The 120,088-nt window shown below is 43.7% G+C and overlaps 1 protein-coding gene and 1 long non-coding RNA gene across 4 annotated transcripts; both read right to left on the reverse strand.

Moving 5' to 3' along the window:
- Nucleotides 1-653: 653 nt before the first annotated feature.
- Nucleotides 654-88,003, reverse strand: LOC115199743 (rho-related BTB domain-containing protein 2). 3 transcript variants are annotated; one of them, XM_029762138.1, is made up of 11 exons: nucleotides 87,827-88,003; nucleotides 86,895-87,013; nucleotides 45,346-45,547; nucleotides 45,105-45,208; nucleotides 32,734-32,919; nucleotides 30,096-30,897; nucleotides 29,550-29,769; nucleotides 21,625-21,743; nucleotides 3,584-3,823; nucleotides 3,123-3,228; nucleotides 654-2,884 (listed from the first exon to the last, which is right to left on the reverse strand). In XM_029762138.1, the coding sequence occupies exons 3-11, from the start codon at nucleotides 45,535-45,537 to the stop codon at nucleotides 2,706-2,708; spliced, it is 2,148 nt and encodes a 715-aa protein (XP_029617998.1). In that variant the 5' UTR covers nucleotides 45,538-45,547; nucleotides 86,895-87,013; nucleotides 87,827-88,003; the 3' UTR covers nucleotides 654-2,705. The 3 variants fall into 3 exon arrangements, with proteins under 3 accessions (XP_029617998.1, XP_029617997.1, XP_029617999.1); XM_029762137.1 differs by lacking the exons at nucleotides 86,895-87,013; nucleotides 87,827-88,003 and adding an exon at nucleotides 58,196-58,899; XM_029762139.1 differs by lacking the exons at nucleotides 86,895-87,013; nucleotides 87,827-88,003 and adding an exon at nucleotides 45,670-46,033.
- A 25,135-nt stretch (nucleotides 88,004-113,138) lies between these two features.
- Nucleotides 113,139-115,693, reverse strand: LOC115199745 (uncharacterized). The gene is made up of 2 exons (XR_003879405.1): nucleotides 113,963-115,693; nucleotides 113,139-113,623 (listed from the first exon to the last, which is right to left on the reverse strand). It is a non-coding gene; the product is annotated as an uncharacterized LOC115199745 (long non-coding RNA).
- Between the last annotated feature and the right edge of the window lie 4,395 nt (nucleotides 115,694-120,088).

Raw genomic sequence — 120,088 nt, forward strand, 5'->3', positions numbered from 1 at the left:
GGGGAAGACGAGGGAGAGGCCTGCCTCTCTGGCCTGGGTGGGTGGGTGAGACTGGGTGTGTAAGCATTAACAGAGACTGAATCAATCAGCTCTACTATTATCCTTTGCGGAACCTGTCTGCAACTGTATACCACTACCTTACACTGTATATTTTGAGTATACTCCGCTTCCTAATAGTGGATGTGCACTTCCATGAGGGAAGGCTTTGTAGGGCATGTCTACCATTAGTAAGACAACTTTAATAGCTCATCCTTGGGGCATTGAAAGGTGTCATGGAAGTCAAATATCTCTATGTCCCCAATATCCTAGTCCGAAATAGGGGCGTAAGGACTATTTCAGTGTTCCAATTCAAATCTTTTTGGGGGGTAAAATCAGCCCAATTCTCACTTGGGTCTCGTGAGATCCTATCGCATAGCTATTTCAGTAGCTGTTGATGACTAGGACACGCATCCCGTGAAGAAAAGCTAAAAAAAAAACGAGAGCCACGTTTCACGCCATCCATCTATCTCCCACAGTCACCTGGGTAAAGCCGGGGGTGGAAATCTCAAACCCACAAATAGAACAAAGGTGGTAAAGAAAAGCGTGTTACAAAGTCTTCTTTTTTTCACATAACTACCACTTTTGTGCAAAAAGAAGGCAATAAAATACAGTAATAATGCTTTGTTAGTTATTGTTTTCTTCTTCCAACATGCCTGTTGTAATAATACAATATCTTGGATTAATTAAGATCTTGAAGGTGCAGTGGGTTATTAAGATGTTCTCAGCAGTCCAAAATCCAACTCCGTAGCATTCAACCTAAAGACAGAACTACACATTCCCTTTGTTAACAAATGATTGAAGCAGCACACTCCCTCACAATGAAAACAGAACTGCACTCTGCAGCGCAAGAGATTGAAAGCAAGTGAAATATTTGGTCTAATACAGCATTGAAAACTACAGCATGTAGTTAAATAAATGGAAAGATTCAACTTTAAAGCGTAGCTCTACTCACACTGAAAAGACCAACATTGAAATTCATAATACTATGAATATATTCACTAACGTAGTCTATTAGACACCGTTGAAAATGAAAAAAATAACCCTAGTGTATCACATCTGAATGTAACACTATATGTGTAGATTGAAAGATTTCCGTATATTAACACTGATGATGGACTGGGCAGACATAAACCCCCCAAAAATAGTGGACCGAAAAGACAGGTACAAGTGTAAATTGTGTGTGTGCATGTATGTATGTATGTTTAACTGTGTGTGTCATAAACATACTGTTTTTAGTGGACATCCTGAGCAACATTTTCAATTCCAGCTAAAGGAGTAGAAGTCCTGCAGTGACACCTGGGTTTTACCTGACATTGCAGCTTTATAAAAACATGCTGAGATGGATCAAAAAGTTATCTTCCTCTATTCCTAATACCTTATTCCCTTCCCCCCCATATTTGCCATGTTATGGAGGAGGCAAGGAGAGGATGGCAAGGAGACAAGATGGAGAGAACATGTCACAGCTTCATTTTTTTGGTATAATACATGTGCTTTCAACACTCAGTGAGGACAAAAGACTACAGTTGACTTTCAAATACAGCTGTAATAAAATAAAGTTAAAATAAACTAGAACTTAAGGATATATGCAGGCAGGGGAGAAAACTCCTGTTTGCTCGCGGTGAGGGTTGATGATAGAACCCTGAGCAGTGCTGCCCCCTGTGGTACGGGGGAGTTAAGGCAAGCTGGCTGAGGGGCACCCTAGTGGTCAATTAAGACAGAGCAAGAAGAAATCTGTTCAGTTCGGCTTCTTACTCCCTCCCATGGCAGTGGTTTGAAATAGCCCTCTGATCCAGAATTGCTATCAAGTGTTCACTTTGAATGTCATTGAGGGGGATTTGTTAAGCACTGTTGGCCTCTCCTCTTGGTGTTATGTGGGGGATCACGATGGGTGCTTGAACCACAAACCACCACCTTTGCTTGAGCTGGTACCTAAACCCAGACTACCACGTCTACTGCCCCTCCCTTGCACAGCTGATTCTAGAACAGTCTAGGGCAACATTTGGGATTCAAACCTCCAACATGGAGCTTCACTGGGATGAAACCCGGGAGAAAACAAAATGGTGTCAAACCTGTCCAAAGTGGAGGACAAAGTATGTGGGAGAGAAGTCAGACAGGCATAGGTGGTGGTCAGAGACTCTGAGGCAAAACACCCAACTCTGGGATGGGCTCTACTCTAATTTCAAATCCCTAAGCGAAATAAAACCAAACAAAGCATCCTTCCATGTGTGTTGAAGCAGAGCTGGCGCCCCCTGGCTGCTGGTCTTGTCCAGTGTGCTAACAGTCTAATAGACGTGAAGGCAGAGGTAACCTCCCCATAGGGGAGTCTTAGCAGTGGTCTGTGGAATGGTCTTTAGCTTCTGTGTGACTGAGGGGCAAAGAGAGAGAGAGCCCTTTTGTTCCCAGTCTCGTCACCCCCAGGCTGGTGGGTGGATCTCAGGGGGAGGAGGCAGCACTGGACTTGTCACTGAGGCCCAGCGAGGTGAGACCATCTTGGGCACAGAGAACTGCCCAAGCCTGGTCTATACCCACCCACCCACACACAATCGTACAGAAGGGAGACTTGGCTCTCCCGTCATGGAGAGGTGGTAGACTCATAGCTGGCTTCCTCAGTCTGGGGTGAGGGGTGAGAGGTCAGAAGCAGGAGGAGTCATGGAGGGGTGACAGCCTCAGGAGATGTGGGGCGAGGAGGACGGGTGTCTCGAGAAGCACCAGCCTCTCTTGGTGCGCAGCTTGCGTAGAATCTCCTCCTCGCGCTCGCGCTCCTTCTGAGAGCGCAGGTAGCGGTCCTCCTCCTTCAGGAACCACACTGGAGGCCACCGCTGCTTCTCAAAGTGCCTCTGGTTTTCTACATGCAGAGAGAGAGGGGGGAGAGAACGTAAGACGTAAGATAAATAGATATAGAAAGAGAAAGAAAGCGTGAATATAAGGGACCAAAAAGTAACGTGAGAAACAAGTGAGAGATGGGGAGCGAAGTTGGGGATTGGAGGTGGGACTGGAGGTACAAAGCAGATGAAAAATGTAGAATAGAGCGGACGAGGAGACACACAAAGACGTAGAGAAGAGAGAGGCAATGCGGTCTGTACCTGGAGACATGACCTTCATGTCTTTAGGGAACTTGCGACAGACGCTGTTGTAGTTGGTGCAGATGTGATGGAGACACCAGGCAGACAACTGCTTGGCATTGTGGAACTGCAAGGGATGAATGAATAGGTGATCAGTCCATCAAAAAGGTCCAATGAAAAAAAAGACCTCAAACTTTCTTACTTTACAAATAAGAAAGATGAACTTGAATGGGAAGTGGACAAATGACTTTTAAAGATGAATGTCACCTGTCATTGTAGAACAAAGTTTCTACAGTTGGGTATCTGATATAGGCCTGAGCTATAGGGTGGTCCGATCCTTCTTTGATATCAATTAGAATGTTCTCTCCAGTGCAATAGTATTTTCCTAACAACAAAATGTAGTATTTGTATTATGTGTATTGCAGTAACAGTGTCGTCAGTACAACTGTCATTCAGAGTATACGGTACGTGTAAAGACTCACCTGAGCCAACTCCAGGTAAGCCAGCACCTGTCCGTCGATGTCCACCCCCTTCATCGCCCACTGGAGCAGCTCATTCACAGCATGCTGCTCTGTGAGGGCAACAAGGCGTGGCAGACACAGCCGGTTGGATAGGACGATAAGCTCAATAGGCTCCAGGTCAGGACAGGGGGAAAGCAGCCCACAGTACATGAACTCCAACACTGCACGCATACAGGAGCTACTGGTGTCAGGGATGGACACCTGGAGGAGGGGGAGAGGGGGAGGGAGGGGGGAGAAAGTTGGATAGAGAGATTCAAATTTTGTGAATTCGAAAATAATAATACTATGTCTTCTAAACTCAGCAAAAAAAGAAGTCCTCTCACTGTCAACTGCGTTTATTTTCAACAAACTTAACATGTGTAAATATTTGTATGAACATAACAAGATTCAACAATTGAGACATAAACTGAACAAGTTCCACAGATATGTGACTAAAAGAAATGTAATAATGTGTCCCTGAAGAAAGGGGGGGGGTCAAAATCAAAAGTTTTGTCAGTATCTGGTGTAGCCACCAGCTGCATTAAGTACTGCAGTGCATCTCCTCCTCATGGACTGCACCAGATTTGCCAGTTCTTGCTGCGAGATGTTACTCCACTCTTCCACCAACGCACACCTGCAAGTTCCCTGACATTTCTGGGGGGGATGGCCCTAGCCCTCACCCTCCTATCCAACTGGTCCCAGACGTGCTCAATGGGATTGAGATCCGGGATCTTCACTGGCCATGGCAGAACACTGACATTCCTGTCTTGCAGGAAGGAAATCACAGAACGAGCAGTATGGCTGGTGGCATTGTCATGCTGGAGGGTCATGTCAGGATGAGCCTGCAGGAAGGGTACCACATGAGGGAGGAGGATGTCTTCCCTGTAACACACAGCTTTGAGATTGCCTGCAATGACAATAAGCTCAGTCCGGTGATGCTGTGACACACCGCCCCAGACCATGATAGACCCTCCACCTCCAAATCGATCCCGCTCCAGAGTACAGGCCTCGGTGTAACGCTCATTCCTTCGACGATAAACGCGAATCCGACCATCACCCCTGGTGAGACAAAACCGCGACTAGTCAGTGAAGAGCACTTTTTGCCAGTCCTCTCTGGTCCAGCGACGGTGGGTTTGTGCCCATACGTTGTTCCCGGTGATGTCTGGTGAAGACCTGCCTTACAACAGGCCTACAAGCCCTCAGTCCAGCCTCTCTCAGTCTGCCGTGGACAGTCTGAGCACTGACGGAGGGATTGTGCGTTCCTGGTGTAACTCGAGCAGTTGTTGTTGCCATCCTGTACCTGTCCTGCAGGTGTGATGTTCGGATGCACTGATCCTTTGCTGGTGTTATTACACATGGTCTGCTGCCACTGCGAGGACGATCAGCTGTCCTTCCTGTCTCCCTATAGCGCTGTCTTAGGCGTCTCACAGTACGGACATAGCAATTTATTGCCCTGGACACATCTACAGTCCTCATGCCTCCTTGCAGCATGCCTAAGGCACATTCATGCAGATGAGCAGGGACCCTGGGCATCTTTCTTTTGGTGTTTTTCAGAGTCAGTAGAAAGGCCTATTTAGTGTCCTAAGTTTTCATAATTGTGACCTTAATTGCCTACCGTCTGTAAGCTGTTAGTGTCTTAATGACCGTTCCACAGGTGCATGTTCATTAATTGTTTATGTTTCATTGAACAAGCATGGGAAACAGTGTTAAAACCCTTTACAATGAAGATCTGTGGAGTTATTTGGAATTTTACGAATTATCTTTGAAAGACAGGATCCTGAAAAAGGGCAGTTTCTTTTTTTGCTGAGTTTAGTAGTTATTTAAGTGATAATGCCAGAGAAGCCAGTGTTTGGAGGATATATTTGCACTGGTGTTGTTAGGCCCGAGACTAAGTTTATGAGAACACATTTGTTTACATCCCTGTTATTGTGCATTTCTCCTTCGCCAAGATAATCCATCCAGTTGACAGGTGTGACATATCAAGAAAGTAATTAAACAGCAAGATCATTACACAGGTGTACCTTGTGCTGGGGACAATAAAAGGCCACTAAAATGTGCAGTTGTCACACAACAATACCACAGATGCCTCAAGTTCTGGTGGACATTCCTGCTCACTGAAGGAATGTCCACCAGAACTGTTGCCAGAGAATTGAATGTTCATTTCTCTACCATAATGTATGTTTTATAGAATTTGGCAGTATGTCCAATGGGCTTAACAACCGCACACCACATGTAATCAGCCCAGAACCACCACATCTGGCTTCTTTACCTGCGGGATCATCTGAGACCACCCGGACAGTTGATGAAACTGAGGAGTATTTGTCTGTAATAAAGCCCTTTTGTAAGGAAAAACTCCTTCTGATTGGCTCATGTGAAATCCATAGATTAGGGCCTATTAAATGTATTTCAATTGAGATATTTCCTTATATGAACTGTAAAATCATTGAGATTGTTGCACGTTGCATTTATATTTTTGTTCAGTATAGATTGATATATAGTCCTATACTGTATATAGATGTCCTAGCCTACCTCTTTCAGGTAATACATTCAATGCAGTATTAGCCTTATATTTAGGTAATTCATGATTGGTTATGAATAATAAACTTCTAACGTATAGCCTCTGTCTCTTGTGCAATACACTAGCACCTGTGCTCTGCTGGCCTCTCCTTAAAAAACGCTCCTTAGCTCTTGGAGTCCCATGCAGGAAAAGCTAGACTGAATAGCTTGCTGGACATCATTTTTTTAAAAATTTTTTGCATTTCTTATACCAAGACTATTCCAAGGGACACAAGCTGTTGTTTGCTGAATGTTAAATACAGCATCCCAATAGAACTCATGGGTAGTTTGAAAGAAGAGCGAACGCACGATGGCGGTAGGCTATAGCAGTTATTTATTCAGACCCATAACCATTCAATCTTGAGGAAGAAAAGTGAAAGACATCTGCATCTAATTCTAGTACTATATTATTCAAGGATGTCATTAGAATGATGAAGATAAGGACAACGAAACATATTTCATTTAACTGTTGAAAGCGAGGAAGGAAAGAAGCAACAAGAGAGAGAAAGAGGAGGTAGGCTAATAGCATTAGGGGAAACATTATGAAAGGTATATATGCGTCAACCTACTAATTATACAAATAGGCCCTATTATATTTCAAAATTAAAATCAAATTAAATAGCCTATACTTGTCACTTTGTAGGCCGCATGTGCTAAACCAGAAACGCATGTTTTCTTCTGCTTTATCATGGTTTGAACGACGTGTGTAATTCCAGTCCATACAATACAGTATAATACAATAGAGTAATACAGTTCACACTCAAAAATATTAGCCTACTGGAGATAGTTTCATGTATTTACCCAGGAGAGCTAGCCACATCTATGGGATTTTATGTTTTTCTTTCATGCGTAATGTGCAGTAGCCTACATCATATACAGTGCATTCGGAAAGTATTCAGACCCCTTCACTTTTTCCACATTTTGTTAAATTACAGCCTTATTCTAGAAGGGATTACATTTTTTTTTCACCTCAATCTACACATATTACCCCATAATGACAAAACAGAAAGAGATCATTTTTTTGCAAATGTAATAAACTGAAAAATGACATTTACATAAGTGCTTCACCGTAGGGATGGTGCCAGATTTCCTCCAGACGTGACACTTTGCAATCAGGCCAAAGAGTTCAATCTTGGTTCCATCAGACCAGAGAATCTTGTTTCTCATGTTCTGAGAGTCTTTAGGTGCCTTTTGACAAACTCCAAGCGGGCTGTCAAGTGCCTTTTACTGAGGAGGGGCTTCCATCAGGCCACCCTACCATAAAGGCCTGATTGGTGGAGTGCTGCAGAGATGGTTGTCTTTCTGGAAGGTTCTCCCTTCTCCGCAGAGGAACTCTGGGGCTCTGTCAGAGTGACCATCAGGTTCTTGGTCACCTCTCTGACCAAGGCCCTTCTCCCCCGATTGCTCATGGTGGTTCCAAACTTCTTCCATAAGAATGAGGGAGGCCACTGTGTTCTTGGGAACCTTCAATGCTGCAGAAATGTTTTGATACCCTTCTCCAGATCTATGCCTCGACACAATCTATGGACAATTTCTTTGACCTCATGGCTTGGTTTTTGCTCTGACATGCACTGTCAACTGTGGGTCCTTATATAGGCAGGTGTGTGCCTTTCCAAATCATGTCCAATCAATTTAATTTACCACAGGTGTACTCCAATCAAGTCTCAAGGATGATCAATGGAAACAGGATGCACCTGAGCTCAATTTTAAGTCTCATAGCAGAGGGTCTGATTACTTATGTAAATAAGATATCTGTTTAAACATTTTAATACATTTGCAAAAATGTCTACAAACCTGTTTTTGGTTATGGGGAATTATGTGTAGGCTCTGTACGGTATTTGGTCTTTTTTGGGCTTGTGCTCATTAAATACCATTAATGTAGGGCTCATAAAATGTATTTAATATATGGCTCATCAGGCTCAGGTAACATCAGGTTTGAATTTTTATGCCCTAATCAAATCCAGACATATTTATATGCTTTAATGCTTTTGAATGACACTCCCTGTTTTGACGAGAAATACCGGGTTACCCGGGAGAAAAGTGATTTATTCTCGGGAAGGAACATTTGTAAAATACCGGGAAAATATTCAACTCTAACCCCAACCTTCAATGTAAGGGCATGGGTGGGTGGATCTCGTAAGTAAAGTGATGTCAGAGTGATGTCACAGGAAGTAGCGTGGGGGAATGGGGTTGTGCAAGGTGAAGGGCAGTCCGTCTCCAGTTCGAGTAGAACCTTTTGATCCTGCCAGGGATGAAAGCCCCGACCTGCCAGGGGGGTGTTGACGCTAGCTAGCGCTGTAGCTAAGGGTAACAACCTCAAAGCACCCCAGAATAACCCCACTGGGCCAGTCACCCATAGAAGGCTTGGATGTCATTGTGGGACAGAGCTTGAAGCAGAGCTGTGGGATGGTCCGAGGAGAAAACACCTCTGACTGGACCATTTACGTAAGCACATCCAAAACGGAGCAGTACACACAAAAAGAAAAGCTAATGTGTCCCCATATCCGGATAAAACAAGTACAAAAGTACAGCTAGAGAAAATAAGGTAATATTCGCTCACTGTTTGCTTCTCACTGTGTCCTGCTCCAATAAGATTGTCTGTTGTTGGAGCAGTAGCACACAGGCTGACCAGAGCTACCCATACAGGCAGAACGGGCTGGGCTGAGGTACAATAGACATGTGGCTGTGTGGTTCTTTGAAGAGTTCGATTCAGGAAAACATTTAACCTCTCAGGCACATTGGATCAGTGTTCATTTTGTCAACAACGGCCATGAGGAAAAATACTCGTCAACAACCTATTTCTCCTGACTAAAACTACTATTCAGTATAGAAACAATGTTTAATCTCTCTCTTACTTTCATGTAGGCTATTCTCGCTTTGATCACATCAGAAGTTCTACTTTTCCATGTGATCTTCTATTCATTCATCTGTGTTGCCACTCTCGCGCCGCGGTCCTCGAATGCGAGTTGCGGTTGCCTTATTCTATGGGGAAAATGAATGCTATTTGTTGAATTTTAGGAGGACAGTAATCGTTTCGGGATTTTTGGAAAGCTCAAATTCTACCCTTTAAGGAAACCAACTTATTTACCCCCTTGTAGGTTATGACGGGGAGAAAATCAGAGCTGTTAATTGTATAATCTGTGGCCAAGGCTTTACGCCTATATGGTTAACTATGGCTGGCATTAGTTACAATCAGCAACAATATCAATGTTGCCAGCCAATCTATACGAGGGGATAGTAGGCCTAGTTGGACAAGGCCATCTGCCTAAATATTCATTATTTAATAGAAAAAAATACACTGACTATTATGTGACTAAAATGGTTGTGAATAAAACTAGACAAAAATGGTGACTGATAATTTATTTTATTTTTATTTATTTCACCTTTATTTAACCAGGTAGGCAAGTTGAGAACAAGTTCTCATTTACAATTGCGACCTGGCCAAGATAAAGCAATGACTAAAACTAACAAAGGATGAAATTACTAAAATGTGACTAAGACTAAAAGGTATTTTAAGACTAAAACTACATCTAAAACAGCTGCCAAAATGAACACTGCCACTGGAGAAAAGTGTCCGAGGAGAAGTTCTGTTAAGAAAAAGAAAATACCAGATTCATGAAGACTACTCTATCCTTAGTGCAGTGTATTAGTTGACGGTAGGCCATGACCCCCCCCCTCCATCTTGAAACTTGTTCAGAACCTGGAGAGGGTCCAAGTGTGTTTCTCTCCTGAGAGGAGAGCAAACAAAGGCACACTTATTCCCACAGCCACAGTGACGGCCAAGGAGTTACAGGGGGCGATTTTGGGAGGGATAGAAAGAGAACTGCTGGGACTGCAGATTGCAACACCGGACCATGGTAACCCCCTTCTCTTCATCTTCTCCCACCCGCCCTCACACACATGCGCACCCACAGCATATACCTTTTTTAAAACTTTGCACCACTCTGACCGCTAGGGGTTGTTAAGCAATAAGGCACAAGGGGTGTGGTATATGGCCAATATACCACAGCTAAGGGCTGTATCCAGGCACTTCGCAACATATGGTGGTGGAAAAAGTACCCAATTATCATACTTGAGTAAAAGTAAAGATATCTTAATAGAAAATGACTCAAGTAAAAGTGAAAGTCACCCAGCAATAGTCTAAAAGTATTCGGTTTTAAATATACTTAAGTATAAAAGTTAAAGTATAAATAATTTAAAATTGCTTATAATATGCACATCAGACAGATTTTTTACAGATAGCCAGGGGCACACTACAATAAGCATTTGTGTTTAGTGAGATCTGAGGCAGTAGGGATGACCACTCACTCTTGATAAGTGAGTGAATTAGACCATTTTCCTGTTCTGCTAAGCATTGAAAATTTAACAAGTACTTTTGGGTGTCAGGGAAAATGTATGGAGTAAAAAGTACATTATTTTCTTCAGGAATGTAGTGGAGTAAAAGTTGTCAAAAATATAAATAGTAAAGTACAGATATAAAAAAAACTACTTAAGTAGTACTTTAAAGTATTTTGAATGTTTTATTTTATTTAACTAGGCAAGTCAGTTAAGAACAAATTCTTATTTACAATGACGGCCTACCCCGGCCAAACCTGACGACGCTGGGCATTTGGGCGCCCCCTATGGGACTCCCAATCACGGCAGATGTGATGCTGCCTGGATTCGAACCAGGGACTACAGTGATGCCTCTTGCAGGGAGATACAGTGTCTTAGACCGCTGTGCCACTCGCGAGTTTACTTAAGTACTTTATACCACTGATATCAACAACCCCCCAAGGTGCCTTATTGCTATTATAAACTGGTTATCAATGTAATTAGAGCAGTAAAAATAACCGTTTTGTCATGCCCGTGGTATACGGTCTGACATATCATGGCTGTCAGCCAATCAGCATTCAGGGCTCGAACCACCCAGTTTATAATACATTATAACTGGGCTTAGCGTCAGATAAGTTGACCATGGTAGTGATTCAATTACAATTTTTGTTTTACATTTCATCCTTTCAGCCCAATATGTTGGTCAAAAGGTTGTATTAAAAGGAGAACAAGACATTTTAAAAAGTCTCAGAGCAGTCTCAACACCACTACTGAGCAATGCCATGTGGTCTAGCCAGGAGAGGGTTAGAGGTGGGTAGAGCTATGGGAACCACAGGGGTCCTTCCTCAGTCCCAGGGGTGCCCCTCACCTGCCTGTCTCTGTGCCAATTAGGAGAATGTCAGCATGGCAGTGACCCTTTATTATGGCAGACAGATCAAGGTAGAGACACAGGTGGACGCTCCTGTTCAAAGTTCTCTCGCACAGACAGAGGAGCGGGGGAATGAATGGACACAGCGCTAGTTCACCAGAGACAGGGAACGTTATGGGGACCCAGAGCAATTTAGGGATGATCTAGAGTTTTCTGTCATTCAGTATCCTTTCCCAACTCACCCTCGTTGGTTTAGGAAGTGATTGGTTGACAGAAAAAGAGGAAATGGAGACAAGTAACTTTAGAGAACACGACAGAGAAAAGGTAGCCGGGGGGGGTGAAAGTTGAAGTTAGCAGTGTCAAAATGTCAAACGGTACGTCGTCAGAAACCAAACCGCCGTTGCCACCACGAGAAAGATTTTGAAAGAGAAAGAGAGGAGAGCAAGAGGAGCTGGAGAGTGGTGGCAGTAATACCTCCTACCATTATACTTATGTTGCAAACGTACCCTGTCCCTCCCTCCCTCCCTTCCTTCACCCCTTTCATCGTGTCTCCTGTCACCGTTAGTCTTTTGTGAGAGGAATGTGACAGGCTTTCACACTCAACTAGCCGGAGATAAGCCACTGGGGCACACACACTCATATGGAAAACCACAGATGTTTTTATAGTTTTGTGATTTTTCTATAAGCTTTCATTTCTATTTGTTTTTTACATTTTTATTTTAAATTCTGTTGAGTTTCAGTTAGTTTTCAAACTTGATTTATACGTCTTTATTTAGTTAGAGTTTTATAAAATAATTTCTATTTCGTTTTTATATTTTTTAGTGTTACGGACAGAAAGTAGCCTTACGTGTGGGAGGCTAGGAGTCATTTATGTGTCGTAGTAGGCCTATAGTTTGTGTTTTTTGGGATGTCACTTCTTGCCACTGGGTGATGGGTCAAGTCATAAGTTTGGTTTGTAAGAAATACTTTGAGCTGATCCGGGAGGACCATGAACAACGAGCAGTAGGTACCAGTGTATATGGTTCCACTGCCACAGGTCTGTCCTGCAAGAACAAGTCCAGACGTCTTTAGAAAATGTTTATTACAGATAACAGTTCTTTAATGGATGACATCCTCATTCTGACCAGAGATTCTGTAGTGGTTACTACCGGCCTTAAGCCAGCAACTAAGGTTCCTTATTACAGCCATGGTCCTTCGACTCTACAACCTACCCCTATTTTCCAGTTAGGTTTAAATTATAAATCAATCTTAAAGTGACTTGGATTTAAAAGGATAATCGTCATTGTCCAACTCAGATTCAGACATTTCTGCCGCGCCGTTCAAAGCTACGGCCAGCTCTGGAGGTTGAGCAACGCATGCTGTGCCTTGTTGGAGGAGAGGGTGATAGAAGCAGGCTGATATGCCCATAAGCGAAACAGTCAGTCCTTTCTTGATCCATCGGTCGACACACAGGGTTATTTTTCATGGCTCTTTCAGAATCTCATTAACTACCCGAGTTGCTGTATCCATTTGCAAAACAATCAACCCGTTTACTCTAGCAGTGACAGGACTTTTACATTTGGGACCAAGTGTTTGGTAGAATTTTCTGAAGGCTGGCTCACCTCGTGGACTTGCCAGACTGGAAGAATAAATTAACCAGTGCTTCTTCTCTTTTTTTAAACTCATTTGAATTAAGGTTGTCACCTTTCTGCTCTTTTAATGCAAACTGCTAAAGTCGGTTGTCCTGACATGCAGCTACTAACAGCTGTTGGCTGTCTTACCTTGTCTTTATCCTAAAATTGATTGTATGATTCTTTGTGGGTGCTGTTCAGATGAACTATGATAAACTCCTTACTCATCATCAGAAGGGCATTCAAACCAAACTCTCCCACCAGGGAGGGGCTTATTGAGTTTATTGTTGGCAGGACCAGAATAGCAGTGTTTTCACAGCACCGCATGAACACGAAGAGTGAGTCTAAAAATGTGTGTGAAGGAAGTGAGAGCGGAGCGTGGCGAGACAACTCAAAGAGAAAGGTGTTAAAGAAAGCACTGTGCTGGCTGATGGCAGACAGATAGAAATCCATTCTCGCTCAAACGGAGGACAATTTTTTTTTGTTGCTTTGCTTAGCAGCAAGGCCCTGGAACGACAGATTTTTCAGGCTCCGCTCTATTCAGGAGGAAAATAACTCCGAGAGGTGGTCAGGGTTGAAAAGAAAAAAGAAGAAGAGAAACTCGAGACTTTGAAACAGAGGTGCAAGATGAGTCACAGTACAGTACACGGTTTGGTCAGAGACTCCAAAGACGCACACTTCTCCACGCGCAACCATCGCTCTGACAAGTGCTCTCGCCTCCCACGCCCTTTTTCAGAAGTCTCTTTTCAACCTCTCTCCTGTTTTGTTTTCCTTCCACTAGTCGAGTTTCACTTCTTCTTTCTTCTTTTCAACCCTGACCACCTCTCCGAGTTATTTTCCTCCTGAATAGAGCGGAGCCTGAAAAAACTGTCGTTCCAGGGCCTTGCTGCTAAGCAAAAAACTGCCCTCAGTTTGAGCATCTGTGTTAAGTGCTACATCAAGTGTCTCGCCTCTGCTCCATTGAGACTGGTTCAGAAAATAGCCAGACATTCACCAGGCAGATTTTACATTTTTTATTTCACCTTTATTTAAGCAGGTAGGCCAGTTGAGAACAAGTTCTTATTTACAACTGCGACCTGGCCAAGATAAAGCAAAGCAGTGTGACACAAGCAACAACACAGAGTTACACATGGAATAAACAAACATACAGTTAATAATACAATAGAAAAAATCTATATACAGTGTGTGCAAATGAGGTAAGATTAGGGAGGTAAGGCAATAAATAGGCCGTAGTGGCGAAGTAGATATGCAGATAGATGTGCAGAAGATGAATGTGCAAGTAGAGATACAGGGGTGCAAAGGAGCAACAAAACAAAATAACAATATGGGGATGAGGTAGCTGGATGGGCTATTTACAGATGGGTTATGTACAGGTGCAGTGATCTGTAAGCTGCTCTGACAGCTGATGCTTAAAGTTAGTGAGGGAGATATGAGTCTCCAGCTTCAGAGATTTTTGCAATTCGTTCCAGTCATTGGCAGCAGAGAACTGGAAGGAAAGGAGGCCAAAGGACGAATTGGCTTTGGGGGTGACCAGCAAAATATACCTGTTGGAGCGTGTGCTACGGGTGGGTGCTGCTATGGTGACCAGTGAGCTGAGATAAGGCGGGGCTTTACCTAGCAACGACTTACAGATGACCTGGAGCCAGTGGGTTTGGCAATGAATTTGAAGCGAGGGCAAGCCAATTAGAGCATACAGGTCGCAGTGGTGGGTAGTATATGGGGCTTTGGTGACAAAACGGATGGCACTGTGATAGACTGCGTCCAATTTGCTGAGTAGAGTGTTGGAGGCTATTTTGTAAATGACATCGCCGAAGTCAAGGATCGGCAGGATAGTCAGTTTTACCAGGGTATGTTTGGCAGCATGAGTGAAGGAGGCTTTGTTGTGAAATAGGAAGCCGATTCTAGATATAATTTTGGATTGGAGATGTTTAATGTGAGTCTGGAAGGAGAGTTTACAGTCTAACCAGCCACCTAGGTATTTGTAGTTGTCCACATATTCTAAGTCAGAACCGTCCAGAATAGTGATGCTGGACGGGTGGGCAGGTGCGGGCAGTGATCGGTTGAAGAGCATGCATTTAGTTTTACTTGCATTTAAGAGCAGTTGGAGGCCACGGAAGGAGAGTTGTAAGGCATTGAAGCTTGTCTGGAGGTTAGTTAACACAGTGTCCAAAGAAGGGCCAAAAGTATACAGAATGGTGTCGTCTGCGTAGAGATGGATCAGAAAATCACCAGCAGCAAGAGCGACATTATTGATGTGGCACCCCCATAGAGACTGGCAGAGGTCCGGACAACAGGCCCTCCGATTTGACACACTGAACTCTGTCTGAGAAGTAGTTGGTGAACCAGGCGAGGCAGTCATTTGAGAAACCAAGGCTGTTGAGTCTGCCGATAAGAATGTGGGGATTGACAGAGTCGAAAGCCTTGGCCAGGTCAATGAATACGGCTACACAGTATTGTCTTTTATCAATGGCGATTATGACATCATTTAGGACCTTGAGCGTGGCTGAGGTGCACCCATGACCAGCTCGGAAACCAGATTGCATAGTGGAGAAGGTACGGTGGAATTCGAAATGGTCGGTGATCTGTTTGTTAACTTGGCTTTCGAAGACCTTAGAAAGGCAGGGTAGGATAGATATAAGTCTGTAACAGTTTGGGTCTAGAGTGTCTCCCCTTTGAAGAGGGGGATGACCGCGGCAGCTTTCCAATCTTTGGGGATCTCAGACGATACGAAAGAGAGGTTTAACAGGCTAGTAATAGGGGTTGTAACAATTGCAGCGGATCATTTTAGAAAGAGAGGGTCCAGATTGTCTAGCCGAGCTGATTTGTAGGGGTCCAGATTTTGCAACTCTTTCAGAACATCAGCTATCTGGATTTGGGTGAAGGAGAAATGGAGGAGGCTTGGGCAAGTGGGGGGTGCAGGACTGTTGACCGGGGTAGGGGTAGCCAGGTGGAAAGCATGGCCAGCCGTAGAAAAATGCTTATTGAAATTCTCAATTATCGTGGATTTATCGGTGGTGACAGTGTTTCCTAGCCTCAGTGCAGTGGGCAGCTGGGAGGAGGTGCTCTTACTCTCCATGGACTTTACAGTGTCCCAGAACTTTTTGGAGTTTGTGCTACAGGGTGCAAATTTCTGTTTGAAAAAGCTAGCCTTTGCTTTCCTAACTGCCTGTGTATACTGGTTCCTAACTTCCCTGAAAAGTTGAATATCGCGGGGGCTATTCGATGCTAATGCAGTAAGCCACAGGATGTTTTTGTGCTGGTCAAGGGCAGTCAGGTCTGGAGTGAACCAAGGGCTATATCTGTTCCTGGTTAAACAAAATGAATGGGGCATGCTTATTTAAGATGGTGAGGAAAGCACTTTTAATGAATAACCAGGCATCCTCTACTGACGGAATGAGGTCAATACCCTTCCAGGATACCCGGGCCAGGTCGATTAGAAAGGCCTGCTCGCTGAAGTGTTTTAGAGAGTGTTATACAGTGATGAGGGGTGGTCGTTTGACCACAGACCCATTATGGATCTGGATTAGGCAATGATCGCTGAGATCCTGGTTGAAGACAGCAGAGGTGTATTTAGAGGGCAGGTTGGTCAGGATGATATCTATGAGGGTGCCTGTGTTTACAGATTTGGGGTTCTACTTGGTAGGTTCATTGATAATTTGTGTGAGATTGAGGGCATCTAGCTTAGATTGTAGGATGGCCGGGGTGTTAAGCATGTCCCAGTTTAGGTCACCAAACAGTACGAGCTCTGAAGATAGATGGGGGGAAATCAATTCACATACGGTGTTCAGTGGGTGGTCTATAACAAGCGGCAACGGTGAGAGACTTGTTTCTGGAAAGGTGGATTTTTAGAAGTAGAAGCTCGAATTGTTTGGGCACAGACCTGGATAGTATGACAGAACTCTGCAGGCTATCTCTGCAGTAGATTGCAACTCCACCCCCTTTGGCAGGTCTATCTTTCGGAAAATGTTATAGTTAGGAATGGAAATTTCTGGATTTTTGGTGGCCTGCCTAAGCCAGGATTCAGACATGGCTAGGACACCCAGGTTGGCTGAGTGTGCTAAAGCACTGAATTAAACATACTTAGGGAGGAGACTTCTAATTTTAACATGCATGAAACCAAGGCTTTTACGGTTACAGAAGTCAGAAAATGAGAGCGCCTGGGGAATGGGAGTTGTGCTGGGGTCTGCAGGGCCTGGCTTAACCTCTACATCACCATAGGAACAGAGGAGGAGTAGGATAAGGGTACGGCTAAAGGCTATAAGAACTGGTCGTCTAGTGCGTTTGGAACAGAGAGTAAAAGGAGCAGGTTTCTGGGCGCGGAAGAATAGATTCAAGGCATAATGTACAGACAAGGGTATGGTAGGATGTGAATACAGTGGAGGTAAACCTAGGCATTGAGTGAGGATGAGAAAGGTTTTGTCTCTAGGGACACCATTTAAACCAGGTGAGGTCACCGCATGTGTGGGAGGTGGAACAAAAGGGCTAGCTAAGGCATATTGAGCAGGGCTGGAAGCTCTACAGTGAAATAAGACAATAATCACTAACCAAAACAGCAATGGACAAGGCATATTGACATTAGCGAGAGACATGAGTAGCAGAGTGATTATAGGGACCAGTGAGTAGCTAGGCGAGCTGGAGACACGGCGATTCAGACAGCTAGTGTGCCGGGGCTAGCAGAAGGGCCTTAGGGGACGTCGTGACGGAAGAGTCTGTTGTAGCCCCCTCGGACGGTTACGTCAGCAGACCAGTCATGATGGATTGGCAGGGGTCCATGTAGGCAGTAAAAGGATCCAGGCCAATTGACAAAATAGGTATTGTAGCCCAAGAAAATAACTGATGGACCTCTTCAGCTAACAATCCGATATGCTCTAGACAGCTAGCGGGCCGTGGCTAGCAGGCTAGCGGATGGGCCTTCAGGGGATGTCGCGATGGAGGAGCCTGTTGAAACCCCCACGGGTGGATTACGTCGGTAAACCAGTCGTGATGGATCGACGGGGCTCTGTGTCGGCAGTAAAAGGGGTCCAGGCCAATTGGCAAAATAGGTATTGTAGCCCAAGGAGAAGCTGATGGACCTCTTCAGCTAGCTGGGAGATGGGCCTAGCACGAGGCCAGATCCAGGCTAACTGGTGCTTGCTTTGGGAGATGCGTCTCAGACAGCACGAGGCAATGCATTAGTGACAAGGGGACCCATCTGCCTGAATCAGGCACAATGGCACTGCTCACAACCACAGCCACATTGGTGCCACTCCAACGGAGGTTTTGTCCATGCACCGCAAGGCCAGCCAGCTAAGCAGGGAAAAGGAGGGATGTGTGAGGGTTTTTGTGCTGAGATTTCAAACTGAGGTGAGTATGCCACCGTAAGCATCTAGGACTCTATCCCACTATCCTGGCTGCTCCACTATATAAATCTCACATGCACACATAATTACGGCTTCACATTGTCCAGTTTCTCAGTCTTTGTTAGATGTGCACCTGGCCACTGCATTGTGCCAGCGAAACGCCATAAAGAGTGCCACAATGGGACAAACATGAAGCTTTCAGGGTTACCATGGATACTGGCAAGCATCCCGGTAGCCTCCACTGTCGACCCCCACCCTCACTGCTTTTGGTGTTTTACAAATGTCCTTATAGACAAAATGACCCCCACCCTGCACCATGACCCTGTCCACTCCACCTTAACCCCTAACCCTCCCTCCCTGTAGATTCTGGCTGTAAGAGCATCTATCGGACCATGCCCGTGTCCTGGGGCTGCCGGCTTCCTGGAAGGGCTGTAACCCAAAGCCTGTAACCATACCTGGCGGATCTAGTTCGTCAGAAGGGCACAGGCAGCAGACACCCACAGCCCCCAGAGACAGGCGCTCACTCCCTGGGTGGGTCAGCCCGGTCCGTAGCCCTGTCCTGGAGGAGTAGTGTTTCTAGAACCCGAGCCGTCAGAGAGAAACTGGGGGTAACCGGACACCGCGTACAGGGAATACTGACCTGGATAAGGAGAGGGATGCTGGGACTCTGAGAATCCGGAACCATCCGGGCCACAGTCCCACAATATCCTGTGTTCTAGCTACTATATATAGCCTGTTGTGTGTTCCTGGATTGTTTCTCATGTATTGCTCATGGGTAGCTCTCTAACGTGAATGCATGTCATGTTACGCTGTTGTCTTGAGGTCAATGGTCAAAGGAAAAAGAGCTCCCTTTGCGATACATACGGTCTGCTACTCTACCTTCTCTCTCAGCCTCCCTCAATAGCCTCTTCTCGATCAGATGCGGCAAGTATGTGTAGACAGGAAATGAAACAGGAAGTCCCGAGGCGAGTCAGCTCAGATGTGGAACCCTGTCTGCCTGCTGCTTTAAGCCACTCATCTGGCTGTACTCCAGGCCAGTACTCGATTTATTGTCAGTTAGCGTGGTGAGCCCTTAGAAGAGGTGAAATAGGTTTATAGATTGGAGTGCAGAATAAGGCCGTTACGGTGACCGTATTACAGCCACAACGTTTAGTCATGGTAATTAGACTTCTAAAAGCTCTGATGCTGCTGATGGTCATTAGTAGCCTACCAAACTTGCTAACTGCCCCACAGTCTATTGTCCCTCTAATCACTCTGACATTAATGCAAATGTATCAAACACCTCATGAGTGCCCATGAGCTCATGTTGTGCAACATTTTTATAGGCTATGTAATTGCATGAGAAAACACAGTTTTGATGGCCTCTATTAAAAAGAGGTGGGTCCCATCAGCTTTCCATAGGCTAGGTTTACTCAATTTTATTCAACAACTTTTCTAATATTAAGTACATTGATTCGCTTTAACACAGGAACATAGCCTACTTGGCTGGCATGAAAACAAACCATGGGAAAAGCGTCCTTTATTTGCTATTTAAGTGCATAGATGACATGTATTTTTTTCTCATGCCCCTGTTCCGAGACAGGTGCATGATAATGGTCCATTCTAAATCAAAACTAATTTCACACATATTATTGTGAATTAAATTAAGAATAGTTTGATGGGTGACAATATTAGCCTATCACTTGTGAATGGTGTATTATCACTTGTGAATCATGCCCAGCTTGCGCATTAAGGCACAAAACAGCGCATATATTTTTTTTTGCAACTTCGCACACCTCATGTATCCTAGCCCATAGGCCTATATGTTTTATATCACAACTAAATTGGTCAAATAACTTCTTAAAATTAAGCACATAAATCTGTTTTATAACCAGTGTAAAGCCTAACTGGCATACATAGGCTGTGCATGAGTTTCACCATAAAAATGCACCTTTATAATAAAGCATTACATGCATAATCGCATTTGCAATCACTTTCGAGAACAGTGTTTCCCCCGCTAATTGCTAGCATTTTGGAACATTAGCCCTTTTAGCCTACTGCCGTGTGCATATTGCTGCGCTTATAATGTGAAAAGAATTGCCTAAACCAATCAACCTCATTACTTTTAAAAGTTTTTGGGATGCGAGTGGTTGTATTAATTTGGCATCTATCACATCCCACAACTGTCCCAGAGTATGTTTGGAATATTTATTTCTCACACAGAAGTTGAGCAAGAGAAAAAAATAAAAATAATGGCACAGAATTCTAAGCAAATCTTGTCTGCCAAATGAAACAGTGTGGCCCACAGCTATATGGCATAGCCATATCAGGGCCTAACATAAGGACAACTTAGAGTATGCTATTCTGTTCTTCTGAAATAGACAACATTCTCTTCATGTCATGTTTATTTAGACCTGTGTAAAATAAATCATGGATTTATTGTGATGGTGTAGGCTATATTAAATGGATTTATTCTACTTTTTAAAATGTAGATGTTCCAAAGGTCTGGATCAGTAGCTTGTAGGCTATGCGTGCAAGTCAGAAGATGCTAAACGTGTTTAAGCTAGTTAACATGTCAATTACCGTGAGACCGGCACCTCTTGAGGTGCTGACTTGTTGCTGATTATTATTATTTGACCATGCTGGTCATTTATGAACATTTGAACATCTTGGCCATGTTCTGTTATAATCTCCACCCGGCACAGCCAGAAGAGGACTGGCCACCCCTCATAGCCTAGTTCTTCTCTCGGTTTCTTCCTAGGTTTTGGCCTTTCTAGGGAGTTTTTCCTAGCCACCGTGCTTCTACACCTGCATTGCTTGCTGTTTGGGGTTTTAGGCTGGGTTTCTGTACAGCACTTTTAGATATCAGCTGATGTAAGAAGGGCTATATAAATACATTTGATTTGATTTGATTTATTTGCTTGACAATCACCAGCTCATGTGTTCACACAATAGGAAGTTCCCCACACATTTAGCTTTAGCTAACACTTTGATATTTCTCCTACTGCTAGGTTCAACTGGGAAATGTGTGTCTGGTTTGACATTGTAACCCCAGCATCTCTCTCTAAGGGCAAAAAATCAAATAGTGATTTCATTTAACCAAATATTGCGATTGGACTTGAACTGTGCTGCTTGAATGACAGGGGGTGAGGCTTGGTGTGTGTGGGAAGCAGCCGCAAGAGAAGAGACGGAGACGTCAAAAAGAGTAAACTATAAAAATGGACATAACACGTGGCTGAGTGGCGTTTGAAAATTTTGCATTCAATATGGATGTCTTGCGATATGGATATTGCATATGTCAATATTGCAATTTCGATGTGCATTTCGATTAATTGTGCCGTCTTACTCCTGACTCACCTCCTCGATGTAGCTCTCCATGAAGGATCCTCGGAACATGGCCGCCATCCAGTCGCAGCTGGAGATGAGCAGGGGCTTGTGGGCCGGCAGGTACCCATCGTCCAGGTGGAACACCACATCTAAAACCAGGGGAGGGAAAAGACTGAGCACTCATCTCGGAGTGAGCCACAGAGTCGAGGCTACAGAAAGACGGGAAGACGAACGGACGTGCGCACACACACACACACACACACACACACACACACACACACACACACACACACACACACACACACACACACACACACACACACACACACACACACACACACACACGCAGGCAGACAGATGCACACAGAGACAGAGAGAGGTAGACAGAGCGAGAGAGAAATCAAAAGATAGGCCTCTATTTGACACACGGGAGGGATAGGGTGGCACACAGTGACAAGCAGAGTTGAGATACTAAGTTTGAAACCTATATATATATACACACACCTTTGAAGGGTGTATATATTCTGTTTGGAGGCCCAAAGATGTCCTTCTAAAGAAGAAGCATTCTACAAAAAAAAATCTAAACCAATCCCTAGGGCAGATCTATAGGCCTCGCCAATCTTCATAGGGCATAGAAACCACTAGAGTGTGTAAATAATTTATATTCAGGAGGTACACTACATGATCAAATGTATGTGGACACCTGCTCGTCGAACATCTCATTCCAAAATCATAGGTATTAAACATGGAGTTGGTCCCCCTTTTCCTTCTATAAACAGCCTCCAATCTTCTGGGAAGGTTTTCCACTAGATGTTGGAACATTGCTGCTGGGACTTGCTTCCATTCAGCCACAAGTGCATTAGTGAGGTCAGACACTGATGTTGGTCGATTAGGCCTGGCTCGCGGTCGGCATTCCAATTCATCCCAAAGGTGTTCGATGGGGTTGAGGTCAGGGATATGTGCAGGCCAGTCAAGTTCTTCCACACCAATCTTTACAAACCATCTCTGTATGGACCTCGCTTTGTGCACGGGGGCATTGTCATGCTGAAACATGAAAGGGCCTTCCCCAAACTGTTGCCACAAAGTTGTAAACACAGAAACGTCTAGAATGTTATTGTATGCTGTAGTGTTAACATTTCCCTTCACTGGAACTAAGCGGCCTAGCCCATACCATGAAAAACAGCCACAGACCATTATTCCTCCTCAACCAAACTTTACAGTTCCAGATCCAACAATAATATCAAGGGTCTACAAATCCTGGGCTTAAAAACAAAAGGTGTCATTGCACACTGATAATTAATGTTATTTTAAATCTACCATTTGGATCCTTCCCTAGCCTCATAGAGCATCTAGACAATTTTTCAAACCTCTCTGGATTACAATCAAATTATGATAAGTATACTATATTTAAGCAATAAGCCCCGAGGGGGTGTGGTTTATGGCCAATATAGCACGGCTAAGGGCTGTTCTTATGCAAGACAACGCGAAGTGCCTGGATACAGACCTTAGCCGTAGTATATTGGCCATATACCACACCTCCTCGTGCCTTATTGCATAAATATACCACAGCTGTCAGGCAATCAGCATTCTGGGCTCGAACCACCCAGTTTATAATATGTATTGGATCACAAAAAAATCAAACTTTTACATTAGCGTGTAGTTTACCAATAAAATGGTCTGATGGTGAAGCGGAAATAATCTGTATTCATATCCCGAAAGAAAAAAATTATCTCAATACAATACATTTGAATAGAAAGTTAGCAAAAATAGTTAAGGTCTTGCTACCGTCGAAAGGAAAATACATGTCTATTTGTGGAAAACTCACCCTGATTAACTCTTTAGTCATATCCCAGTTTACCCATTTGCTTATGGCCTTGCCTACACCTAGAAACTTGTTTTTGAAATTATATGAGCAAAAAATATTACATGTTATTTGGAACGGCATGGCAGACAAAATTAAAATGCTGTATTTACAGAGCCTTCAGAAAGTATTCAGACCCGTTGACTTTTTTCCACATAAAAACTGAAATATCACATTTACATAAGTATTCAGACGCTTACTCAGTACCTTGCTGAAGTACCTTGGCACCGATTACAGCATCGAGTCTTGGGAAGGACGCTACAAGCTTGGCACACCTGTATTTGGGGAGTTTCTCCCATTCTTCTCTGCAGATGCTCACAAGCTCTGTCAGGTTTGATAAGGAGCTTTGATTCACGGCTATTTTCACCTCTCTCCAGAGATGTTTGATCGGGATCAAGTCTGGGGTCTGGCTGGGCCACTCAGGGACATTGAGACTTGTCCCGAAGCCACTCCTGCGTTGTATTGGCTGTGTGCTTAGGGTCGTGGTCCTGTTGGAAAATGAACCTTCGCATCAGTCTGAGGTCCCGAGTGCTCTGGAGCAGGGGTGGTGCCAGGTTTCCTCCAGATGTGACACTTGGCATTCAGGCCAAAGAGTTCAATCTTGGTTTCATCAGACCAGAGAATCTTGCTTCTCATGGTCTGAGAGTCTTCAGGTGCCTTTTGGCATACTACAAGCGAGCTGTCATGTGTCTTTTACTGAAGAGTGGCTTCCGTCTGGCCATTCTACCATAAATGACTGATTGGTGGAGTGTTGCAGAGAGGGTTGTCCTTCTGGAAGGTTATCCCATCTCCACAAAGGAACTCTAGAGCTCTGTCAGAGGGACCATTGGGTTCTTGGTCACCTCCCTGACTAAGGCCCTTCTCCACCGACTGCTCAGTTTGGCCAGGCGGCCAGTTCTAGGAAGAGTCTTGATGGTTCCAAACTTCTTCTATTTAAAAATGATGGAGGCCACTGTGTTCTTGGGGACCTTCAATGCTGCAGAAATGTTTTCGTACCCTTCCCCAGATCTGTATCTCGACACAATCCTGTCTCGGCGCTATAGAGACAATTTCTTTGACATCATGGCTTGGTTTTGGCTCTGACATGCACTGTCAACTATGGGACCTTTTATAGACAGGTGTGTGCCTTTCCAAATCATGTCCAATCAAATTAATTTACCACAGGTGGACTCCAATCAAGTTGTAGAAAAATCTCAAGAATGATCAATGGAAACAGGATGAACCTGAGCTCAATTTTGAGTCTCACAGCAAAGAGTCTGAATACTTATGTAAATAAGGTATTTGTTTTTATTTTAACAAAATGTGGAAAAAGTCAAGGGGTCTGAATACTTTCCAAAGGCACTGTATATAATGAATATGAACTCGGAGGGCAGAAACTATTAAATATTAAAGCATTATACCTTTCATTTACATTTACATTTACATTAAAGCATTATACCTTTCATTAAATGCTTCAGTCATCCAAAAGTTATACTTATATCCGAACTGGTTCTTTAGCAGAATAGTAAGAATGCCTCACCCCATGTTCAAGAATGCCATTTTCCCTTTATTCAGATTACAACCTCTCCCTTTGGTTATTTGAAAATGTAATTATCTCCAAAATATTGCTATTTTTAAAACAAGCCATAGAAAGTTGGTTGCAATTTCAGTTTAATCCACCAGAAAAGACAGAACATTTATTACAGCAAATATTATGGTTAAACTAAAATATACTAAATGAAGCTGGTTGCGAGAATGCCAAAAGTGTTCAAAGCTGTCATCAAGGTGGCTACTTTGAAGAATATCAAATATAGTTAGATTTATTTAACAATTTTTTGGTTACTACATGATTCCATATGTGTTATTTCATAGTTTCGATGCCTTCACTATTTTTCTACATGGAAGACAATTGTAAAATAAAGAAAAACCCTGGAATGAGTATGTGTGTTCAAACTTTTGACTGGTACTGTATATACAGTTAAAGTTGGAGGTTTACATACACCTGAGACAAATACATTGAAACTCAGTTTTTCACAATTCCTGACATTTAATCCTAGTAAAAATTCACTGTTTTAGGTCAGTTAGGATCACCACTTTATTTCAACAATGAGAAATGTCAGAATAATAGTAGAGAGAATAATTTATTTCAGCTTTTATTTCTTTCATCACATTCCCAGTGGGTCAGAAGTTTACATACACTCATTTAGTATTTGGTAGCATTGCCTTTAAATTGTTTAACTTGGGTCAAACGTTTCGGGTAGCCTTCCACAAGCTTCCCACAATAAGTTGGGTGAATTTTGGCCCAGTGAGGTCAGGGCTTTGTGATGGCCACTCCAATACCTTGACTTTGTTGTCTTTAAGCCATTTTGAACCAAATTTGACAGTATGCTTGGTGTCCATGTCCATTTGGAAGACCCATTTGTGACCAAGCTTTAACATCCTGACTGATGTCTTGAGACGCTGCTTCAATATATCCACATAATTTTCCTCCCTCATGATGCCATCTATGTGTGAAGTGCACCAGTCCCTCCTGCAGCAAAGCACCCCCACAACATGATGCTGCCACCCCCGTGCTTCACGGTTGGGATGGTGTTTTTCGGCTTATAAGCCTCCCCCTTTTTCCTCCAAACATAACGATGGTCATTATGGCCAAACTGTTCTATTTTTGTTTCATCAGACCAGAGGACATTTCTCCAAAAAGTATGATCTTTGTCTCCATGTGCAGTTGCAAACCGTAGTCTGTTTTTTTTATAGCGGTTTTGGAGCAGTGGCTTCTTCCTTGTCGATATAGGACTCGTTTTACTGTGGATATAGATACTTTTGTACCTCTTTCCTCCAGCATCTTCACAAGGTCCTTTGCTGTTGTTCTGGGATTGATTTGCACTTTTCACACCGAAGTACATTCATCTCTAGGAGACAGAAAGCGTCTCGTTCCTGAGCGGTATGACGGCTGTGTGGTCCCATGGTGTTTATACTTGCGTACTATTGTTTATACAGATGAACGTGGTACCTTCAGGCATTTGGAAATTGCTCCCAAGGATGAAGCAGACTTGTGGAGGTCTACAATTATTTTTCTGAGGTCTTGGCTGATTTTTTTTGATTGTCCCATGATGTCAAGCAAAGAGGCACCGAGTTTGAAGGTAGGCCTTGAAATACATCCACAGGTACACCTCCAATTGACTCAAATTATGTCAATTAGCCTATCAGAAGCTTCTAAAGCCATGATATCATTTTCTGGAATTTTACAAGCTGTTTAAAGGCACAGTCAACTTAGTGTATGTAAACTTCTGACCCACTGGAATTGTGATACAGTGAAATATAAGTGAAATAATCTGTCTGTAAACAATTGTTGGAAAAATTACCCGTGTCATGCACAAAGTAGATATCCTAACCGACTTACCAAAACTATAGCTTGTTAACAAGATATTTGTGGAGTGGTGGAAAAACGAGTTTTAATGACTCCAACCTAAGTGTATGTAAACTTCCGACTTCAACTGTATTTGATATAAACTCAAGGAAAAAAGAAAAGTCCTCTCACTGTCAACTGCGTTTATTTTCAGCAAACTTAACATGTGTAAATATTTGTATGATCATAACAAGATTCAATAATTGAGACATAAACTGAACAAGTTCCACAGACATGTGACTAACAGAAATTGAATAATGTGTCCTTGAACAAAGGGGGGGGATCAAAATCAAAAGTAACAGTCAGTATCTGGTGTGGCCACCAGCTGCATTAAGTACTGCAGTGCATCTCCTCCTCATAGACTGCACCAGATTTGCCAGTTCTTGCTGTGAGATGTTACCCTACTCTTCCACCAAGGCACCTGCAAGTTCCTGGACATTTCTGGGGGGAATGGCCCTAGCCCTCACCCTCCTATCCAAAAGGTCCCAGACGTGCTCAATGGGATTGAGATCCGGCCTTTTCGCTGGCCATGGCAGGATACTGACATTCCTGTCTTGCAGGAAATCACGCACAGTACGAGCAGTATGGCTGGTGGCATTGTCATGCTGGAGGGTCATGTCAGGATGAGCCTGCAGGAAGGGTACCACATGAGAGAAGAGGATGTCTTCCCTGTAACGCACAGTGTTGAGATTGCCTGCAATGACAACAAGCTCAGTCCGATGATGCTGTGACACATTGCCCCAGACCATGACGGACCCTCCACCTCCAAATCGATCCCGCTCCAGAGTACAGGCCTCGGTGCAATGCTCATTCCTTCAGCGATAAACGTGAATCCGACCCTCACCCCTGGAGACACAAACCGCATCTAGCCAGTGAAGAGCACTTTTTGCCAGTCCTGTCTGGTCCAGCAACGGTGGGTTTGTGCCCATTCGTGACGTTGTTGCCGGTGATGTCTGGTGAGGACCTGCTTTACAACAGGCCTACAAGCCCTCAGCACAGCCTCTCTCAGCCTATTGCGGACAGTCTGAGCACTGATGGAGGGATTGTGAGTTCCTGGTTTAACTCTGGCAGTTGTTGTTGCCATCCTCTACCTGTTCCGCAGGTGTGATGTTCAGATGTACTGATCCTGTGCAGGTGTTGTTACACGTGGTCTGTCACTTCGAGGACGATCAGCTGTCCGTCCTGTCTCCCGGTAGCGCTGTCTTAGGCGTCTCACTGTACAAACATAGAAATGTATTGCCTTGGCCACATCTGCAGTCCTCATGCCTCCTTGAAGCATGCCTAAGGCACGTTCACGCAGATGAGCAGGGACCCCGGGCATCTTTATTTTGGTGTTTTTCAGTCAGTAGAAAGGCCTATTTAGTGTCCTAAGTTTTCATAACTGTGACCTTAATTGCCTACTGTCTGTAAGCTGTTAGTGTCTTAACGTCCGTTCCACAGGTGCATGTTCATTAATTGTTTATGGTTCATTGAACAAGCATGGGAAACAGTGTTTAAACCTTCTACAACGAAGATCTGTGAAGTTATTTTGATTGTTACGAATTATCTTTGAAAGACAGGGTCCTAAAAAAGGGACGTTTCTTTTTTTGCTGAGTTTATATTTTTACAAAACAAATATATGGGGGATTGGAAATGAAGCAGGCAATTACATTGATGGAAGCCACAATCTATTTGCTATATTAAAGCTGATCTGCTCCCTAAAAATGAAAAAATAAACTTTACAGTTGGAACTATGAATTGTGGCAGGTAGCGTTCTCCTGGCATCCGCCAAACCCAGATTCGTCTGTCAGACTGCCATTTCATGAAGCTCCCAACGAACAGTTCTTGTGCTAACGTTTGGAACTGAGGACAGACGATTTTTACTCGCTATGTGCTTCAGCACTCAGCGGTCTCATTCTGTGAGCTTGTGCGTCCTACCACTTCGCAGCTGAGCCGTTGTTGCTCCTAGATGTTTCCACTTCACAATAACAGCACTTACAGTTGACCGGTGCAGCTCTAGCATAGCATAAATTTGACTTACTGACTTGTTGGAGAGGAGGCACACGGTGACGGTGCCACGTTGAAAGTCACTGAGCTCTTCAGTAAGGCCATTCTACTGCCAATGTTTGTCTATGGAGAATGCATGGTTGTGTGCTCAAATTTTTTTTCACCTGTCAGCAACAGGTGTGGCTGAAATAACCAAATCCACTAATTTGAAGTGGTGTCCACAGACTTCTGTGTATATTGAAAAAGAAATAGCCATGGAAACAGACACAATGACTATAAAATAAGGATTGTGGTATGTCAGCTGAAGGTAGAAAAGTCTACAGTTACCTTAGAGATGGTATAGGACTCTCACCTTGAGGTAAACGCTATAGCCAACATGCACACAAACGAACCAGAAATAAGTGACGTAAAGAAACACGTGGGCACGGCACACGGAGAAAGCAGAAAAGCTCAGCAACACATATTTAGATCGATGACACCAAATGAAGGACAGGACACACAAACAAAATATTGCATATAGGAAAAACAATATCATGGCCATAGATCCAGATGTGTGAATTCATGGGAGAATATTGGAATAAAGTGGGAATGCTAAATGTACTGTGCACACACACATTTATAAAACGCACACACAAAAGTACGCACACACAAAAGTACGCACACACATGCACACTAGCTCTGAGAACGCAGTATGTCAAGGCAAGTGGGGGGCAGTGTGTTTACCGGCGAAGGTGCCCTTGCTGAGGCACTCTTTGATGCGGTTGGCTCGGCGGACATGGAAGGCCTTGGTGATCTCCTGGTTCATGAAGCTTTCACGGTTCAGCACGTTGGCCACCATCATCCTCAGGTCAAACACCTCCAGCAGCTCGGCGATGGTGGCCACCTGCATCAGGTCCCCTCGGCTCTCGTCCAGACTGCCTGTGTACAGGTACTGCAGCACCGCCTGAATCCGCAGCAAAGTTGAAAAAATGATCAACACCCTCTCAGAATTGAGTAATAAACACCATTTGATGTGTTTGGATTAACTTCACTTTAATGACCTTTAATTCTCCTTTAAAATGTCTTTGTTGCCCTAAAATGTGTTATGGTTGTGATGACCAGTAGGGGACATTCTTCACAGTGAACTAAAATGATTATACAACCCTGGAACAGTGATGGGAATGGGAACCTCACGGTGTAGCTGGTTTTGCATGATTTAACATAGTGATTTAGCAGACGCTATTATCCAAAGCGTCTTGCAAGACTTGTTTTGTTGGTATCTGATCTTACCTGGAAGGGTTCTTCCTGTATGAGGCCGTCCATGGAGACCACGGTCATGAGGCGAAGTCGCCCCGTCTCAGGGTCAGCTATGTGCTCCAGGTACACACTCAGGAAGCCCCTCTCCCATCCCGAGAGGCCACGGCCGGCTCCCAGGGGCCCCAGAGGGCACTGGCTCCTGGCGGGGAGAGCGTTATCACTTTTGGAAGTTCTCAGGGAGCCCTGCTGGAGGATGGGTGGCCGTTTGAGTCCCCTGGCACCCCCCTCCCCCTCCTTATCGATGTCCAAGCTCTTAGTGCGCCCCGCCTGCTCTTTGGCCCCTCTCCTGCTCTGCTCGTCCTCCTCCCCGCTCACGGCTCGCTCCTCTCCCTCCCAATCTGACTCAGTAGCCAGCAGGTCCAGGGTGAAGAGGTCATAGAACTTGGAGCAGGATGTGGCCAGGTAGACTTTGTGTGCGAAGACGCGTGTGGCACCGCCCTGGAGGAGGAAGAGAACGTCGGCGCACAGCGACTGGCAGAAGAGGGAGTCAGGGGCCTCTCCGTCGATGGGAGGGGGGTCGGGGATGCCAACCACAGGGCGAGGGGGACGGGGGGGCAGGAACGGGGCCTGGAGGAGGGGCCGCTGGACTCTCTTCAGGTGGGACTTCCAGAACTGGAGGTGGCGGCGGGAGATAAGGGCAGAACGGATAGCATTGTCGAACACATCCTTTACCCCAAATTGGGCCACGATGCTGGTCTCGAAGTAGGGAATGCCCAGCTCCTTTGCCACCTCGTGGCCTCTCTCTGGAGGTAGAATGTCTGTAGGCTTGATGGGTCTGAGGACAAAGGGATAGGGTTAGAGAATTAGCAGAGAGATAGATATCTAATGAAATGATTGTGCCAGAACTGTTCTATCGTGGGCTGTAACTGAGTCAAGAATGTATTAGACAATAACAAGGAAACAAACTATAGACAGAGAGAAGGCTGGACAGGTGCATCTGCGATTCAATCAAATGCCAAACATCCAGCCAATGGATGTGATGGGACTGCTGCGGTCAAGGTGGTCCAGACCTGGGTTCAAAAACTATTTTAAGTATTTCAATTACTTTCAAAGACATTTCGAAGTTAGTAATTGGATACTGTGTTCTTAGAAAATAGTAGTCGAATATTGCCATGTACTTGAAAATACTGAAATACAGAGACAAGTGTATTTTCAAACATAAATATTTAAATACTGCATTTGTTCCGTAGTCTGCGTTGTCCTAGGGGTATTTGAGATATATTTGGAAACAAATATTGTTGGCTATTTGAAAATAGTTTCAAATAGTAGGTCTATTTCTAGGAAATTATTTGAAAATACTTTCAAATACTTCAAATAAAAGTAGTTGGATGCGGGCACATTATTTGAAAATACTCAAATAAAACAGAAAATAAAAACGTAAATATGCATATAATGGCGTTGGAGGAGATGGCTGACGATTTACAGGCTCCTAACCAACTGTGCTATTTTGTGTGTTTTTTCGTACATTATTTTGTACATAATGTTGCTGCTATCATCTCTTATGACCGAAAACAGCTTCTGGATATCAGATCAGCGATTACTCACCTAGACCTGGACAAAGATTTTTTCTTTAATGAATCCGACACGACGGATATACTGCTTCTCCTCGACCAGGCCCAAATCCCCGTCATTCGCGTGAAGAAAAGATGGAAATACAGGGGGCGGAGATCGGGGTGCCTAGTGAGAATTTGTCGGCGAGTGGGTAACCCACCTCTACCATCCATTCTATTGGCCAACGTGCAAACACTGGAAAACAAACTTGATGATTTCTGCTCAAGACTATCCTACCAAAGGGACATTAAAAACTGTAATATCTTATGTTTCACCGAGTCGTGGCTGAACGACGACACAATAATATTTCAGTTGGCTGGGTTTTCCATGCATCGGCAGGACAGAACAGCTAGGTCTGGTAAGATAAGGGGTGGGGGTGTGTGTCTATTTGTCAATAACAGTTGGTGCGCAATGTCTAATATTAAGGCGGTCTCGAGGTATTGCTCACCTGAGGTAGAGTACCTCATGATAAACTGTAGACCACACCATCGATCAAGAGAGTTTTCATCTATATATTTTGAAGCCGTCTATTTACCATCAAAAATCAATGCTGGCACTAAGACCGCACTCAACAAGCTGTATAAGGCCATAAGCAACCAAAAATGCTCATCCGGAAGCTGCGCTCCTAGTGGCCGGGGACTTCAATGCAGGCAAACTTAAATCCGTTATACCTAATTTCTACCAGCATGTCACATGTGCAACCACAAGAAAATAAACTCAAGACCACCTTTACTCCACACACAGAGATGCATACAAAGCTCTCCCCTGACCATAATTCTATCCTCCTGATTCCCTTTGTAGTCCGTAATAGTTTGCAAGCCCTGCCACATCCGACGAGCATACATTTTAGTCCTGTATTGACGCTTTGCCTGTTTGATGGTTCGTCTGTGGGCATAGCGGGATTTCTTATACGCATCCGGATTAGTTTCCCACTTCCCACAGCATTTCACGGTAAGGTCTACACCTGTTGTATTCGGCGCATGTGACAAATATGATTTGATTTTAAACCCAGGTCTGATGTGGACCCGTCTCAGGAGGACCAGGGTGATGGTGGTCTTACTTGGCTAGGGGTCTGCGGGCGCGGTTGACAGCCTCCAGGTCGGCGTAGCGCAGGTCCAGCTGGCAGCCCACCAGGATGATAGGGGTGCGGGGGCAGAAGTGCTTAATCTCAGGGTACCACATGGTACGGACGTGGCGCAGGGAGTTGGGGTTGGCCAGGGAGAAACACAGCACCACCACGTCAGACCTGTGCCACACACATATAAGAGAGGGAGAGAGGAGGGCGAGATAGTTGGGGAAAGGAGAGAGGGTAATGTAGGAGGGAGGGAGTAAGAGACAGCGAGAGAGAGATGGAAGTACATTCCTGGAGGTCAAAAACATGTCTGAAAAGAGTCTGCACTAGTGCTGCTAGGCACAGTGAATATGGATGGCGACACTGAGCGGGCTCGGGTGTGAGGTCATAGGGTTGTGTGTGTGTCATGTCTACAGGCCTCTGAGGCTGGTGGGCTAGGAAGCCCCTTTTTCTCTCTTACGTAAGCCCACTAGGGCCGTAAAGCAGCCAATGCCACAGGAAGTGGCTAATAATAGAGCAAAACACACACACACATACACAATAGCTACAGCGCAGCATCAGCTACTTACTTCCTCAGCCAGTCAGTCTGATGGGCCAGGCTGACAACAGGACTTAAGGCTGTTCTCAACCACTAGTGTCTCTGAGGCACGGCTCTGACAGGCATGTGTGTGTGGCTTCCCATATGTGAATGAATATGCCAGCTACCACATAACCAGCACAGCACTAAGGGAGCCTCTCCGCTCTCAGAGCACTCCGTTCTAGTGGCAATGGAAATGGACTTCAGTAAAGATAAATGGGCCAATTGTTATGTTTCTGGGGGATTTATCTGGGGTCAAAACATGGAATTCACTAAATATATTAGAATAATTTGAATCAATAAGTAGGGCTGTGACGGTCATAGAATTTTGGATGACAGTAATTGGTATAATGGCATAATTGGGTGGACTGGCAGCCATTGCGAGTGTATCTATAGGAGCGAAGCAGGAATTAAAAGCAGGAAGTCAAAGGAGGAAGTGTATGTGCTGATAATATTGTTGATTCAACTCAGACATTACAAAAAATACATTCCATTGCATGAGCCTCATAAGTCAACATAATTAGAATGAACATTCTACATTTCAGCACGGAGCAACAAAGTTTTAGTACGTTGTTAAGATTCCATGTTACTGCAGGAATGCCCCGCTGTCCCGTCTTCAGTCAGCTGTTTGTTACATAATCATTGGTTACACAGTTATACAGTAATTGGGCCAGCCCTAAGGCTAACAACCATGGTCAGATCAATGTTTTTTCTAATGGGTCATTAACCCATAAGAGTCTAAGCTGGGAGAGGAGTGGGGGGTCTACTAAGCTAAATGGCAGCCTTTCTTAAAGTATGGGTCGCGACATGTCAGAGTAAATGTATAATTATTTCATGAATTGATTTGGCCAAGTGCAACTGCACTCTCTGTTTAGCAGCATTTTCTCTACTCAGTTTGGCAGCTGCGTGAGTGGACGGGAGGTGCCTGTGTGCTTCGAGGTTTACCTGATCTTTTTTTCTGCAGTTTTCTTGAAGATCACTACGCAGTACTGTCGTACAGCAACAAATGATGGTGCGCCATCAGCCACTTGCCGTGTTCAAGACAACTGGGAACTCGGAACAATATGAGGTCAAATCATGATTTCAGTGATCTTCAGGTTGGAAAGTCGTAGCTATAGAAAGAGGCCGAGTTGGATGACCGTTCAAATTGATTTGACCCAGTTGGAACTCCCCCCCAGAGTTCCCAGTTATTTTTGAACACACTAAAGCCGTATGTGGGAGATTTCCGAGTTCCTAGTTGTTTTGAAGCGGCAACTGAATTGTCATTCCCACTCGCCATCACTCACCGCTGTCATCGAATGGACTCAAGCTAGCAACAAGTTCTGACTGAGCTCAACTGTCATGAAACGCAAATACAGCGATGAGTTTCTCTCTCTTGGTTTAATACACACTTTGAGAAATAACGAGGAGCGCCCACAATGTGTTTTGTGCGGGTTAGTGCTTAATGAGTCTCTCAAAATAGAACAAATTAAAATGACACGTCCCGACCAAACATCCACAGCATGACGGTCAACCCAGGGAGTTCTTTCAGAACAGGGCAGAATGCTTCAGGAAACAGTGCTTCGACAGTGGAAGACTAAGTCAGGTGATGATGAGCAGAAATAAGGGAGTACTATCTCTCATAGTAGTCGATGTGAGTTTCTCTTTCAAACAATCCCCTTGTACACAGCTAATAGCTAGCTAGCTAACGTTAGCCAAAGCAAGCTAGCTAGCGACTGATAGTGAAATCCTAACAGTAACAGTACAGATGAAGATGAAACATGATCAGGCCTACTGTTCTTCTTACTGTATAAATTATTGTTGAAAACAAGTCTAGGTTGGAACTGTTGCTGTTTAAATACAAGTCATATTTTTTATTCTGAACTGCTATAAACTGATTGGAGCAAGATGGTTTTTGAGGCAAACACACACGCAGTTCTGGGTTGCTGATCGACAGCAGGAAGTGGTCTCCTGCCTGGCTGCGAAAGCAGTAGATGTTCTGACCTAGTTTGACACCACATACTTATGTGAGACAGGGTTCTAGATTCTGGCATACTTAAAAAACAAGTACAGAAACAGATCCAATGCTGAGCATTACCTCAGGGTTGCACTGTCAAAAACTAAGCCCAGAATAGACATGCTTGTTGAAAACTTCAACCAGTCACACACCTCTCATTAGGACTGTGTGCGCGTGTGTGTTTTCTGGTCTATCTGTGTGAGGCCTCAAAAAGCATCTTGCTTCAATCAGTTTATTCAAGTTTCAGAATGAAAATTATTTCTTTGTTTTTAATAGCAACAGTTCCAACCTAGACAGATATGTAAGAGTGTTTTTAATGGGGGAAAAACAAACATGAATAGCTAATTAAATGGGTATTTCATTTCATTGTTATTTGTCTATATTGCATTTGTTGTAGGCAATGAAATGTACCAATATTTACATATAGTTCCATGTTTTCATAAGCTTGGGTCCCAGGAAAACAGACTTTCTAATTTTGATCCCAGGCTAAACAAGTTTAAGTAGGTCATACCAAGGATCATTTAGCTATTTGATTTTGAATTTGAAGACCCCCTTGAAGTATAAAAAAAATTATTAAAAAAAAAAAAAAAAACACTTGTGAGAACACCGATTTTCGGGATGTCTCATGGTCTGACAAACACAGCTCTAGCTCTGTCACCTTGCACCGCCGATGCGGAAATGTGACATAGGCAGATGCAGCATATTGAGACGTTTCCAACCCAAAAAAAGATATCTCTAGCTTAAACTGACATATTTATGGGGATTTTTGTATTATGCTAATTCGATTTTCCTTAGGGGTTAAAGATAATGGAAGATGAAACATTCGCGGTATGAGCTCAAGTTTTACTGAAACGTAACCGGTCAACAGAGTCAACTGGGTTTAAACAACTAAGTAATGCACAGCCAACGTGATAGGCTCAAGAAGCTAGTGTCGTGACGTTGTATTAGTTAATGTGACGACTGTTGCTCATCGAATGATTAACGGTTTATAATTACGTGATTAAATGAATTAAGCAATGAATCAAGCAATTATTAACTCATTAACCTGGGGCACCATGGGAACATTGTTTTGATTGAGTTTCTATTTCCCAAATTAACTCAAAGGATATCAGAATATCGATTACAACAGTCGCTAAATTAATGAATTTCCTCTACAGTCTCATAATCTGAAAGTCGTATAATCCGGGAATCTGCACGGACCCGGGCTTTACCACTGAATTTACCACACCAATCTTAGTTGATTATTTATTTACTAGCAAGCTAAAATGATGATAAAAATGCACATACACAAAACACAGTCTAGCTATTGATTAGGACTTAGTATAACGGGCCAACACACTATGGCGCTTGTTACCCAAAATGGGGATTTTAAAGAGAGAGAAAGAAAGGAAGTACACGAGAGAAATATACATTTGGGTTCATTTGTCAGCCATGCTTATTTAAAATTAGCCTTGCCCCGAACTGCCGCCCTTATGGGTCAGAATATAATGATGTAATTACGTGTTGTAGTTCTCAGGTGGGAAGCTCCGCGTGGTCGTTTAGGCTTCTAAATGACGCACTTCTCCGGCGCAACTCTCTGGTTGTCCTCACGATGTCAGTGTCCTTCTTGGCTAAGTGGTCTGATCCTCACCCTTGATCGGAAAGGGGTCTTCTGAGGACAGACAGCTCTGTAGCTCAGAGCTCACAGCTTCGGCTCGAATGGTGTCGATACCACGATTCAATGGAGAGTGGAGGCTGGGTGGTTCGGCTTGAATTCACCCGCTTAGACACAGCTACTCGTCCGTAGCTCGTGTAGAAAAATATTTCTTTGTCTTCAACCTTGTGTTTCGTTTTGGGGTTCGTCGACTTTGTTAGACCTTGGCTGCAGCTTGGGGTCAATAGTCTACTATGTTAATTCTTCACTCTCCTGTCTTATACCCTCGGGTCAGAAGTGGGTGTAACAGCCTTTAGGGCGATTCTCTGGGCGGACCAAGTCAAAGGGGGCAAGGCTTAGATTTGGCTAAAAATCCGATTTTAGACACTAACTTCACATTTCATCTTTATCAAAACATTCTGTTTGATTTGGATATTTTCCAAACAGCGTACAATGTATAAACATCAGGCATATACTGGGAAAACTCTTAAAGGTACAATGTTTTCATAATAACGTCATCTCTTAACCTTTAAAAACAACTACAAAAGTTACATACATTTTAATATTCCACTTTTCGTCATAACCACCATTGTGGCTGACGGAAACCATTGTTCCAAAGTTCCTTTATTGCATGTTTAAGGTTCTGAGGCCAGTTCTCCATTGTTAGGACAAAGGAATTTCTCTGTATTATGGGCATGAGGTGTCATAAAACCCCCACATCTTCAGACCCCTAGATCTCTCCTCCTCTGTTGGGGTTTTGGGAGATAATCTGTAGGGTGGTGGTCTCCTGTACCCTGACCTGATCAGGACAGTCATGACACTAGATAGAGTAGTCGGCCAAATAGGCAACAGAATAACACCGGTTCCATAGACCATATCTTAACTTCCACCAATATGTAACCTAGGGAAAATTACACCTTCTCTATATGTTCGACGTAATCTTGTGCGAAACCATGACATCATAGGGCTAGTATTGACACAGTACGCACAAGTACATACACAAACAGGAATTCCCATTAGCATCAAAGTGTCATTACCATGGCTCAGACTGCTTTAATCTACGTTGGTGTGTACATGCTTCGCCCTTGTGGTAAGGGTTGTGACTATCCCTGCATCTGTCTGCGTGAATCTGTCTGTGTGAATGTTCATACGTCCATGTCTGAACGTGAGTCAGAGAGGAGAAGACAAAACACACTGGCACACATTGGGAGTCTATATAGTTCACTGACACCGTTGGCCAATCATTTACCAACTGCACGTGAATAAGAACAACGAGGAGGTTTTTTGTTGAAGTTTCCCCCGGGTACAGATCTAGGATCAGCTTCCCCTCCCCCAAACATTAGTGGGGGAAGAGGGGGAAATCCAAAACTGACCCAAGTTCAGCATCTAGGGGCAACTTCACCCTACTCTGTCATTGTCAAGTCAATCTACAAAGGTCAGCAGGGCTGCTAGCTAACCTTATGTAACCAAAGCTGGCTGTTAAGTGTTTTTACAGGATATAGAGCGAGGCTGAGCTCAAACTCCTGACTGACTGGCTGACTGCTTGGTGTTTACACAACCCAGCAGAGATCCCTAGATACAGACACACACTTCCCACTGTTATTAGAGATCTTGCAAGCACTATGTCACTCCATAATGGTGACATAAGGGTTAATAACTCACGTGTTCAGTCTTTGGAATGACATACTGTAGGCATTAAATCAATAATAGGCTAACTTCTTGATAACGTCTTGATAGCAGTCTACAAATAAATCATAAATAAATTAGTAATTGAGATATATATATATATATATATATATATATATACACATACACACACACACATACACAACCACTCAAAAGTTTGGGGTCACTTAGAAATGTCCTTGTTTTTGAAAGAAAAGCAACCCTTTTGCAATTATGTTAGCACGCCCCAAAAACCAGCCGTTTCTAGCTACAATAGTCATTTACAACATTAACAATGTCTACACTGTATTTCTGATCAAATTGATATTATTTTAAATGGGGGAAAAAAGTACTTTTCTTTCAAAAACAAGGACATTTCTAAGTGACCACAAACTATTGAACGGTAGTGTAAATATATATATGCCCTATGATCAAATAACAAACCCTATCAAATACTCTTGCACACAGAGAGGACAGTGTGAGCATGCCTATAAGTAGTTGATTGGGGGAAGTTAGGAACCAATATACACAGGCAGTTAGGAAAGCAAAGGCTAGATTTTTCAAACAGAAATTTGCATTCTGTAGCACAAACTCCAAAAAGTTCTGGGACACCGTAAAGTCCATGGAGTAAGAGCAGCTCCTCCCATCTGCCTACTGCAATGAGGCTAGGAAACACCTTCTACGCTATGCAATCTGGTTTCCGAGCTGGTCATGGGTGCACCTCAGCCACGCTCCAAATCTGAAACGATATCATAACCGCCATCGATAAGAGACAATACTGTGCAGCTGTATTTATTGACCTGGCCAAGGCTTTCGACTCTGTCAATCACCACATTCTTATTGGCAGACTCAACAGCCTTGGTTTCTCAAATGACTGCCTCACCTGGTTCACCAACTACTTCTCAGACAGAGTTCAGTGTGTCAAATCGGAGGGCCTGTTGTCCGGACCTCTGGCAGTCTCTATGGGGGTGCCACAGGGTTCAATTCTCGGGCCGACTCTTTTCTCTGTATACATCAATGACGTCGCTCTTGCTGCTGGTGATTCTCTGATCCATCTCTACGCAGACAACACCATTCTGTATACTTCTGGCCCTTCTTTGGCCACTGTGTTAACTAACCTCCAGACAAGCTTCAATGCCTTACAACTCTCCTTCCGTGGCCTCCAACTGCTCTTAAATGCAAGTAAAACTAAATGCATGCTCTTCAACCGATCGCTGCCCGCACCTGCCCACCCGTCCAGCATCACTATTCTGGACGGTTCTGACTTAGAATATGTGGACAACTACAAATACCTAGGTGGCTGGTTAGACTGTAAACTCTCCTTCCAGACTCACATTAAACATCTCCAATCCAAAATTATATCTAGAATCGGCTTCCTATTTCACAACAAAGCCTCCTTCACTCATGCTGCCAAACATACCCTGGTAAAACTGACTATCCTGCCGATCCTTGACTTCGGCGATGTCATTTACAAAATACCCTCCAACACTCTACTCAGCAAATTGGACGCAGTCTATCACAGTGCCATCCATTTTGTCACCAAAGCCCCATATACTACCCACCTCGACCTGTATGCTCTAATTGGCTGGCCCTTGCTTCATATTCATCGCCAAACACACTGGCTCAAGGTCATCTATAAGTCTTTGCTAGGTAAAGCCCCGCCTTATCTCAGCTCACTGGTCACCATAGCAGCACCCACCAGTAACACGTGCTCCTGCAGGTATATTTCACTGGTCACCCCCAAAGCCAATTCCTCCTTTGGCCGCCTTTCATTCCAGTTCTCTGCTGCCAATGACTGGAACGAATTGCAAAAATCTCTGAAGCTGGAGATTCATATCTCCCTTAGTAACTTTAAGCATCAGCTGTCAGAGCAGCTTACAGATCACTGCACCTGTACATAGCCCATCTGTAAATAGCCCATCCAGCTACCTCATCCCCATACTGTTATTTTTTACTTTTTTTGCTCCTTTGCACCCCAGTATCTTTACTTGCACATTCATCTTCTACACATCTATCACTCCTGTGTTTAATTGCTAAATTGTAATTATTTCGCCACTATGGCCTGTTTATTGCCTTACTTCCCTTATCCTACCTCATTTGAACACACTGTATATAGACATTTCTATTGTGTTATTGACTGTATGTTTGTTTATTCCATGTGTAACTCTGTGTTGCTGTTTGTGTCGCACTGCTTTGCTTTATCTTGGCCAGGTCGCAGTTGTAAATGAGAACTTGTTCTCAACTAGCCTACCTGGTTAAATAAAGGTGAAATAAATAATACAAAAATAAAATAAAAATAAGGGTGCTTGCATAGGGTGGCATGGCTATCTGATAGCGGGTTTAGGGTAAGATGTTGAGCCCCACAACGCCCAAACAGACGGGCACAGACGGGCAGGCAGAGAACAGCTGAGCTGGCACTGTGCTATCAGCTGACTGCAGGCTGGCTGAGCACACACAGACAATGAGTCACTGACAATTTGAAAAGGCACAGAGCCACACACACACACACACACACACACACACACACATGCACACACACAACCGCTCACGCATGCACACTCTGTCACTCAAAACATCCAGTGTGTGTGTGTGTGTGTGTGTGTGTGTGTGTGGATTAAGTCCTGCTAGCTGGCTGGGTGAGGATCAGTGCTATGTCTGAAAGGTCTGGGTGAGAGGGATAGAGATGATCCCATCATGTCTGTCTGATAGAGGAGAGTCAATATACATGTACGTCTTCCTTGGCATATAAAAATACCCAGCACTGGAATGAGTAGGTGTGTCCAAACTTGTGACTGGTAATGTATGTATGTATGTATGTATGTATGTATGTATGTATGTATGTATGTATGTATGTATGTATGTATGTATGTATGTATGTATGTACAGTTGAAGTCGGAAGTTTACATACACTTAGGTTGGAGTCATTAAAACTCATTTTTCAACCACTCAACAAAATTCTTGTTAACAAACTATAGTTTTGGCAAGTCGGTTAGGACACAAGTAATTTTTCCAACAATTGTTGACAAACAGATTATTTCACTGTATCACAATTCCAGTGGGTCAGAAGTTTACATACACTAAGTTGACTGTGCCTTTAAACAGCTTGGAAAATTGCAGAAAATTATGTCATGGCTTTAGAAGCTTCCGATAGGCTAATTGACATCATTTGAGTCAATTGGAGTTGTACCAGTGGATGTATTTCAATGACTACTTTCTAACTCAGTGCCTCTTTGATTGACATCATGGGGAAATCAAAAGACCTCAGATTTTTTTTTTAGACCTCCACAAGTCTGGTTCATCCTTAGGAGCAAAGTAAACTTCTGACCCACTGGGAATGTGATGAAAAAAATAAAAGCTGAAATAAATCATTGTCTACTATTATTCTGACATTTCACATTCTTAAAATAAAGTGGTGATCCTAACTGACCTAAGACAGGGAATTTTTACTAGGATTAAATGTCAGGAATTGTGAAAAACTGAGTTTAAATGTATTTGGCTAAGGTGCATGTAAACTTCCGACTTCAACTGTATGACATATAATCCTTGTTATAATTCCCTGTCTTAGGTCAGTTAGGATCACCACGTTACTTTAAGAATGTGAAATGTCAGATAATAGTAGAGAATGATTTATTTCAGCTTTTATTTCTTTCATCACATTCCCAGTGGGTCAGAAGTTTACATACACTCAATTAGTATTTGGTAGCATTGCCTTTAAATTGTTAAACTTGGGTCAAACGTTTCGGGTAGCCTTCCACAAGCTTCCCACAACAGAGCTGTTGTCACTGAGTCAGGTTTGTAGGCCTTGCTCGCACCCGCTTTTTCAGTTCTGCCCACAAACTTTCTATAGGATTGAGGTCAGGGCTTTGTGATGACCACTCCAATACCTTGACCTTGTTGTCCTTAAGCCATTTTGCCACAACTTTGGAAATATGCTTGGGGTCATTGTCCATTTGGAAGACCCATTTGCGACCAAGCTTTACCTTCCTGACTGATGTCTTGAGATGTTGCTTCAATATATCCACATTATTTTCATGCCTCATGATGCCATCTATTTTGTGAAGTGCACCAGTCCCTCCTGCAGCAAAGCACCCTCACAACATGATGCTGCCACCCCTGTGCTTCACGGTTTGGATGGTGTTCTTCGGCTTGCAAGCCTTCCCCTTTTTCCTCCAAGCATAACAATGGTCATTATGGCCAAACAGTTCTATTTTTGTTTCATCAGACCAGAGGACATTTCTCCAAAAAGTATCATCTTTGTCCCCATATGGAGTTGCAAACTGTAGTCGGGCTTTTTTATGGTGGTTTTGGAGCAGTGGCTTCTTCCTTGCTGAGCGGCCTTTCAGGTTATGTTGATATAGGACTCGTTTCACTGTGGGTATAGATACTTTTGTACCTGTTTCCTCCAGCATCTTCACAAGGTCCTTTGCTGTGGTTCTGGGATTCATTTGCACTTTTCACACCAAAGTACGTGTCAAGGTTGTGCGCTACTGGTGGAGAAGTCAGGTGCAGGAGAGCAGAGAGTTGTGAACAGGCGTACACTTTATTTAGGCAGAGGCAATAAAACAGACAGACGCCACTGCGTCAAAGCCTCCAGCCAAAGGTAAAAAGTGCAAGGCGCGAAACAGTCACATAAATAAGCAAATGTTTAACAATGTAACATCCTTCATGAAATACCACGGAATACAGGGGGAAAACCAGCCTGGCGCGAAACACGTAACAAAAACAATTTCACACAAAGACATGGGGGGGAACAGACGAATAAATACATGCAGTGTGATTAGGGAATGTAAACCAGGTGTGCAGGGAACAAGACAAAACAAATGGAACAATGAAAAAAATGGAGCGGCGATGGCTAGAAATCCGGTGACGTCGACCGCCGAATGCCGCCCGAACAAGGAGAGGAGCCGACTTCGGCGGAAGTCGAACAGTACGTTCATATCTAGGAGACAGAACGCGTCTCCTTTCTGAGCGGGATAACGGCTGCATGGTCCATTGGTGTTTATACTTGCGTACTATTCTTTGTACAGATGAACGTGGTACCTTCAGGCGTTTGGAAATTGCTCCCAAGGATGAACCAGATGTCTACAAAAACAAATTCTGAGGTCTTGGCTGATTTCTTTTGATTTTCCCATGATGTCAAGCAAAGAGGCACTGAGTTTGAAGGTATGGCATCATTTTCTGGAATTTTCCAAGCTGTTTAAAGGCACAGTCAACACAGTAAACTTCTGACCCACTAGAATTGTGATACAGTGAATTATAAATCAAATAATCTGTCTGTGAACAATTGTTGGAAAAATTACTTGTGTCATGCACAAAGTGGATGTCCTAACTGACTTGCCAAAACTATAGTTTGTTAATTAACAAGAAATTTGTGGAGTGGCTGAAAAACGAGTTTTAAATGACTCCAACCTAAGTGTATGTACAAATCCGACTTCACTGTATATATATCAAGAAATAAAGTTATAAAAGTTTTAATGAATATCGCTAGCAACAACAGAGTATACTCATTTTGAATTACCTACCTACAGTAGAAAATAGAAGAATATCTCCTTTCTAATGATCTCAACTTTAGTTATCAACCCCTAGTATTGAGCAAATTACAGTCATGGAGCCAATTACACTCACTGGAGTGTTTGACATAGGCTTTGAAAAGCACCCACAAATAGGCGGCCAGTGCGGCAAGTGCTGGTAAGCTTTCTTGACTTGGGCATACATTTTTGCCTTCACATGGCTAACCTTTGTTTAACCAGTTAAACAGCTGCCCTTAGCGAAAATGTATTTATAGTAACCTTCCTAGTAGCCTTAACGCGAACCAGACTTCCCTAATGCGAAAACGACGTGATTTTGGAGGTATGGCAACGTGAGACTTTTGTAGCTATTAGGCTATGTCATACTTATGGTATGAGGTTGGCCAGCCTCCCCAAACCACAGCCCTAACCTTAACCATTTGGAATGAATGCCTAAACTGCTAACCTTTGAGTTGTTTCTGTTTTAACCCTGTAGCCACGCGTAAATAACTCTGTAACCAGGCAGAATTAATGCGTCACAAATAGAAGTTCATCCATAATACGTTGAATTTCGAAGGGAAACTATGAGATCTTGTTGATACTGTATTTAGCTTTCAGTGCGCACATATCAGCCACCATGACCACGTGTGACAGTGCGTGTGTTAGTGTGTGTGTGTGTGTGTGTGTGTGTGTGTGTGTGTGTGTGTGCGCTTCAGCCCAAAAGCCACATCTCAGTCTCCTGAGGTGAACGGTGGGGAATTTGGGTAGATTTTAGCCAAATTAAATATTGTCAATCCTTTACAATGACATGGCCTTAGACACTGGAGAGGGGGTGTTGCATTGTAGGGGTTTGCATTATAGCCAGGCAGGTTAAATTATTAGGTCAGTTACCAAAATCTGTCTGGACAACAAGTACCCTGACCCGAAAGTAGCCACGGCCTCTCAGTGAGTGAGTGTGTGCATGTTTGTGTGATTCCTCACCTGCCATACGCGAAGCGTCTGTCTTTGTGATGGTCACCGAAGGTGTCCCATAGTCTCAGGGACACACTGACCTCATCCACAACATCCCGTGACCTCTCCAACACCTAGACGGAGAGGCACACACCACACCACGAGACAATTATTTTCAGGCTGTGCCGGTGTGTGTGTGTGTGTGTGTGTGTGTGTGTGTGTGTGTGTGTGTGTGTGTGTGTGTGTGTGTGTAGCGTGGGTCCATGCCCACCTCCTGGCACACACGGTACTGGTCAATGGCCCAGACAGTTGGCACGTGGGTGGCGAGCAGCTGGTACTGTGTGAGGGTGGCATTGCAGGCGCGGGCACAGATGAGCCTCGTCTTGCCCACCGCGTTGTCCCCTACCACAACACATTTAATGGTTTCCACATTGGGCCGCTCATAGTCTGTGTCTATATCCATGGAGAGGGCCCTGGGAGAGAGAGGGAGAGGGAGAAGGAGAGAGCGGGGGTTAGAAAGTAATTCTGGTCATAGAATATAGAACTACACATTGACACATCCATACCAAAGCGGAATGTTTAAAAAAAGACTTACTAGTCACCAAAGTTCCGGAGCATGTCTTTGAGTGAAGGATTCAGGTACAAACGGAACAATACTGAACAGCTTTTGGCCAAGACAATGGGCAGGGTAGCTCCTAAATCAATCACCAACAGAAAAGCTTGGCCAAGGCTAGAAGCCCGAGTCCGTACTGACCATTAATGAGCAGCTCCTGCCAAACTCCTCCAGAGTGAACACATGGTACGGGGGCAGAGAAATAAAAAACTGAGTGGCTATTTATGTCATAACAGAAGGAGAGAAAGAGGGAGAGAACAAGAGGCAACTATATAAACCAGAGCACAGCCCCAGTGGCAGATTTTATTTTTGGAGGAGTGAATGATGATCCCATCTGCTGAGGGGCACTCATGAAAGACACACCCCCCCCCCCCCCCCCCAGGTGATATTGATACAGCCGATATGGGCAGACCAAACCTGCAATCCTGTCCTACCACTCTGAACAAGCCATGGTCCCATAAATAGGCCGTTTGAAAGATTCATAGGCTTATTATTATTCCATTGACATAAATGCCGGCGGTGTAGCACTTCGTCCCTGCAGGGACACACAGTAGAGGCAAAAAAATGGCACCCATTCATCGGACACATGAGACGATGGACAGCGGCAATTCCGCTGCCCCCCCCCACCCACCCACCCACACCTCCACTCATTCCCACCAACTCCTGCTCCTCTCATACATTGTATGTCGCAGTTGCTACAGATCGAGACTATATTGTTACAGGCCTAAACAAACAATGTCAGGGCTTGCTTAAAAGCCACAAAAAAACAACATGTTCCCTTTGGAATATTCCACGTCCATTGAAGTCCTAGAGCTGCCAAAGCCACTGAGCAGCAGGTGTTCAGGTGCAGGGCCAAAACAAATTGTACTGTACAACCTACCTTAGTCTATGCGAGTAGGGGAGAGAGTGAGCCAAGCCTGAGAGACTCCGAGGGAACTGAGTGAGTAGTGGCTGACTACGCAAGGCCTTATCTGTGCTCCATCCCTAGTTCTTTTCCTCTGTCTATCTAAGACACACAGTGAGGCACGTGGGTTTACGTGAGTCAGTCAGGTAGTATCGCAATAGAGGGAGTCATAAAAGTTACTATAACTTATCCTTATGTAACAGTTCTTCAGGTAATGGCCAAAGCAGCTGCAAGAGGAGTGGACCAACAACAGCTCTCTCTGAGAGTTGTACATGGAAAAATAGGAGGGAAAGAGGGAGATCGCAATATCAAATCAAATGTTATTTGTCACATGCGCCGAATACAACAGGTGTAGTGAAATGCTTACAGTGAAATGCTTATTTACAAGCCCTTACAAAATAAAAGTAACAAATAATTCAAGAGCAGCAGTAAAATAACAATAGCGAGGCTATATACAGGGGGGTGACGGTACAGAGTCAATGTGCGAGGGCACCGGTTAGTCGAGGTAATTGAGGTAATATGTACATGTAGGTAGAGTTAAAGTGACTATGCATAGATAATAAACAGAGAGTAGCAGCAGCGTAAAAGAGGAGGGGGGGTACAACGCAAATAGTTTGGGTTGCCATATGTACTGTTAGCTGTTCAGGAGTCTTATGGCTTGGGGTAGAAGCTGTTAACAAGCATTTTGGACCTAGACTTGGCAATCCGGTACCGCTTGCCGTGCGGTAGCAGAGAGAACAGTCTATGACTAGGGTGGCTGGATTCTTTGACAATTTTTAGGGCCTTCCTCTGACACCGCCTGGTATAGATGGTATAGAGGTCCTGGATGGCAGGAAGCTTGGCCCCAGTGATGTACTGGGCCGTACGCACTACCCTCTGTAGTGCTTTGCGGTCGGAGGCCGAGCAGTTGCCATACCAGGCAGTGATGCAACCAGACTTGACTTTTTTTTTGGACTGTAAGATGATAGACTTTCCATTGTTGTATGTTTCCATTAAACTCTTAATGAAAAGAATGTCCAGTCCTTGTATGCGTGCATAGTATCAGAGAGGAAGAGGCGAAGCGAGAGCTTTTACTCTCTACAAAATCTGTCCAAAATAAGTCCAATGTGTTTTATGGGCTTATTTTAGGCCTAAGCTTGTCGCCTGGGTGGAAACAAGCATCTCGTCATTAAATACATATCTCTGATAGTATTTTCTATTGGTCATGTCATTTGAATGTTTGGAAAAACATTTACCGTTTGTTGACCGGTTAATGATGGTCAGTTAGTTGGCAGAAAAATGTAACGAAATTTGCATCCCTATTTTTCCCCCCCAAGTATGCCAATGAAGGTGTTGTGTGCTGGAGGTTGAGTTGGGGGTGGAAGAGAACATACTGTATGTGTAGGACAGAGTGTGTAAGTGAATTTGCGTGAGGCATTCACGAATGTCAGTGTGTCACAGCTCTCTCACCACTGGCCCATGCAAGAGTAGGAAATGTTTGTATTTGAGGAGGTTCTATGCGTAAGATAGACAAAGACGCAATGTTGTGTGCGCGCATATGTGTGCGTGTTACTGCTACACAATTATTTCAATTCATATCTAAATCACAATATTGACATTAAGGGTTGTGGTGGTCATGAAATTATGTCAGACGGTAAATGGCATAAACAGGTTCAGCACAACTTCGGAACATCTACATTTTAAAAACACAAATCCATTTAATGTAGCCATCACAATAAAATCCATTATTTATTTAGTTGTGAAAGGCCTATAAACCTGGGAATCTCTTAGAAATCAAAACATAAGGGCTGCATGATGCAACTCTTTATTGATAATTTCCAGTCCTTTCAATCACATTCATCTCTGTATTCCACCTGTCTGCTTCCCTTTCTATCTGTCAGGCCTGAAGCGGTTGGCAGCGAACTTGCAACATTATATCTACTAGCCTATTCAAGGCCCTCAGAGATTCCTGCACAAGGGAGCTCGGGAAGAAAATATGTTTTTTTTAAAGATGTTTCCACTAGATATATGGGCTCATCATATCATGATATTTTGCTCTTTCACACGGCTTTGTGATTATCGAGGGCGGGAGCGTTGGAACTACTGGAGAACTATCATTTGCAATGGATGTTAAAAAACAGACTTCGTTGACTTGTGTGAGGCGAAGAAAACATTTGTGGTGTACATAGTAAGTTAAGACAATTCCTACATACAGTGTCTTCGGAACATATTCAGACCACTTGACTTTTTCCACATTGTTACATTACAGCATTATTCTAAAATTGATAAAATATTTTTTGCCCCTCATCAATCTACACACAATACCCCATAATGACAATGCAAAAACTGGCTTTTAGAAATTCTATCTAATTTATACAAAATAAAAACTGAAATATCACATTTACATAAGTATTCAGACTCTTTACTCAGTACTTTGTTGAAGCACCTTTAGCAGCGATTACAGCATCGAATATTCTTGGGTATGACGCTACAAGCTTGGCACACCATTATTTGGGGAGTTTCTCCAATTCTTCTCGGCAGATCCTCTCAAACTCTGTCAGATTGGATGGGGAGCGTTGCTGCACAAATATTTTAAGGTCTCTCCAGAGATGTTCGATCGGGTTCAAGTCTGGTCTCTGGCTGGGCCCGAAGCCTCTTCTGCGTTGTCTTGGCTGTGTGCTTAGGGTCTTTGTCCTGTTGGAAAGTGAACCTTTGCCCCAGTCTGAGGTCCTGAGCGCTCTGGAGCAGGTCTTCATCAAGGATCTCTCTGTACTTTGCTCCATTCATCTTTGGCTCTTGGCATTAAGTCCAAAGTGTTCAATCTTGGTTTCATCAGACAATCTTGTATCTCATGGTCTGAGAGTCTTTAGGTGCCTTTTGGCAAACTCCAAGCGGGCTGTCATGTGCCTTTTTCTGAGGAGTGGCTTCTGTCTGGCCACTCTCCCATAAAGGCTTGATTCGTGGAGTGCTGCATAGATGGCTGTCCTTCTGGAATGTTCTCCCATCTCGACAGAGGAACTCTAGAGCTCTGTCAGTGATCATCGGGTTCTTGGTCACCTCCCTGACCAAGGCCCTTCTCCCCAAATTGCTCAGTTTGGCCGGGCAGCAAGGTCTAGGAAGAGTCTTGGTGGTTACAAACATCTTCCATTTCAGAATGAGGGATGACACTGTGTTCTTGGGGACCTTCAACGCTGCAAAAATGCTACCTTTCCCCAGATCTGTGCCTCGACACAATCCTGTCTCGGAGCTCTACGGACAATTTTGTCGACCTCATGGCTTGGTTTTTGCTCTGACATGCACTGTCAACTGTGGGACCTTATATAAGACAGGTTTGTGCCTTTCCAAATCATGTCCAATCAATTGAATTTACCACAGGTGGACTCCAGTCAAGTTGTAGAAACATCTCAAGGATGATCAATGGAAACAAGATGCACCTGAGCTCAATTTCGAGTCAGCAAAGGTGCTGAATAATACTGTTTTTTATATACATTTGCAAACATTCCTAGAAAACTGTTTTCGCTTTTTCATTATGGAGTATTGTGTGTCGATTGCTGAGGGTTTAAAAAAATTATTTAACCCATTTTAAATTAAGGCTGTAAGGTAAAAAAAAAATGAGGAAAAAGTGAAGGGGTATGAATACTTTCCGAAGGCACTGTATGCATGCATTCTGGAGAGAGACGCACCATATCTTCGCCCCTCTCCCCTCCCCTTCTTGATGCAACATTTTATACTCAAGACACATTATTTTTCACACATATTTTCGAAGCTTTTTACCCACAGCCGCGACTCAATCAGATACACCTATTGCCACGCACACTACTCAAATAGCTAGCTTCCCAAACACACTTGTGATTTGAAACAATCCACAGCAAAACATTTTTAAGTAAACTAATGGTTCTCTGTGCCTGTCATGGTCCCTGGTGAAGAATTTTGAATGATTTTATTCAGACAGAAGTAATTATATAATTACTTTAGGGAAATCCCGCATCCTAACAGTTAACTGTGCAACCACCAACTTCCCTTTACAATTCACAAGAGGCTGAAACCAGAGATCTGTATATAATTACAAGATGCTCATGTCTCCGCCCTAACAATCGGAGTGTTTGTCCCAAAGGCGGGAAGGTAGGGGACAAGCTTAGGTCTGCATATTATTCCCTTATGTAAAACAGCGCCGACAGACACGGCAGCTTGGCTTCTAGCTCCTAAGCAACTTTGAAGTCTTATGTTTTTTTGTGTATTATTTCTTACATTATTAACCCAGAATGTTTTTTGCGTTATGTTATTACATACAGCCGGAAATAAGTTTTGGATATCAGAACGGCGCTAACGCATTTGCATTACGAACAGGAATACGACTTTCCCAAATTGGATCCTTTGTTCGTACCCCCCAGGGCAATTGAACTTATTCCAGAGGCTGCTCCGAATCACCGCCGGCGGAGAAGAGGTATTCGAAGTGGACTACTAGTCCGACTCAGGAGGCGGGCACACCATCCAACGGTTCCTGAGTATATTACTAGCTAATGTTCAGTCTCTGGACAATAAAGTAGATGAGCTCAGGGCGAGGGACAGGGACTGTAACATATTTGGTTCTCAGTTCATCGTGCAGACAGGAATAAAGAACTCTTCGGGAAGAAGAACGGCGGGGGCGTATGCTTCATGATTAACATCTCATGGCATGATTGTGGCAACATACAGAAACTCAAGTCCTTTTGTTCACCCGACCTAGAATACCCCACAATTAAATGGTAACCGTATTACCTCCCAAGATAATTCTCTCCGGTTATAGTCACAGCAGTGTATATTCCCCTCAAGTCAATACAACGACGACCCTCAAGGAACTACACTGGACTTTATGCAAACCACATATTCTGAGGCCGCATTTATTGTAGCTGTGGATTTTAACAAAGCAAATTTGAGGAAAACGCTAGCGAAGTTTGATCAACACATTGACAGTGTGTCACGTAGTGAACAGACCAAGGCGCAGCGTGTTGAGTGCTCATCTTTTATTTTTTTTATGAAAAAAGCACTTCACAAAGAAAAACAAACGACAGCCAAACAGTTCTGTCAGGTATCCAAACATACTAAACAGAAAACAACCACCCACAAAACCCAAAGGAAAACAGGCTGCCTAAGTATGGCTTCCAATCAGAGACAACGAAAGATACCAAATGAAAACTAGAACAAATTCCCCTTGAACCAAAAAATCCCAACACACACAAAACAACCCCCCCTGCCACGCCCTGACCATTCTACTATGGCAAATGACCCTTTTCACTGGTCAGGACGTGACAGTACCCCCCCCCCCCCGCAGGTGCAGACCCCGACTGTACCCCGAACAAAACCCCACAAAAACAACCCCAAACCTACAGGGAGGGAAGGGAGGGTGGCCACCGTCTACGACGGTTCCTGTGCTACACCCCAAGCCCTTCCGCCAATCCTCCAGCTACGGAGGTGGCTCTGGGCGTAGCCCCTGTTCTGCGCTGCCGACCACCGCCGGAGGCTCTGGGCTGCAGACCATCGTTGAAGACCCTGGGCTGAGAGGCGTCGCTGGAGGCCCCGGGCTGAGGGACGTCGCTGGAGGCCCCGGGCTGAGGGGCGTCGCTGGAGGCCCCGGGCTGAGGGGCGTCGCTGGAGGCCCCGGGCTGAGGGGCGTCGCTGGAGGCTCCGGGCTGAGGGGTGTAGCTGGAGGCTCCGGGCTGAGGAGCGTAGCCGGAGGCTCTGGCCTGAGGGGCGTCACTGTAGGTTCCGTGCCTTGGATCATCACTGGAGGCTTTGTGCCATGGATCATCACTGGAGGCTTCTTGCCATGGATCATCCCTACAGGCTCCGGGCCATGGATCATCACTGGAGGCTTCGTGCCATGGATCATCACTGGAGGCTTTGTGCCATGGATCATCCCTGGAGGCTTCCTACGGGGGGCTGGAACCGGTCTCACCAGACTGGGGAGGCGCACAGGAGACTGGGTGCGCAGAGCAGGCACAAGGCACACAGGGCCGTGGAGGCGCACCGGAGGTCTGGAGCTCAGTGCTGGCACACCCCGTCCTGGCTGGTCACTGTAGCCCGGCACGGGTGGAGCGCTGGCACAGGGCGAACTGGGCTGTGCTGGGGAATGAGGGCTGTCGTGCGTAGAGCAGGCGCAGGATAAACTGGGCCGAGGAGAAGCACTGGAGGCCAGATGCATTGAGCCGGCGCACTTCTTCCTGGCTGCCGGCCAACTCTCGCTTGGCAACGCTGCGGAGCCCGTACTGACCGCAACGGACTGTGCGTGAGGATGGGCGACATAGTGTGCATCACACCGTAATGCATTTCTCGCCCCTCTGCACGCACGCTCCGCAGTGCCCTTTCCGCCAGTACCATTTCCCGGAATCTTGCGTCGAACTCAGCGCTTGACTCTTTAACTAGCTCCGGTTTGCTCCACGGCTCTCTCCTATACGCCCGGGAAGTTAGGTCAGGGCTCCCTCCTGACCTAGCCAAACTCCCCGTATGCCCCCCCCAAAAAATATTTTTGGGGGGGCTGCCTCTCAGCCTCCTCTTGCCGTTCCAGCCGTTCCTCCCAGTAACGCCGTTCCGCCTTCGCTGCCTCTATCTCCTCCGGCGGGCGGCGATAGTCTCCCGGCCTTGTCCACGGTCCTGCCCCATCCAGGATTTCCTCTCAGGTCCATGACTCCACGTACCTCCTCCCACGCTGCTTGGTCTTCTTTTGGTGGGTGGTTCTGTCACATGCGTCGTAGTGAACAGACCAAGGCGCAGCGTGTTGAGTGCTCATCTTTTATTTTTTGAATGAAAAAAGCACTTCACAAAGAAAAACAAACGACAGCCAAACAGTTCTGCCAGGTATCCTAACATACTAAACAGAAAACAACAACCCACAAAACCCAAAGGAAAACAGGCAGCCTAAGTATGGCTTCCAATCAGAGACAACGAAAGACACCTGCCTCTGATTGGAAACCATACTCGACCAAACATGGAAAACGAAGCATAGAAAATGAAAACTAGAACAAATTCCCCTTGAACCAAAAAAAACCCAAAACACACAAAACAACCCCCCTGCCACGCCCTGACCATTCTACTATGGCAAATGACCCTTTTCACTGGTCAGGACGTGACACTGTGGTACTCGTTAAGTGAAAACACTAGATCACTGCTACTTGCCTTTTCGAGATACCTACAAGGCCCTCCACCGCCCTCCCTTCGGCAAATCAGATTACAATGTAGAAAGTGGAAAATAGTAAAAATAAAGAAAAATCCTTGAATGAGTAGGTGTGTCCAAACTTTTCACTGGTACTGTATGTGGCAGGGTCTACAGACAATCACAGATTACAAAGGGAAAACCAGCCACGTCACGGACACCGACGTCTTGCTCCCAGATAAGCTAAACACATTCTTCACCTGCTTTGAGGATAACACCATGCCACTGACACGGCCCGCTTCCAAGGACTGTGGGCTCTCGTTCTCCATGGCCGATGTGAGTAAGACATTTAAAGCTTGGTCGCAAATGGGTCTTCCAAATGGACAATGACCGCAAGCATACTTCCAAGGTTGTGGCAAAATGGCTTAAGGACAACAAAGTCAAGGTATTGGAGTGGCCATCACAAAGCCCTGACCTCAATCCCATAGAAAATTTGTGGGCAGAACTGAAAAGGTGTGTGCAAGCAAGGAGGCCTACAAACCTGACTCAGTTACTACACCAGCTCTGTCAGGAAGAATGGGCCAAAAATTCACCAAAAATTAACCTTATGGTGAGAAGCTTGTGGAAGGCTCCCTGAAACATTTGACCCAAGTTAAACAATTTAAAGGCAATGCTACCAAATACTAATTGAGTGTATGTAAACTTCTGACCCACTGGGAATGTGATGAATGAAATAAAAGCTGAAATAAATATTTTCTCTCTACTATTATTCTGACATTTCACATTCTTAAAATAAAGTGGTGATTCTAACTGACCTAAGACAGGGAATTCTTACTAGGATTAAATGTCAGGAATAGTGAAAAACTGAGTTTAGATGTATTTGGTTAAGGTGTATGTAAACTTCTGACTTCAACTGTAGCTAGCTAGCTATATGTCGTAAGCTGAAGTGTACTGTTGGCTAGCTAGCTAACTTTAGCTGGCTGGCTCCCTAGCAGAGGTTATAATTAGTTTCCCAGAGCTGTTTGCTTTTCTAGTTAGAGCCTAATGTTAGGCAGTGTTTGCACTTTGTTCATTGTTGTTTAACTAGCTAACGTTAGCTGGCTGGCTCGTTAGCTAACGTTACGTGACGTGTGTACAACACATGTTGAATATGGCCGGTGTCAGTAAATGTCTGTAAAAAAGCATAATTAAATTGTTGCCAGCAGAGCTGGTTAGGCTGTTTTCATGTTATTTAGAGGTAAACAAATAATTTGCCAGAGCGTCAAGTGTGCGCTCCGAGAGCGAAACGAGATGGGTGGGGCTAAAGCTTAAGAGGGTGTGAACGATGCTGAATGGGTTTAGACAAAGAAGAGCTCTTCACTAGATACCAAAACATTCAAAGGCTATTTTCTCAAAAGTGAGTTTTTCAAGTTGATCAACTTTCAAAGCAGAATTACTTTCCCATTGTTCTTCAAATGCAGTGTATGATATACCATTTTGTAGCTCTGAGTCTACTTTTATCCAATGTAAAAAAAAAAACACAATTTCACATTTTGCTACATAAGACCGAAGTCAGGTGGTGAGTCACAATTGTAAAGTGCTTCACCATGATGCTGCTAAAAAAAAATAGTGCAGTTCCCACATATTTAGGAGTTGATACCATCACCAGATTCACAGGGAATACATTAAAGGTTGAAGAAGCAATACTCCAAGCGGCAGCTCCACATTGTCAGACAAAGAGAACTGATACTGTATACTGGTTGTTGGGGTGAGATTGGCGTGGGGTATCTGTGGATAGCTATTGATCATTTTATTGGATTCCTCAGGTCTTACTAATTGTTAAGAAGAATTATGGTCCTAATCGGATGTTAGGTACAATATTTATTTTATTTTATATGAATACTGTACATTAAAAATGGCCAATTTGGGTGCAAACAATTAGCTTAATTTCTCAGAGATCAAATGTTATATTAAATAATGTCACAGGAATGCTAATCTTATCTTTTTCTAGCTACAGAAACAATTTCAGAGCAATCTGCAGTGGTGGGTGACAAGGCTTGCTGAAATTACATTGAATGACCCATTTCTCTTTCCACCATACACCCCTCTGTTTCTCTCTTTCTGTGTGTCTCTCTCTCTCTGTTAGGGCCATGCGATGAGCAGCAGGCAGACGCGTCTCTCTCCACTCCCTCATCTCTCTCCCTTTGAGTTATGTAACCGTTCCAGTGGTAGCAGCCGTTCGACCCCAGCGCTCCATAAACCCGATCTCTCATCCTGCTCTTCCTCCCCCACCTCCTCCTCTTCCTCAGGGCTAGAGTTCACCCTAACACCATGACACAGCTGGCAGCCTGTAAAACCCCTCTGAGGATGACCTCCCGCCACACACACACACACACACACACACACAAAACAATCCCAAGTATGGAAAGACAGATGTGTTATTATAAATGTATGACATTTGCATAAACTTGGGACATTTTAAACTGAGTCGCCAACTGTCTCCTCCCTTCATGGAAAATTACTAATGGCTGGTAGGTAGGACAGTCACACGTTCGCAAAATGTGAACCATAGGCTTTGCATTGATGCAGTTCTACATACAGAAGAGCAGTGCCGTGTCTGTGGATCTGTGCATCTCTGTGTGTGTGTGTCTGAGAGAACACAGACAGAGGGATCTGTGGAGACAGCGGCTGCCACAGGCGAGGGGGGCACAGACTGGTTATATAAGGCGGTAGTCTGGTCTAGTCTGCTGCCTTTGCCTGGCTGTATACAGGTCCAGGGGAGAGGCAGGTGCACCCAGCTAAATCATCCTGTACTAGTAAACTGTCCTGGGTTTTTGGCACGCACGCACGCACGCACGCACGCACACACACAAATTCATTTACACAATACACACGTCAATACACACATTCACACTTCAATATGCATGCAGTGCTTCATAAGCGCCAGGTACACGTCACGTAACCAAAACATCACCTGGGACTACCACTAACTGCTTAGACAAACACCAAAATGCACTTAAAAACACACAAACTGTAACTGTCATTGTCATCTCAAAAGAGGCGACTTATCATTAGAAGAACCTCCCTCGCAACACTCACACTGTTGTCCGCTTTTAAGGTGAAGGCATTGCACTCCCAAATGTACCAGGAAACCAACTGCCCACATGAACACAGTGTTACCTTGGACTGCAGGATATTTGTCACTCTTGTGTCACTCCACTCAGCTCAGGCCTTCAGCTTGGGTGCCTCTGCTCTGTCAGGGTTGGCAGTCTCAGCCTCTGGCATTGGGCACGACTCTGCCTGTCTGCCACAGTCACCCTCACTAGCCTCTCTTTCCCTCACTCTCTGTCACTGCGGTAGCCAGTCAAACCATACACTGCTGGCTGCCTCTTCCATGTGGGTCAATGCAGCATGTTATCTCCTAACTGTTGACACAGATAGAACAGGCCCTGGTCACTATAGTGGCTTGCTTTGTCCTGTATCCTCTAGAATTAATACATATGATAAGGTATAGAATATAGAATATAAACTAAAGGTAGGCATTCAATGACAGCAGCAGCAGACCATTTATTTTTTAGCACAATGTTAAATTCTACTTCCTGAGCACAGGGCCTAAGCAGATGGAATGCTATGTGTATATAACATGATATTTGGGGAGTACACTACCTCTCATGTCCTCCCTAAGAAAATGTCACCTTTCCGCACATCACATTGGGTTTGGCCAACATATAACCAAAGCACGATTCTAACATGGGATTTGGAGTACTGACTGACAGTCTTCTTAGCTGTGACACTGGTACAGCCACATAGTGTAATCTAACCCTCTTAATGACCTGGATCACTATTAGGGGCAGATTGTGTGTCATGTTGATCATAAATCAACAATCAATTTGAACTGGTATTTAGATTTTCTATGAAATAGTGCATGTTAAAACATTGATGGAAACAAGAAACTGCTGCAGACCATTACATCAATGGAGGGTGTTTTGACTGATTGTCTGTGCAGCCATTCATAACCAAGCATCTGGCTCATTTGTATTTTTCTACTGTATGAGACCCAATCTTGTAGGAAACTGATAGGCTACTTCATTGCATTTCCAGTGCTGACAAGAATTATCCCCAAAATATACAAGAAACTATACGAAATCCAACGTCAATCGAGTTAGAATTGATAGACCAAAGCATGTTAACGTAGCGGGTAAGTGGGATACAACCCAAAATAGATGCATTGATACTCTTGCGTAACGGACCCAGCCTATTGCTGCACCACAACGAAATGCAAGCAGCTTTCAAGCAGCAGGACACCTGTGCACAAAAAAACACCACCGTCATTATTCTTGTTACATTGGAGCCTACAAGTCTCCCGGAGCGAAGAGGCTAATTGTAGCCTATTGTTGACAGTTCCAATTTTTCGGAAGCAGTGAGATTATTTCATAATCTCCTAAAGCAAACCGAAACACAAAGTGAACACGTGACCATATGCATGCAAAACTGTTGTACTAACGTTTCCCCCCTACCTTCCGACTGTTCCGGTATTGACCCACATGCCACTCCGCGCGTAGTTGGACCGCGCACGGGAGAGGAGTGGAGGCAAGAAGAGTTAGTTGGCAACTAACTCAAGAGCCTTGAGAGAACTAACGTTAGTGTGAATGTTGCCCAAAAACTCAGCGCTGTCACAAAGATAGCATCTTCCTTCTTCTCGCTGTTCTCTTACAATGAATTCAGGCTGCTCACTAACTCATTTGCATCCAGCTAAAGCACTAACTCTGAGCTTTTACCTAAAACTGCTGATATTTGGTGAAATATTAACCATTGCTAGTTCTAACTGTGCCACCTATGAGGCACCCGTCTGTGTTTTTGTTTCTCCAGCTGATTTCTCCTAAAGCACACCCCCATGGGTCTGCGTCATGAGATCGGGATGGATGGGAGCCAATGGTAAGCCGCTGTGCTCTTCCTGTTACCGCCCCGAAGCAGTTTCCCCGCCCCGTTAACGAGAAACACTCCACTTCTGTCTTTGTGCTTTATGAACAGCAATACCACACATTCAACCTGTGTCTTTTCACGCACACTGTAGATGTAAACAGTCAGGTTGAACATCTAGCATTTTGGAATTTTTGACAGTCTATTACACAGTTCTTGATGTCGCGTTACTTTATCTAATATTGCCAGCTAACCAAATTACTATAGGGTACTTCACTCACCAAAAACAACAGAAAAACATTTCAAATTCAGCTAAATGTTTGCCAAACATCACTGTGAGGCTCTCTGGCTAGTTATGTAAGTTCAATGGCATGGCAACTACATACCACACACAGTGACACCAACAGTCATGTGCTCAGCCACCGCTGTAAATATAGGAGCACATACTGTAGATGGCACTGTAGATGAGAAAGGTAAGCCTCCCCACCTGTATAATCAATTAGCCATTCTTTGCCATGGACGGAACGTCTGGGAATTCAATGCCTGGAATGTTAAGCTTTGCCACAGGGGAATAAATGCCCAAAATAAAAAAGAATCTAACGGGATGCATTACTTTGTATTTTCATTATAAGGGCATAGATTTAACACTTAACTACCCATACATTGTGACCAGACAATGTGTCCTGTAGGATGTTAATTTTGGCATCAACAGGTCATAAGGTAATTACTATGGTTACGATAATTAAAGTGACCCTTAGCCTTTGGCCTATTCATGACAGTGCTGAAGTTGGCCCAATATTGACAATGTGCTCATCCGATTCATAGTAAATCAAGGAAGAACAGGTTGCCATTATATCTGAGTGGTCTCGAACCTACATGTCCAATGTTTGATCAAACACTATAACCTTGTCCAACATTCAAATTAAAATGCCTATGGTCATACACACTTATGTAGACATAGTCCAAAATGTAGGTGCTTGACTAATGATACATACAAGAACAGAAAGGCCCTCACACTGTATGCTACTAATAACCTTCTTTAATGAAATCAAACAGGACCTGAGGAAGATGACCTTTGACCTCTTGACGAAAATGTTGTCATTAAAGGTGGGAATTAGGACCAACATTTAAATGAGCTACCCAAAAAGCCTTCTCTACTGCAGTGTTTCCCAACGCAGGTCCTCAAGTACCCCGCCGGCATTACACAGTTTTGTTTTAGCCCTTGACAAACACACCTCATTCAACTCATTGAGGGCTTGATGATTAGTTGACAAGTTGAATCAGGTCTGCTTGTCCAGGGTTACAATAAAAAAAAGTGTGCTGTTGGGGGTACTGGAGGACCAGGGTTGGGAGACACTGCTCTAGTAGGTATAAGGAGAAGAAGGCTGACATCTCCTGGTGGATCTAGGTACTGCATATTCCAAAAGAAAGGCTTGAGGAGTGTAGCCTGTTATTGCTAGGGAACAGCTTAGTTTACGCCCCCTGTTCCCACAGTCTTGTCAATGCATTCACTCAGCCCTGTCTGTCAGCCCCCCCCCCCCCCCCCCCCCCACACACACACACACACACACACACACACACACACACACACACACACACACACACACACACACACACACACACACACACACACACACACAAAGCCCTCACCATACAGGAGTGGGAGCAGTAGAGGTGCTGGGGTAAAATCACAGAGGAAGCCATGCCAAGCCAGTAAAAAAAAAGCTATATTACAACCTATGTTGTGATAATTGCGTTGTTTGCTCTATAACCCATTCGTTCATACGCCACCGTGAAATACAATAAGGCTGTGACAACAGAAAGACAACAGTCACACAGTGGCAGAATAAATGAAACTACACATACGTCACAAAACCGGAGAGCAACATCTGTTCGGTGAAGTCTACAAAGCAAATATTGCATGTAACAAATGGGTATAGAGTGAGGGAAAAGAGTATTTGATCCCCTGCTGATTTTGTACGTTTGCCCACTGACAAAGAAATGATCAGTCTATAATTTTAATGGTCGGTTTATTTGAACAGTGAGAGACAGAATAACAACAAAAATGTTGTAAAATGATTTGCATTTTAATGAGGGAAATAAGTATTTGACCCCCTCTCAATCAGAAAGATTTCTGGCTCCCAGGTGTCTTTTATACAGGTAACGAGCTGAGATTAGGAGCACACTCTTAAAGGGAGTGCTCCTAATCTCAGTTTGTTACCTGTATAAAAGACACCTGTCCACAGAAGCAATCAATCAGATTCCAAACTCTCCACCATGGCCAAGACCAAAGAGCTCTCCAAGGATGTCAGGGACAAGATTGTAGACCTACACAAGGCTGGAATGGGCTACAAGACCATCGCCAAGCAGCTTGGTGAGAAGGTGACAATAGTTGGTGCGATTATTCGCAAATGGAAGAAACACAAAAGAACTGTCAATATCCCTCGGCCTGGGGCTCCATGCAAGATCTCACCTCGTGGAGTTGCAATGATCATGAGAACGGTGAGGAATCAGCTCAGAACTACACGGGAGGATCTTGTCAATGATCTCAAGGCAGCTGGGACCATAGTCACCAAGAAAACAATTGGTAACACACTACGCCGTGAAGGACTGAAATCCTACAGCGCCTGCAAGGTCCCCCTGCTCAAGAAAGCACATATACATGCCCGTCTGAAGTTTGCCAATGAACATCTGAAAGATTCAGAGGACAACTGGGTGAAAGTGTTGGGGTCAGATGAGACCAAAATGGAGCTCTTTGGCATTAACTCAACTCGCCGTGTTTGGAGGAGGAGGAATGCTGTGACCCCAAGAACACCATCCCCACCATCAAACATGGAGGTGGAAACATTATGCTTTGGCGGTGTTTTTCTGCTAAGGGGACAGGACAACTTCACCGCATCAAAGGGGCAATGGACGGGGCCATGGACGGGGCCATGTACCGTCAAATCTTGGGTGAGAACCTCCTTCCCTCAGCCAGGGTATTGAAAATGGGTCGTGGATGGGTATTCCAGCATGACAATGACCCAAAACACACGGCCAAGGCAACAAAGGAGTGGCTCAAGAAGAAGCACATTAAGGTCCTGGAGTGGCCTAGCCAGTCTCCAGACCTTAATCCCATAGAAAATCTGTGGAGGGAGCTGAAGGTTCGAGTTGCCAAACGTCAGCCTCGAAACCTTAATGACTTGGAGAAGATCTGCAAAAAGGAGTGGGACAAAATCCCTCCTGAGATGTGTGCAAACCTGGTGGCCAACTACAAGAAACGTCTGACCTCTGTGATTACCAAAAAGGGTTTTGCCACCAAGTACTAAGTCATGTTTTGCAGAGGGGTCAAATACTTATTTCCCTCATTAAAATGCAAATCAATTTATAACATTTTTGACATGCGTTTTTCTGGATTTTTTTGTTGTTATTCTGGCTCTCACTGTTCAAATAAACCTACCATTAAAATTATGGACTGATTATTTCTTTGTCAGTGGGCAAACGTACAAAATCAGCAGGGGATCAAATACTTTTTTTCCCTCACTGTATGACCTGCAGCATGGTCAAGCAAGTTAATGTTTTCGACAGTTTTACTAAACAACTACTGATTTAGAACCCCCAACTCAGCACAAAGACAACCGGAGCACTGTCTGGCAAAACGGTCTATGGCTCTGTCATACAATACGCGTTCAGTTTTTATTGTCATGGTCTACCGAGCTAAAATGCTTGCCAGCCTAACTTCCTCACATGGGCATCAATGAAGCAGCTAAGTTAGCTAACTAGTTAACTTGTGCCTACTAGGCTACATCTAGGCTACATATTGAACTTCAATCGTCTCAGGCCAGCGGCCTAACATATTAAATGATCTGAATCGGAAGAGACAGAGGGGCACTGTTTCCCTCGCTCGGATGATTTCTCCGGTGAGATTCAGCCACTTGCTAATTGACTGAAAATGATGAAAACACAGAGATACATTTTATTTTTTGGTCAAATATTTGGAGAAGCCTGGCTTCCCTTGGCATCCATGAATACATGCCACTGACTGGGAGTGCCTATAGCAGTGCCCATAGCAGCCAGTCCTGAGAAAGTGATGCCCCCTGGCCCCTCTGGCATGGCTCAAATGGAACGCCATGAATGATGGGGTTGGAATGTTGCATAAAACGGGGGGTCTTGGTTTTGCAATGGGGGTCATAGAATTTGGAAAGGCAGCGCTTGTTAAGGAGGGACCTTGTGAGCGAACTTTCAAATGTATGCTCTGGTTGTGGCTTCCCTATTTCAGTTGCAAGAAGCACTAGGCTTGTATCAGTGTTTTATGACCATGTTATTCAAATTGCAGGCCTGCGTAACATTAAATGTGTGTGGAAATGTCTCCTTGCTGGTGTACTGTAATGAACTGTGGGTTGAGAATGAGATGAGGTCATAGATCAAGGAAGGGAGTTATATTATCGAAACAAAGTCAATTCTATAAAAAAAAAAACACGCAAGTGGCCTTAATATGCTCTGTCATATTTGTTGATTTAGCTCTCTTCAGTACGCGCACGCACACGCACGCGCACACACACGCGCACGCACACACGCACGCACGCACGCACGCACACACACACACACACACACACACACACACACACACACACACACACACACTACATCAAAGGTTGGAAAACATACTGTATTCCCAGGCTGCTGGAGCAGTAGGGGTGCTTGGATGACCGGGCCACAGAGGTCAGTTTGAAACTGTATGTTCTAGTAATGTCTGTCTGCCTGTCTGTATATTTTTCTCTCTGTGCCCAGAGAGCTCCTGACCCCGAGACATACGCCCCAGAGCTCACCAAAAGGAGCCACATTCTTTCACACACAGACACCACTCTCCAAACCCCGTCAGCTCACCCCTAGGCCCTATGCCCAATGCCCATACTGGAGCATACATCTAGCTGTCAAAACACCAAGCATCTTCCACCACACCCACAGAGAGCTTCCCTCAGACAGACACTATGCGATAGCCAGCGGCATCGGCCTCCACACTCTGACACAAGTAGGTCAGTGCCAAAGTGGGCCATCCAACAGTCCCCCAACACTTGAGGATATTTCGAAGTCAGTAGGGCGAGAGCTTGTTTTTTTCTTGCCCAGGGAAGTGGAGTTTGCTGCTTGCTTGTCCTCAGGGAAACTTAGAGGTCAAGGGTGAAGGGTGACGATGGTGCTACTGCAGGGGCAGGCAACCTTGTGGAAAAGAGGGAATCTGGCATTCCTAAATACGTACGCACACGCACACGTCGCACTGAGTCTGAACCCCCCCTGTGCAACTGGATCCTGGACTTACTGATAGGCCAACCCAAATGGTGAAGGTAGGCAACAACACCTACACCACGCTGATCCTCAACACAGGGGCCCCACAGGGGTGCGTGCTCATCCCCCTCCTATACTCCCTGTTCACCCATGACTGCGTGGCCACGAACGTCCCCAACTCAATCATCAAGTTTGCTGACAACACAACAGTGGTTGGTCTGATTACCAACAACAATGAGACAGCCTAAGGGAGGAGGTGAGGGCCCTGGCGGAGTGGTGCCAGGACCATAACGTTCCGCTTTAAATGACATTCAGCTCATAAAGCCTTCATAATGCCTTCATAAACACTACATAAGTGTTACAAAGCATTTATAACTGTATGCCATGCTTTATAAAGGGTTCATAAATGTGGAATAACTGTGTCACATAATCATCAATATCAAATGTGACAAAAGGTTTTATCGTGCCCTCTTCACGACTGTCTTGTGTGCTTGGACCATGATAGTTCATTGGTGATGTGGACACTAAGGAACTTGAAACTCTCGACCCACTCCACTATCCCCCCATCGATGTTCAGCCCGCCTTTTCCTGTAGTCCACGATCAGCTCCTTTGTCTTTCTCACATTGAGGGAGAGGTTGTTGTCCTGGCACCACACTGCCAGTTCTCTGACCTCCTCCATATAGGCTGTCTCATCGTTGTCGGTGATCAGGCCTACCACTGTTGTGTCGTCAGCAAACTTAATGATGGTGTTAGAGTCGTGTTTGGCCACGCAGTCGTGGGTGAACAGGGAATACAGGAGGGGACTAAGTACACACCCCTGTGGGGCCCCAGTGTTGAGGATCAATGTGGCAGACGTGTTGTTGCCTACCCTTACCACCACTGTCAGGAAGTCCAGGATCCAGTTGCAGAGGGAGGTGTTTAGTCCCAGGGCCCATAGCTTAGTGATTAGCTTCGTGGGCACTATGGTGTTGAACGCTGAGCTGTAGTCAATGAACAGCATTCTCACATAGGTGTTCCTTTTGTCCAGGTGGGAAAGGGCAGTGTGGAGTACGATTAAGATGGTGTCATCTGTGGATCTGTTGGGGCGGTATGCAAATTAGAGTGGGTGTAGGGTATCCGGGAGGATGCTGTTGATGTGAGCCATGACCAGCCTTTCAAATCACTTCATGGCTACCGACATGAGTGCTAGGGGGCAGTAATAATTTAGGCAGGTTACCTTCGCTTCCTTGGTCACAGGGACTATGGTGGTCTGCTTGAAACATATACACTACCATTCAAAAGTTTGGGGTCACTTAGAAATGTCCTTGTTTTTGAAAGAAAAGCACAATTTTTGTCCATTAAAATAACATAAAATTGATCAGAAATACAGTGTAGTCATTATTAATGACTATTGTAGCTGGAAATGGCAGATTTTTTATGAATATCTACATAGGCGTACAGAGGCCCATTATCAGCAACCATCACTCCTGTGTTCCAATGGCACGTTGTGTTAGCTAATCCAAGTTTACCATTTTAAAAGGCTAATTGATCATTAGAAAACCCTTTTGCAATTACGTTAGCACAGCTGAAAAACTATTGTTTTGATTAAAGAAGCAATAAAACAGCCCTTCTTCAGACTAGTTGAGTGTCTGGAGCATCAGCATTTGTGAGTTTGATTAAAGGCTCAAAATGGAAGAAACAAATACTTTGTTCTGAAACTCGTCAGTCTTGTACTTGTACTGAGAAATGAAGGCTATTCCATGCGAGAAATTGCCAAGAAACTGAAGATCTTGTACAACGCTGTGTACTAATCCCTTCACAGAACAGCGCAAACTGGCCCTAACCAGAATAGAAAGAGGAGTGGGAGGCCCCAGTGTACAACTGAGCAAGAGGACAATACATTAAGCGAGCATAAAAGGCATTTAGCTCGTTTGGGAGTTCTACATTGCTGGGCAACTCATGACTGGGTTTCATTGTGATGTTCATCGTAAGGAGTATACCAAGGTGCAGCGTGGTAAGTGCTCATGTGATATTTATTATAACTCAGAACACAAAATCAAAATAACAAACAACGGAAAACGAACGTCATGTTCTGCAGGCTATACTGAGCTGTACAAAAACAAGATCCCACAACTGAAAGTGGGAAAAAGGGCTGCCTAAGTATGATTTCCAATCAGAGACAACGATAGACAGCTGCCTCTGATTGGAAACCATACTAGGCCAATCAAAGAAAAAGACAACATAGAAATATACTACATAGACTGCCCACCCCACACTCTGACCTAACAAAATAGAGAAATAAAACATCTCTCTCAGGTCAGGGCGTGACATTCATTTTGTAATCCGTTATCGTCTGCAAGCCCTGCCACATACGACGAGCGTCGGAGACGTCCTTTTGTATGTTTGATGTCTTGTCAGAGGTCGTAGAGGGCTTTCTTGTATCTGTCGTTGTCCTTGTCCAGTTCTTTATACGCGGTAACTCTAGCCTAGCCCAGTGCGGATATTGCCTGTAATCCATGGTTTTTGGTTTGCATATGTTCTTATAGTCACTGTGGGGATGACATTGTCTATGCACTTATTGATGAAGCCCACGACTGTTGTGGTAAACTCCTCAATGCTATCGGATGAATCCTGGAACATATCTCAGTCTGTACTAGCAAAACAGTCTTGTAGCCTCGCGTCTGCTTCATATGACCACTTCCGTATTGAGCGCATCACTGGTGTTTCCTGTTTGAGCTTTTGTCTGTAAACAGGAAGCAGGAGAAGGGAGTCATGTCAGATTTGCCAAAGAGAGGACGAGGGAGGGTGTTGTATGCGTTTCTGTGGGTAGAATACAAGTGGTCTAGAGTTTTAGCACCCCTAGTGGCGCAGGAGACGTGTTGGTAGAAGTGAAGTAGGACAGTTTTAAGTCTCCCCGCGTTAAAGACTCCACCCAGCAGAAACTCTGCCTCTGGGTGAGCGGTTTCTTGCTTGTTTATGGCCCCATATACACACGCACAGGGTGTCTGAGACATGTTGGCAGAGCAGACATGCTGGGACTTGAGTGTTTTGCTGATTGGTGAAGAGCATGTGAGCATCGTGTGAAAACAACACAGAGTTTGATAAGGCCAGATAGAGGGAGAAAGAGAGGGCAAATGGGAGGAAAGAAAGAGAGAAAAAGATGGAGAGAGATGGTGATGACATGGATAGGGAGGTGGGGGGAAAGATGTGGAGAGATATAGAGAGAGGAAGAGGAAGCGAGTGACAGAAAGCGAGCTAAATAAAAAATGTGAAACATTGTTTAATTGGTGCTTTATCTCATGCAGATTGCATTATCGACAGTCAATTTCAAACTCTGTACGTGTGTGTGTGTGTGTGTGTGTGTGTGTGTGTGTCAGCAACTGGTGGGAAGGACAGCTGTCAGTAAACATAGTGTGTCTCACTGTGTTTTTATGGAGACATATCAGTCACTGCACACAACACATATCCTTTATGATACGCTTACATTTGACTCCTATATACACTAAATATACAAAAGTATGTGGACACCCCATCAAATTAGTAGATTCGACTATTTCAGCCACACCCGTTGCTGAAAGGTGTATAAAATCAAGCACACAGCCATGCAATCTTCATAGACAACCATTGGCAGTAGAATGGCCTTACTGAAGAATGGCACCGTCATAGGATGCCACCTTTCTAACAAGTCAGTTTGTCAAATTTCTGCTATGCTAGAGCTTCCCCGGTCAACTGTAAATGCTGCTATTGTGAAGTGGAAATCTCTAGGAGCAACAATGTCTCAGCTGCGAAGTAGCATGCCACACAAGCTCACAAAACGGGACCGTTGAGTGCTGAAGCGCGTAGCATGTAAAAATAGTCTGTCTGGGGTTGCAACACTCACTACCGAGTTCCATAATGCCTCTGGAAGCAACGTCAGTACAAGAACTGTTCGTCGGGAGCTTCATGAAATGGGTTTACATGGCTGAGCAGCAGCACACAAGCCTAAGATCACCATGCGCAATGTCAAGCGCCGGCTAGAGTGGTGTAAAGCTTGCCGCAATTGGACTCTGGAGCAGTGGAAACCCGTTCTCTGGAGTGATGAATCCCGCTTCACCACCTGGCAGTCCGACGGACGAATCTGGGTTTGGTAGATGCCAGGAGAACGCTACCTGCCCGAATGCATAGCGCCAACTGTAAAGTTAGGTGGAGGAGAAACAATGGTCTGGAGAAATGTCCTCTGGTCTGATGAAACAAAAATAGAACTGTTTGGCCATAATGACCATCGTTACGTTTGGAGGAAAAAGGGGGAGGCTTGCAAGCCGAAGAACACCATCCCAACCGTGAAGCACGGGGGTGGCAGCATCATGTTGTGGGGATGCTTTGCTGCAGGAGGGACTGGTGCACTTCACAAAATAGATGGCATCATGAGGCAGGACAATTCTGTGGATATATTGAAGCAACATCTCAAGACATCAGTCAGGAAGTTAAAGTTTGGTCGCAAATGGGTCTTTCAAATGGACAATGACCCCACCCATACTTCCAAAGTTGTGGCATAATGACTTAAGGACAACACAGTCAAGGTATTGGAGTGGTCATCACAAAGCCCTGACCTCAATCCTATAGAAAGTTTGTGGGCAGAACTGAAAAAGTGTGTGCGAGCAAGGCCTACAAACCTGACTCAGTTACTCCAGCTCTGTCAGGAAGAATGAGCCAAAATTCACCCAACTTATTGTGGGAACCTTGTGGAAGGCTACCCAAAATGTTTGACCCAAGTTAAACAATTTAAAGGCAATGCTACCAAATACTAACTGAGTGTATGTAAACTTCTGACCCATTGGGAATGTGATGAAAGAAATAAAAGCTGAAATAAATCATTGTCTCTACTATTATTCTGACATTTCAAATTCTTAAAATAAAGTGGTGATCCTAACTGACCTAGGACAGGGAATTTTTACTAGGATTAAATGTCAGGAATTGTGAAAAACTGAGTTTAAATGTATTTGGTTAGCTGTGATGAGAGGTTGTGATAGGGGAGCTATGCAGGAAATGTGAAGTGACATTAGAGGGAGGGTGTTGTGTTGTGTTTAAATACCTTGTGTCTCAGTGACATAAAACAGGCCTCTGATGATGATGCCAGCGGGGAGTTTTATCACAGAGGTATCATCCATGCCAAGCAGAGCTGGGTGCACAATCAACTGGACCCAACCCCCCAGCATACCGTAGAGCAGAGCAGGCAGTCCTTTCACACCAGGGGCACTGCCCATTTATGTGGCATCTCTGCTCTCTTACCCTCATCCTTTACCTCTAGATATGCAGTGCTTAAAAGGAGGAGGGGAGAGGGAACATGGGAGGAACTCAACTGTGAAACTTCTCACAGTGCTCAAGTCTAAACACTTCAGCCAGAGACTCCAGCCATTTTTTGCTAGCTAAATAGTTTTTGTTTTGCTTCGGCCTTTGAAATGCCACGGCCCTGAGCGCAAAACAGTTTATAACAAGGAATGGGATAGGGGAGATAGAGGCGGAGGTGGTTTGAAGTGGATGCTCTGAATTCTTGAGAGGCACAAAGCTGCTTTGATAGAGACAAACTGCACGGAACGATGTCTGTGGATGGCCTGCCGTTTGTCTGCATCAACCCCCAACTCACTTACACACAGACACATACCCCACCCTATACCTACTGCCTCGAGGGGAACGAGGTTGGTCAGGCCGGTCTTATAGGGACAAACACACACACACATCATCCACTCAGCGGGGAAAGGCACATGCAGGTCAGCAGAGGTGCTCCTTATTGCATGGCCCGGTCAAGTGGCAGGTCTAATCTGATTAAGGATCCACTCAGCCTCTGTTCTAGGGGCTTAATTACCTGACGGGGCTGGGTCCCGGCCAAACACACACACACACACACACACACACACACACACACACACACACACACACACACACACACACACACACACACACACACACACACACACACACACACACACACACACACACACACACAGGCACGCACACACACACAGGCACGCACATAAAAACACACACACGTTTGTTTTACTGTCCTTGTGGGGACCAAACAATTTATTCCTATTGAAAAACCTATTTTCCCTAAACCTTAACCATAACATTACCCTTAACTCTTAACCCTAACCCTAAACCTAACCCCTACGTTTAAAATAGCCTTTTCCCTTGTTAGGACCGGTGAAATGTCCCCACTTGTCCAAATGTTCTTTGTTTAATAACTATCCTCGTGAGGGCTTCTGGTCTACACAAGGATAATAAAACCAAAAACACACACACATGCAACCATACACACACACACACACTTGCAGAGCCCCACAATCTGCTTCTTCACTGGACGCACACACAAAATGCTCATTGGGTACCTCACCCAGGTAGGCCCAATGTATGATACAAGCCAGCCAGGGACACACCCACAACTCTCAGGTTTAGTGATCAAAACATCTACGTCCAAAGATGAGTGTTTAACAAGTACAATCCAGTGAACATGTTACTTCTATCAGCCTGCATAAAAATCACACACTAACCACTCGATCCATGCGTCCAGAATTCAGTCCTGAAATTGAGATAATCTGTTGGAGTTGTTCCCTATCAACCTCATTTAGTACATCCTTTAGTTGCCCCATCACCGTGGAGCCACTTGACATGGGCAGCCGTGTCATCTGCATACAGAGAGGTTCCTGACACAAGCAACCCTGCTTCTGGGCCTTTAATCTTTCCACAGAGCTGGTTCACCATGCACTTACTAAGCATTTGCAGGCCTGTGCTACTTGTGGGATTGTTGGAATGTTCTTAACCAGTGTGAACTTCGGACAGATCCAAGCCGCTCATCACACTCTGGCGAGGATGTGTCACAGTAAACCTTGGGCTGGGGTTGAGACGATACAACAGAGGCAGAGAGAGTGAATCTAGCACCGATGTTGCTTTCCCTCACCCCGACCATCCAGGATGAGGAAGAGAATGATACGATGCTGCTGGACTGGGACATGGTTGATGATAAATTGTCCCTTATGTCATAGTAATGAAATGATGATAGATCTATTGATGTGTTTAGGAGGGGGAGTTGTATGCTACCTCTGTAAAAGTGAGTGAGTAGATTAATAGCTGAACAAGTACTACCGAGCAAGATCTGAGAGAAGGAGAGAGAGAGAACGAGAAATGGGGGGAGACGGCGAGGGAAAGAAAGAAAGAGAGAAAGAAGGTGCATGAGGGAGAGAGCGAGAGAAAGGGAGAGAGAGAAAGACTGAGAGAAACATACTGATGAAGAAAGGGAGTAAGAGTGATATTAATTGAAGAAAATACATTTGCTAGAGAGACAGCGATAGATAGAGGCCTTGGAGAGTGGGGCTAAAACACCTCTGCAATTCAGCCTGGTGGACCCACTGATCAGGCTGTACACACTCACAGGCCTTCACACAGTACAGCTCTTTATTCACACTAACAGACTCAGGCCTTAACACACTGTAATGTTTCAGAGAAAGTCTACAGAAAGAAAGAGAGAGAAAAATAGAGAGAGAGGGGAGAGGAAGGGACAAGGGAGTGAGAGAGAGATGGGGGAGAGGAAGAGACAGGGTAAAGAGAGAGATAGGGAAGAGGAAGAGAGGAGGGAAACAGAGAGAGAGAGAGAGAGATGGGAAAAGGAAGAGAGAGAAAGAGACAGACAGAGAAAATATACTGTATAACCAGACAGTTAAGGAAGAGAGACCCCAGTCCCCCACTGCAAACAGGAAGGGCCTTTGTTGTGATTAGGCCAAATAGCTTAAGTGTTGTTTGTCTGATTCTGTTGCTCTATTAGTGTGTATTCCTCATATTCTCCTCTACACACACACACACGCATACCGGCACAAACACACACACTTATTGGACAAACACACACACAGCTACACCTCGTTCATTGACAGTCTGGTTCACTCGGCTACACAGTCAGAGTGAATGGTACGCTCTAAAAAGAGTAATGGAAAAATCTATACTGGAGTCCGGATATTTCTGGACCAAGCGGTCGCCTGGCGCTCTTCATTGGCTACCGACGGTCACCACACACTGTGACCACATGTCAATGACCGCGACACTGAGTGCCCTGGGGCAGAATGAACCAGATTATTGTAGGCCTTCAGCAAGACCATTAGGCTATGGTTGCAGTAATACTATTTCACTATGATTTATGACACATTTGTATCTTACAGTTTGCATTTTGGATAACAATTTACTGTAGGTGTCTTATGCATGTATTCATGTAAAACCTTTATAAAAGCCATATAACACATTGTAATATTTGCTGTAAACTGTCATAAGTAGTTTTAAATAGTTATGAGTCAAGGCATGAGATGTAATAAATTTGTTTATAACGGGTGTTAATAAAAATGACTGTTCATCCAGTCACATGGTCTAACGTCAACTGTTAATAACAACTGCTATTGTACAGTCTGCATGACAACATACGTCATATGTTTTTACATGCTACATGAGAGTCTACATACCAGGGTGTAATGTCATTTACCAACCTCTGTGTCACATTATTACATTGAATGGAATGATGGGCACCATAACCATGTCATATGCCCTTATAGAGTGTGTACAGACACCTTAAGTAATGTGCTATTCATTTGAGGTGTTGTGAAACAGTGAATGTGTTAGATCAATTCCTCAGTACACACAGTATGTCACCAGAAAGCCTAGTAAATGTATCGTTAATCCCTGTCATTTCGGTAGATCAGTAGAAATGATCTGATAAATTCTAAGATTCTGCAAACTTGAAACTCACACGTCTATGGTTTTTACTATAACACCCTTTTTTTATTTTATTGTGTGCACAAGGTCCTGTGAAAAAAACGTGCCCCTCGCCTAGGGAAATCAAATGCCCGTCCAACTGATTCGTTCTGGTGCCCTAAATCCCACTCTTCCTCTTCCAATTTCAGCAATATGATTAGCTGAAACAAGAGCTCTCAATAACTTTACATCGGATCTGCAAATTGTCTACTTGTGTCAGCGAATCATATAGCTGAAATTTCATGAACAGTTTGGAGATCCATTGAAACGTTACAGAGCTTTTGTGCCAGCGAATCATATCGCTGAAATCGGATGAAGGGCGAGATTATCATTAGATGGGGGAAGAGTTATTGGCTCATGTTGCAAACCTAGCTAGCTACTCAGAAAATAACATGGACAGCTAACAATAGCTTGAGTTAAATAAGTGTATTAACAGGAAATGGTCATTGCGTTTAAAGTGTAGGAGGATGCTAATGTGCTATAGAGGAGTATGTTTTTTAATTCCACCTGTAGCTAGTGACATTAGCTAGCTAGCTAGCCATCGGTAGGTTGATGTTGCAATTCGTAAGTACATCTGTGCTCCCATTTGCCCATGTTTCTCACTAGTGTGTGATGCGGCCCACAATTCGGTGAGTTCCTCCATGTGGGCATTCCTGCATCTGCAAAGCTGTCATCAAGGAAAAGGGTGGCTACTTTGAAGAATGTCAAATATAAAATAGATTTTGATTTGTTGAACACTTTTTTTTGGGTTACTACATGATTCCATATATGTGTTATTTCATAGTTTTGATGTCTTCAATATTATTCTACAGTGTAGAAAATAGTAAACAATAAATAATAAAAAACTGGACTGGTACTGTATATATAATATACTCTATATACACATATCAAATATTACTGCCCACTAAAGCTTCCCATCTCTTCCTTCTTTCATGGTGAATACTATCTGTATGATGTTGTATAGCTACAGTTACACAAGCTAGTAGGAGTCACCATAGACCTGAATGACCAGAGAGCTGACTGAGCCTATTACCAGAGCTCTGAAGATTTATGAGCAGTCAAAATCTTTATTCACACAGAGGAAATAACTCACAACTATATATAGTGCTGTGTAACGTTTGTCATTACACCTGTGCTATACCCTAACCCATGACACTGTGTTTTATTGTAACCAGGGGCCCTCCTTTACGTTTTTACTCCATGGTAATGCAGAGATTATAGTTGTTCCACAGTGACCTCCCACTAGTATCCTTTACTTTTTTCCTCCATGGTAATGCAGGGATTATAGTTGTTCCACGGTGACCTCCCACTAGTACAGGCTGGGCTGGGAGTCGACCACAAAGGCAGACAGAGAGAGAATGTGGGAGTCTCTCCCACTGAAGACTCTCCCACTCAGTGGGATGACGGCGCCCTCAGCAACACATCCAACCTGTGGTTTGGGTGTCTGACTCATTCACTATAGCAGTGATGTTACATCAGTCTTCCCAATTAAAACAAGTGCCCTCTTACACAAGGCTGATTAGGAAGGCCAATCTGCTGGTTTCTTGGATGGCTTGAGTTTGTGCATGCGTGTATGCATGTGTGCATGTGTGTCCTTTCAAAATCCTGTTTAGTTTTTATCTTGGACAGCTGAATATGGCAAATGTCTTGTCAATGCTGATTGGTGGTAATTGCCAACCTCCTGATTGTCAAACACTATTATGGTGCAATTCCACTGGATGAACCAAACCGTGGCGGGTCGTGCCGGAACCAGAACAAACTAGCCTTGTTGGTTCTTGTTTGTTTTCCATCTGCCGTTGAACTGGAAACAGGACTAGGTTTAATTTTCGGGAAAAACTGTTAGTGAAAATTTTAAGATCGATGACGCAATTCGACAGCAACATTGTTGTGATCCTCAGTGACTGGCATTTTTAAGTATGGAGGAGTTAGCCGGGCTATTTTGTGCCATCCTTTTCATTTTTATTAATGGGCAGCAATTTAGACATTTAGACTGAACGAGAGGAGACAGCTGAAAAGAGATGGAGAAATACACAATGTAAGTGATCATCATGCAAGGATCGCTTCAGCCGGTTGAAAGACCAGCTTACGAAACAAATGCTCCGTGAGCGGTACAGTATGCGCTTGTATCTGTTTAGCTAGCTGTTGTGTATCTGTCTTTGTGAATTCTTCAAAACTAATTTGGATTGAGGCCAGCCATTACAGTTTCTTGCAATAAGATGCAGTCCTGCAATACAGTATTACTCTTGCAGTATGCTGTGTGTGTGATAGGACCCTAGGAAGTATGCACAATGTATCTATCTAGCTAGCTAAATAATGTGTATCTGTCTTTGTGATAGAGATACATTGTACATACCTAAGCCTACATATTGCAAGAGTAATAATGCAGGACTGCACCTTATTGCAAGTGTAATAGCTAGCTGTCCTCCTTCAATACTGCAAGAGTAATTTAGCATTCTTATGAGAAACACTTCCTGACCTAATCAGATAAGTAATCAACCCAATCAACTATTATCTCCACCTATGCTATGGTGAGTTGATGTCCCATTGACAAACAAACACAAATGTTTAATGATAGATTTTCTCTTTTTTCTTTCTTTATGATTTTCTCACAGACGCCCAACTCCACCAACACCGTTTGGACAACAAAGCACCTGGACTAAAACCGAACTATTAGCATGACAGACCAAGCCTGGTCACTTAGCTCAGTGGGTCTCTCCCTTTTTTTGGTTACGATACCCTCTATCACATGATTTTACCCATGGGGATTAATAAAGTACTGATATACTCCCTTATGTTCAATTTACGATTAGACATATGTTCTTATAAGTTTCGTTTTTTACTCCCTGTGAATACCCTACTACACAATTGTATCTTCTATGTTCGACCAATGTTTGTTTTTTAATAAAAGTGTGTGAGTCATATGTCTAATCTTTATTTCCTACATTTAAAATCAACACAAGTAAGCATGTTTAAGAAGTATATTGCTCCAAAATGTACATTATTTTAATTGTTTAACAGTAGGCTAAATTCAATCAAAAGTAATTGAAAGCCACATTCACAATGTTTTTGGTGTAGCGCAAATTTAAGAAAACATTTTTTTATATATTTTACATAAGAACTTCAGCCAGTTTAGTCTAGTGACATGTCTGATGACCTTTCATGGCTTGGACAAGCTGTCGAAATACAGCTATGTAGTTGTTATTAAACAAGGCGGACTGGTCCATCTCAGTCGCCCTGGCTGTCTTGTCTGCTGCACTGGCTGCTGCCTCATCTTCACACAACTGATTAAAGAGCTGGTCCTGCTGCTGACACTGGGCCTCAAGTGTCTCCTGGTATGAGTCCTCAGTCTCACTCACGAAATTCAGGTATTCACTGGTTTTGCTTGCAGTGCGTTTTCTCTTCCCCTGGGAAAATATTTAGGCAGAAGTAATGACATGTACAGGTCAGGAATGATAAGGCACACACTCCAAAGCAAACGTGAGGGCAGCAAGTGTGAGTGCAGTTTTGTTCTCCAACCGTAACTGTCTCATCAAATGTATTAAATATTATCAAGCAAAGGCCAGTGTGGGGCCAACCAGAGCTACTGTACCAACTAGATACACTAATGATGCAAATAAAGGTAAGGTATTGGGCCATAATTTGATTAATTGAATCAGCATTACAGTTTTATATATAAATTCCTCGATCCACACTCCTTGAATAATGTTTAGGAGCATAATCCTGCCATGACAAAAGCCCTCTGTGGATGAGATTGCCCACCCCTGTTGAAGACTGCTAAGTTGTGTGATTAGGGCTAAACAATTGACAGTGAACTGTTTACCAACCAAGAATGGACCCTTGGTGCCTGGGGTTGCAGGGATCAGGGGTTGCAGGGGCATTGATTGTGTCGATGGACGCTGGGTATCTGGGGGTGCAGAGCTCTGAGCTTGTCGGTTCACTATTCGAGCACGCAGCGTCCTCTGAGTCCGTAGGTTCAGGAATGTCCTCTATGTATGTTTGTATAATGTAAAGTCAGATATTCCGGCTAACGTCAAACATGTACTAAGTCCACAGCGTAGGCCTTCCATGGATATTTATATGACAAGTTGTCATCCCTAGTTCACGTCTCGCACAGCGCTCACTCTCACAAGTTACAGCTAGCTATGCTGAAGACATTGGTAGCTAGCTAGATAGTAATTTGGCTAAAAACAATGTATTACCGTGCTGATCATCGCTGCTCGGCGTCATCATGGCTTCAAATATCACTGTCTGATTGATCCACTTTTGCTGTTGTGGTCTTTTTATATTTTTATATTCTTGTTTGAGTTTCTTAATTGTTTTCCCTGCACTGTTTTACTGACCGATGGAATCCCATCTCAGCTAATGTATCCAATATGTTTTCGAAGATCTTTTCATTCCTGGTGGAAGAATCCAGTTGCCTCTGGATGCTCCAACTGACCAACTTGCTGCTTCCATTATTCGTTTTTGGCTTGAGAGTTATTCACTAGTGTAGCTGCACCAAGTTCTATCTTTGGCTGTACCGTTCGTGGTCACATTAACCTTCTCTTATAAAAATGGTGCCAGTGACTTGTGCATGAGTGTTAACATACGCGGGCGACACTGCAACATAATTGCGCGAGACCAATGATCGAGTTCAGTCATTTGTAACCTCACTCACCAGCCTACTTGGTTTGAGGTCAGTACCAGACATCAAACGAGGCTGAATATCCTCCTTAGTTCCAGGAATCAAGCGGGCAATGGGCAAATGGAAATGAAATAGGAACTGTGATATTCACGGCCCAGCAAGGCACGGCCCTGCAACGGAAAAGCATCACTAGTTTCCTAACAGTGTGAGGGCAGGTGAAAGCACAGTAGGACAGAGTGTGAAGGGAATGAGAGTGAATGGCCCTCAATGTATAGTAAGGGCATTTGAAGACACTGCCCACCACTATCCAATTACAATAATATCTAGCATACTTGCACCCACAGGCATCAATGTCCAACACATATACAGTGGGGTGAAAAAGTATTTGATCCCCTGCTGATTTTGTACGTTTGCCCACTTACAAAGAAAGGATCAGTCTATAATTTTAATGGTAGGTTTATTTGAACAGTGAGAGACAGATTAACAACAAAAAAATCAAGAAAAACGCATGTCAAAAATGTTATACAATTATTTGCATTTTAATGAGGGAAATAAGTATTTGACCCCTCTGCAAAACATGACTTAGTACTTGGTGGTAAAACCCTTGTTGGCAATCACAGAGGTCAGACGTTTCTTGTAGTTGGCCACCAGGTTTGCACACATCTCAGGAGGGATTTTGTCCCACTCCTCTTTGCAGATCTTCTCCAAGTCATTAAGGTTTCGAGGCTGACGTTTGGCAACTCAAACCTTCAGCTCCCTCCACAGATTTTCTATGGGATTAAGGTCTGGAGACTGGCTAGGCCACTCCAGGACCTTAATTCTTTTAGCGCTGATCCCGTAACCGGGATCAACATCCAGCCAAAAATCAGAGCACCATATTCATAACCAAATCTAATAATTTCTGTTTCTCAAACATAGGACTATTTTACACCGTTTTATAGATACACTTCTCCTGAATCGAACCACGTTGTCCGATTTCAAAAAGGCTTTACAGCGAAAGCAAAACATTACATTATGTTAGGAGAGTACATCGTCAAAATAGCCACACCGCCATTTTCCGACCAACCACAGGCATCACAAATAACCAAAACACAGCTAAATGAAGCACAAACCTTTGACAATCTTCATCAGATGACACTCCTAGGACATCATGTTACACAATACATGCATTCTTTTGTTCGATAAAGTTCATATTTATATATAAAAACAGCATTTTACATCGGCGCGTGATGTTCAGAAAATATTTTCCCTCAAATGCATCCGGTGAACCAGCGCTACAATTGACTAAATTACTATTCGAAAACATTTTAAAAATGTAATATTGTCATTCAAAGAATTATAGATTAACATCTCGTGAATGCAACCGCATTGCCAGATTTAAAAATAACTTTACTGGGAAATCACACTTTGCAATAAACGAGGTGCTATGCTAAGAAAAATAGGCAAGGCGATACAAGTTAGCGCCATCTTGGAACCATCTAAAATCAAATATACTATTGTAAATATTCCCTTACCTTTGATAATCTTCATCAGAAGGCACTTCCAGGAATCCCAGGTCCACAACAAATGTAGTTTTTTTTCGAAAAAGTTAATAATTTATGTCCCAATAGCGCCTTCATGTTAGCACGTTCCGAAGGCTACTCAAAATGTACTGAAGCCCGCGGGACTTGTCGTCATGAGTGTGCAAAAAATATATATTTACGTTCGTTCAAACATGTCAAACGTTGTATAACATAAATCTGTAGGGCCTTTTTCAACCAGAGCTTCAATAATATTCAAGGGGGACGATTACATTGTCTTACTAAACGTTTCGGAAGATGAGGCTACCCATGGGCGCCCGCGTCATAGTAGTAATGGCCCTCCCTCTATGACCAACTTTCCAAGCCTCTCTTTCGGTCAGTTTCTACCATAGAAGACTCAAACCACTTTGTAAAGACTGTTGACATCTAGTGGAAGCCTTAGGAAGTGCTCAATGAATCCTAACTAACGGTGTGTTTTATAGACAAAGTGTTGAAGGTGATTCCACAAATCAGATTTCCACTTCCTGTTAGGATCTGTCTCGGGGTTTTGACTGCCATATGAGTTCTGTTATACTCACAGACACCATTCAAACAGTTTTAGAAACTTTAGAGTGTTTTCCATCCAAATCTACTAATTATATGCATATCCTAGCTTCTGAGTTTGAGTAAGAGGCCGTTTAAAATGGGCACGTATTTTTTTCAAAATTCGCTGTAGCGCCCCCTATCCTTAAGGAGCTATAAGAGGTTAATGTGCTTCTTCTTGAGCCACTCCTTTGTTGCCTTGGCCGTGTGTTTTGGGTCATTGTCATGCTGGATTACCCATCCACGACCCATTTTCAATGCCCTGGCTGAGGGAACGAGGTTCTCACCCAAGATTTGACGGTACATGGCCCCGTCCATCGTCCCTTTGATGCAGTGAAGTTGTCCTGTCCCCTTAGCAGAAAAACACCCCCAAAGCATAATGTTTCCACTTCCATGTTTGACGGTGGAGATGGTGTTCTTGGGGTCATAGGCAGAATTCCTGCTCCTCCAAACACGGCGAGTTGAGTTGACGTCAAATAGCTCCTTTTGGCCTCATCTGACCACAACACTTTCACCAGTTGTCCTCTGAGTCATTCAGATGTTCATTGGCAAACTTCAGACGGGCATGTATATGTATTCTTGAGCAGGGGGACCTTGCAGGCGCTGCAGGATTTCAGTCCTTCACGGCGTAGTGTTACCAATTGTTTTCTTGGTGACTATGGTCCCAGCTGCCTTGAGATCATTGACAAGATCCTCCCGTGTAGTTCTGGGCTGATTCCTCACCGTTCTCATGATCATTGCAACTCCACGAGGTGAGATCTTGCATGGAGCCCCAGGCCGAGGGATATTGACAGTTCTTTTGTGTTTCTTCCATTTGCAAATTATCGCACCAAATGTTGTCACCTTCTCACCAAGCTGCTTGAAGATGGTCTTGTAGCCCATTCCAGCCTTGTGTAGGTCTACAATCTTGTCCCTGACATCCTTGGAGAGCTCTTTGGTCTTGGCCATGGTGGAGAGTTTGAAATCTGATTGATTGATTGCTTTAAGAGTGTGCTCCTAATCTCAGCTCGTTACCTGTATAAAAGACACCTGGGAGCCAGAAATCTTTCTGATTGAGAGGGGGTGAAATACTTATTTCCCTCATTAAAATGCAAATCAATTTATAACATTTTTGACATGCGTTTTTCTGGATATTTTTGTTGTTATTCTGTCTGTCACTGTTCAAATTAACCTATCATTAAAATAATAGACTGATCCTTTCTTTGTCAGTGGGCAAACGTACAAAATCAGCAGGGGATCAAATACTTTACTCCCCCACTGTAGCAGTTATTTTCACCACTTCTTAGACAGTGTTTACGCTTATGTTTACGTTTATGTCATTAGGAACTGTGTAAGTGTATATGATGTGCCTTTGAATTGCCAAAAGAGGAAGGTGAATGTCTTGGACACTCAATATGTCTTGGACACTCAAGTCCAAGGCAAGGTTAGGCTGCATGAAAGTATCATCAGGAATGGCTTTACCTGGTCTGGCTAATGTAACAATGCTACAACCCAGTGTCGGAAGCCAAAATACCCATAGAAGAAACAAGACACACCTAGCTGTGTTGAACCTTTGGCCCAGAAGCGCTGAGCTCTTGCCTCATAGTGTGTCATGTTGAGAGTTGAGCAACAGGCAGGCTTATCTGTTCTGTCACCCTGGACCTGGGACCCAGACTGGACATCCACTCAAGGCTCTGTCCCCAGCCCAACCTAGGGCTGTCAGAGCGGGGGAGAGGTCAGAGAGAGAGAGGCCCCCTCTCTGGGAACACCAGCTGGGCTTATCTCTACTGCTGCCCCTCTAATGTCCTCTGTCTGTGTGTGTGTGTGTGTGTGTGTGTGTGTGTGTGTGTGTGTGTGTGTGTGTGTGTGTGTGTGTGTGTGTGTGTGTGTGTGTGTGTGTGTGTGTGTGTCAGAGATTCTGAGTACTATTGTGAGTTTCTGTGTATGTACTATACACAGAGGGCTTGTACATGTTTCTGTGTGCTTGTGAGCATACAGTTGAAGTCGGAAGTTTACATACACCTTAGCCAAATACATTTAAACTCAGTTTTTCACAATTCCTGACATTTAATCCTCGTAAGAATTCCATGTCTTAGGTCAGTTATGATCACCACTTTATTTTAAGAATGTGAAATATCAGAATAATAGTAGAGAGAATGATTTATTTCAGCTTTTATTTCTTTCATCACATTCCCAGTGGGTCAGAAGTTTACATACACTCAATTAGTATTCGGTAGCATTGCCTTTAAATTGTTTAACTTGGGTCAAACATTTCTAGCCTTCCACAAGCTTCCCACAATAAGTTGGGTGAATTTTGGCCCATTCCTCCTGACAGAGCTGGTGTAACTGAGTCAGGTTTGTAGAGGCCTCCTTGCTCGCACACGCTTTTTCAGTTCTGCCCACACATTTTCTATAGGATTGAGGTCAGGGCTTTGTGATGACCACTCCAATACCTTGACTTTGTTGTCCTTAAGCGATTTTGAAACCACCACTTTGGAAGTATGCGTGGGGTCATTGTCCATTTGGAAGACCCATTTGCGACCAAGCTTTAACTTCCTGACTGATGTCTTGAGATGTTGCTTCAATATATCCACATAATTCACATGCCTCATGATGCCATTTATTTTGTGAAGTGCGCCAGTCCCTCCTGCAGCAAAGCACCCCCACAACATGCATGATGCTGCCACCCCTGTGCTTCATGGTTTGGATGGTATTCCTCGGCTTGCAAGCCTCCCCCTTTTTCCTCCAAACATAACGATGGTCATTATGGCCAAACAGTTCTATTTTTGTTTCATCAGACCAGAGGACATTTCTCCAAAAAGTAAAATCTTTGTCCCCATGTGCAGTTGCAAACCGTAGTCTGGCTTTTTTATGGCGGTTTTGGAGCAGTGGCTTCTTCCTTGCTGAGCGGCCAGGTTATGTCGGTATAGGACTCGTTTTACTGTGGATATTGTCACGTCCTGACCAGTAAAAGGGGTTGTTTGTTATTGTATTGTCGTCAGGGCGTGGCAGGGGGTGTTTGTTTAGTGTGTTTCGGGGTTTTGGTTTAGTTCTATGTTATCTATTTCTATGTTTGATATTCTAGTATTCTATTTCTATGTGGTAATTGTTTGGGATTGCTCTCTAATTGGAGGCAGCTGAATCTCGTTGCCTCTGATTAGAGGCCATATTTAAGTAGGGGTTTTTGTCTTGTGGGTGGTTGTTTCTTTTGTATAGTGTGAGCACCTTACAGGACTGTCGTTAGTTTTCTTGTTTCGTTTAGTGTTCACGAAAAAAAAAGTATAAGTATGGACACTTACCACGCTGCGTATTGGTCCGATGATTTCTCCTCATCAGAAGACAAAGATTATGACAGAACCACACACCAAGAAAGGGCCAAGCAGTGGAAGAGGGAGCAACAGAGGAGCGACTTAGAGTCATGGACTTGGGAGGAGATCCTGGATGGGGCAGGACCATGGCACCAGGTTGGGGAGTACCAGCGCCCAAAGGAGGAGCTGGAGGCAGCAAAGCCTGAGCGTCGGAGGTACGAGGCACTATATCCTCCATTTCAGGAGGTGAGGAGGCACCCCCCAAAAAAAAATTGGGGGAGGGGCACACGGGGAGTTGGAGTAAGTCAGGCAATAGGCCTGAACCAAGCCCTGTGGTGCGTGTCACTAGTCTGGCGCCTCCTGAGCCAGTTCCACGGACCAGGCCTCCAGTGCGTCAGACCAGTCCAGTACGTCCTGTTCCTACTCCTCGCACTAGCCCTGTGGTGCGTGTCACTAGTCTGGCGCCTCCTAAGCCAGTTCCACGCATCAGGCCTCCAGTGCGCCAGCCCAGTCCAGTATGCCCTGTTCCTGCTCCTCGCACTAGCCCTGTGGTGCGTGTCACTAGTCTGGTACCTCCAGTGCCAGCCCCACGCATCAGGCTTCCAGTGCGCCAGCCCAGTCCAGTACGTCCTGTTCCTGCTCACCGCACTCATCCTCCAGTGCGCCTCCATAACCCGGTACAGCCAATGCCTGCTGTGAGCACTAGGTCCTCAGCGTTGCCCGCCAGTCCGGAGCTGCCAGAGTCGCCCGCCAGTCCGGCGCAGACAGTCGCCCGCCGGTCCGGCGCAGCCAGAGTCGCCCTGCAGCCTAGAGCCTACAGAGACGGTCAGCAACCCAGAATCTATTGCGGGGGTGGGCAGGTTAGGTTGGGGACTAGGGCCGGAACCAGAGCCACCTCCGTAGGGGGGAGTATTGGGGAAGGGGGGGTGTTTGCACAAGAACCGTCGGTGACGGTGGCCACCCTCCCTTCCCTCCCTTTAGTTTGGGGTTATTTTTGTGGGGTTTTGTGTTTCGGTGCATCCGGGGTCTGCACCTTTGGGGGGGGGGGGGGGGGGGGGGGGTACTGTCACGTCCTGACCAGTAAAAGGGGTTGTTTGTTATTGTAGTGTGGTCAGGGCGTAGCAGGGGGTGTTTGTTTAGTGTGTTTCAGGGTTTTGGTTTAATTCTATGTTATGTATTTCTATGTTATGTATTCCAAGCTATTTAAAGGCACAGTCAACTTAGTGTATGTAAACTTCTGACCCAAGGGAATTGTGATACAGTGAGTGAAGTGAAATAATCTGTGTGTAAACAATTGTTGGAAATATTACTTGTGTCACACACAAAGTAGATGTCCTAACCGACTTGCCAAAACTATAGTTTGTCAACAAGAAATTTGTGGAGTGGTTGAAAAACGAGTTTTAATGACTCCAACCTAAGGGTATGTAAACTTCCAACTTCAACTGTATGTGATGCATGACATACAGTACATGAATTTGATAAGTGTGTGTGTAAATATTTGAATGTATAGTATTACAAACGGTATATTTGTTTTTACTACAATAAAATATGCAAATCAAAAAAGATGTATGTATTGGAAAGGCAGTATTTTGTAGATGTGTTATTACATAACTACGCACAAAGTTGTGTAGTAGCAGCTGCAGTAGCCTCAGACCTCTGAAACATACAAAGTAACTGAGTGTCCTGAATAATGAAATTCAGATGTCCAATGGACCCCAAAGAGGCCCTACTTTTTAAGGGGCTAATCCAAACTTCCACTGAAGTCTTCCTAAGAATTTTCACTTGGTCATGCATTAATATCAATGGGAGACTGAGTGAAAATTCTACTTAAGTAGACGTTAGGATTCGCCCTGAAGAGCAGAGGACGTTGGAAAGAACTAGAAAGCTAGCAGCCTATTACTGTAAGAGACATGGAAAGTCGATTAGCCTAGTAGTCTGTCTGTCTGCCTGCCTGTCTGCCTGCCTGTCTGTCTGTCTGTCTGTCTGTCTGTCTGTCTGTCTGTCTGTCTGTCTGTCTGTCTGTCTGTCTGTCTGTCTGTCTGTCTGTCTGTTATGCACAGCATTGGATTTTCTGTTTTTGCACAAGGTGTTGTAACTGACCTAGTGCCTGACTCCCAACTCCCACAATATACTGTATTGGCAAAACAAAGGCTTTTCCAATATCTAGCCCTCTTGTCTCAGTGTCCGGTTGTGTGTTACTCTCTGTTCTCTGTTGTTCCCCTGGCCATGTTACCCCAGAAACCCAAACATGTCCTTTCCCTCTTCCTTAGGATCTGCGCTCCTTCTTTCCTCTCTGGGCAGACACTGTCCCGGCTCCAGCTCTCCTCTCTGCTACCATACAAACACACGCACACATACGCACACATGCCGCGCACACATTCTTTGCACACGGACACCCTGTTTAAAAAACAAAACCGGGTGGCAGCCAAAAAAAGAGAGAAAGGATAGAACAGAAACTGTATGACTGCAATCCCTCTCTCTCACAACCACCTGCTTCTCTTCCCCCGCCTTCTCCCATTCTCTCCCTCTCTCTGAGACGACATTACTGCAGCAGAGAGACAAACATCATGTGGTTTAGAGAGAAGAACTAACTTTGATTTGGCGTATCTTTGTGAGCCTCTCTGTGAGTGTTTGATTGCCAAGGTGACAAGGGGTATGTATGTGTGAGAGTTTCCACATGTGTGCACTATGCAGTCTTTGTGTGTGTGTTCCTTTGTCATGCATGTATCTTTCCAAGACTGAATCAGACTGTTATGAAACATCCCTTGGTTTTGGCAGCTCTCTGTCCCTTGATAGAGAGTAGAATGCACACACACACACACACACAGCCCTCCCCACGTCCTCCTGCCCCATGCTTTGGTCGGGGTATGCAGAGTTGAACAGTGGTGGGGGTCGTTGGGTGTGTGTCTGAATGTGTGTGTGTGCATACTATTGCTCAACACACAGAGAAACAGTGTCTTATATGGTTCCCATCTGTGCGGAGCTGGCCCGCTAACCCTCCATCCAGCAGCCTGGAATGTTTGGTGATCAACCCCACTGGAAAGCCCCATTTATCAATACACACTCCCAGCCCCCTCAGGAGACTAACATATTCCACAGAGCAGGAAAGGCCTCACCCAAGGAAGAGAGGTTCAAATTCCACAGCTGATACAAAAACAGAGCAGAGGAACTGATGTCAACACTATCTGAACATCCCACCATTCACATCTCATGAAGTGGAAAGTCAGATAGGGAGACAGGGAGAGAGAGACAGGGAGAGAGACAGGGTGGGAGCGAGAGAGAGAGAGAGATTTTGGTCACACATGCTCCTAAATATTTGACCAAGTGGTCATAAATGTCCATTTCTAAAAACTTGTTTTTGATCCTTCTGAAACTTTAGGACTATGTCAAGCAACAAGTTGTTGACAACAACAACAAAAAATCAGAAAACATAAATATGGAACTATCCCAGATTTGGCCCCTTGGGGGCTTGGCAGCCACTATAACAAAAAAAAAATAATAATAATATATATATATATAATAATTCAAATACATATTTAGCTCCCAGTCAATGTCAGTATACCAAAACGAGTCTCATCTTTCAGATGCAATTGGAACTGAGTAGATAGCCCATAGAGTTCCAAAGACAGAGCTAAAAGTCTGATGGCACCGGCATATCGCCTATATCGCCCATATCAGTGGCCATCTTAGGTCGCACTGGCATGTCAGATTAGCTCAATTGTCATTTTCTCAGCCTCTGAGTGTAACAGAAACACAACACTTTGAATGAATTACAGACAAATGTTCATAACAGGTGGCTATGGATGACATTTATACAAAAAAAATATCTGTTCAAAACATGAAAAACATACACAAATGTATATGTTGAAATATCACATTTTACAACTGTGACATTTTTATTTGGGGGAATTTAAACCATTTAGGCCTACGTTCTGTCTGGTTGACAGAAAGTGTATTTTTGCCATCATTTACAATTTGGGGTACAAAAAAAATGTTAAGGGACCCACATATCATAGATAGTGTCATACAGTGATGAATAATTATAAAGTAGGCCTCGCTAATTGGTACACAAAAGTTGTGTTTAATTATTCATGTAATAGCCTAAGGTAAGTTGCAAGTTACATCAAAATATAGGCGTATTCAACATGCTTAAACGGTTATGCAATCCAATGCAAGTGTGGTCAGTTACTTCTGTTTCGTTTTTGGTGCATTGTTTATTATTGTGATAAGACCTAGGCTAAATTCTGTAATTATGGCACTCAACTAGGTGCTTACCTTCAATGGTCATTCGCCTCTGGAATCTTTAGTGTTCTGCGTTGTCCAATTCACAATCCTCGCTCTCCCTTTATTTAAGTTATTTTGGACAGCGCTCGTCTATTTCTCTTTCCATTTAGCTGCAAGGCACAACACACAATAACTATTCAGTAAGCTACATTCCTGTATGATGCGACATTTGTGAACACTTCATTTCTACTGGCAAGTTTTCCTTCTCGGTGAGACTTGACCTCTGTTTTTAGATGCCTTTTTAGAGTGGTTTTGTTGAGACCACTACGCTCTGAAACACTCCAGACTTTTCAGACGCCAGAAGGAATGTAATTACATGGAGCCTATTGCATATTGCAAAAAAGTGCAGACAATCTTGTATTTTCCGGATATAGTCTTAAAATGATGAAATTGTCATCCAATAACAGTCGTTATCAGGGCTATCAACTCAGTCTGTCTGTTTTCCGTCTGTCTCTCTGTCTGGGTGTTCACTGGTGCTGATGCGAGTTTTTCCACTTTCCTTTTGTTTCTTTCAAACCTAAACAGGGGCTTTGTAGAAGTCGGACGACTTTCCTTGTCTAATTCCTTCTCTTGCCTCTACCTAGACAACTCTGTAGACTACATATAGTTTAGCGGATATTCTTATTCGCCTATTATCTATTCTAACCAGGTCCTGGTCCTTGACAACGTTCATCCAAATGTATCTAATACGCGCAAAATGTGATTGCAATTAAGCCAATGACGAAAGCAAACGTGGTATCCACAACGTGCATTGCTTTAACCTAAATAAAGGCTATACCAGTGTTTATTTGTCAATGAAGTAAGCTAATTTTGAAACAAAAAAAAAGTACATCTCCAAGTCCTTGTTTCACCGCATCCCTTGTCCAATCACACCCCATTCAACGCGATAGTGCATGCGTTGCAAGACTGCCATGTATCCTCACCAAATTGGCCCGAAGTTCCTGGAGTCTCTGTGGTCTCGCCGTCCTGTCTCTCGCTCTCTGTTGCCACATGCTGTAGATGAACCCAGTTTCGCTCCAGCCCAGCCAGCGACAAAACGCCAGTGCCTATCAACGAGAGCCGTGACGGTGACGACAGCCTGGCGCCAGTTCCTGAACGATTGGTTCTTTTTGAACGACTCTTTCTACTGACTCGAGAGTCATGATTCGTTTTTCTGAGTGACTCGTTAGTTTTAGCCGTTTGTTTGATCTGCTGGCCGCAATGAATTATACAGCAGGGTTAATACTCGCCCATCTGTTGACTCTGGAGACGTGCTCCAACCAACAACTGGCTGTCTGGTCCGGCGTTATGGGTCTGGCTCGCCCGTAGAAATTAAATATTTATCCGTTATTTGACCGAGACGCGCGGACAGAAAGACGCATCAATCTCAGTTAAAGCATCCGAGCGAGCGAAACAGCGCCCCTCTGTCTCAGTATGTGTAGACTATGTATCTGATGCTGTCTGGACAAAAAGAGTAGCCTGTGGCATGCCATACTATTTCCGTCCAGACAGCATCACATAGATGGGCTACATATAGTAAGACAGAGGAGCACTGTTTCGCTCGCTAGTTTCAGCAGAGAGGAAGAGTCGCAGCGAGCAGGCTCACTCTAGCCAAAATCTGTCCAGAATAAACCCAATGCGTTTCTATGGGCATAATATGCAGACCTAAGCTTGTCGCCTGCATTCCTTTCTTTGGAACAACGACTCCCATTTTTAGGGATGGTAGTAATACAGTCATGCCATGTTGTATTTGTGGTTGGTTGTTGGAGAGAGAGGTGAATTAAACCTGATCTAAATGCTCAAGCTATAGCCTACCAACTATGCCTATTGCCGGACTTGATGACATCTTTATAGTGACTATGCTTAATCAATCAAATTCACACCATCTCTGTCATATTCTTTACCTCAGGATAAATACATTTGGCCTAGTATGCATCCTGAGTATTATTTATCTCTCTTCCTTGTTCAACCCGTGTGTGTGTGTGTGTGTGTGTGTGTGCAGTGAAGACATGCCCACATTTTATCATCATTATTTCTAATTCGTGTCATTGGAAGGAACCCCCAGTAAGGGGTCCCAGTAAGGGGTTCCAGTAAGGGGTCCCAGTAAGGGGTTCCAGTAAGGGGTTCCAGTAAGGGGTCCCAGTAAGGGGTTCCAGTAAGGGGTTCCAGTAAGGGGTCCCAGTAAGGGGTTCCAGTAAGGGGTTCCTTCCAATGTGAACAGAGCAAAGAAATGCTGGGCAGATTGTTAGATACTCAAGTGTGTGCAGTATCGTCAGTGGAGGAGGAGAGAGAGTGTAAAGTGAAACACAGCGTTTGGTTTGATTTTAGACGCCGGTGATGTGCAGTCCTCACAGGATTTATGTTAATAAATTAATTTGATCAAGCTACAGTATGTAGTCTATTCATTCCTTTTTGATTAATAAATAAACTGAAATGTTTTGTTGTTTCTCTGTAATACTAGCCACCTAGCAATTTTATGAAGTTGGCATACACAGCAAATTTGAGATCAGAATTTTAACACCAAGAGTGTCACGTTAAACACTTACTTAGTGTGTATATGTGACCCACCGAAATAGTCTAAATACTTCTTAGGGATAGCCCCCTCTTTTTAAATTTTCACCTAAATGACAAACCCAAATCTAACTGCCTGTAGCTCAGGCCCTGAAGCAAGGATATGCATATTCTCGGTACCATTTGAAAGGGAATGCTTTGAAGTTTGTGGAAATTTGAATTTAATGTAGGAGAATATAACACAGTAGATCTGGTAGAAGAAAATACAAAGAAGAAAACAACCAGTATTTTTATCACCATCTTTGAAATGCAAGAGAAAGGTCACTGTTATAGCCATCACTCTGGTTGTAATTCAGATAGTGTCCACAATATGGCAGCAGTGTATGTGCAAAGTTTCAGATGGATAACTTGAAGTATGACTGAACCTCAAGACTTTTACTGTGAAGTCCCCAAGTACATTTGGGCAAATCGTGAAGGAGACATTCGAATTCATATTCCATTTTTCTGCAAGAATATCTTCAAATCTGTATACTTGGACTTTGATTTAGCTTTCCAAGTATTAGTAGCCATATTATAAGTTCAACATTTGCAAGACAACCAGTTTTCATAACTTCATAACTCTGAATATCCTTTTAATTTTTGTCCAAAATGAAAAGGCATGCTGTCGTACAAGGTTAGTTGCTACATTTTATGACATATACATGGTTTCCAGATACTCCCGTAAAGCCCAGCTCATTGGCTATCTAGCTAGCTTTGTTTGACCCTGATTGGTGGTTACTTGACAAAGATAGTCGTTCAAGTGATGGCCGCGTCATTGGCGTGCCATGAAGGCGTCGCTCTCTGACCAAATACGGTGTCCTATAGGATATACTACACCCCTAATGAAATAGTGAAGTCTTGTTACTTCTTAGGATCTCTGAGGAATAGATACGAACGTGATTTGACTCGTTGAAACAATGTTTAGGGTGAGATTTTCACAGATTCCTTTCTTTGCAAATTGAACGAGTGGAAATACAAAATCGATCGTGCATGCTATATGGACCTTTTTAGGATATGAAAAATGATTTTATCTAACATAACAACACTTCATGTTATCTCTGGGACCCTTTGGATGATAAATCAGAGCAAGATTTTAGAATGTAAGTACACATTTCACCTTCAGAGGTGAATTTATCAAACCTGTCTCGGTGAAAAAAGTGTTTTGTTGCTAGGCGCTCTCTTCAAATAATAGCATGGCATTTTTTCGCAGTAATAGCTACTGTAAATTGGAGAGTGCCGTTATATTAACAAGAATTTAAGCTTTCAGCCGATATAAGACACTTACATGTACCGACATTTGTTGTTTCTCTAAAATCTGTGATCTTGACATAACACGCTTCATGATTTACAACTGTCTGATCCTGAAGATTAAACTAACACTTTTAACACAAAAGGTTAGTGCTGCATTTAGCTGTGGTTTGGGTTTATGTGACATTATATGCTAGTTTGAAAAATGGGTGTCTGATTATTTCTGGCTGGGTACTCTGCTGACATAATCTAATGTTTTGCTTTCGTTGTAAAGCCTTTTTGAAATCGGACAGTGTGGTTAGATTAACGAGAGTCTTGTCTTTAAAATGGTGTAAAATAGTCATATGTTTGAGAAATTGAAGTAATAGCATTTCTAAGGTATTTGAATATCGCGCCACGGGATTACACTGGCTGTTGAGTAGGTGGAAGCGTCCCACTGGCCCAGAGAGGTTAACACTGTAGGTGTAAAGCCATATTTGCATATTTATTTCCCAGGGTGCTTTTCAAGAGTTTTAGAGCTATCTGTACCATCCATGACTGTGTTTCTTAGTGACAGGGATATGGATGTTGTGTTCATGTCTTGCAATCCTGTAGCCTTCACCTAAGATAATATTGTTTTATTATTTATTACAATACATCACTTTTTTTGACAATACCATACATCGGCAGCCTATTGTTACCCTAACACCGTGTGTTTTGCAGGCCACGTTGGCTGTTATATTATGCTGGCTTGCAAAGTGTTATATAATTTCTATTAGAATCCAGACAGAGTTAGGATATCCAACAATTGGAACTTTGCATCACCCGCAATCTTCAGTTAGAATGGCTGCCAAGGTAGGGAAGATTCATATATGAGACTACCTAAACCCATCAACCTCAACTCTGAACCTCGAAGCCAGTTCCACTGCTTGTTTTCATTGTTCCCCTCTAATCGGGGACTTTTAGACCTGGCACACCAGGTGGGCGCAATTAATTATCAGATAGAACAGAAAACCAGCAGGCTCCAGACTTCGCAGAGTTGAATACCCCTGACCTTGACTATCTAAGCTGGAAAAACCATCTCCATATAGGTGAAATACACTATACATACTAAGTATGTGGACACCCCTTCAAATTAGTGGATTCGGCTACTTCAGACACACCCGTTGCTGACAGGTGTATAAAATCAAGCACACAGCCATGCATTCTCCATAGACAAACATTGGCAGTAGAATAGCCTTACTGAAGAGTGCTGTTATTGTGAAGTGGAAATTTCTAGGAGCAACAACGGCTCAGCTGCGAAGTGGTAGGCCACACAAACAAAAATCATCTGTCCTCGGTTACAACACTCACTACTGAGTTCCAAACTGCCTCTGGAAGCAACATCAGCACAAGAACTGTTAGTTGGGAGCTTAATGAAATGGGAATCCATGGCCAAGCAGTCGCACACAAGCCTAAGATCACCATGTGCAATGCCAAGCATCGGCTAGAGTGGTGTAAAGCTCGCCGCCATTGGACTCTGGAGCAGTGGAATAGCGTTCTCTGGAATGATGAATCCCACTTCACCATCTGGCAGTCGGAAGGACAACTCTGTGTTTGGCGGATGCCAGGAGAACGCTACCTGCCCGAATGCATAGTGCCAACTGTAAAGTTTGGTGGAGGAGGAATAATGGTTTGGGGCTGTTTTTCAAGGTTCGGGCTAGGCCCCTTAGTTCCAGTGAAGGAACGCTTAACACTACAGCATACAATGACATTCTAGATTGGTTCCCAATCTCCCAACCTCATAACTAGCTACCAAGGCATTTCATGCTATCAATCAAGTTACAGTAGCTTGGCTAACTATCTTGCATGCTGGCAAGTTTGCTAGACTTTAGAAAAGCAAGCAATTACTAAATGTACTAAATAAGACTCACATTCCTTTCAATCTTTTACCCAGATTTTAGCAGAGATGCCATCAGGATACAGACAGCTCAGAAAAAATACTTTTTTTAAATGTAATATTGCACCTTATGATAATATCATGATATTTGTGTATTAATTATGATGCCATGACATGTGCCACATCTATTGATGATGTGTGTTATGATCCCATGTACTGTGTTGCAATTTGGATGTAATATCCTAGCCATGTTAGTGCAGTACATTGAGATGTGTGATTTACAACAGTCAGAATGACACACTCATTAAAAGGATAATTGGACAGGTAAAGAGGTATGCAGAAGAAGAAAAAAACATACTACGGGTCAAAAGTTTTAGAACACCTAATAATTCAAGGGTTTTGCATTGTAGAAAAATTATGAAGACATCAAAACTATGAAATATTGGAGATTCTTCAAATAGCCACCCTTTGCCTTGACAGCTTTGCACACTCTTTGCGTTCTCTCAACCAGCTTTAACTGGAATGCTTTTCCAACAGTCTTGAAGGAGTTCCCACGTATGTTAAGCACTTGTTGGCTGCTTTTCCTTCACTCTGCTGTCCAACTCATCCCAAACCATCTCAATTGGGTGGAAGCCAGGTCATCTGATGCAACATCACTCTCCATCACTCTTTCTTTGTCAAATAGCCCTTGCACAGTCTGGTTGTGTTGGGCCATTGTCCTGTCAAAAAATAAAAGATAGTCCCACTAAGCGCAAACCAAATGGGATGGCATAACGCTGTGGTAGCCATGCTGGTTAAGTGTACCTTGAATTCTAAATAAATCATAGACAGTGTCACCAGCAAAGCTCGCCCACACCTTCACATCTTCTCCTCCATGCTTCACGGTGGGAACCACACATGCGGAGATCATCCATTCAACTACTCTGCATCTCACAAAGACTCATCAGACGAAAGGGCAGATTTCCACCAGTCTAATGTCCATTGCTCGTGTTTCTTGGCCCAATCAAGTCTCTTCTTCTTATTGGTGTCCTTTAGTAGTGGTTTCTTTGCAGCAATTAGACCATGAAGGCCTCATTCATGCAGTCTCCTCTGAACAGCTGATGTTGAGATGTGTGTGTTACTTGAACTCTGAAGCATTTATTTGGGCTGCAATTTCTGAGGCTGTCAACTCTGGGTCTTCCTTTCCTGTGGCTTTCCTCATGAGAGCCAGTTTCATCATAGCGCTTGATGGTTTTTGCGACTGCACTAATGATGGAATGTCGTTTCTCTTTGCATATTTGAGCTGTTCTTGCCATAATGGACTTGGTCATTACCAAATAGGGCTATCTTTTGTATACCACCCCTACCTTGTCACAACACAACTGATTGTCTCAAACACATTAAGAAGGAAAGAAATTCCACAAATTAACAAGGCACACCTGTTAATTGAAATGCATTCCAGGTGACTACCACATGAAGCTGGTTGAGAGAATGCCAAGAGTGTGCAAAGCTGTCATCAAGGCAATGGGTGGCTACTTTGACGGATCTTACATTTAAAATATATTTTGATTTGTTTAAACCTTCATTGGTTACTACATGATTCCATATGTGTTATTTCATAGTTTTGATATCTTCACTATTATTCAACAATGTAGAGAAAAACCCTTGAATGAGTAGGTGTGTCCAAACTTTTGAATGGTACTGTATATTTTTTACATAGAATTAGGCATCATGATTATGGCTATAGATTGCCGGAAAAATATGTTTCAGGTGTTTGGAAAATGCATAATTCTCCAACCACCCCCCATATATCCTTACGTACTTAGTGCCCCCTCTAAAATAATGGGCGCGTGACGCCCCTGTTTGTGTGTGTGTGTGTGTGTTGTGCACGTGTGTGTGTTTGATCTCTGTGTAATCTATGTGCAAGCATGTTTATTTCAAACTAATGCAAAGCCCGATGTTGTTTTCGTTACACATACAGTGGCTTGTGAAAGTATTCACCCCCTTGAAAGTTTTCCTATTTTGTTGCCTTACAGCCTGGAATTAAAATTGATTTTTTTGGGGGGGGGTTTGTATCATCTGATTTACACAACATGCCTACCACTTTGAACATGCAAAATGTTTATTATTGTGAAGCAAACAAGAAATAAAACAAAAAAGAAAAGAAAATTAGAGCGTTCATAACTATTCACCCACCCAAAGTCAATACTTTGTAGAGCCACATTTTTCAGCAATTACAGCTTCAAGTCTCTTGGGGTATGTCTCTATAAGCTTGGCACATCTAGCCACTGGGATTTTTGCCCATTCATCAAGACAAAACTGCTCCAGCTCCTTCAAGTTGGATGGGTTCCGCTGGTGTACAGCAAACTTTATGTCATACCACAGATTCTCAATTGGATTGAGGTCTGGGCTTTGACTAGGCCATTCCAAGACATTTAAATGTTTCCCCTTAAACCACTCTAGTGTTGCTTTAGCAGTATGCTTAGGGTCATTGTCCTGCTGGAAGGTGAACCTCCGTCCAGGTCTTAAATCTCTGGAAGACAAACAGCATGATGCTGCCACCACCATGCTTCACTGTGGGGATAGTGTTCTCAGGGTGATGAGAGGTGTTGGGTTTGTGCCAGATATAGCATTTTCCTTGATAGCCAAAAAGCTCAATTTTAGTCTCATCTTACCAGAGTACATTCTTTCATATGTTTGGGGACTCTCTCACATGCCTTTTGGCGAACACCAAACATGTTTGCTTATTTTTTTCTTTAAGCAATGGCTATTTTTCTGGCCAGTCTTCCGTAAACCCCAGCTCTGTGGAGTGTATGACTTAAAGTGGTCCTATGGACAGATACTCCCATCTCCGCTGTGGAGCTTTGCAGCTCCTTCAGGGTTATCTTTGGTCTCTTTGTTGCCTCTCTGATTAATGCCCTCCTTGCCTGGTCTGTGAGTTTTGGTGGGTGGCCCTCTCTTGGCAGGTTTGTTGTGGTGCCATATTCTTTCCATTTTTTTAATAATGGATTTAATGGTGCTCCGTGGGATGTTCAGTTTTGGATATGTTTTTATAACTCAACCCTGATCTGTACTTCTCCATAACTTTGTCCCTGACCTGTTTGGAGAGCTCCTTGGTCTTCATGGTGCCCCTTGCTTAGTGGTGTTGCAGAATGTGGAGCCTTTCGGAACAGGTGTGTATATATACTGAGATCATGTGACACTTAAATAAAGTCCAACTGTGTGCAATCTAACTAATTATGTGACTTCTGAAGGTAATTAGTTGCACCGGATCTTATTTAGGGGCTTCATAGCAAAGGGGGTGAATACATATGCACGCACACCACTTTTTTTCTTTTCTTTTTTGAAACAAGTAATTTTTTTCATTTCATTTCACCAATTAGGAATATTTTGTGTATGTCCATTACATGAAATCCAAATAAATATCCATTTAAATTACAGGTAGTAATGCAACAAAATAGGAAAAACACCAAGGGGGATGAATACTTTTGCAAGGCACTGTAGATATTACACAAATTGGTTGGAAATGTCAAGCTAGAAATACCATCAAGTTTTGAGTAGAAGGGTGACACCCACTGGGACGGGTCTGCAGGTGTGGAACAGAGGAGTTGATATCCATGTAGTCACTCAAAGTGTTGCACATTGTCTGTTGTGCATCAGGTGTGTCTGCTAGACAGTTTATGGGCGATTCATTAGCGCACAATGTAACAAAACTTTTTGCAGCGTAAAAACTAAAACAGGTGTTTTTTACTGGACAAATTCAGGTAGGCCCCTCTCTGTTTCGTCCTGTTTTCTTCCGTTTGGTTCCTAGTGATTACACACCAGGTGGACCTGTATGTTTATTCAGTGGACAGCTTGGATGAACACCCCCCCCCCCCCAGACTTTCCCACATACATCCTTTGTCTAGAATCTAATTAGGAGAGTCACAGGGGTAAATGCACATTTTAGAGATACTTGAAATATCGAGTATCCTTCCGTAAAACTATAATAGCATTGTAATATCACAGGTACATTTACTGTGATATGTCATGACTGTCAATGACAGGCCATCAATTACCTTTTTAAGAGTTATCAATTTGTGCCATGACACAGCTGATGTCGCTCTTATGAAAATGTTATGGGATGATACTAAAGTGTTACTAAGACCTTTGCCATTGTAACCGATGTGAAATGGCTAGCTAGTTAGCGGTGGTGCGCGCTAGTAGCGTTTCAATTGGTGACGTCACTCGCTCTGCGACCTTAAGTAGTTGTTCCCCTTGCGCTGCAAGGGCCGCGGCTTTTGTGGCGCGATGGGTAACGATGCTTCGTGGGTGTCAGTTGTTGATGTGCGCAGAGGGTCCCTGGTTCAAGCCCAGGTTGGGGCGAGGAGAGGGACGGAAGCTATACTGTTACACCATGATAGGACAATGATTTACTGGGGGGAACACACAGGACCATGTTTTCATCATCTTGGTTTCTGTTTTCCAGTTCACTTTACCATTTGCTGAGGCATTCTCAGATGTGAGCCGAGAAACATCTCCAGGCTTGCTCACATCTCAACTGTTTTGCATTGAGGGCCCCAAACAACACACCACAAGTCAAGCCATAGGTCCTTGGCACTATAGTTATAATAATATGCTGGTGGTGAGTGCATCTAGCTGTGGCCATGGAAATGGCATCATTGGCATAAATCTTGGACCTGTATCTGGAAAAAGGGAATGTATTGGGAACATGTTTCTGATGAAGGCCATTGACAGACACTTTTAACTAATACAAATCAATCAAGTATTACGTTTTTAATTGTGAGCGAGAGTTGCACCTATTCCTTCTTAATGTACTGGGAGGAGACATGTCTTTATAGCAGTGATGAGCACTGGTGTGAAGGTGCAAAATTCACATGTTGGTCATGCGAATGGTTGTCATTTTGGGTCAACTCTATGCTCATCATCTTCTTTGTTACCTCTCTCCTTCATGCCACATCAGGTGCATAGTAGCATTATCCCAAAGTGTCCTTTCCAGCCCTTTCTCATTGCCCAGGGTTCTGCCCAGCACCATTGTGGTGCCCGGGCACAATTGAGTACCACAGTATGAGTCATAATACCCATAAAACCTGGCGGTAAAACCCGGAAATGGTTATAAATCATTTTTCCACCATACATCTTTCCCGTAAGGGATTTTAGAGCTACTTCATATAAGGTCTGTGTTTTGTGTAGGCTTAGCCTGGCGTGACATTTTGATAACTACGCAAATCTCTCTCGGACAATATAACTTTTATTAATATATTCGCCTGTAATTACCCCCCAAAATTAAATGCTAATTAGCTGCTAATGTGGCTATCAAACAGAACTACACATCCTGTCGCAAGCTTTGACGTAATTACTCAAAGCCCAGAGTTGGAAAAACCTCCACATTTCTCAAGGCAAAGTAGCAAGTAACCTAGCGAGTAGATATTACAGCCTTTTTAGTTTCTCGTGTAAATAATTGATATTGTGTATTTCTCGTGTTTATTCTTAGTTAGCACTTTTCAAATGACCTAGCTAGCTACCATAGCATTTTTAAAATTACCCTCGCCTTTGTAGCTAACTAGCTAACCTTAGGTCTCTCCGTAAATCAAAAGCAAGGATGGTTTTGTGCTATATACCAGATTGTAACCACTACTCTGTAAGTGAGAGGCGTCGCTGGAGCTGTGTGATAAGGTAAGCCATGTTTGCTAGCTGCTAACAAGCTATTTTGGTTAGGTCAAACATCTGTGGTTAGCTACATGTGTTTGAAAAATGAACACACTTTGCCTTCCTTACAAGTAAAAAGAAATCCAGCATAGTCTAGCATAATGACTGTTGTGACATTTTAATTTTGACAAGTCCTTTGTGAGCTAGCCAGCTAGTTATTGTTAGCTCACGGTTTGTGTAGTCATACTTTTTCACATGGTGACATGATAACTAATGGTAGCCCACCAGAGAAGGGATATAGCTAGCTAAATATTACCAGGTGGGATAGCAAGTTATGGTGTAGTCAGACTTTGTTGCCCTGGTGGGCGAACATTAGCTAGCATGTCTGTCACAAGGTGGAAAAGTGTGACTACATGAATGGTGAGCTAACGTTAACTAGCTGGCTAGCTAGCTCACAAAGGACTTGTAGGCTCAATGTTTTCCTATAGAAAACACACATCTGTTGTACATGACTAATCAAAATGACCTGAGAAGCCAGTTATACATGTCAGCAGGGATGGAAATTAAGCTAGCCCGAGGCTAGTACTTTTCAGACTGGGCTAGTAGACAATGAGCCAAACTACATTTACATTTACATTTAAGTCATTTAGCAGACGCTCTTATCCAGAGCGACTTACAAATTGGTGCATTCACCTTATGATATCCAGTGGAACAACCACTTTACAATAGTGCATCTAAATCTTTTAAGGGGGGGAGGGTTAGAAGGATTACTTTATCCTATCCCAGGTATTCCTTAAACAGGTGGGGTTTCAGGTGTCTCCGGAAGGTGGTGATTGACTCCGCTGTCCTGGCGTCGTGAGGGAGCTTGTTCCACCATTGGGGTGCCAGAGCAGCGAACAGTTTGGACTGGGCTGAGCGGGAACCGTGCTTCCTCAGAGGTAGGGGGGCCAGCAGGCCAGAGGTGGATGAACGCAGTGCCCTTGTTTGGGTGTAGGGCCTGATCAGAGCCTGAAGGTATGGAGGTGCCGTTCCCCTCACAGCTCCGTAGGCAAGCACCATGGTCTTGTAGCGGATGCGAGCTTCAACTGGAAGCCAGTGGAGAGAGCGGAGGAGTGGGGTGACGTGAGAGAACTTGGGAAGGTTGAACACCAGACGGGCTGCGGCGTTCTGGATGAGTTGTAGGGGTTTAATGGCACAGGCAGGGAGCCCAGCCAACAGCGAGTTGCAGTAATCCAGACGGGAGATGACAAGTGCCTGGATTAGGACCTGCGTCGCTTCCTGTGTGAGCTAGCTTGACACAGTAGTGAAATGGCTAGTAGAAAATGTGCAAAACTAGCCTGACACAGCAGTGAAATTATGCCTTTACAAACATTGCATGCCACAGATTTAGGACCTGAATGTTACCCAGGCTAGTAGAAATCGTGGTCTGCTGCCCAGTGCCCAAAATCCTTATGTTCCATCCCTGCATGTCAGTCCCTTTCAGACGATCCCTCATATCACCGTTGGTCCTCCTCAGTGACCTCACGGCTGAGGGATTTAACTTTCCTCTTGAGAATTGGAATCAGTACAGTAGTACAGTAGTGTAGCTCATCGCAATACTTCACCTCTTCAGGCAAATAGTACCCTAGACTGTCCTGATCATCTAGTTGAACATTCCAGATAATTCCTCCATCCCAGTAGAAATGTCTCATCCACATAGTAGGATTTTAGTAGATGTGCAGATAGACCAAAGCCCAGTCTATTTTACTGTTACTATAGTCAAGTCTGTGGGTTATGTTTTTTTTAATATAGATGTTACCATTTTACTAATCAACTGAGCTAGCTAGTAAAATAAATTCATTTTTTGATGGGTGGACTGGAAACCCCGTGACAACACTCGGGTCTACAGCAGCCATTTCCCGGTAGGAAAGAGAAACGCCCTGTATTTACCAGAAAATGAATCTCCTCCACCATGGCAGAAGAGGAGGATCCAGACTGTTGATTGGGAAACAAGAACAAACAATGAGACGTGGATTGGGTGTGGAAGGTCCACTTGTCAATGAATTTGCGTAATGTTTGTCATGTTTGTGTATGGTTGTCATGACTTTAAGATTTGGTGTTAATGAAATGCATGTTGTAAGAAATGTGCTATGTAAATAAAGTTTGATTTAGTTGATGACATTACAGTTGTAGAATATTTAATAAACTGACATTTCACATGAGGACAATGCAGTTTTTCCATAAACGTTTAATTGATATCCTTGGATTTTATCACTTGACATATCAATCATATAGTGGGAAGGATCCTATAAATCAAGACTGGGTGAATGCATGTACCACTTCGAATAAATAAATACTGTGCCACTGAAGATTTGTCTCTGGTCATGAAACTACAATACTGTATAGCGTGTCATTGTGTCACGTCCTGACCAGTATAAGGGGTTATTGGTTATTGTAGTTTGGTCACAACGTGGCAGGGGGTATTTGTTTTATGTGGTTCGGGGTTTATGGGATATGTATTTATGTAAGAGGGGTGTTTGATTTATGTGTTCCGGGGTTTTTGGGTAATGTTCTTGTTTTGTATTTCTATGGTTTTCTATGTTGTGTATTTCTTTGTGTTGGCTTGGTATGGCTCTCAATCAGGTACATCTGTACATCGTTGTTGCTGATTGAGAGTCATACTTAGGTAGCCCTGTTTCACCTGTCCCTTTGTGGGAAGTTGTGGTTGCATAGCTGTGTTTTAGCCTGCAATCCTGTTCGTTCGATCGTTTTCTTGTTTTGTTTGTGTTCAATAAAAGTCATTATGAGCACTCAACCCGCTGCGCCTTGGTCCACTACATACGAGGACTGTTACACATTGTGTAGCTTACCACCTTCACCTTTGAAACTTTTCTTCACTGCTTTTTCACACCCAAAGATTATTTAGATGACAAAATGTAAAAATAAAAAAAGAATTCTAAACAAAGTCAATTCTGAATGTCAGATTTTGATTAATTCTCATCAATGACAACATTCTAGAACTGAGTTCTAACTCATCTAAATCTAGTATCTGGGGTAATCTGGTTAATGATTATATAAATTACTTTCCTTGTAGAATGTTGACAGATGTATAGAACACATTGTTTTTGCTAAGATGCTCAAACTTAATAGCTACACTCACTGGCACTAGAAACTTTATCCATCATGCTGGCCCTGACCAAACCGGTAAATTGCCCCTCACCAATGTTCCCTCAAAAAAAAATTGTCACTGAGCAAATTTCAGGTCTGCTAAGTGCGAACTTGAATGTTGTGAAAATTCTGTACAACTTCCTGTGTGCGTTTACTGTGAACACTGAAGCTGTTTCTGCTTTAAGTTAGTTGGCAAGTTGGCTACTGTGGCTATTTAATCATAATGTAGGCCTACCAGTGTGGCCTACCATCAAAAACAATGGAGAACAATGCATCCCATAACATCTTAACATAGAAATAGCTGTTCTATTGTTCAGCCTACAGTAGCAGCCAATATGTAGTGTTTAATGTAGGCCTACATCAAATCCAATTTTATTTGTCACATGCGCCAAATACAACAGGTGTAGACTTTACAGTGAAATGCTTACTTACAAGCCCTTAACCAACAATGCAGTTAAGAAAAAGTATTAAGAATGTATTTAATAAAATAAACTGAAGTAAAAAATGTATAAATATTTTTAATAATTAAGGAGCAACACTAAAATAACAGTGAGGCTATGTGCGGTGGCACAAGTTAGTCAAGGTAATTGAGGTAATATGTACATGTACAGGGTAGAGGTAAAGTGACTATGCATGGATAATAAACAGAGAGCAGCAGCAGTGTAAAGATGGGGTGGGGGGGGACAATGCAAATAGTCTGGGTAGCCATTTGGTTAGCAATGATTGGCTTGGGGGTAGAAGCTGTTAAGAAACCTTTTGGACCTAGACTTAGCGCTCCGGTACCGCTTGTCGTGCGGTAGCAGAGAGAACAGTCTATGACTAGGGTGGCTGGAATCTTTGGCAATTTTTAGGGCCTTCCTCTGACACCGCCTGGTATAGAGGTCCTGGATGGCAGGAAGCTTAGCCCCAGTGATGTCCTGGGCCATACGCACTACCCTCTGTAGTGCCTTGCGGTCGGAGGCTGAGCAGTTGCCATACCAGGCAATGATGCAACCAGTCAGGATGCTCTTGATGGTGCAGCTGTATAACCTTTTGAGGATCTGAGGACCCATGCCAAATCTTTTCAGTCTCCTGAGGGGGAATAGGCTTTGTCGTGCCTTCTTCACGACTGTCTTGGTGTGTTTGGACCATGATAGTTTGTTGGTGTTGTGGACACCAAGGAACTTGAAGCTCTCAACCTGCTCCACTACAGCCCCGTCGATGAGAATGGGGGCATGCTCGGTCCTCCTTTTCCTGTTGTCCACAATCAGACATTCCATGAGACTTTTGAAAAATAACTGTTTATCCACTTTTCCTTCAGACAAGGAGGTGACTGAAAATGTTGTTGGGTTGTTTGCTACCCTCTGCCTATTGGTTACTGTCTCAAAATAAAATGCTGCCTCTTTAAGACAAAAAAAAGCTCTACACCTGACTAGCTTTTCAAAGATGTCTAGAAATGCACTTTTTGTGCTCTTGTAGGAAGCAATCACTCCCCATTTCTGACTACAAATGATCTTTAACTGGGCTAATAACTCACTAACTAGCAAAGGATATTAACGCTAATAACTCACTAACTAGCAAAGGATATTAACGCTAATAACTCACTAACTAGCAAAGGATATTAACAAATGTACAAATGTGCACACGTCGCTACATGAAGCTCTCGCTTTGATCTCAAAACAAGCGCATCTACTCACGACCGCTCATGCTGTACAAACAGGCACAGATCCATATATGGCAATGGTCTATTTGCATATAGGCCTACTGCAGCTCTGATTGGTTGTGGCGCCAGTCTGTGTAGGGTACAGGCCTGAGTCGTGCCTGTCAATGCAATAGAATCCTACTAAGATGCGTTCTGCCTACAACAAAACCTCCTGCACAGTTAGTTTTTGCATACTAAGTCTTGCATAGTTTGTTTTGCTTTCACTAATATTGCATTGATTCGATCACAGTTCCCACAGTAAAGGGAAATGTTGATAGTTGATAGTTGATAGTGTGATAACACGGAGAACTCTAGAAAGTTGAGTGAAGTTCAATCTTGTGCTTCTCAGCACGGGCTGATATTTCTTCTGCACTGCAGCCCTGGTTAGAAGGAACATTGCCCCTCACTATAGCTGCACATTTACACATGGCCAGACATAGTGGTCTTCTCCCCTTTTAATGCTCTTCTGCTCATCCTTGAAAAATGCCATAAGGTCTGAATGAGACACCAAAGTCGACATACTGTACAGGCTAAGTAATACAAAATGATTTGTTGATCTACTGCTATGCTAACTATCTAGCTAAAGTGTAGTCAGTGGATAGCTAAGACAGAGAGAGGGGATGGAAGACGATCAACACTTTGTTCTATTCATTTCAATACAGCACATTGATTCATCATGGATTGGGCACAGGTCTCCGATCGTGCTGGTGAACGGTAAATGACAGTGTCGGCTAGAGATGACGTGCAGGTGCTTCCTGCAGGGATTTGTCTTTGCTGAGGTCTTCGTTGTAAATTAGCATTTGAAATTTGAGAGTAAATTGGGGCGAATATATTGATCAAATTCACCTTGTCCGAGAGAGAATTACACAATTATCAAAATATCACGCCAAGGTAAGCCTACACCAAACACATACTTAGTTTGAAGTGTTTGTAAAATTCACAATGTGAAAAATTATTGGAACCATTTCCGTGTTTGACCGCTAAGTTTTATGGGTATTTCTCCAAGTCGCAGTTGAACTTCAGCCCCGGCGTTCGTCCTTGTTTCGCTGCCTATACGACCCTTATCTTTGAATTTACATTTTTCTCCAAACAGCTAACCCCACTGTCTCCCTCTCCTGTGTGGGGGCAAACTGCTGATTCCAGGGGTGGGAAAGGCCTGAATCGGTTAAATCCAACAAAGCTGGGGTGGCTCGTGCCACACACATGAAATGTTGGTACTAATCCCACCCAGATTGATTTCACTCAGAAACTCTTTCTGTGCCTCAGAGCCCAACCCATTCTGTCTGCCGATCCCTCTGACAAAGCAACGTTACAGAAGTGCCAATTGAGCTTGAACAATCGCTTACAAAAGGGAGGCACTCACTCAGCCCACCCCACTGAACATACGTACCCAAGCACACTGGGTAGCAGCCAGCCAGCCCTGTGTGCTAGGGGGACTGGGTGCCGTTGTTCACTGTTCAGCTGAATTAGATCATTCTGCCCATGTGTGTGACACACCAATTGATTGGAGATGGATACGCTAGTAGGTCAGTGTGTAAGAGAGGGCTAGACCCTGAGTCACTACAGTAAAACTGACTCACAGCTAGGTGAAAGGAACAAATACAATCTATTCTACAGGATCAAATGTGATCCTGGATGCAATCCAGAGCCCAAGGTCCCCCTTTGTGATTGAAAGCTCATAAGATTTGGGTCATAAGCTCTGTGACTAGACATAATACATTCTGTCACTGTAGGGCAGTACGGAGAGCAGGTGTCACTCCCAGAGTCTGGAGCAGGATCAGAGTGAGAAAGAGATCAGGTCCACGCCGTGTCCCTTCGTACACCTGCCCACTGCCACACCACCGCCTGGGCCCTCGTCTGGGCTCCAGAGAGGGGGGTATCAACTACCCTCGTCAGGCCCCAGCATCTGAGCCCAGTCCTGGCTCGGTGCAGAGTGCTATGAATAGCCACGCTCATGAGAGGAGCCAGGTTTTGGCACGTGCGGTTCAACGCCGCTCAGCATAGCGTTCCCAGTCGTGTCACTACTTCAACGGTACTTTGGGGTTGCCATGGAAACAGGGACCAGTACCGCTGCCACTGCCCTGACATCGTTGCATGAGCTGACTGAAGATTCCTATTTCACGTTGAGACGCTCTCTCCCGCTCTCCCTCTATTCTCTTCCTCCTTTATCTCCTCTCCCCCCAGTACTGCTGCCACTGCCCAGACATCGTTGCATGAGCTGACTGAAGATTCCTATTTCACATTGAGACTCTCTCTCGCTCCTTATTTTCTCTTTCTCCTTTATCTCCTCTCCCCCTCTCTCTCATCTCACCAAACTGGTGGGATTAAGACTTGTAAAGCTCAGAGAGGAACTAGAGATTTGAAATGTTTTCTGGGGGTAATCTACTCAGTGTCTCTGTCACTATGTGTTTCTGGGTGCATAGCTGCAGTGGCATGACATGTTCTTCCTGTGAAACTGAAAGGGGCACACCTGAGAATGCTCATGATGTGTGTATGAGTATGTGTTCGCACATGTGTTCAACAAGCCGTTGAACAGGAGCTTCTCAAACTCCACAAATACATGGGGACTGCCACGTTGCTCTCTTTCTCCCTCATTTCCTGCTTGCTTGCTTCTTTCCTTCCACAGCCACACAGAGTATGGGGGATCCCCTTAATGGACATCTCTGTGTGTTTGAAGCTTTGACCTTTTATTGATGTCTAGCAGTTCCCCCTGTGTTCATTTGTTTTGTATGGCTCGGAGGCCAGGCTGTGTGCTCAGTGCATGCATTGCTAAATTACCAGATTTAAATGTTATCACTAGTGTACCCTGGCAGGCAGATAGGAATACAGGCAGGAAGGTATGCAGACAGATTGAACAGTGGTGTCAAACATACAGCCCGGGAAGTCCAATCCGGACCAATGGATCTTCAGTGCAGCCCTCCGGACGTCGTTAAAGACCAACTGGCCCCCCCCCCCCCCCCCCATGGAAAATGAATTTGACACCCCTGCAGTAGAGTCTGGTTCCACTCAAAGTTTTGTACTGACCAAGTGGCATTTTCCTTTCCACCCTCACCTTGGCTAGTTCTTTTGATGGTTTAGTGGCTACCCTCTAGGCACACCGTGCTATTTCAATATTTGGTTGAGACGCTGATCAATGAGATTGCAACCTATAAATCACCCACTCAAAATGAAGACAAAAGTTAGTTGAATTTCCAATGTGTTATCACTATGCGTTCAACCACTTAAAAACAATTTTTGGTTTAGTTGTCACCCAACCAGTTCAACCATTTAAAAGCACAGCCAAATTCAAATTGGAATATGTCAGAAATTGTATTTATTTATACGAAACAGATTGTGTTAGCACTGCGATTTATCCAATCGCAGAACCAAATGACCTAGATTGCAGTTGAGATTACATTAAAAGCATATGGTGCAAGTGATCAATGCTGTTCAAGATTCTGCGCAGATTATTACAGCAACTGTAAAGATCTCCACAGACCTGGGACGGCCTATGCATGCAATCTAGAACATGCACGCTTTATATGATTACATAGGAAGAAATGTATAGTTAAAGTAACCTCAAAATGTGGCCATGGATGTGTTACTCATTTTAAGGTTAAACATTACTTTAAATGTTTGATTCTTTTTGGATCAGTTATGAAATTAGCAGATAGAATTGGAGTCTATCAAATGACATTACTTGAATTTACAATCCTCATATCTATCTAATGCCCCTACTACTTTCTCCCCTAGTTGGAGGCCTTGGTGGAAAACCTCACAATGATATATTCTTATAAGTATGGTGACAGAGGGCAACCTTGTTTAACGCCTTGACAATTCAAAGTTCTCAGAGAAGTAACCAATATTTCTGAATTAACATAAAGGATTGTTGTACATTATTTCTACACATCGGAGAGATTCTCCAAAGTTGAAAAAAATCCAGGAGCCTCATTTATCAATAATGTCTCGGCACAAATCTTTGCGTAAACCATGCGTGGGATTATTTCCACGCAAAGTGTGAGATTTATCAATATGAAAGTTTGCTTGAGAGTGTGGGTAAATTTAGGCACAGCCATGACCATGCATTTGCACAGTGCCAAGTGGTAGAATAAAGGAATTAGAGGCATGTGTGAAAGTGAAACCATTGTTGAAATACTAGAATGACAGATAGGGAAATCGAATGAGAGGTGGCTGATCTTGCGCTGAGACATCCTGAAAATCGAAAACATTTGTAGCGTTCGAACGGTTTGGCCTACTAACTAATATGGAAAGAGACTCTCACTAACACCATGTTCTCCGCTTTGCTGTATGACCCCCACAGGACTAGTCTGAAGTCAGTAACGCTGATGTGCCAATTTCCAAACCGTTTGGGCTACACACTAATATGACCCCACTGTGTAAAGGGGAGACTCTCACGAAGGTATTCTCCCTGGATTGCTCTAGACCAGTGGTTCCCAAACTTTTTATAGTCCCGTACCCCTTCAAACATTCAACCTCCAGCTGCGTACCTCTCTAGCACCAGGGTCAGCGCACTCTCAAATGTTGTTTTTTTGCCATCATTGTAAGCCTGCCACACACACACACACACACACACACACACACACACACACACACACACACACTATACGATACAATTATTAAACATAAGAATGAGTGTGAGTTGTTGTCACAACCCGGCACGTAGGAAGTGACAAAGAGCTCTTATAGGACCAGGGCACAAATAATAATAATCAATACATTTTGCTCTTTATTTAGCCATCTTAAATATAAAACCTTATTTGTTCATAAAAATTGTGAATAACTCACCACAGGTTAATGAGAAGGGTGTGCTTGAAAGGATGCACATAACTCTGCAATGTTGGGTTGTATAGGAGAGAGTCTGTCTTAAATCATTTTCCACACAGTCTGTGCCTGTATTTCGTTTTCATGCTAGTGTGGGCCGAGGATCCACTCTCACATAGGTACGTGGTTGCAAAGGGCATCAGTGTCTTAACAGCGCAATGTGCCAAGGCAGGATACTCTGACTGCAGCTCTATCCAGAAATCTGGCAGTGTCTTCTGATTAAATACAATTTTCACAGAACCGCTTGTTGCAATTTTAATGAGGCTCTCACGTACATTGAATATACATTTACATTTGCATTTTAGTCATTTAGCAGATGCTCTTATCCAGAGCGACTTACAGTAGTGAATGCATACATTTCATTTCATGCATTTTAATTTTTTTTTGTACTTAATACCTGTTACCTAACCACCTTGTTTAGCCAATAGCCATCAGTCCATAATAACTGGTGCGTGGCGCCTCTAGATGTGGTTCAGAACAGAGGTGTTTGTGGTTGATATGTAAATGAATGATTGGCCAGTGTCCCTGTATCTCTTCAATGATTGTCTGGTGTCCCTGTATCTCTTCAATGATTGGCCAGTGTCCCTGTATCTCTTCATTGATTGGCCGGTGTCCCTGTATCTCTTCAGCTCTTCCACATCATCTTTAACAGCAGCTGAGTGAGGTGGTGTTGCGGAGAGTCCCTGCAATCCTAGGTTCAGATCATTCAGGCAAGAAAAAAACATCACCCAACCCAGATAGGCCAGTCATGTGAGAAAACTCGTCATCATGCAAGCAGTCAGACAAGTGAAAATGGTCAGTAAAGAAAACTTTAAGCTCGTCTCTCAATTCAAAAAAACGTGTCAATTATTTGCCCCTTGATAACCAGCGCACTTCTGTATGTTATAAAAGCGTTACATGGTCGCTGCTCATATCATTGCATAATGCAGAAAATACATGAGAGTTCAGGGGCCTTGCTTTAACAAAAGTTAACCATTTTCACTGTAGTGTCCAAAACGTCTTTCAAGCTGTCAGGCTTGACAGCAAGAGCCTCTCGGTGGATGCTGCAGTGTACCCAACTGCTTGCATGCGCATTACCACTCCACTATGGTCTCCCTGTCATGGCTTTTGCGCCATCAGTACAGATACCAGCACATCTTGACCACCAAAGTCCATGTCACAAACCTGTCCAGTACTTTAAAAATATCCTCTTCTGTTGTCTTGGTTTCCAGTGGTTTGCAGAAGAGGATGTCTTCCTTAATTGGCCCCCCATAAAAATAACGACATATACCAGGAGCTATGCCAGGCCCGCCACATCTGTTGACTTATCCAGCTGTAACGTATAGAAATTCAAAACATCTCCTGCCATGTCACTGATGCGTCGTGAAAAAGCGTTGTTTGATGAAGGCATTGTTTGCATCGTTTTTTGGGCCTTTTCCCTCAGCCATATCTGTGGCAGCAGGAAGAATTAAGTCCTCCACAATAGTATGGGGCTTGTCTGTCCTAGCCACTCGGTAGCTCCCCATATAAGACACTTCTAGCCCCTTCTTATTAATGGTATCTGTTGCTTTTATACATGTCTTACTACTCGAAAGTCATCTTAATTCTCGCTCAAAAAACTCCTGGGGCTTATTTTTCAAATTGGCATGTTTTGTTTCTAAATGTCTGCACAAGAGTGAAGGTTTCATCGAGTTGTGAGATAGTACTTTTTCACATATAAACACACTGTGGCTGAGCAAAGGCACTACTCCCAATATAAGTGAACCCCAAATCAATGTAGTTCTCATCATATTTGCGCCTCTTCGATGGGCCAACGTCCATGTCTGTTGTTCGGTGCTTTCCCCGGTAAGGAGGCAGTAGCTCTTCGGCTACAACAGATTCACAATTGTCACTGTGTCCATGCTAGCAACAAATGTAGAATTACTGATGGATTACATTGGATGTGCTCATGGAAGCAGAACAACTTATGGTCGGCGACATGTGCAGGTGTAGTACTGCTGGTAGTAGCAGTACTACCAGTAGAGCTGGTATGTGTTTCTGTGGACGCGGGTCTTACTTTTTTTAACCATTTATCCATTTTCGAGCAAAAAAAATAAGCAGCAGCTACGTTTGTCTACATATGGACCGTTAGTGGAATTCTCGCGAGAGAGTAACGGTTAATGTGATTGGATGTTAATTATATGACATTAAGGCTACCTGTATTTGACATTGTGTTGTTATTTTTGGCAGTGAAACGAGGCTACTCAGGCGAGAAAAAAACATCACCCAAATCTATAGCTCCCGTTGGAAAATCTAAATGGACTGTTTGAAAATGTCAATCACATTTTTATTTGGCGTACTCCTGACAGCTTTGCGCGTACCCCTGTATCTCTAAAAGGTTATTAATGATGTAAGGTACAGCGGGAGTTTTTGTAAGAGAGCTACATGACAGAGGGCCAGACTATTTTCTGGTAGAGAATGTGCTGATGTGTACTAAACCTATCGCTCATAATAAAGCGAAGGGCACCACAGTAAACTGCTTTTAACGGCTTTAATGAAGTGGCAGCTGTATTCATAAACATGACTGAATGGTGCACTTCCTACTATTAAGCAAGAGGCATGACCTATTTCTATAGAAGAAGCCCATTTTTACTCTCAGCTTCTTAACTTACTCATCAATATGCTTTTTAAAAAGATAGCTTCCCGTCTTATGTAATACCTGAGGAGGGGCTCCATGCTGTCTGACTTGTGTGCTCCTGGATCCCAGGAACCTACAGTAATATGTGTAGGAGCCTCATATGAGACAGAGACTCATCTGTGAGGAGAAACAAACTATTATTGAGTTCATACAATGCTTGAGCAGGTGACCTTGAAATGAATAGTGTGAGCATACATCCCTAGCCATCCAGGACCTTTCGCCTGCCTTTTGTCCATACAGTGCCTTGTGAAAGTATTCACCCCCTTGGCATTTTTCCCATTTTGTTGCCTTACAACCTGGAATTAAAATATATATTTTTTTTTGAAGATGAACAATATTTTTTCTTGTGAAACAGACAAAAAATAAGACAAAAAAACTGAAAACTTGAGCGTGCATAACTATTCACTCCCCAAAGTCAATACTTTGTAGAGCCACCTTTTGCAACAATTACAGCTTCAAGTCTCTTGGGGTATGTCTCTATAAGCTTGGCACATCTAGCCACTGGGATTTTTGCTCATTCTTCAAGGCAAAACTGCTCCAGCTCCTTCCAGTTGGATGGGTTCCGCTGGTGTACAGCAAACTTTGTCATACCACAGATTCTCAATTGGATTGAGGTCTGGGCTTTGACTAGGCCATTCCAAGACATTTAAATGTTTACCCTTAAACCACTCTAGTGTTGCTTTACCTGAATCGTTAGGGTCATTGTTCTGCTGGAAGGTGAACCTCCGTCCCAGACTCAAATCTCTGGAAGACTAACAGGTTTCCCTCAATAATTTCCATGTATTTAGCGCCGTCCATCATTCCTTCTATTCTTACCAGTTTCCCAGTCCCTGCCGATGAAAAACATCCCCACAGCATGATGCTGCCACCACCATGCTTCACTGTGGGGATGGTGTTCTCGGGTTGATGAGAGGTGTTGGGTTTGCGCCAGACATAGCGTTTTCCTTGATGGCCAAAAAGCTCAGTTTTAGTCTCATCTGACCAGAGTACCTTCTTCCATATGTTTGGGAAGTCTCCCACATGCCTTTTGGCGAACACCAAATGTGTTTGCTTATTTTTTCTTTAAGCAATGGCTTTTATCTGCTATATTCTTTCCATTTTTTAATAATGGATGGTGCTCTGTGGGATGTTCAAAGTTTAAGATATTTTTTTATAACCCAGCCCTGATCTGTACTTCTCCACAACTTTGTCCCTGACCTGTTTGGAGATCTCCTTGGTCTTCATGGTGCTGCTTGCTTGGTGGTGCCCCTTGCTTAGTGGTGTTGCAGACTCTGGGGCCTTTCAGAACAGTTGTGTATCTATACTAAGATCATGTGACAGATCATGTGACACAGATTGCACACAGGTGGACTATGTCACAACCTATGTGACTTCTGAAGTTAATTGGTTGCACCAGATCGTATGTAGGGGCTTCATAGCAAAGGGGTGAATACATATGCATGCACCAATTTACATTTTTTTTTTAAACAAGTTATTTTTTAAAGTTTGCTTCACCAATTTGGACTATTTTGTCTATTACATGAAATTCTAATAATCTATTTAAATTACAGGTTGTAATGCAGCAAAATAGGAAAAACGCCAAGGGGGATGAAAACTTTTGCAAGGCACTGTAGCTATTGTAAACCGGATATCCATCTTATTTGTATTTTTTCCATCACTCACAACAGAAGCAAACGTACTGTTGTGTCCTAAATATTCTAGCTTGTAAAATATAGCAGGATTTAATCCAACAGTGAGTAGGACATTATTTATTTTGAGACTGTTTTAAACATCTGACCAGCCAGATTGATAAGTGAAACCAGTTCAAATTTCATGATCAATTCAGTCTCCCTCCAGTTAAGGCATTTGGATAAAATGTTCTGCTATTTGCACTGTTCTTATCTCGGTAAATTAGCCATTTACGATTTGAGTTCAGCTCCTCTAGAAATGCCCCAGTGAGTCATGCCCAGCAACTTCGTATAAGAGTTTGACATCAGAGTCATTCCATATCCAGATAGGGAATGCATTGGTTTCAGGATCATTGCCCCACCACGCGGGGTGGTTGAGCTAATGTGATTTAAAAAAATCCCAGGACAGACATATCTGATATGGGCAGAAAGCTTAAATTCTTGTTAATCTAACGGCACTGTCCAATTTACAGTAGCTATTACAGTGAAATAATAAAATGCTATTGTTTGTGGAGAGTGCATAGTTATTAACTTAAATGTATTAATAAACCAATTAGGCACATTTGGGCAGTCTTGATACAACATTTTGAACAGAAATGCAATGGTTCATTTGATCAGTCTAAAACATTTCACACACTGCTCCCATCTAGTGGTCAAAACCAAAATTGCACCTAAGCTGGAATAGTACGTCATGACCTTTCTCTTGCATTACAAAGATGGAAAAAAATGAAGTCTATGTTTTATCTTTTACCAGATCTAATGTGTTATATTCTCCTACATTAATTTCACATTTCCACAAACTTCAAAATGCTTCCTTTCAAATGGTATCAAGAATATGCATATCCTTGCTTCAGGGCCTGAGCTACAGGCAGTAAGATTTGGGCATGTCATTTTAGCAGAACATTTTAAAAATGGGTCCGATCCTTAAGACTGCTCCAGATTTCCCCTCCAACGCAGTATTGGTTTTCCCAAAATTGACAGAGTTGCTCTGACCAACAGATAGTGTTATTTTGTACTTTGTATTGTATGGAATACCTCTATTACATTGAATGGCTCTAAAACAACCTCAGAACCTCGCCCCCTCCGTAGCAACCATCTTAACATGTTAATCCACCCTGGGTGCTACCAGGGCTACCCACCATGTGCCTGTGTGCCAGGGCTACTGCCAATATGAATGGAAGACCTGGTATACAGCTCATCCCTGCCATCCTTAGACCCCAGAAGGAGTGTCCTGAGAATTGGTCAGCGGAATAGCCGGACAGGGATAGTATTTGTCTCAGATGGAAATGGATACCAAGCCGTGGGAGAGAAGACAGGGCCGGAGCTGGCTTGGGGGCCTGGGTCCAAGTCTTTGAGGCCAAGTTGGTGGTGCTGGAATGAATATGCTGCAGTGGAGGCAGCAGGGGATGTCGTCATTGTGTCCCTCGGGTGCTTGGTGTTGTCATGCAGTCGGCAACATGGGTGGAGGTGGATGAGGTTGTGGTCCTGGAAGGAAGAGCAGCCAGTAGTTAAGTGTAAGAAAAAGGGGCACACAGCAGAGAGCAAAATAACAAGTGAGAGAACAATCATGGCTTGATGGACGCCATGCAATGACATGAAGATTTCCAGTCTGCAGGGTGATAGTATGTGGCCAGTCTGCAGGGTGATAGTATGTGGCCAATATATGGTTGAATTTTGCTACAAACTGATACGTGTGGCCTGCCATCACATGGATTGTGGCAAGTGACCCTGGACATTAATTATTAATGGTATGATATAAAGGCCAAGCAGAGCTTTTATCAATTACCCTTAACATGAATGTAAATTAATACGGAATTACTGTACCGGCGATGGTTGAGACTCGGATATAATGGTTGGCAGCAATGCCTCACTGGTCCACCGAAGAGCGGGGCATGTGGCCGGAAGGTGCACTGGTGCGTTCGGGTGAAGCAGGGCCGTGGATAGTCAGGAAATGCGCTCAGTAGAGCACGCTGTGAACGTACCGCGGAGCTGGCCCGGCTTGGTGGAGAGAAAATGTTGTGAAAGCAAGTAGCTTGCTGGTCCGTGATATGAGAGAAACGAGGGATTTAAAGAGCCTGAAGACGGCAATTAAAACACAATTCTAAAGCATGAAAATGTCAAGAGCCAACTGATTTCACCTGCGTGGCTGAGAGACGAACAGAGTAGAGGTTAGTGGATGAGGTGCGAAACGCAACAAAAGATTATAGTTAACTTGCTGAGTGGAGAACACGCTCAGCTAAACTTGATAAGGCTAGTAACGCACAGTGCCGTGCAACACAATACGCACTGCAGAACAGAAAGGAGGAATGTTAGCCTGGTCAAGTTTAAGTAGTGGTGGCAGAGGTGATAAAGTAGAGTGAGGACAGGTGTGGAGGCTGATTAGCAATGTAGCGGCTGGTGCTTGTTGATGAGCTGCCTTCAAGACAACTAGTTAGTGTTGTATTCAAGTACTGGATTTTAGTTAGTTAACACTGTCAATGGTGATGAATGCCAGGATATAGTTGTTGTGGTTCTATTTTGGGACTCGATGGTTCACACATCACACTTGATCATACCAGGGATTATGAGGATAGCTTTCTGAAAACCTTACACTTAGAAGGGACGGACACATGCGCTGCTTAAGTCAGAGAGACGTGGCTCCTGTCTGGAGCCTTAGTCTGGAAAATGAATCCATCATCATGTGAGTGCTGCCATCACACACACACACACACACAAAATCCTCAGAACACCCACGTCAGACCATCCAAACAGAACCCGGCCCTAGGCAACCATGCCATCCCAGCACAGATGGCAATGGCTGATCATGTTTATTTTACTCTAATGCACTTAAGCACAGATGACTCCCCATGTCTGCGAATTGGCATAAGTAGGGGTACGTATTGGGTTGCCGCTGGTATGTTAATGTGGAGCATCTGTAACGTGAAGGGGAGAGTCAAGGAAGCAGAAAATGGCACTGTGACATCCAACCGTATGAATTAAATCCTGACTATCCAAAATGAAGAAGTGTGTGTGTGTGCTATGGTTTGCAGATATGGCAGTCTGGTGGCGTGGCAAGCTTGTTTGAAATCAGTGTGGATCTGCATGAAATTCGAAGTCGTTTCCATGCGGTTTAAGGTGCGGAACATTGACTTTAAACGGTTAACTCTAAAAAAAGGGACAATGGTCATCTTGCACTTGATTTCCCGATAATCTTCCCTTCCTTGTCTCCATCCCCTCTTGATTGTAGTTAGGTGGGAGAACAGGATAGCTTTTCAGATTTCACCATATTTCTTACATGCATCAAGACTCTCAGACTTTGGTTAAGGTTGGAGACAAGTAGCTGATGCATATTGGGACACTTGGTCCCAACCTCAGTGTTGGACTTTTCTCTTTCCTGTAACTCGAGTATCCCTGCACCTCCCTGCTTTCACTGATCTTCTCCAGCTGTTTTCCAGCCATTTTCTCTTGCCCTTTCCTGTGGGTTGTAGTTCAGCAGCCATCTGGTGAGTCAGATGTGTGGGAGACAGCATTTCCCCTTAATGAGAATCCCAGGCAAGCTTTGGGTGTGTCTCATACAGGAGGCTGGTGGGAGGAGCTATAGGAGGACAGACTCATTGTCATGTCTGGAATGGAATTCATGGAACTGAGTCAAACACGTGGTTTCCATATGTTTGACTCCATTCTATTTAATCCATTCCAATGAGCCCGCCCTCCTATAGCTCCTTCCACCAGCCTCCTCTGGTGTCATGTACAGCAATGTACCAAGTCTGCTAGGCTGGGTTGACTGAGGTTTGCCAACCATCCACCTGAGTGAATCACGTTATGTTGAAAAATGCTATTACCCTCAGTCTTTGAAGTTATAAAGTGCATTTTCTTAGTCACATGTAGGAACCGATCCAATGAATCATGTTTATATAGGTTTAGATAGCAGTATATAAGGCTTCATGTAAGGAACGGCCTTTTGGAGCTCACTTCAGACCGGTGCTTATGCATCGAATTTTGACTGTGACCTGTCCATCTTGCTGACAATAAAGAGTGCTTCATTTAATATTGACTTCCTGTATAAAAATGTCCACAATAAAAGTTTATAGTATGCATTTCTGCATGTCATTGCCTGTTTTCTATCTATCACTCATCTCATTCTGAGGAAAGATTCAGCCAGATACACATCACAGGTGCACGCTTCAGTAAGACGGGACCCCCCACTTAAACAAACACTCCAATCTCTAGAGGAAAACAAACCTAATGAATCATTGCCAGAGAATTGAATGAAAAACATGGTTCTCACTTATACTAAAACTCCACCAACCCCTTCTGTCTCATTCCTCTCTCTCTCGTCTCGCACTCTCGGTGTGTTCTGATAGCGGTCTATTTGCTCAGCGTGGCGTCTGTCTGTTTCTCCTTTTTCTGTGTGTTTGTTTGCCGTCCAGCTTGGAGGAGCTTTAGACTGTTCATCCCCTTGGTGCGCTTCTTTCCCCAACAGGCTTTGCTGTAGTAGCCCAGGCAGCTGCCAGTGGGCTGGATGATTTTAGATTTTTATTGGGATCCCCATTAGACGACACCAATGGCGACAGCTAGTCTTCCTGTTCTGGGACTGAAGAGACCCCTGGTGGCTTAAACACATCAAATATGGAAACGCACGTTTGACGCTATTCCATTTCAGACATTACAATCAGCTCGTCCTCCTATAGCTCCTCCCACCCAATTTGGAAATGAACACTACATTTCTCACAAAAACAAGAATTGATGCGGTTAATCTCTTATCAACCCTCAACCAGGAAAGACTGGCATGGATGTTGTCGATGAGACCTGGGCCATCCACATTTCACACCTGATTGATGTCCGAAGCCTTTTGGTTTGTGTTGTGGCTGTGTCATAGGGCTTGGTCGATACCTCTGCCTAACAAGGGTCGGCTCCTAACCCTCTTTTGACTGGATATAAAAAGGTGACATTTTTCCAGTCACATACTGTTTGTAGGTTCCGTAATAACTCTAGTTCAAAGGGGGAATGACTCTCCTTTGCAGAACTGGTTCATTGTTTTTCCACATAAAGCGTTGGAGATATTTTGCTATTCTTGTCACTCATGAATAAAATATACCTGTGTCTGCTGGGTAGAGTGAATGGGGTCATTACTTCTATCCCACCTCTGCTGCACACAGCACACATGCACACACACATTAAATGCCTGTCTGTACATAACATAGCTAATATGTCCCACTTCTGGCAAACAAAACATTCCAAACCATGGTTGAGAGATGTAAGCTAGTCCCCATATCTCCTCGCCCATAAGTACACTGTATTGACTGGTATATTGTATTATGCTAAAGTGGATGGCAGTACACAGCATGAGTGGGCCTGGGGCTACAGTATGTCAGGGGCCAGAATAACACAGAGCCTCACCCAGCTGAGCCTGTCACTGTGGCCCAGTGCCGTTTTATGTTGCTTCTATCCCAAAATTCCCTCATACCCTTTCTATCCTTATTGCTCACACTAGTGTCATACATGAGTTTTCCTATGGGGTTGTTCCATCTCAAAAAGCATGAGAATTTTGAGAGGATTTAGTCAGAACCTGGTAATATCTAGACGTAGGATGGGACATAAATAAACCTAAAAACTTGAATGACTAATTTCTCCGAACAGGGGAAAAAAACGTTGCCAAATTCACTGGGAATACATTACTTAGGATGAAGAAACAATACTCAGAGCCGCAGCACCATACTACTTGTCAGACATAGAGAACTGATTGGTGTGGAAGGTCCGTGGGTGGCTTTTGAACAGTTCTTTGGATTCCTCATGTGTAACTCATTGTTAGAAAAAGGTTTAATCCAAATTGGATGTTTGAGACTATATTCATTGAATATTATATGAATCCTATGAATCAAAACGACCAATTGGATGCAATCAATTAGCTTACTTTCTCAGATTAATTTCTCAAATAATTTTTCAACAAAATAATGTTGCAGGAAAGCTAATTTGATCTGTTTCTAACAGAAACAATTTCAGAGCAATGTGAGACGGTGGGTGTCATGGCTTGCTGAAATGACATGGAACGATCCTATGCTCTTACCCGTCACCCCCCCCACTCTCTCGGTCTTTCACATACCCTGTCCCCCATAACCTCTGTTGCTCCCCCCTGAGCTCTTTCTCTGCTCCAGTAGAGTTCTGTAATTCTAACAGCACCCATGTGATTGGGGATCTCATCGACTCCACTGTTCCACTGTCCGACCAACCAGACTCCTCAGGCCATTCTAAAAACCACCATCGATTCTCTCGTAGTCATTTGACCACATCATCAATTATTCGTTAGCACACTGTGTCACTCAGTGGTTACCTGCCAAAGTTAAGAGGTTTACATGACTTGGCTGTGGAGACTTACGACAACCCATCAGCTGACATTCCAAAAGCAGCGCTGACAACAATGACGCAATAACAGACCACTGGAATGTAATATTCCACACTGACCTAAATGTTGTTATCTTGTCATAAGGGATTGCAGCTGCTTGGGATCAACCTAGATCCCGGAGATTGACTCAAACTCAGTTGTTGAGTATAGGAATTTACACCACGTTTCCAGTGGTAGATTGTTCATAATTAACTAATCAATAAATCTAAGTTGTCTCCACAGCACCACTGTTCAGAATGCTGTGAAAAAAAGGGGACTTGTTACAGCCACTGATATAGCAAGCAGATGATGACATTAGTTTGAAAGTTGGACCTCATCCCAAACCGCTCTACAACACCCTGAGCACACTTGGTGAGAGAATGAACACTGTTAAGTGAACTCTAAGCCCTGCAAGTGCTTAATATTTACTCTATTCCACAAAAGGATCCAACTCATTCCCACTATGTTGGCCAAGAACTGATGCGGAGCATCATCTACTGGCATATTGGTGAACTGCAATTCACCACAAAGTAACATTTACAGGTACTGTATCTCAACATGGCAGTTTCTATTCTCAGCTGTTCCATTGCAGGCATTGGCAAATGTCAATTAAAACTAGAAAATTACATTTTCTGAAGAAAATGTGTGTGCTTGCATGTTTTGAAGTAATTTTATGGTAATTATGGGGGGTAAAAAACGTGTTATAGTAGTGATAGTGACTGCAGCAGTTATGGATTGCAATAGTAGTGAATGCAATATTAAAGACTATGAAGCAGCAGTTTTGCCAACATCAGCCTGTGAGGCAGCAGTCACTTGTGCATTTCCTTTGACCAAGCACACACGTGTGGATTTTTAACAATATGTTTATTTTGAAGAAAAAGTATTTGTGCTCATCTTTAGGTATAGCTAGCTTCGGGCTCATATTCCATCCTGATTGAGTCATAACTCTAAATCATAATAGCATCAAATTTGATTATTTGATCTCAAATTTGAATTTGGCTGGAGTATTGAGGCCAAAAATCGACATCGCCTATCCAAATGGGCATTGTACAGTACATGCGTCATTGCAGTTTCATCACTTTTGCTGCTATGTATTTGTTTTCTCCTTTCTTCTTCTTTATTTTTTACAGCAAGCACACACAAAAAAGAGCTACAACACATATTCAAGTTGATTCATAGTTAGTGTACATTTATAAAGTGATGCTGTATAAGAATATTTAAGACTTAATATGGAATGTTACATTTTAAAACTGAATGCTGAAGGAAATTAACATAAACAACATCTAATACAGATACACATAGTACATATTTAACAATGCTATACTGAGACACCTGATTTATTGAGCTGCTTTCAACCACACCAAGTGTTTGCAGTATAGCCTTCTCCCTTTTATCTATGAAACAGATTTATACACACTAATCCTGTAGTGTCATGGTCTGTTACTGCTGCACACACACACACACACCTCAACATGTGCCAGTGTGTGGTCAGTCAAAATATACAAGCTAAAATCGTACAAAAAGTCCTCTTTCTCACCATATATCATCAGATGTTTCACCCTTTCTTTAGCACATTGATGACTACAAAG

This window comes from Salmo trutta, chromosome 9 (genome assembly GCF_901001165.1).
Source record: "Salmo trutta chromosome 9, fSalTru1.1, whole genome shotgun sequence".
NCBI lineage: Eukaryota > Metazoa > Chordata > Actinopteri > Salmoniformes > Salmonidae > Salmo > Salmo trutta.

Coding starts and splice junctions, on each gene's coding strand:
- LOC115199743 (XM_029762137.1), bottom strand. CDS start 58,224: ATGTGGGTCAATACCGGAACAGTCGGAAG. Junction 45,209..45,345: donor AGTACCGTGTGTGCCAGGAG/GTGGGCATGGAC, acceptor CTCTCCGTCTAG/GTGTTGGAGAGGTCACGGGA. Junction 2,885..3,122: donor CATGAAGGTCATGTCTCCAG/GTACAGACCGCA, acceptor CTCTGCATGTAG/AAAACCAGAGGCACTTTGAG.